This window comes from Coenobita brevimanus, chromosome 52 (assembly GCF_032717465.1).
Source record: "Coenobita brevimanus isolate Jiangsu-jjx chromosome 52, ASM3271746v2, whole genome shotgun sequence".
In the NCBI taxonomy this organism is placed as follows: Eukaryota; Metazoa; Arthropoda; class Malacostraca; order Decapoda; family Coenobitidae; genus Coenobita; species Coenobita brevimanus.
Window position 1 is genome coordinate 6,815,956 of NC_137005.1, and position 144,179 is coordinate 6,960,134.

General features: G+C 43.5%; 2 protein-coding genes across 2 annotated transcripts in view; one reads left to right on the top strand and one right to left on the bottom strand.

The window, feature by feature from the left end:
• The window catches only part of Taf7 (TATA-box binding protein associated factor 7), a 31,013-nt gene extending 22,346 nt beyond the window's left edge, over nucleotides 1–8,667 (top strand). Inside the window, exons 9-10 of the mRNA XM_080272900.1 lie at nucleotides 2,568–2,737; nucleotides 8,619–8,667. Coding sequence (XP_080129026.1) covers nucleotides 2,568–2,737; nucleotides 8,619–8,651 — 203 coding nt within the window. The 3' untranslated portion in view covers nucleotides 8,652–8,667. The remainder of the gene's footprint in view (nucleotides 1–2,567; nucleotides 2,738–8,618) is intronic.
• A 13,680-nt stretch (nucleotides 8,668–22,347) lies between these two features.
• Nucleotides 22,348–63,053, bottom strand: LOC145400386 (uncharacterized). The gene is made up of 3 exons (XM_080272901.1): nucleotides 62,882–63,053; nucleotides 29,177–29,974; nucleotides 22,348–24,696 (listed from the first exon to the last, which is right to left on the bottom strand). Exons 2-3 carry the CDS (start codon nucleotides 29,920–29,922, stop codon nucleotides 23,262–23,264), a joined length of 2,181 nt encoding a protein of 726 aa, XP_080129027.1. The 5' UTR covers nucleotides 29,923–29,974; nucleotides 62,882–63,053; the 3' UTR covers nucleotides 22,348–23,261.
• Nucleotides 63,054–144,179: the final 81,126 nt, after the last annotated feature.

The window sequence follows — 144,179 nt, forward strand, 5'->3', positions numbered from 1 at the left end:
TTCCCTACTTGTCAACCCTTCTCACTACATGCTCTGTGTGAGTTTCTCCCTTTGAAGATTACTGTTAGTGCTGCAATGGGGGACAGTAGGCATATTTGTATATTTGTTTACTGCTTTCATATTGCTCCCCTGTTACCTTGAATTTAGTAATGTGTAACATAGATACTTTACTACAAAGGCCAAGTTTTTTTTTTTTTTTTTTTTTTTTTCTTGCATATTTTCTTTTGGGCTGTTTACTGTGTATGATTTGGCTGCTTGCTCTTGCTGCTTAGGCAGGGTGGCACCTGTTGAAGCAGGCATTACACCTGAGGCAAATGGAAAACTAATGGTGAGGAGAACTGATGTTTGTGTTTCACAAGCCCTCAGAATAACCCAACTCCTGGCAGTCTTCTTCAGCATACTCTCCTAAACATTTTACCATCAGTGTCTTATTGGCCTTTATTGTGGTGATGACTGCTCAAGATGTTCTAAAAATAGTGTGGCCCTTTTCATCTTTTTCTGCAAAATTTGTGGCCTTTGCTCCAAGTTCCTATCTGTTAAGCACAACTTCACCTCTTCAGAACCTCACTTTTTCCCTCACAGAAACTTAGCTGCCTGAGGCTGCTGACAACAGCCCCTATTACGTTACCCTCATGTTTTCCTTTTCCTTATTTTATAATCAAGTGAGGCTGTAGGTTATGAGTTCAAGACAGCATAACTTCTCATGTTCCTGAACTTTAATCATCTGAATTCTTTATAGATTGGCTATTGCTGTTCTTCTGATCTGTGACAAAATATATCTGTCTTTTTTACATCTCCTCTAACTCTGATGACTCTCAGAAATACATTGATGATTTCACTTCAGAAAGAGGTCATCTCTCCATTTCCCTCTCTCTTTGAAAAACTCAGTTTTTGACGTTTCATTGTTTACTGCCTTTGGCATTCTTATCATTAACTGATCCACTGCTGAACAAGGCTATGTATTTTCCATCTTTAATAACCTTCAACAGTTTTTACAGCACCCTTGACCAGTGGCAAATCCTGTAGGTGGCAACACCTGTAAGAGAAAAGTTTTTTCCTTATTACCCACCATTGGCATAGTGTAGGATCAGAGAGACTCACCTTGCATCAAAAAGGCTGAAAATCAGAGATTGATGGCTCTACTGAATGTTCAAAAGTTGGAGAAATCTATCACAAAGTTTCTAATGAAATGTATGCATTCAAATATCCCAGCACCATAGTGGCGTCTGCCACCCAATGACTGGTTAGGTGTGGCCATAATGTCTATGTCTCTGAGTTGCATGATGCAACACTCTTTTTTGCCCCAGTACAGTACTGTGCAGTTCATGAGCTTCTTTCTTTCTTTGGTTGGCCTCCTGCCTGTTTTCTCTAGTTTTTGGGCTCTTAATGATCCTAGAAATCTCCCAAGCAGCCCTCTACCTGCCATCAGCCAAGTTAACTAGTGTTGATGCATTTGTTTTTCTTTCTTATCTCAGACAGTTATAATCAGCTTTGGGGAGAATTTGTGAATTGGAGAGGTTAGATATAGCCTTCAATTACCCCTCCATTATGTGAGGTTTCCCCAAAGCTCAACCCCTAACTGCCGGGTGTCTGTTGGAACTGTCAAAAAATCGGTTGCTGGGCGGTGCCGGGTGTCGGTAGGAACCGCACTTGTTTTCCCAGCATAATTTGAAGTGGCCACCACTTTATCTTGTCACCAAACCTGAGGGGAGACTCCCACTAGCCTGCCCAACCATACCTCAGTTCTCTCTGTGACTTTGTCAGGTGTCGGACAATCATATTTTAACCTTTCTCGTCCAATTTTGTTCCTGCCTCACGTGGACTTTTGCCTCATCCACCCCTGCCATGCCTCTTTCCAAGGATACTGTACTAGGAAAGGACTCAGTGATAGTGCCATAGGGCATGCCTTGGACACCACAGTGTCCAGTTTGTCTAGTAATGGAGAAGTATCACATTTAGAACAAAGCTATAGTTGAGGCTGGGGCAGACGCACGAATGCATCCTGTTCTCGCAGCAAAAATTAGTCCTCTTCCTCACGTCATTACTCACCAACACAACAACCTACAGACCTGGATACTTTTATTTGCAAGAAGAAGAGTTGGTGAGTAATATTGTTTTTAATTCATTTCCCTAACTGCCACAGTTTCTGAGATATTAAGGTTAGAAGTAAAACTATTTTGTGTTTTTTTTTCCCTACTGAGGTGAAGCACGAGCAGATTTCAGCCCAGCGGTTAGGGATTAAATTAATCATCTGGAAGTAGCAAGAATAAAATGTAAAATATGCCAGTGGATCTAATAGGTTAAAACTGTACTAATGAGAATGATAATTTTCTGTGAAAGATTTTGCAAGGATTTGTACTGTCCTTTTATGTACTTTATCCCTGTAAGTCTGTTTCAGGGGTAATTTTATAATACAGTACTTGATATATATATATATATATATATATATATATATATATATATTTTTTAAGGAGGCAGTCAAAATAATCAAGAAAACATTTCTTGTGAAGCTAAGTTATCAGTTTTACTTTGTTATATGTAATAATAATAATTCCATCACCCAACAGATAAATTATATTCACGACTCTCAAGTTTGGAGAATGAGATGACACACCTGACGGCTCAGCATGCAGCACAGGAGGCAGAGATAGCTAGTATTGAGAATCTTGCACTTAAACAACGGTTTCTTTCGAAACTGGCAGACATTGAAGCACATATTCGGGAAAAGGAATATGAGGTGAGGAAACTCTGCTTTGGTGATTACTCTTTTCATCGTAGTTACTTGATTTATATTATTAAAGGTATCTTTATTTACTGTAGGAATGTTTGACTAAAAACTCATATTCATTATGAGCAATTGTACACTGAACAGGGCATATCGAAGGTTTGAGTTAGATTATTTAGGATGATTGAGAAAGTCTACCATGGGAAAATTGCTCTTAATTATTTTGCCAGTATATTCACAGTTTTAGTTAACATCAAAGCAGGTAACATTTAAATTTCAATTTTAAAACTGTTGAAATTGTTGAAATCATACATAATAAGGTACTCAGACTACTTTGATGCCATTTCTCAGTGTGTGTGTGTGTGTGTGTGTGTGTGTGTGTGTGTGTGTGTGTGTGTGTGTGTGTGTGTGTGTGTATTTACCTATTTGTAGTATACAGGAATTGAGCGATGCTCGTGTTGTCCTGTCTCCATATCCACATTTATCTAGTTTACTTTTACACATGAATGTTTTCCTCCTGCACCACCTTTTTGTCTAAATCGTTCCAAATACTTATGTATTTACCCAATATACCTAAATTGAGATACATACGAAACATGCTATACTCGTGGGTTCCCATCGCTGTTTCTCAGTAAGTCAAATTTAGCTTTAAACTCGTTTAAGTTTTTAGACTGGATGATCTCTTTGTCCAGGCTATTCCATAAATCTATACTTCTGTAAGGAAAGCTATATTTCTTGATATCCTTCAAGCAGCTTGACTTTTTCAATTTCATTCCGTGTCCTCTTGTTGCTCTCTTATCCCATAAAAACAGATCTTCTCGGTCAATTTTATCTACGCCCACCATGGTCCTGAACACTGCAGTCATGTCTCCCCTCTTTCTCCTTTCCTCTAAGGAAGGCAAATCCAGCTTTTCCAGCCTCTCTCTGTATGACAGATCTGCCAGACTGGGGACCATTTTGGTTGCTGTTCTTTGTATTCTCTCAATCTTGTTTATATCTTTCTTTTTGTGTGGGGACCACACTACCTTTGCATATTCTAACCTGGGACGGATCATGGCCACTATCAATTTTTTCATCATCTCCTTATCCATATGATGAAATGCTACTCTTATGTTAGTGAGGAGTTTATAAGTCTCTCTAACTATCTTATTAATGTGCTTTTCAGGTGACAAACTATCTTGGACCAGCACTCCTAAGTCTCTCTCTTCTCTCATTTTGGTGATTAATTCATTACCCAACAAATAATTCATTGATGGCCTCCTGGTACTTTTACCCATTTCCAATATTTTACATTTCTTTACATTAAATTTCATTTCCCACTTCCGGGGGGAAGAGGGAGGGGGAGGCCGAGGATGAGATGGAGGGATGGGGTGGAGAGGTATATGAGAGAGGGGGGTGTGAGTTGGGAGCAGGGCAGTGAAATGGCGGGGGACAGGGCGACTTGGAGGCGATTTGTTTGTGGCCACCCCAAACGGGATTGAGGCGTCTGGCAATAGATAGATAGACTTCCGGCTCCAATCATGTATCCTATCCAGATCCTCCTGCAGCATTTTACAATCCTCCTCAACCTCTATCTTCCTCAAGATCTTTACATCATCAGCAAACAGACTTGCATAACTGTTCACTCTATCTACCATATCATTTACGTAAATCAGGAACATTACTGGCGCCAGCACCGAGCCTTGGGGGACTCCACTTGTTACTTCCCTCCATCCAGACATCCTATCCTTTATTACTGTCCTCATTTGTCTGTCTCTCAAAAAGTCTCTCATCCATTCCAGGAGTTTCCCCTTCAGTCCTCCTATATATTCTAGTTTCCACATTAGTCTCTTATGAGGTACCTTGTCAAAGGCCTTCTCTGAGTTTAAGTACACACAATCCACCCAACCATCTCTCTCCTGTACCACATCAATCGCTCTTGAGTAAAAGCTCAACAAGTTAGAAACACATGACCATCCACTTCTGAATCAAAACTGACATTCAGCCAAAATATTCATCTCTTCTAGATATTATATCCATCTGTCTTTCAGGATTCTCTCACACAATTTTGCAACCATGCTGGTTAGAGACACTGGTCTATAATTCAGGGGTTCTTCCCTGTTTCCTCCCTTATAAATTGGTACCACATGTGCCCTCTTCCATTCTTGTGGCACTTTCCCCTCTTCCAGAGAACACATGATTAAACTGAATTTTATCTGCCGGTTGTTCTCTGCATTCCTTCAGTACCCAATTAGAAATTCCATCAGGTCCTGGGGCTTTTCTTACATCTTGAGTTTCCAATAATTTGTACACTTCCTGTACCACCACTTTTATATCTTTTATCACCGGTACATTTCTAGTCACTCCCTTCCCTTCCACAAACTCTTTTTCATTAGTGAAAACTCATTGGAAACATTTGTTCATTATTTCAGCATGCATTGCTGCATCTTTATAGACCTCTTCTTCTACTTTCAATTTAGTGATTCCTTCCCTTTCTTTCAATTTGCCATTAACAAATCTATAGAACAGTTTGGGTCCATCCTTGCATTTGTCTATTATACCTTTTTTCAAAATTCCTTTCTTCTTCTCTACGTATTCTTGTGTAATCGTTTCTAGTTCTTTTATATTCTTCCTTTGTTCTGGTGTTGCCCCTCTTTCTCCAGTTGTTCCACGCCTTATCTCTTTCTTTTTTTGCTATCATACACCTTCTATTAAACCACTCCTTTTTCCTGTTTTCTTTCCCTCTTACTCTTGGTATAAATTTTTCCACTCCCAAATTGTAGAGGTCTAGAAAGATATCCCACTTCCTTTGTATCTCTCTTGTTTCTCTGAATTTTCTCCAATCCGCATTTTCAAAAAAGTTTCTCAGTCCTGTGAAATTAGCTTTCCCAAAGTTGTATCTTCCCTGTCTGTGAAGCTCGTCTCTTGGCTTGGTTTCCTATTATCATCTGGAACTCAGTGACCACATGATCACTTTTTCCTATAGGACAGAAATATTTCAGTGATTCTATTACATCGGGTTCTTTGGTAAACAGTAAATCTAACCTTGCTGGTGTGTCCTCACCTCGGAACCGTGTCTCTTCTCTGACCCATTGCGTCATCACATTATTCATTATTATATTTAATAATATAGTGCCCCACGAGTCCTCGCCGCCTCCTGAGTCCCATTCCTCCCATTTCACCTCTTTACAGTTAAAGTCACCCACCAAAATTATATTATTGCTTTTCTCAATTATTTTTTGTAAATAGCTAGCCATATCTAACAACATCTTATGGTATTCGTCATCGTTCCGTGCTCTCGTCTTAGGGGGAACATACACTACCGCCATATCTCTTTTGACTTTCTCTCCAGTTTCTAATTTCATATATATCACTTCAGCTCTGCCTTCTCCCATTTCCACGGTATCTACATTTATGTTGTTCTTCACTGCTATCATCACTCCTCCTCCCGTTTTTTCTTTTCGGTCTCGTCTCCACAGATTGTATTTACCATCTCCCAAATGAACATCAATATCCTCTCTTAATTTGGTCTCTACAAAGCACATGACATCAGGTTCATATTCTCTCAATAAATCATTAATTTCAAGCCTGGCCGATATTAAACCATCAATATTAGTGTATATCACCTTTAAATTATTTTTCATGTTTTTTATACCCTCTTCTCTCCTTCTCTCCGTCAGTACCACTTCCTCAATTTCTAATCTTTCACAGCTGTCCCCCTTAGTTTCCTTCGCTTCTATTTCCTTATATACCACTTCCTTACTTTCAAATCCAATACTCTCCAAAAAAAAGTATTACATTCTTCCTCTGTCCTCTTATCATTTTTTTCCTTTGCTTGATCCTTCAATGATTTTAAAACTTCTCTTTCTTCTTCATTTAAATCTTTTCTTATTATAATATTTTCCATTCCAGCCTCTTTGCTTAATTTCCAGGTCATTTTGAGTATATATATCATTTACTAAACTTTCTGATGTCAACTTGACTCTCATTGGTCTTGTTTCCCCTTTCCTATAAGGCCCTATCCTCCTTACTTCCTCAATTTCTTTTACCCACTTGTCTCCTTCGGGGTCAGTTTTGCCTAATATACCTCTCACCAGGTTCGTGTCTCTCTCTAGTCTCACAAATCTAACCTTTTCTTCCTCCTCCCTGTTTCCAAATAATACCACACATCTGTTCCTTTCTACATTTTCTCTCACTATTTTCTCCAGTATTTTTACTACATTTTCTTCCATCTTTTTCTTGTTCATTTCCCTTTCTTCCTGGATGATTTCTCTTAAGCTGACCACTTCTTTCTGTTCTTTTTCTACGTGTGCCCACTTTGCCTTATGTTCCAATACACTACTCACCTTCTCTGTTTTATTAGTACTCTCTTCTAGTTACCTCCTCAATTCAACATTTTCACGCTTCAAGTTTCTGATTTCTTCATTCGCCATCTCATTGGAGTGGATCAGACTCTGTATAGTAATTTCCGTATTCTCAGACACGTCCTTTAACACTAAATCCTCCACTTTCTTTTCCAGTTCACTAATCCTCATTATCAGTGTTTTAACTAGATCCATGATATTAGTATTTCAATCAAATCCTGGAAATTCGAGTCCCTCAGTGTTTAAATTTTCGGCCATGTTGGATGTTGGTTACTGTAGCAAAAACAGCTGTTACCGAAAATACTACAAAACATTCATGTATATTCATCCCAATAAATCTTTACATTTTTGGTAGTCCTTATTAACTTACAATATTTCAAACTTAAAACAAAACCATAGGAGACAGGATAAACATAATTTCTGGAAACTACTTAAGGTATGCAGCCTGGGCCTGGGAGCTGTTGGGAGACACGTCCGTCCGTTGTGGCTGTCCGTGTGTGTGTGTATGTGTGTGTGTGTGTGTGTGTGTGTGTGTGTGTGCACATCCATTGCTCTTGTTTGTGAGCAGCAAGGTCTGTAAATAAATGTGTTAGTTGTTGAGAGAGGTGTGATATGCTGGTCATTGGAAAAATACTGAATTAATATTAGATTTTAAGTACCTTAGTGTAGGCTAGTGGTAAGAAGAGAGAATGAAATATGTAAATGAATGTGTGTATGTGAGGAGTTTAGTGGCTGAGGGAGGATATGTAGCTGGTGTTGTGAAGGTTTTGACTCAGATCAGAGGGTTGGGTATAAAGGCTACAAGAGGACTAGATGATGGTGTGTAACTGCTTACATTAAAGTATGGGTATCAGACTTTGGTTGGACATGAGTTTGAAAAGTCAGAGTAGGAGCACTGGAAATAGGACTGCTAATGAACCAGCTGTATACATATACAGTATAGTTACATTTAATTGGGAGCACTGGAAATAGGACTGCTGATGAATGTACTTTATAATTGCATATGTTGGCTAATACAGAAAATAGAAAGATTTGTGAAAGATGTGGAGTAAGGAAGTCTATTGAAATCTGTGTTGAAATCCATGTAAACCTGATGTTGTTAAAGCAGTTGGAAAAATTCCTAATAATTGTACTGTGCAGATCCATACTTATTTTTTTTTTTTTTTCCCTACATGTGGTACAACCATGAGCAACAGTTCATATACAATCCTGTACCAGCATTGTGTCTTACCTTTCATATTTCTCATTACTTTTTAAGCAGAGGAGAATATCCTTCATTCTCATACTCTGTGTACTTCTTGGTGTTCTCACATAAAAATAATTCATGTAACAGCATTAGTTACCATAGCTAGCAAAGAAGTGTGACAGAAATTTTGCTCATGGGTGTACCATCTTGATGAAAACTTTGGATGAGGCACTAAACAGCACTGGATGAAAGGATAACAGAATGCACTGTTACATTGTTTTGTTCAGATAAATTCATGTTACTCCCATGTTTTGTATGTAATCTGTTTTGTGTCTGAAACATTTTATATCACATTTTCCTGCAGATTGATAAGGTGCGTGCCCAGTTGCAAGAGTAATGAAAGGTGAGCAGATAACCCCCATGTGTTATTTGTGATATATTTTCCATATGTCATTTGTGGTATATTTTTGGAAAAGAGGTCAGGATGATGATGATGATGATGATGGTGATAATGATGATAATGATGATGATGATTTGTTTATAAAGCAATGTTGGAAGATCCCCACAACCCATGGCAATTGAATTTAAATTCCCCCTTTAGATGGATTATGATTTACATCACCATATCGTCATCCCAACCTCTTATTTCTACCTAGAGATAGGGTGAGGTTGGATCCAGAAATAAGGATTAAGCACAAAAGTGGGAGAACTGTCAATAGGATGCCCAGTGAAATAGTCCACAGAGTCATTCATGCACCATTCAAGCCCTCAGAATCTGGCTTCACCTCAAGTGTAGGCTAACTGTCTGCACATATTTTTGAAGTACTTTCATAAGATACTCAGTCCATAAACTGTCAGGTAATGTGGATGCCAGTTCCTTGTCATGTGCTTCCCCATACATATTTTACCTTAATCCAACCATTTTAGTCCCTTGTTTCTTCATTTGTGTCAGCTTCTACATCTCACTTTCTCATGCTGACATGTCATAGCCATCATTTCAGTCCCTTTCTTATTCTCTTTTGTTACTACCTTCCATATCTCACTTTCTCTTGCAAACTTATCAAACCCATCCACTTTTTGGTCTGCCACACCTACTGCACACTCAGATTCACAAGTACACATTTACAATCCTGTATGTCTACAAATTCTGAAGATGTGACTATACCATCTAATCAACTCCCCTTCTGCTCATTTGTTAACAGACTTCCTTGTTGCACATCTTTCACAAAACAGTTTCTTTTCCCTATCCACTGAACCTTCTCATTCTTTAGTCTCTTCTCAGCATTCTTCACGTCTGCCAGCATCACATTCATAAGCACCACAGTCCATCTTTGTGCACCACCAAAGCAGTCATTTTTACCAGTTCATTGAACAACTAATTTTACTGTTAGTTACACCTCACATCCCCCTAACCTCATCACAACATAGTTTTAGGCTGCTACACTCCACAGACACTCTTCTTACAGACCTTACATGTTGAGTTTTTGATGGCATCAGTTCAGCTAGGCCACCACACAGAACACTCCTAGTTACACTAGCTATTAGCAGAGCTTTTGATGCCATTCACGCCCTTAACCTCACAAACAAAATATTCAACACAAACATGCAAAATAACAAAAAAAGATGGCTGGCAAACTATTTAGCAGGCAGATGTGCACATGTAACATTTGCCGGTCAGTCATTGAACATCAGAAACTTCACAAATGGTGTCCCTCAAGGATCTGTTTTGTCCCCTGCACTCTTTAACCTTATTACCTTAACCTGTCCTGTTGCTCCGGTACGGCCTGTGAACCCTCCAAAGAAACGTCATCTGTGGCAATTTAGAGCTGCAGATTGGGAGGCCCTTAGGCAGTACTTCTTTGATTTTCCCTGGAATGATTATTGCTTCCATGGTCGGGAGCCATCTGAGTGTGCCTCGTGCATTACGGAGGTTATTCTCTTGGGCATGGAAGTATACATTCCTTTCTCATATCCTTTAACTAATGCAAGAAAGCCTTGGTTTACTCACACTTGTTCTAATGCTGTCCGCAACAAGGAGAGGGCCTATAAAAGGTACCAGTGCCAACCCACCCCTGAATCACATCTTGTTTATGTTTCTGCCCAGAATTTGCAAAGGCTGTCCTTCACCCTGCAAAAATTAATTGTAATAAATGCTCTCAACTCTCCAACTCAAATTCTTCCCACTCCTTTTGGCACCTTGCCAGAAACCTTTCTAACAACTTTACCTCATCATCCTTCCCTCCTCTTTTCTACTCTGATGGTTCTGTAGCTATTTCTTCTACTGATAAAGCAGATTTCTTTGCTCAGACTTTCTCCTCCAACACCTTAGACGATTCTGGTGCTGTTCCTCCATCACTTCCCCCCTCTGACTTCCTCATGGCTGATATTAAAATTTCTTCAGCTGATGTATTTTCTGCCATCACAGTCCTCAATACTAACAAGGCATATGGTCCTGATGGGGTCCCTCCTGTTTTCGTCAAGAACTGTGCTTCTGTGTTTACACCCTGCCTAGGTAGTCTTTTGCCTTTGCCTGTCAACTTGTACCTTTCCTTCTTGCCAGAAGTTTGCTCTCATTCAGCCAGTCCCAGAGAAGGGTCCAATTGCTTTAACATCCTGTATCTCAAAAGTTTTCGAGTCAACTCTTAATAGAAAAATTTTAAAGCATCTTTCCTATCACAGCCTTCTTGCTGATCATCAGTATGGGTTCCGTCAAGGTCGCCCCGCTGGCAAACTTCTCACCTACCTTTCAGACTCCTCCTTTTGGAACTTTGGCGAAAACTTTGCCATTGCACTTGACATCTCAAAGGCTTTCGATCGAGTCTGGCATAAATCTTTAATTTCCAAACTGCCCTCTTATGGTCTCTATCCTTCTATCTGTGCCTTCATCTATAGCTTCCTTTCTAGTCGTTCTATAGCCGCTGTTGTAGATGACCATTGTTCTTCTCCTAGATCTGTCAACATTGGTGTTCCTCAGGGTTCTGTCCTATCACCAACTCTCTTCCTTTTATTCATGAATGACCTTCTAAGCTGTACATCTAACCCTATCCACTCGTACGCTGATGTTTCCACCTTTCACCTTTCCATTCGGTTCCCGCAACGTCCATCTCAGCAGTTACTTCAACAGACAAGGGATGAGGCTATGGCACACCTAATGTCTGACTTGGCTCGTATCTCTGACTGGGGTAAAAATAATCTTGTTTTTAATGCATCAAAGACTCAGTTCTTACACCTATCAACCCGACAAAATCTTCCACAGATGTACCCACTAATGTTTAATAATATTCAGCTTGATCCTGCATCATCCTTGAACATCTTTGGGGTTTCATTCGCTCGGGACGTATCTTGGAAAGATCATGTTACATCTCTTGTAAAATGTGCTTCCAAGAGATTAGGTGTACTAAGCCGACTCCGTTCCTTCTTTACTCCCGCACAGTTGTTGACTTTATACGGTTTTATCTGTCCGTGTATGGAGTACAACTCTTGTGTGGGGAGGCTCCCTACATACAGCTCTTCTCAACAGGGTGGAGTCAAAGGCTTTTCATCTCATCAACTCTCCTCCTCTTACTGGCTCCCTTCAACCTCTGTCTCTTTGCCTCACTATAGCATCTTTATCTCTTTTCTATCGCTACTTCAATTGTCACTGCTCCTCAGAACTGTCTGCTTGCATTCTTCCACCTCTATGATGGGCGCGTAGCATCCGTCTAGCAGCAAACTCTCATCCCTTTTCTGTCCAACTCTCTAATGCAAGAGTTAACTGTTACTCCCAGTCCCTCATTTATGCAGCAGGTCATGTCTGGAACTGTCTCCTTCTGTCTGTATTTCCTGCTTCCTATGATCTCCAGTCTTTCAAATGCAGTGTGTCCAGGCATCTTGAAACGATTGGATCTTGAATTTGGCTCTCTCTTGTATATTGTTTTTCTCATGGAAGGAACAGTTTGCGGTCTCATGGCCTTTGGTTCCTTCTTCCTAGCATAAAAAAAAAAAAAAAACATGCACAACACACCCACACCTCACACACCACAGATACATATATCTTCCTATGCAGACGACATAAGACTTACATGCACACACCAAAACTCAAACACAGCTGCACACATCCTCCAGCCTTACCACAGCACACTACACGAATGGTTCACCACAAACAAACTCAATATAACCCCAGCCAAATCTACAGTGACCCTTCTCACAAACTGGACAGCAGAACATAGTCACATTCCACACCTCACCATAAACAACACCCCCCTATGACGCGCGCACACACACACACACACACACACACACACACACACACACACACACACACACACACACACACACACACACACACACACACACACACACACACACACACACACACACACACACACACACACACACACACACACACACACACACACACACACACACACACACACACACACACACACACACACACACACACACACACACACACACACACACACACACACACACACACACACACACACACACACACACACACACACACACACACACACACACACACACACACACACACACACACACACACACACACACACACACACACACACACACACACACACACACACACACACACACACACACACACACACACACACACACACACACACACACACACACACACACACACACACACACACACACACACACACACACACACACACACACACACACACACACACACACACACACACACACACACACACACACACACACACACACACACACACACACACACACACACACACACACACACACACACACACACACACACACACACACACACACACACACACACACACACACACACACACACACACACACACACACACACACACACACACACACACACACACACACACACACACACACACACACACACACACACACACACACACACACACACACACACACACACACACACACACACACACACACACACACACACACACACACACACACACACACACACACACACACACACACACACACACACACACACACACACACACACACACACACACACACACACACACACACACACACACACACACACACACACACACACACACACACACACACACACACACACACACACACACACACACACACACACACACACACACACACACACACACACACACACACACACACACACACACACACACACACACACACACACACACACACACACACACACACACACACACACACACACACACACACACACACACACACACACACACACACACACACACACACACACACACACACACACACACACACACACACACACACACACACACACACACACACACACACACACACACACCCTTGGTGTAACATACAATACATCACTGTCAATTAAGCAACACATCACAAACATTAAAAAGAAATTAACACCAAGACTCAGCACCCTAAGGTCACTTGCCCATACAACACTCGGACACAACAGCGAAACCACCACTGCAATATACAAGCAATATACAGTATACATTCAGTGTTGTATTATGGAAGCCCTGCTTGGGCTTCTAACCTCACTAAAACACACTGCAATACCCTATAGACCATGTAGAACAAGGCACTAAAAATAATCACAGGTTGCACAGCTACTACACCTACAGACCACCTACCGGTACACCAAGAAACCAAATTCCTCATAGTCAGGGATCATCCAGACATGAGAGGCACACAATTTCTTGCCGCAGCCTCCACCAACCCACACCATCCACTACACTCCGTGGCAGCGCATCCGCACATACACCAAGAAACATCAGAACAGCACCCAGCACATGATATCATACACAAGTACTGTCATCTTTCCCCCCATGCCTGCCTCAAACCAGCTTCCAGAAGCATATCCATGCTCAGATCACTCGCCGCTCCATTCATTCACTCAAAGACAACACACAGCGCCTCCTGATATCCACCCCTCTGAATCCTACCTCCCTCGAATGGCCAGGGTCCACCTGGCCAGGCTGAGATGTGGGCATCATCCAACCCTCTTGAGTTATCAGAAGAGGCTGGATGACTCAGTCACTGATGCCTGTCCAGGATGCAACACAGCACCCCATACTATTAAGCACATAATGGAAGACTGCATTGCACACAATCGCCTGCACCAACAACACAACAAACACTCCTTGAGAGCTCTCTGGGAGAGCCCGGTCTCGACCGTGGCCTTCCTTAGGGACTCGAGGATGTTCGGCCAGACTGCCTAGGGATCAACTACTGTCACTACTACCAGTTCACTACTGTCTTCATTCCTAGTCATCATCTTTTTGAAAGATTAATTTGACTTCCAAACATAGGTAGTCAAACACCCTAATCCCTCCTTTTTTTTTTTTTTTTTTTTAAGCACATTCATTCCTACATTTGGCCACTTTTCTGGTAGCTGTAGTTTAACCTCTGCAAATTGCAGTAGTATATGTTCAGTGTAAGTAGTTCTACTAACATTATTATTATTATTTTTTTAACATTTGCATATGCAGTTTGTACTTGTAGTGTTAAAATGAGGTAGTAACAAGGGATGATGAGTGCACAATATGTAGTATTTATATACAGAATTCTGTATTATATTCAGCCTTCTGTGACATGATTTTGTAAGACTGAGGTTATTACCCTGAATGTGCTGTTTCATTTATTAAGATAATGTAAATTTATGTAGCTTTGTATTGGGCTTGTCATATTTATGAAATAGGCACCAGTATAATGATTTAACAGTCTAGAACACCACATGCATTTATACAAAGAAAAGGCATAGTAGTGAAAGTCAGACTCACTTTGTTAATTTATTCATTGTACAAGGACACTGAACTAACAAAATAATATAATTTTAATATATCTGGCAGTACTGTATCTTGTACTTTTTTATTTATTTACTTTTTAACTAGTAATCTATGTACAGACCTCAGGGGACACAGTTCAAAGGCATTTCTACAGAATTTGGCAAAGAATACAGTAGCAGTGTTGCAGGGGTGAGCCTCAGGGGGGGACACTTGACCATATTGACAGGTTCAGTTTGTAGGGCATGGAACATTAAAGGTATCTTGTCTTTTGTTAGAGCATTGGGATGATGCTGATATCAGTATTCAAGACTTTTTTTTTTTTTTTTTTTTTTTTTTTTTTTTTTTTTTCCCAAGTCCACAGGCACTTTTTTCATTTTACTCGTTATATCTTATTTTCATTCTGTTGATGTTTTTTTCTGACTCTCTGGACCACACCATACTTCATCCTAGGTTGAGAAAAGGGGTATGATCATGGTGATTACCGCCTGAGTATTTTATTCGTCTTACTTGTAGGATAGATTCTTCGAACTGGAGGAGTTAGTTACAGTGTTAAGAAACCCCATCAGTATGAGAGGCCTTTCCTAAGTAGACTAAAATTATATGATATCAGTAAGAATAAACTAATAGAAAGATGTCAGTCAGATTTAGTGAGTTGATGAGTGACAGATTTGATGATAACCTTGAAATAGTGATGTATTTCCATGGCAGCAAGTTTTTGGCATATCCTTAAATTTCAAGGTTAGTAATTTCAGGATTATTCATTAGGCTAAATTTGTTACTGGTACTCATCTTTCAGAAAAGCAAAGCTTTGATGTCTATAACTTTTCCAAAATTTAATGAAGATGCACAGTGAATTGGAGGTGTATTAGTTAAATGAAGAGCCCTGATTTTCCTGTTTATCATCACCTATGTGCCTTACCTTGATTGATGATCAAACATTTTACATTCAGGATATATAATTAAAAGCTCGTCTCTGAGAAATTCATGAAAATTCACCTTTCAGGTTTCAGGTTTATGCTGCAGATAAACTTTTTTGTCTGTTAAGTTTCCATTACTTGGAATTTTTATTGTAGTTCATATGTTTTTTAGCCATAGTGCTTTGTTATTATGGCTGTTCTTTGGAATAGTAGTAACTTCTGCACAGGTAAGCCCATCTTGGTGCTTACATCTGCTTTAAAGCTGATCAACATTTTAATGCAGTGAATATGAGTCTTGTTTTACTGATACTAGACATACCATTTTTATGCTCATATAGTGGATAGAAACTCACTATCAAGAAATGTTTGTAGCCATCAGTCCCATGATGATTGCCTGTGAATATGGCTAATTGTCAGTGGAGATGCATTAAAGCACATGGAAATGCATAGTCATAAACTCTATGACATTAAGCCAGAGATCATTTTTTTGTAACACTTAATGGGTGGTGGCGGTAAACACGTATGCATACATGATACAGTATTCTACCAAGTTTCGTTACTCTACAGTATACACATGTACGCTTTAAATGATACTTGTTTTCTAATATGATAAAGTATACATAAAACATAATGTACTGATCACATTCAGTTTGCAGCAGTCATACATCTGTTAGACCTAGGTATGAAATAAAGAGACCTGGTGCAGTTACAACATTCAGGAAAAGGATAAGTGGTATCCTGTTTACTAGTAATAAAGCTGGGCTTTTTATATGGTATAAGCAGTGGAAATGTTATTGATTTGATACAGATTTCATATTAATGTAACACATTGCGGTACTTGTAATTTACAATAAATAACAGACCCTGAAATGGTTTGTGAATCAAGTAATTTTGACAATAGGATGAGATCACTGAGTACAGTAACGCCTCACCTAACACTGTAGGTGTGTTCCTGCAAAGTACTATACCTTGTTAAGTGATAATCAATTTAAATGAGGGATAGGTTTCAGAAAGAAAGATTATTTTCTCCAGTACCATAATCATCATTATCATGCTGCCCTTTTTCACATCTAAGGATGGGGTAAGGTAGGGTACAAAAAATGAGAGAAAATCACAAATATGGGTCCAAGTTAGCATTAAAGTGTATTCAGTTATTAAAATTCATAAACGACAGAAGGAAATAGCAATACGGTATATTCAGATAATGCTTATTGTTTCTGTATAGTTTAAAAGTTTTATGTGAAAAGTGTGTCAAGTGATAGCATGTTAAATGAAGAATTACTGTACAAATTTCATGAATAACTGAGTCAGGATATGTGGAACTGGTATGTGGCAACTGATTAAAATGAGTGAGCACCTCTGCCCACTCCAGTACTTATTTTCCCCTTAGATTAAACTCACAAATACATCTTTAACCCAGCGCATCCAGTAACGTTTTTATTATATTATGGCTAACCCCAGATGATTTTCTCTAACCTAAGAAGGGTCTCTTGTAGTGAAGAGGTTTGAAGTGTCACTTGACTTTTCCACTGTAGTGACTGTACAGTATTATGATATTCTGTGTAATCCCAAACAGTTATCAATCAGTCGGTCGGTTGATACTGTGCTTCCACAGGAATCTCCATACTGATACAACTCATGCTTTCTATGGACTGGAAACTAAACCAAGTGCCAAAACCAGCTATTTATTTCCCTGCAGTTGCTGGAAGTGTTAGGAAATAGGAAATCTCAGATGTGTGATAAGATACGTAACAGTGCAAGAGTCTCAGCTTGGGCTTTGACTTTGTTTACATGTGTTTGAATGTTTCTAGTGTTAGTGCATATCACCTCTCTTTGTTATACCTCCCAGGATCGATTATTTTCATCCAGAGACAAGAGCACCGGATTCGGTGGGTTAAACATGGTATTGTACTGTATATGAAATCATGGTTTCAGGAAATTATAATGGAGGTGTAGGTACACTTGTGAAATGGACGTTTTCAATAACTGTACATACAGATCCCATCAATCGCTTCTCCCCTTAGAGGCTAAGATATGAGTAAGTGTGTGTGCGTGGATGAGTATTTTAGTGAGTGTGTTGTCCTGTCTTGGCTACCCCATGCTAGAGGGGAAACAGCCTAGGTATACGGAGTATATAGATAGATACATACAGATGTTAGGATGGTCATCACTTTGTTATTTCCAGCTAATTTTTATGTATGCTCTTAATGCACAGTATAGAAGATGGGATATTAACCTCTTCAGCCCAGTGGTTGACCTTTATGGTATGTGTGATTCTGGGTGCCTCTAGATTCATAGTGAGAGAGTGTTTTTGAAATGGAAGGATTAGGTATAGCCATGATGTGCTTTTTCAGGATCAGGGGGCTTTCCTGATCTGGATAAAATAATCTGGTAGTATTGGGAACAAACAGAGAAGTGGTGTCCTCATAGTGAAGGGGTTAATTTTATTCAGTTCTGTAATGTCCCTTTGTATCAGGAGTGTAGGAGACTTGAGCTAGTTAGCTTGGTCCAAACATTTTCTTTTTAAACCTTGGTTTAATCAAGGTAGGGCTGGTGGTCTAATGAGGTAAGGTTTCCCAACCACATGTGGTCCATACAGGTTGACATCTGAGGGATGGTTGGGATAGCTTGATTACATAATGCCACTTGGGGGTAGGAACTACAGCATATTCTTTTTACTGTAACTTGACCTAAGATTCCTGTCACTCCATCTTGAATGTCGAGTTATGAGAATAGATTAACACTAGAATATGAAGATAGTCATGAAGAAAAGGTATGGAAAGGATGTAGAGTAGTAGCGTTTTTTTTCTGCCACTGAGATGTGTGAAGTAAGCTGCAAAAGTATGAAAATCTGGGCCAAGTTAGAATAAAAACAGTATAGTCACTCTCACTTTGAAATGGCGAGACTAAATAACCTAGCACCATTCTCCCACACTACTGACAGGGAGGTGAAGGGGCAGGTGATAGATAGATAATCAAGGTACAATACAACACAGTGAAATGTTAATATGTGACTTCTTGATATTTTTTCTCTTGAAGCTTCTGGCAGATGAATTTTCTTCCTGTTCATATAATCTTTCCTTTGCAGCAGAAAACTTCTGATATAAATTTGTAGTGTTAAATTTTGTTTAATAAAAAATGTAAGGTGCCCTACAAGTGTACTCTGGGTAAGAATAAATAAACTGGTCCAAATACAGTTCTTAATAATATATGAACCATGTCACATTTCCCTTCTTTTCTTATCCTGTGAACTTAGGATTAGGACTGATATTCCGTATGTTCAGTTTTGTCATGTGGTTCATTAGTTTATATACAGCCTTTTATCTTAGTATAACAAAAACCGATATAATTGTCTTCTGCAGTCTCTTATGCATCACTACATTATTTCATTTAATTATCATTCTTTTATAAAAGCATAAAAGTCCAAATTACAAACTCTTGTAATGCTGGAGTGGGTGCTAGCAAATTAATGAATTGGGAATATTATATGGACAGTTGTGTACAGTATTAGTACTGTACAGTACAGTACTCCTATACAAAAATATTTAGATAAGATTCAGTTTATGATAGTTACTTTCAGTAGATTCTGAAAGTGAGTCTTTAAAATTTATGATTCACTGAACAGTCAATATATCCTCAGGGCCAGAAGTTAAGAAATTCTGCACTGCGTGGCTGTTAGACACTGAATAATAATGCCGGGTTTCAGTGTAATGGTAATTTCGTGGAGCTAAATTAAATCTTTTCATTTAGGGTGAGAGGTAACTCACCAGGTACTGGTGCAACCACATAACCTGTAATGAAAGAGATAGGAAGTGTCTTTTTTGACTCCAGAACTGTCACCGTAAGCCATAGCATCAGATGATGCATTCTTTAGTAAAGTTTGGTACCTCAGATGAATGTATTAATTTAAAAAGAGGTCTTTTGAAGTGAAGGGTTCAGTGAAGCTATATCAAACCCTTTCAGTTCAAAAGTCTTGTGTAAGCTGAATAAAACCCTCTAGAGGTAGTAAGAATGAAGTAAGGAATGTCATTGCATTTAGGAATATGCACTGTTTGCTGTGTAAGGTTTTATAATGTCACTGGTTTTCTTTGTGCTTTAACCAGGGCACAATGTTTGAATATACAGTGCAAACTTGACAGATGTGTAAAGACAGAGATGCAGTTTGTTTTTAGTGACTTACAGATACAATCTCAGGTTTCCCGATTGTGTGTGGCCACAGATGAAATACAGTACAAAGCATGCCTACTCCCCCCCGTCTCCCCCTGCTCTCTCTGGCTCCAGTGCAAAGATTTCAGTCTGTCTGGAAATAGTTAAATGAAGTACTGTATACATTCTCTATGGAATATAATTCGGCTTTGTATAGTACTGAATATGCAGTTTATAATAGCACTTACCTTCTGATTTGAATGCTTGTTATGTACATGTAGTATAAGTACTTTTGTTCGTTTTAGCCAGTGTTTTGTGTGTAGACACTATCGTTAGGATAATATGCTATGCTTAAGTTGTATGTACACATTACACAACAATCAACAGAACTGCATTCTGCTTGGAGCACAAACATGTGAGGTACAGGTAGAGCATTTCCATTCTATATTACACTATGTACACTCATGCAGAATCTCATGCTTACACTCCAGTGCACGTACAGTCAGCTCCATCATTTGTAAATGATTTACATTGTACTGATGGAGGTTATGAAATATTGAAGGTAATGCTTGCCAACATTCTTACTTCAGACACGTAATTTTGTTTGTTTATCAGCTTGATGTACATGAGGGTATATCCATTAGTAAAAACTGAGTTATATTTTTCACATTTTAAAAATGGCACAAACTAGACATCAGATCAATATCACATAAATTTTGTTTTGTATTGTAATTTACTTTGGCCTCGGGACAATAATTTAAAATTATCTTTGAACCCTGGCAGTAAAGGAGCTATGATTCTGTAGCTGAGTGTTGGCAAGCATGTGAGTTGAGGCACATTGGGATGTGAATATAATTAGTCCAACACTGAGCTTTGCACATGAAACACTTCCATATCAGTAATGAGCCATGTATTTGGTGAAATCAGTTGTGTCATTGCTCTTAACTAGACAGGAGTTAATATGAAAACTTCAAGCATTTAAACAAATTTAAAGGTTGTACATTATAGGTATTTAAAAGTTACTACAGTATGAATCATGCCTGTTATTTACTGTTACTTATGATATGTTTTGTAATGAAGAGTGGAATTAATTAGGCCTAATGTAATATAGTGTCTGTTGATTCTAGATACTTAAGTGTTATGTAATAAGAAGCAGTAAACCTTCCTTTAATAATTTCTGTACTGTACTGTACTTTGTCAAGTGAAGCACAAAATTCAGATCACTGGTATCGTTTTAAAACAAGGATACTTTCTGCTGTTGTGTTAGCGCAGCACAGCTTATGGGTAGTGCATCCAGTAATTTGATTGGACTGACTGAACTCGGAAAGAATATGAATATAAAGAATTTCATGCTTTCAACCTCATATTCAGTTGCAGAAAACATATCCTGAGTATAAATATAATACAGTAGATGATACATAATATGTTCTAGCTTTTGTGTTGAGAAATTATTTTATACAGTAGTTCCATAAGTTGTGCTGACATTCACATTACAGTACTTTAACACTTTCGCGGTCCGAACCCCCTGCAGTCAGCAGAACCCCTGTGCTTTCCTCCCTCCAGCTTTCTCTCCCTCGTACCCTGCCGCGTGCACAAGTTTTTCTTTTCCGATCAATTTTTCAGTCTGGTATATTTGGATTAGTGGATTTGTTTTTATACCATTAGAAAGTTGAGACTGTAGAATAAGATGAAAGAAAAAAGAAAGTGATATTGCATAAAGTAAAACTGTTGTGACGAGTATAAGTTGAAAGTCGAACATAAGAAAGTTTATACCAAATCCCCACTCCTGAGTTTTTTCTATTCCGATCATTTTTTCACCCTGAAGTATTTGGATTAGCGAATTTGTTTTTATACTGTTAGAAAGCTGAGACTTTGTAGAATAAGATGAAAGAAAAAGAAAATGACATTGCCTAAAGTAAAAGTTATGACAAGTATAATATGAAAGAGCGCATAAGAATGTTTATACATAGTTTTTTTTTTTTTTTTTTCTGTGTTTTTTGGTCATGATTTCAAATTTTCCCATGAATGAAAATACAGCAGTATCACTGAACAGGAAATTCAGTCAGGCTAATATCAGACCAAATTTCAGGATGCTAGACACAGTTCCTGATGTATGGTGAATATTTCTTTGTTTGGATGCGGATCCGGGTCCAAAGAGCTGGTTGGACACCTTCAGGTTGGACACGGATCAGCATCCAAAGACCGCGAAAGTGTTATCTTAAACTAATTTTACAATCTATTTGGATTGTCGAGACCCATCATAGCATTTCACATACTGTACACATTCTGTAAGCTTCGATGACTATTATCAGGTACAACACCAATATTTTTTCGCAGAAGTAAATATCTTTTTATTTCCAGCCTTCAGACACTTATGAGATTCGTAATGTTCAAGACACTGTTAGTGAGTGTGGTATCCTGTGTCCATAACTACTGGAGCTTGCCCAAATTCTGATATTACAGTAAAAGTCAATAAGAGCTACTTGGGTCTCCATTCATACCAGCTGCATGTCCAGCACTTGCAAACTTGCCACATATCAGTATTTATGTGAACTATTGATAAAAATCCAGCTCATAGTATTGTCTAAGTACAGTTATGGTACTTGAAGAAGTCCCCATAGGGCTTGAGGAACAAGAGTGTGCTAGAAGATTGAGCATTTCCTTTATTCAGTAAGCTTTTCAGAAATGAAGGCAAACAGAATTAAAGGAAGGAGAGAAAACAGTATACAGCAATAGCTACTACAAGGATAGAGACTTTTGTGAAATTTTCTCATTCTATAATACAATATGATGGTAGACCTGTAAATATGTAAACCTGAGCAATTCGGTATCCTGAACACTGGCAGTTTCTTCATGGAGAAATGTTGATTACATTGTTACAGATACTGTGCACTGTTAAAATTGCCCTTAGGCAAATGTTATGTAGATTTTATGTGTACTATAAAGGGAAGCTTCATAGGCACATTATGACATCGAGCATTTAGTTGTTTCATTCTTTTAATCAGAGGCAAAATTTGATTGAACTTTATCCACAATAGTAGTTATCATTTTTCATAAAACTGTTTTTATTTTATTTTTTTTATTTTTTTTATTACATGTACATTTTATCATTGCTGTGTAGATGACAAGTTACTGCTATGATGACAGCTTGTGAGCAAGATTTGACAACAAATGTGGAGAAAGATTCTGTTTCAGTGATCTTAAAAAGTCATCATTATCATCACAAGATATATGTTGGAGCACATTACAAAGCACTTCCACAGCTCTCTTCTTGTCTACTGGAGTAAACTGGCTGAAATCTTTGTTGTGATAATTTGTTAGCTGTAATTGTCTGCTGGGTTGATACACTGCAGGGGTGTTTGCTGTCCTCTCAGTTTCCCTGTGCATCACACTTCTCTTCACGTCTTTATCACTGCTCCTACCGTCTCTCACTTCACTGATTTGTGGAGCTGGCAACCGAACTTTATGCATGATCTTTTCTAACTGTTCTAAAGGATTTGTTATGATCATATCTGTTCTGGGATCTCGGCCAAATATCTGATTAGTAAGCGGATGGTAAAACTGGTCTCCTCTGACGATGGTTGAGCTTGGTCTCTTTCTCCTAGCCACAGCGGTTGTCCTTTGCCACAGAGGTTGTCTCTTTTCTGAAGGACTAAGGATTGATGAGAACTCTGGAAGAAGTCCCTGAGAGGCCTTCTGAAAGAGCTCATTGACAGCTGATATCTGGTGTTTAACAGAAGATTGTGTGGAGATTTTCTGGTGGTTGATGGTAGGCTTGATGTCAACTTTGCTGTGGAACTCAAGTATTTCCTTCACATCTGCTAACCCTACTAGGAGCTTGGGGAAAGTGACTTTCACCCCGTTTTCACCTTCCTTGGCCAGTAAGTAACGCCGCATCAGTTCAAGATATTTCAGCTGAATGTCTTGAATTCTGCGTGGATCCTGAAACTGTGGGTCATCTGGCTGGAAGAAAGCCACAACACATATGAGACTTAAGATTATTTCATCCTTCATCTCACGGGCATACTTGTTGTAAAATTTCATGATGGCATCAAAGGCTTCAGGAAGAACTGTGAACTCTTTCAGAGTACGTAATGTAATGGTTGGAATTTTAAGGGCTTCTTTGTTCCACTCTGCTGGCCATATTTCCCTCCCAGCATCATACATGTATGCCCCATGCAGATATATTGACATTCCAATGCCATTCTTCAGCAGCAGAGACTGATCTGCCTTACAAACCTCTTGGAAATCTTCTACCCTGTAGAAAAACATTCCTAGTTTCTTACAGATACAGACAAATAGATTAGCCAAAGCCTCAACACTATCTCCATAGCAGTCATCTGGATATGGTATGGAGCTAAAAACCTCCTCCTGTAGTGAGACAAGAGCTCGCAAGGTATCAGCCTCTCTTGGGTCTAGTGAGCGAGGCAGATCCCCATACATCTTATCCTTGATCTTCTCCTCCTGCACATGTCTCTGTTTGGCTAGCCGGTTCTTCCACAGCACCATTCGGTCCGTCTCTGACATCACCCAGCTGATCTCCATTCCATTTTCCTGACTCTTCTTAAATCTGTAAGCAAAGTATTCAGGTATGAAAAAGGATACAGTGCTAGATTTCTATTAAGATCTTGTTACTTTTGCTCAAAGATGTTAAACAGTTAGTGATTCTAATGAGCGTACTACTGCACAATCATCTAGTACAATTTCCCATGGTAAATACAGTATTTGTATGGTACAGAAAAGTACTGTACCATTATCCAAATATTATTATTCTGGAACTACTGTACACAGATCAGTATACTAGCAATTTATCTATCTCACTGACTATCTAGTCCCTTCCTAGTTTTGATGTCACTGTATTGAGCAGAAGTTCACTTGGAAAATACTGTGGTTGCCAAACCCTGCTCAGCTCACACTTGACTCTTGACACAGCTGTGCACCTCACACCTCTCTTGGATTTATTTCATTGTTATCACATTGATTTATGTAGCCCTCTCTTGTAAATACGTGTGAAATCTCAGTAGTCGTAACTGTTATTGATCACAGCAAAATTTTCTTCACTGTTTCATAAATCTTTCCTGTCTTTTGTAATTGCTGATGTATTTTGATATTAGAATGCCAGTTATGGGATAATGATAATTCTGATTTTTATGCATTTAATAACTGTACTGTATTTATGTGGTGATGATGAGGAGCCTACATGTGGTGACTTAGTGCACCATGGATGGAGCAGCTGTGGGGTCCACCTGGTAGTCAGACCTCCTCATATTTCCCTGCAGTTGTCTGTGGGAAGAACTGTATTCTGACCCTGGTGAGGTGCTGGCAACAACAAATGAGCAACATATCCCTACATGGTGTATGTGCTCTACTATACCTGTAGGATGACCCCACAGAAGAAGTTACATACCTGTGGTCAACTGGTTTGTTCAGCCAGACAGACCAGGGTTAGGCAACAGCAACTATATTTATGTTACTGTGTTCTGTGTTAGTTTAAGTAAATGCCAAATTTTTATTTACATTTAAATCCTTCTTTGTTATTTTTGTATGTCTGCTCACCCTACTTAGCTCTATATATTCCTCACCGTCCATATTATAGCATTCTAACCACAAAAACTAACCATAATGGTGGGTTTATGACACTAACCAAATGGACTTGTATGATAGCAATGCTGTTTCCGCCAATATCTACTAGTACTTTAACACAAGTTTTTTCTGCACCTTATCCCTTTTGAAGCACTGTAACCTTACTTTTATGAGCACTGACCTCTAGTTTCTTCCTCATGTACACACTGCCAAATTCATTTACCATCTTCTGAAGTTGCTTCTCTTGCTTGGCCAATAATACATTATCATCAGCATTTAGGCACATTAAACTTTCCCACATATATTCATCCTGGCTCATTCTTATCCATGCACCTATTGCTCATGTTTTTATTTCTCTTATGGCATTGTCATCATCACTCTTCTGACCTTTTTTCTTACCTAAGAATGGGTTAAGTAGTATCCAGCAACAAGGAAGAAGGAAGTGGGAAAACTATCACTTGCATGCCCAGTGAAATGGACCACACAATAATGTATACATCATTCAAGCCCCTATAATCATGACACAACCTCACAAGCCTAACCATCTGCATTTTTTTTTCTCTCTCTCTCTATAGATGTGCTTCACATACACTTGCCACAGATTCACTCTGTATCTGGCTGTACTGGAAAAATTATTTGAGTTTAGTACAGTAATAGCAGTGAAAGGGTTAGGCTAAGTCTCATTCTGAACCTGGTTCATTGCTTTTGCTTTGCCATAACATATCGACAATACTGTAATTGTATTCTTATCTAAAATAACACAATTTAGCATACATGTAAAACAGAAATAGAGATTGAAGCATTCACTGACTTGCCTACATACAACACAGAAATCAGATGAAGAGGGAAAATAGGGATATCATAGGTGAGCAGTGTGTGAAGAATGGTGATGGAAAGGTAATGGTGAACAGTGGGGATATTAAAGACACCCGGAGAGAGCATTACAACCCTTTGTTGAATGAGGAGTTTGACTGAGTAAGGGAAGGTTTGGAGCCAGCAGATCCAGTGTTTGGCCCTTGGCCTTTGATTGACGCTGCTACTGTTAACAGGGCAATGGGCAGGATGCAGGTGGGGAAGGCAGCAGGTGTGTCTGGGTTGACTGGTGAAATGTTGAAAGCCTCAGGAGATATAAGAGTGGGGTTAGTCACTGGCTTGATAAATCTGATTATATGTGAGTGTGTTGTCCCTGATGATTGGCTTAGTGCAACTGTAAATGTGTACAAAGGGAAGAGTGATGCCCTGGCATGAGGAAATTATAAAGGCATAAAGCTTTTGGACCAGATAATGGAGGTAATGGAGAGAGTTCTAGAAGGTATGATTAGAGAAGGAGTAATAATGATGAGATTCAATTTGGGTTTATGCCAGGCAAAGAGACCACTGATGCCATATTCAGTGTTTGACAGCTTCAGGAAAAATATATAGGAAAGAAGAGGGATCTATACTTTGCTTTTGTTGATTTGGAGATGACTTTTCACAGAGTCCCTAGAAAGGTGGTGAAGTGGGCAAAGAGAAAGCTTGAGATCAAGGAGGGGCTGGTTGGGGTGGGTAAGGCTGTGTATGTAGGTGCTCGCATCCTGGTAAGGATGAATGGAGATTTGAGCAATGAGTTTTCTGTGAATGTTGGTGTGCATCAGGGGGGTCGGTCTTGAGCCCCTTGGGAGGCAGGGTGGCTCAGTGGTAGAGTGTCGGAACTGGGACTGGGGGGTTGTGAGTTCAAACCATGTCTAGTTGCCATTCTGAGAGGGGTAGCACCCTCTTGTCACATAGCAGGGCTCTATGATCTAATAAGATCTAGCTTGGGGGAACATTTCCCATTTTCTTCAGCCCATTCTTGTTTATCATGGTACAGTACTTGAAGCCCTCTCACGTGACTTCAGAAATGGACTCCCGTGGGAGATGTTGTATGCTGATGCTTTGGTGTTGATTGTAGAAAATGAAAGGGAGGTGGAGGGAAGATTCAGGAAGTGGAGAGATGGTATGGGGCATGAGGGGTTAAGAGTAAATGCAGATAAAACAAAAATGTAGGGCTGGTGGCAGTACTGTCAAAGAAGAGGGAGAATGATCATGTGCAATTTGCCACAAGGGTGTGGGAAGTCATTCCATCTTGTGCTGTGTTTGTGATAAGTGGGTGCATAAGAGATATAGTGCTACTAGAAGTTGACTGTGAGGTATGCTGATTTCATGTGTGCCTGTGCTGGGGAGAGCATATGGAGATTGTCAGGCATGAAAAGATTGATCTTGCTGGTGAGTCTCTTGAGAGTGTGTGGAAGAGTTTTGTTAACTGGGAAACATGCTGTGTGCTCTAGGTGGGGCTGGAGTGGTTAGAATGAGGAGTGGTTGGAAGAAGTTCAGGGAGCTGTTGCTTCTCTTGACACTTAGGGGGTTCTTCCTCTGAGCTAAAGGATCTTTGTATGCAGATTGTGTTAGGAGTGTAATGCTGTATGGTAGTGAGATCTGGGCAGTAAAGGAAGAGGATATTAGCAGGCTCAGTCATACAGAAATGACAAAGATTAGGTGGATGTGCAGTGCGTCTCTGAGTGCAAGGCCTGGGGGGGGGGGGGCTAGGTTTACAATGGAAGAGGTGAGAGGTAGGATGGGACTCCAGTAAAGTAATATCTTGATATATGATACCCCTAGATGTGATACCCCGGTTTAACGATGGGGGTAGAAATACTACCATACCCCACCTAACAATGGCCAAACCCCAGTTTAATGATTTTTTTTTTTTTTACTGATTTTGATGATATTTTAGTCTAAAATTGTGTGTTTGGGTTAATTTATAAACTGTTTTTAGACTTAGATTAATGTGTTTTACCCATAGGTGGGGTGAACATTGTCATTTTGGGGTACAGTTTATTAAGTTTGATTTTTTGCAAATATATATTTGCTGATTTCCAGATTTTATTTGTTAGTTTTATTGAGTTATTTACAGCTGTCAGGCTTAGGGTAGCTTCTTTTACAGCTGTAAGGCCATTTAGATTTACTTTAAACTTGTTTTTGGGCTCATGTGGGTGGGTTTTGGACTTGGTTGGGGGGGAAATCCAAGACTGAAAAGCACATCCCATTACTTTACATGTTAAAAGTACCCCGATATACAATACTCCACCTGACGAACGGGTTTTACTTGACAAATTACATCGTTTTACCGGGGTATACCTGTATTGGTGTTGTAATGAGGAGAGGTAGCTTGAGATGGTTTGGGCATGTGGAGAGGATGGTGGACGATAATTGGGTGCAGAAAGTGAGAAGTGTTAACATTAAGGGTATGGCTGTGAGAGGTAAACCGAAAAAGACCTGGGACGAAGTCAGTGAGTGTGACCTCAGGGATAAGGGACTGAATAGGGACGCTGCCAGAGATCGTACAGCATGGAGAGCTACCATTAGGCGACCAAGGCTGATGCATGCAAGAATGTTGGAACCTTTAAAAATGAAACAAAACGAAACAAGAGATTGAAGCATTAACTGACCTGCAGTACTGACAGACTTTACGATTTTGCTTGGAGATGGGACAGTTTTCATTTTCTGGACATTGGAAAGTTTTATAGGCGCCACTCTGCACTGAACGTCTGAAGAAGGCCTTGCAGGAGTCGCATGCCATCCCACCAAAGTGCATACTGCGGGCTGCATCTCCACACACCCCACACCGTTTATCTTCCTTTCCCTTGTCCTTGACGTCCTTCCTTTGGCGCTTTTGACTCCTTTTGTGTTCATCTGGCACAGTAAATGGCTCTGGACTGGTTTTTTTGCTAGATGTTGTGTCGCTGGTATTGCTGGCGGGTGAATAGGCCTGACTGCTTGTGGAGTCACAGCACAGGGATCTCTCATCTTGATCTAGTCTCAAGATTTCTCTGGAGTTCATGAAGTCAGGGTCTCCTGTCTCACAGTTTAGCAAAACCACTGGCTGACTGGGTACCTCTACATCAGTTTGTGCCAGTGAACGTTCATAGGTAGGGGCATACCCTCGTTTTTGTGAGTGGTTGCCCCAGTACTGAGTATCAAGGGTTCTTTGTTCATTGTTACTTAGACAGACACTGTCGGTCCACCAGTCCAGTGATTCTCTGTCATTCCCAGTCATTTTGACTTCAACATGCGGTTGACTCTTGTAGGGTGGGGCAAGGGTGTCAGTGGTGGAATAAAGTGAGCTGCCCACTGAGGAATGGGCATCATACCAATAGGTCGTTGATGGGAAAGATGGTAGACTATGTCCCTCCATGGCTGTACTGGTCTTGAGCTAGGAGGGTGGCTTCTTACATATTACCTCACATCTGTGGAGTAGATAACATTGTTAGTTGAGTCTGGCATGAAATATAATCCAGTACATAACCAGTATCAGTTATAGAATTATTATTGTACTTGAGATGTACCCTAAAATATAGAAGTGGATCAGAAATTGGCAGATGTGTAAAAATATATTTGATTTGATTACATGAAAATAATACTGGTTGTAATTTGACAAGGCCTTACCCATTTATGTGACTGTGCCTTTAATTCCACATTATGACTTACAGTCTGTAATCAGTTTGTGGCTTCATTTACACTTTCTTTGAACATTTTACCTGTATTTGGTCATCGACAACACCACACTGGCATCTCTGACAAAATTCTAATACCAGCAGAGAAATGGCATTATAGGTAAAACGATGCCTGGTGTGGTTTCAGTTGCATATATTGGAGAATTAGCAGAGCATTCATAATAAGCAATATGGCTTCCCTTGATACTGTCACTTGCCAGGCTATGGATACTGGGTTAGCAATTATTTAGCTTGCTGAGTTCTGTGACTGGGTGTGAGTGGGAAAAGACTACTCTGATGCCTTTTGTGCCGAACATTCACTGCCATGAAGAAATCTGGTCTGAATCAACCTGAGGATGAAGCCACGCTCTGTAGTAGCCTGTCCCTAAATCTGAGGTAACTCAAGTACCGAAACAGCAAACAGGATGTGATCCTTTTATTCAATGAAGCATACCATAATATGTAAGTTTGTCATTTTTTTTTACAAGTAAATAACATTAAAATTTGTTGTGCAGCAGGATTCTATTATTGGCTGGAACACAGATAATCAGCAAATGATACATGTAGCAGGGTTGTCAAACTCCCGCTCGTTTTCATGAGTGTAGTCGGTGTTACAGGCAGTGGTATGTGTACTGATGGGGTAGCTATGGAAGGAAATGCTGCATCTGTGATATGGTCGAGATGACGTGTAACGAAGCCATAAGTGGGCATCTCACAGGGAGCATCCAAACACATTCTGGTAAGATCCTGTGGTAGTCAGCATAAGAGAGGCAAATTATTATTCTTTATGGCTTAAATATTTTAGTCCAGGGAAATACAGCAATCCATGATGTAGGCAGTGGGTGTGAGTCTCTCCCTTTTTGGAGATACACTACTGCTGCCCCTACTGAGAGGTCTTGTAACTGGTATGCATAGTTCTTTGAAAAAGATGGATGATGGAAGATACTAATTCAGAATAATTGTATGAGTTGCAGGCAGGTAGGTAACTGAGGGCAGCACAATACAGTATACTTGTACCCCTGCAGCTAGTGTGATTCTCTTTATGTTCAGTAAGAAAGTTGCTTGAATGGCCTGCATTCTGTATTTCTCTATGCCTGTCACCACCTGTTTTTTAAATGCAGTGTGTCCGGGAATCACAGAATGGATGGATCTTGAACTTTTTTTCTTGGCGGGGGGCAGGGGGGATCTTGTGGGTTACCAGTTGTCGGTTCCTTCTACCTTGCATAAAACACACACACACACACACACAAACACACACAAACACACACACACACACACACACACACACACACACACACACACACACACACACACACACACACACAATGTAATACACTTGTCACCCTGTCTAGACAACTCATGGACCTACCGAGCATAACTGGCTTTACTTGCCTGTTGCCGCTTGCTGTGGCCTAATGTAAATGAAGTATAGGAAGGGATGGATAGTAAAATATTCTAATTGAACCAAAGGGACAGTGAACCACCAAAGTTTATTATGCGATTTGCTTTTTATTTTTTATTTTTTTTATGCGAGGAAGAAGGAACCAAAGGCCAGGGGCCGCAATTTGTTCTCCAAGAAAAAACAAAAACAAGATAAGAGAGAGCCAAATTCACGATCCGTACATTTCGAGTACACCGCCATAATTTATTTATTACATATCATCTTCATCGTTATTATTATTATTATTATTTACCATGCGTATTCAGTTACAGTATTTATTTAATTATATAATGTTATGGAGAGGAAAGTCAGGAGTGCTAGGAGTGGAAATTAGGTATCGAAGAGGCGCATGTGGAGTTACATGGAGAGATAGACAGGCAAGTGAGGAAGTTAAGGAGTGTTGTGCTGTTGATGTGGATGTGCTGGGAAGTGATGGAAGAATTCTGAGATGGTTTGGCCTTATGGAGAGAATGGGGTATGAGATTGAGTAGGAGAGTTTATATAAGGAGGAAGGGGAGAGAGGGAGACCAAGGATGAAGTGGAGGGATGGAATGGAGAGGTATATGAATGAGTGGTATGAGTTGGAGGAAAGACAGCCTGATGGCGGAAGACGAGGTGACGTGGAGGCAATTAGTGGCAGTCCTCGCTGGGATTACGGTGTCTAGCTACAGACAGACAGATAGAAAGATAGATAAACAGACATGCAAGTATAAATAGACACAGATAGATAGAGATATAGATAGATGGGCAGACATATAGACAGATCTATCTATCTCTTTATCTATTGCCAGAAGCCTCAATCCTGTAATGGGTGTCTACAAACAAATCGCCTTCATGTCGCCCTGTCCAATGCCACTTCACTGCCTTGCTTCCGCTGACATTCATACACCTCTCCACTCCATCCCTCCATCTCACGCCCGGCCTTCCCCTCCCTCTCCCCCGACAAATTCACGTTATATATTTTTTAAAGCCAGCTGTATGTACGGAGTATCAGTCATGTTGCACGAAACAGGAGATGCGTCTTGAACACTGAAGTACATCCGAAACTATATTACTTACGTGAGTGATTTTTAGGTGTTGTGGGTTCTTTAAAAAAAAAAAAAAAAAAAAAAAAAAAAAAAAAAAAAGGAAACAGCCTTGCAGAATGTAAGGTTAGAGACATCAACATTATTATCATCTTCGTCAAGCTTATAAGCAAGTATGGTCTTGCATACATCTCCCTCTAATCATTTGATATTATGTGCTAACACCGTTGTCAGCATGGCATGAGAGGATAATCAGTGAGGAGTGGTTGGAAGAAGTTTAGGGAGCTGTTGTCACTCCTGACATTGAGAGGGCTCAACCTTCCTGCTAAGGGATCTTTGTATGTCGTGTTGTGAGTGTAATGATGTAAGGCAGTGAGACCTGGGCAGTAAGGGAAGAGGATATTCGCGGGCTCAAGCTTATAGAAATGATAATGTTTAGGTAAATGAGCACCGCGCCCTTGAATGCGAGGCCTGGGGGGGGGGGGGGGCTAGGTTTACGGTGGAAGAGTTAAGAGGAAGAATGGGACTGGAGTGTATTGGTGTTGTGATGAAGAGTGGTAGATTGAGATGGTCCGGGCATGTGGTGAGGATGAAGGATGACAGTTGGGCGCAGAAAGTGGGAAGTGTGAACGTCGGGGGTAGGGTTGCGAAGGGCAGACAGAAAAAGACCTGGGACGAGGTAATAGAGTGTGACCTCAGGGATAACGGACTGAATAGGGAGGCTGCCAGAAATTATGCAGCATGGAGAGCCGCCAGTAGCTGACTAAGGTCGACGCATGCAAGCACGTTGGAGCCTTTATAAACGTAACGAACATAACGTAACTTAGCGAAAAACACTTGTAAAGTAGAATCATGATCATCTTTCAATCTGCATCAGTAACTGTTGAGTTGAAGGACACATTCCATTTCGATCACTGACTGAGAAACTGAGTGATAAATGGCTCCAGTCTGCAGCAAAGAAAACAGAACTCGCGTTAAAGTTTTGTTGGAAATGAGGACTTACATTGCCTTCCGCAGTTCTGCGTAATCCGGCCATAAAATTTGGAAGTGAGGGGTTACAGTGCCCTCTGCAATCCTGCGTAATCTTGCCTTAAAGATTTGCAGTGAGGGGTAATAATGCCTTCTATAATCCTGCGTAATCCCGCCTGCTTGTACTGGAACCACCAAACTCGTGGTTAGTATATGAAGGCAGGGCCATTCATCCACTTAGGAATGAGATGTAAATTGTGGAGGGTGTTACGAGTAGGAGGAGCAGGTGTGACGATTCCTTGTGCAGGTGTCACTAAGTCCCTCCACGATCTACATACAGGGCAGATATTCCTTTTGCTCGTGAATACAGCAGTGTCACCACCATGAAAAATACTCCACTCATACAAAGGGTTAAGCACTGCTCGTAATTGTGGGTATGAAATATGGAGTGTAGATTTCCTAGAATTTCCTCCTGTGTGTGAGGCCAAACAGGGGTGTGCGACAAGAGGCATATCCAGTGCTCTCGACATAGAGCTGAGGTTGCAGCTGAACTGGAGGCACCTCTTCACGCAACACACCCAGGTCTTTGTGCACACCTGTTGATTAATTATTCTATTGTTGCTACTCACTGGCGATTTTATTCAGCTCTGGGGAATCTTCTGTAGGACTCTAGATACCCTAAGAAGTTGCATTTCTATAAGCTTCGTGTAATCACCTCTTCTTTTGCAGCAGTCACCCACATACTTTTCCCCTTTTGTCATTTCCCTGGTTATCCTAAATATTTTTCCTTGGCATCGGCGCTGTTAAGGTTGTCTGTAATTAAAGTCATGTTCAAGCTACAGTATTTAGTTCCTCGTCTGTAATTAAAGTCATGTTCAAGCTGTTTAGTTCCAATCAAAATTACCTTGTGTTCAGCCACTAGGTAATACGTACCCTTTCCCCAAATCCAAACCTTAGGAATTCTCTCGACCAAACAAATTCGTCTGGTTTTTAAATGAACCTAAAATTCCCTGATGTTCTAGTGGCAGGGAAAGGATAGTCTAAAAAATTTCCGCCTCACCCTAGGTACTCCCCTAATGGTCGGTAGTCGTGGGATGTTTTCTTCCAGTGTTTAACAATATAATTATAAGCAGGCACCGTTATTGTCTAGGTAGATTTCCTCCCCCCCCCTCTCTCTCTCTCTCTCTCTCTCTTTTTTTTTTTTTTTTTGAGAATGGAAAACACGTGTAGTCGTGTTTTTTTTTTTTTTTTTTGTACTTAATGTGTTTTTCCATCCTCTCATCATGTTAAAAATCGGACAACTGAGCCATCAAGTTACATCGGTGCCACCACATGAAGGCGTCTCTCTCTCCAGCACCTGTGTGGAAGGTTTTGCGCGTGAATGAACGGAAGCATAGCCCATTTCCCCGGATAAGCTGATCACAGTTTCCCCTGCTTTTTGTGATTTTCTGTTCCAGTTTTTTTAATCCTGGCCACCCCATTCATGCCAGTGAGAAATAGGGTTAGGGTGAAGCGAACAGAAAACGGTTTGGAATGGATGTTTTATTGGAATTTCGTATTGTGTTTCGCGCGCCATTTCACTCATTATGCAACGGCGGAATGACAGGTTCGGTTGCAGTTATTCTATTTTAGTACCGGATTTATTAGTTGAGTTTTATTTTGAATTCATGAGACGACAGAATGACAGGTTCGGTTGCAGTTATTCTGTTTTATTACGTGTTACTCGAGTTTTATTTTGCATGCATGATACGACAGAAGTAGCACCAGTCGAGCAGGGCAGTACTCCCGAGGTGGATGGAAAGCTGATGACAGGGAGTGCTGGAGCTCCCATTTCATCAGCCCTCAGGACTAGTTCCTGACCATCCCCCTTTGCTGAACTTTTTCAGTGTCTCAGTTACACAGAGAGTAGGCCAGCATGCTCTCCAGTACAAATTTCTCTATCTTCACCAAACTACATGCACAGTACACACTACACTTCCTATTCAAAATTCACCAAAAATGGCGTCAATTCACCCAGCCTCGGAGTCCCCAGGGGGGGGGGACCATAAATGCCCCCGCTATCTGCCCCTCTCCCGGTGACGACTCGAGGTGCCTAGAACCACTGTCTGACTCTCTTCTTCTACATTTCTGCAACATTCGCGGCCTTTCATCTAACTTTCGCTCTGTTGAGCATCACCTCTCCTCCTCTAAGCCTTACCTTCTTTTTCTAACGGAGACTCAGCTGTCTGAGGCAACTGACAGCAAACCCTTTTCTGTATCCTCCTACTTTCTCTATACTCATTTCAAAGCCAAAGGTGGCTGTTGTGTATACATACGCAACGACTTATCTTGCTCTCGTGTTCCTGAACTTGATTCTTCTGAATTCTCCACACTCTGGCTTCGGCTTTCCTGTCATTCTCTGACTAAATATATCTGTGCTGTTTACTTATCCCCTAATTCTACTGACTATCAAAAATTCTTCGACTATCTTACTTCTACGATGGAACACATTCTGTCCATTTCTCCTTTCTCTGAAATCTCCATTCTTGGAGATTTCAATGTTCACCACCACCTTTGGCTCTCCTCTCCTTTCACGGATCCACCTGGTGAACAAGCCTACATCTTTTCTATCCTTAATGACCTAGAGCAGCTTGTACAGCACCCTACCCGTATCCCTGACCACCTTGGAGAGAGCTCCAACATACTTGACCTCTTCCTCACAACTAATCCTTCTGCTTACTCTGTTAATCTTTTCTCTCCGTTGGGCTCCTCCGATCACAACCTTATTACCTTAACCTGTCCTATCACTCCGGTACGGCCTGTGGACCCTCCAGTGAAACGTCATCTGTGGCATTTTGGAGCCGCGGACTGGGAGGCCCTCAGGCAGTACTTCTTTGATTTTCCCTGGAATGATTATTGCTTCCATGGCCGTGAGCCATCTGAGTGTTCCTTGCGCATTACGGAGGTTATTCTCTCGGGCATGGAAGCATACATTCCTTTCTCATATCCTTTGACTAACGCAAGAAAGCCTTGGTTTAATCACGCTTGTTCTAATGCTGTCCGCAACAAGGAGAAGGCCTACAAAAGGTACCGGAGCCAACCCACCCCTGAATCACATAATCTTTATGTTTCTGCCCGGAATCGTGCTAAGTCTGTCCTTCGCTCTACTAAAAATAATTTCATCCATACTAAATGCTCTCAACTCTCCAACTCGAATTCTTCCCGCTCCTTCTGGCACCTTGCCAAAAATCTTTCTAACAACTTTACCTCATCATCCTTCCCTCCTCTTTTCTACTCTGATGGTTCTGTAGCTATTTCTACAGATAAAGCAGATCTCTTCGCACAGACTTTCTCCTCCAATTCCACCTTAGACGATTCCGGTGCTGTTCCTCCATCACTTCCCCCCTCTGACTTCCTCATGGCTGACATTAAAATTTCTTCAGTTGATGTATTTTCTGCCATCACTGGCCTCAGTACTAACAAGGCATATGGGCCTGATGGGGTCCCTCCTGTTGTTCTCAAGAACTGTGCTTCTGTGCTTACACCCTGCCTGGGCAAACTATTTCGCCTTTGTCTGTCAACTTGTACCTTTCCTTCTTGCTGGAAGTTTGCTCTCATTCAGCCAGTCCCAAAGAAGGGTGACCACTCCCAACCCTCCAACTATCGTCCAATTGCTTTAACGTCCTGTATTTCAAAAGTTTTTGAGTCAATTCTTAATAGAAAAATTTTAAGGCATCTTTCCTATCACAACCTTCTTTCCGATCGTCAGTATGGGTTCCGTCAGGGACGCTCCACTGGCGATCTTCTCACCTACCTTTCAGACTCCTGGTCATCCTCCTTTCGGGACTTTGGCGAAAGCTTTGCCATTGCACTTGACATCTCAAAGGCTTTCGATCGAGTCTGGCATAAATCTTTAATTTCCAAACTGCCCTCCTACGGTTTCTGTCCTTCTATCTGTGCCTTCATCGCTAGCTTCCTTTCTGGTCGTTCTATAGCAGCTGTTGTAGACGGCCATCGTTCTTCTCCTAGATCTATCAACAGTGGTGTTCCTCAGGGCTCTGTCCTATCACCAACTCTCTTCCTTTTATTCATCAATGATCTTCTAAGCTGTACATCTAACCCTATCCACTCATACGCTGATGACTCCACCCTTCACCTTTCCATTCGGTTCCCGCAACGCCCATCTCAACAGTTACTTCAACAAACAAGGGATGAGGCTATGGCACACCTAATGTCTGACTTGGCTCATATCTCTGACTGGGGTAAAAATAATATGGTTGTCTTTAATGCATCTAAGACTCAGTTCTTACACCTATCAACCCGACAAAATCTTCCACAGGTATACCCACTAATCTTTAATAATATTCAGCTTAATCCTGCATCATCCTTGAACATGCTTGGGGTTTCATTTACTCGGGACTTATCTTGGAAAGATCATATTGCATCTCTTGTAAAATCTGCTTCCAAGAGATTGGGTGTGCTAAGCCGACTCTGCTCTTTCTTTACCCCTGCACAATTGTTGACTCTATACAGGGGTTTTATCCGCCCCTGTGTGGAGTACAACTCTCATGTGTGGGGAGGCTCCCCACACACAGCTCTTCTCAATAGGGTGGAGTCAAAGGCTTTTCGTCTCATTAACTCTCCTCCTCTTACTGACTCCCTTCAACCTCTGTCTCTTCGCCGCACTGTTGCATCTTTATCTCTTTTCTATCGCTACTTTAATGGTCACTGCTCCTCTGAACTGTCTGCTTGCATTCCTCCACCTCTACGACGGGCGCGTAGCACCCGTCTGGCAGCAAACTCTCATCTCTTTTCTGTCCAACTCCCTAATGCAAGAGTTAACCGTTACTCCCAGTCTTTCATTTATGCAACAGGTCAGCTCTGGAACTGTCTCCCTCTGTCTGTATTTCCTGCTGCCTATGATCTCCAGTCTTTCAAACGTAGTGTGTCCAGGCATCTCAAAATGATCGGATCTTGAATTTGGCTCTCTATTGTATTTTGTTTTTCTCTTGGAGGGAACTGTTACTGCGGGCTCATGGCCTTTGGTTCCTTCTTCCTCGCATAAAAAAAAAAAAAAAAGTTGCAGTCTTGTTTTTGTTACATTTCAGGTTGTTGCTTTTTTTTTTTTTTTTTTTTTTTTGGCATTCCAGAAAACTTGTAAAGTTAATCTGTTCGTCTCTGTAACTAACTGCTACAGGAAAGAGAAGAGGCTACTTGAATTTTAAAGCTCGGTAAACCCCTCCCCTGCCTCTCTCCCTTGCTAGTTGTAATGCGACCGAGGGCTGAGCAACTGGTCATTCTGACGTTGTAAATATGAAGATTAAGTAGCCTAGCTCCGGACCCCTACACTCCCGATCTATACTGGAGTTGGATGATATGATGGATGAAAATTAAAAATATAAACAGCACATCTCAAGAGTGAGAGCAGTGGAAATGAGTTATTTAAGAGGAGCCTGTGGAGTCACATGGAGAGACAGGCTGACGAATGAGGATATAAAGGAGCGATGTGGTGTTGATGTGGATGTGATAGGAAGCGTTATGAGGAACACACTGAGGTGGTTTGGCCATGTGGAGAGGATGGAGGGTGAAAGACTGACGAAGAGAGTGTATGTGAGTGAGGTGGAGGGGGAAAGAGGGAGGGGGAGGCCGAGGATGAGATGGAGGGATGGGGTGGAGAGGTATATGAGAGAGGGGGGTGTGAGCTGGGAACAGGGGAGTGAAATGGCGGGGGACAGGGCGACTTGGAGGCGATTTGTTTGTGGCCACCCCAAACGGGATTGAGGCGTCTGGCAATAGATAGATAGATAGACATCTTAATACAGCATAAGTCCTTCAGTACGACGATTTTTCCTTTTTATTTAATTTTTATCAACGGACGATTTTATTCAGCTCAGGAGGGATATTTTTTTTTCGAAATGGGGAGGGAGATACCTGTAGCCTTCATTAACCCCTTCAGTCCGATTACTTTTTTATATTGCTATTTTTCTCATACCATTTTTCGAATTATTATTATTATTATTATTATTATTATTATTATTATTATTTTTAAAGACATGGCCGGGTTAGAGATAGCTTTCTCGGACCCCTTTACTGCTAATGTACTTTCCTGATCTGAATAAAATCGTAGGGAATTAGCAAGCATTAATCAAAAACGAAAATACGTCACGGAATGAGAGGAATAACTTTCCTACTACTAGGGTGCTCATTGGCCCGGTCGGTTTAGTGCTGGCCTCACATTTGGAGGACGCCCTGATTGGTGGGTTCTAGCTCCACCGAATAGCCACTGAGTCCGCTAACACTCAAAGAACTGAACCTACGCCATACCACTGTTTACCCCATCTGTCATGTCACCATCTGTACCATCTGTCCTACCCTCCTCCAACCCTCCCCCTCCCCCCCAACGTATGACACTAGGCGGTATTCTCGTGTGGTGAGGGAGCTTACTAACACCTCTCCCGTACCGGTTTATTTCTGATTCTGCTCCATCATCCTTGTGTGTTATTCATGCAGTCTGTGTCGACAATAAAAGATACTCCATAAGAAGCGAGAAAGGTGGATGTTAAGGGGTAGTTTGGAAAATAAATCGCTAAGGAAGAGGTGCTAGGGGTCATCATAGAGGATCCTGTCTGGTCTGTATATTATTGGATTTTGTACAGTAGCAGTCGGCGCTGGAAAATAAAAAGTGTAAGTAGGCATGAAAACGGATAGATAGATAGATAGATAGATAAAGATTGACAGACAGACAGACAGACATAGATGGATGGATGAAATGAATGGATGGATGGATGTAGATAGCTAGGTAGATAGATAGATAGATAGATAGACAGGCGGACAGACATAGATAGTGATACATAAAGAGATAAATAGATAGATAGATAGACAGACAGACAGAGGCAGGTAGACAGACATACATATACAAATAAATAAATAGATAGATGGATAGACAGCCAGACAGATAGATAGATAAATAAAACGTCATTGTAGGAAACGCAACTTAAACGCAGGAAAGTTTGTGAATACGAAGCCAGGGATTTGTGCGTAGTAACGTAAGAAATGGCTTAAGAAAATTTGTGAATGCCGTGATGATGTCTGGCAAATATTTCACTGGTAAAGAGACGCGTTTATAGGAAGAGCTGGCTAAGAACGTTGGTGAATAAGGAGCACTGAACGGGTGCGTAGTATCGTGAAAACTAAGAAGTGGCTAAAGATTTTCTGTGAATACGAAACTGTTCTTCGCAGCGTAAAGTATCGCAAAAGAAGAAAAAAGCTAAAGATGGTTTGTGAATATGGAGCATCGTGAACTGCAACGTAGAGTATCGTAAAAATTAGTGCAAGATGATTCGTGAATACGGCGCATGCGTGAACTGGGGCGTATAGTATCGTAAAAATGAGCCAAAGATGGTTTGTGAATACGGAACATAAACATGGACTGGCGTATAGTATCGTAAAAATGAACGAAAGATGGTTTATGAATACGAGGCATGCGTGAACTGGGCCGTATGGTATTGTAAAAATGAGCTAAATTAGGTTTATGAATACGGCGTGTGCGTGAACTGGGGCGTATAGTATCGTAAAAATGAGTTAGAGATGGTTTGTGAATACGGAACATAAACGTGGACTGGGGCGTGGTAGGGTAGGGCAGCGGTGGTGGTGGTGGTGGGAGCCCAAACACGAGGCAAACTGCGCGGAATGTCGGGATGGTGTGACTAGCAGCGGTAACACAGCGACTAGTGATGCCGTCCGCCACCGACATCGCATCTCACGCCACGCTCGCGAGTGTGGTGGTGGTGGTGGAGGGTTCGCCAGCACCACCACCACCACCACCAACCAGCCTAGCAACCCAGCGGACCCAGCCTGTATGTGTGTGTGTGTGTGTATGTGTGTGTGTGTCTGGGTCGTCGCTCGCCACCCCTTCTCCGTCGTCGCCCGGAGGCAGCACCCCACGTGATCGTCAATAAGAGGGAGACCCATACCCACACCCCAGCCCTTCCTTTCCTTTCATTATAATCTCTCTCTCGCTCTCTCTCTCTCTCTCTCTCTCTCTCTCTCCCTCCTTATCCATACATTCTTCTTCTTTTCTCCCCCTTTTTTTTCTTTCTCGGGACTCATCCCCATAGCCCTGCCCATCCCTTCCTTCCCTTATGTCCATGTCTGTTTATCCATACATTTCCCTCCTCTCCTTTCCTTTCCATCTATCCCTACCCTCCCCTCCATCTCTTTCTACCTCTGTGGATCCCACTTCCTCCCTCCTTCCCTCTCAGCAATAAGTTCACCTACAACCATGCCTTTTCCATGCCTCTTCTTTCCTTTCCCTCCCCCCATCTCTCTTCTTGTCCACACACATCCATCTTCTCCTCCACTACTACCACTAACATCATCATCATCATCATCATCATCATCATCTTCACCCAAATGACCCCCTTTCCCACTCATCTCCACACCGTTTGCCTTCATTTCCTTTTCCTTCCACCCCTATATCCATTTCTTCCCTTCTACCTCTCTCTATTCATCCATACTCCCCCCCCCCTGTTCTCCTTTTTTCTGTTTCTTCCCACATATTTATAAGTCGTATTTTTTCCCCTCCATTTCATCTATGTTTCCCTCTTTTACATTTGCTGGTCTGTGTACCCTTTTTTCCCTTCTCCCTGGTGCTAGAGGGACGCCTTCCCGTGGTGGTACCGATATACCCAGGCGACAGATCTGCCCTGTTATACAAACGCCTCTCTACCCCCTCACTGTCCCCCGAAAGTGGATGGTGGACTGCAGAGGGACAACTTCAGCCTGTAGTCCACCGGGTTCACGTTCAGATGAGTTTGGATCACCACCACCACCACCATAACAACAACAACAGCCAACACTTCCCCGTCCCTCCCCTTCCCCGCCTAACCCCCTTCCCTGTTACGCGCACACCCATTTTTCCTTCCCCTGCCACCACTCCCCGTGTTCACCCTTACAGTGCCCCTTTACCCCCTCCCCCTCGTCCCCTACCCTCCCCATCTCGCCCCTACACCGCCCCTCACCCATCACTCAGCTCTTGACATCAGGCCTCGTATTTATAAAAGGATCCCAACCCGTTTGCGGAAGGAACGCGCCTCCGTTACAATTACCATTTACCACGGATCGTTTTGTTTCCAGCATTTTCTCACTTCAAAATTCCGTCTCATTTGACGATAAGTTCTTTGATGCTTCTATGGGTAAAGGTATAAGTATTTACCAGTAATTTTACTTACGAATTAACCCCAGGGAACTTTATAAATGCGCCCCCCAACAGGACGACCCTTTCCTTCCCCCTCCAAACACAGCCCTTCCCTTTCCACCCCGGGTCGCCCCCTTTCCACCTCTTTCTCTCCCTCCCTCCCTCTCCCTCTCCCTGTATACATCAGTTTCTATACAGTCCCCTCCCTCTTCCCTCCCTGTCGCTCCCAGGCTTCCATCTCTCGCTTCCAGTCTCCCAGTTCCTTGCTCTCGAAATAGTAGCAAGGTCCACACTTACTTTCACGCGATGTAAACACACTGTGGTCATCGTAAAGGAACAATCAACACTACATTCCTTGGTCGTAAAAGAAGTCGTATATTTGTTGCCACAGAAGATTTCGTAGCTCCTCTTCATTAGCGGTTTATTTTGTATTTATTTTGTATTATTATAGACTCGTATTCTTGATGCCACAGAAAATTCGTAGCAACTGTTTCTTAGCGATTTATTTTGTATTATTGTAGAGCCTTATTACCGATGCCATAGGAAACGTCGTAGTACCTCATTCTTAGCGATTTATTTTGCATTTTACACCTTAACGGTCTCGAATGTTGTCTATATGTTTATAATATCGCCCTGCTTTGTATCAGTGGGTTGTGGTGTAAAGGGCTGTGGGGGCTCCCGAACACCTTTTCCTTAGCGATTTATTTTCATTACTAATATCATGTACTACTACTAGGTGTAAAGGGATATGGGGGCTTCCGAACACCTCTTCCTTAGGGATTTATTTTCATTACTAATATCATGTACTACTACTGATACAAATAATGGCATTGTTAAAGCGATATAGATACAGGAGAATGCTACGGTATAACATGCAAAACATATCGCTGCGAAGTGAGATATGTGGCGTCCAGTGACACCCAGGTACGAGCCTGTCAGCTGGAAAATAAATCACTGAGGAAGAGGTGTTACGAAATCAAAGTCAACGAGAGTACGGCTATAGGATTGCATCACATCTCTACTATACTCTTTTTACCTCAACTTGGCCCAGATTTTCGTAATTTTGCATATAATTTCACATAGCTCAATAGCAGAATATGACTAGTACGGCTCTACGTCCTTCCCATAGCACTTCTTGATTAGCAGTACATTCTAGCGCTAATTTATTGTTACAGCTGAGCACTCAAGATGGAGAGAGGTCAATTTTAGGCCAAGTCAGAGTAAAAATGGGATACAATCGAACTAACCCTCTGTGATTTTAAAAGAATCTATAATAAACGAATTTTTCTTAGTATTGCAGACCACAAAACTATACTTCTTTCATCCTAGCTTGGCCCAGATTTTCGTCCTCTCGTAGATTACTGTTCGTAGCTCAGTGGCAGGGAAAAAAATACTGCGGCTCTACATCCTTTCCATAAGGCTTCTTGGAGGTTTGATCTCTTATTCCGTTGTTAAGCTTTTGTTATAACTCAGCATTCACACTGGAGAAATGACAAATTTTGGTCATGTTAGAGAATAAAAAAAAATATATATAATGCTATTGCACAGTAACTTTTAAAATCCTGTTCTAGTGTCACTGATTGCACAACGTATTTTAATATGGGAGGGGGAGATGTAAGCTGGTGGGAGGGCAGCGAAATAGCAGGGGACAGGGCGACATGGAGGCGATTTTCTTGTGGCCACCCTTTACGGGATTAAGATAGGTAAATTTTAATTACTGCTGTTACGAGGCGTTGTTTATATTTTGGGTGACAGTGAAGAATGAGGACGATGGAAATGAATTGAGAAGAGCATGTGGAGTTTCATGGACAGACAGACACATAAGGAAGTAAAGGAGCGTTGTGGTGTTGATGTGGATGTGATTGAAAGTTTTACGAGATATACTTTGAGATGGTTTGGTCATGTGGAAAGGATGAAGAATGAGAGACTGACTAGAAGGGTGTGTGAGTGAGGTGGTGAAAGGTGAGAAGAAGAGGGGGAGACCAAGGATGAGATGGAGGCATGGAGTGGAGAGATATATGAGGGAGGGGAGGGGTGTAAGTCTGAGGGAGGGCAGCCAAGTGACAGAGGACAGAGCGACGTGGAGCCGATTTGTTTGTGGCCGTCCCTTACGGGATTAAGGCGTCTGGCAATAGATAGATAGATAGATATAGATAAATAGATAGAAAAATCTTAACATAGCATTGTACCTACGTTGTTTATATCTTTTTAAAATCGAAATAGTTCACATCAGTAACATTCAAGGGATAGTGAAGTGTGATGCGCAAAATAAATCGCTGAGGAAGAGGTGTTACGGAACCTGAAATAAATAGTTAACTGCACAATATATAAAGTGTGGCATCCAAATCCAGTCTGACTGTAACGAAATTCCTCCTTTCAAACAGTTACTTGTGAATGGAGTGAATGGTATGGGGTGACTGGAATGACTGGTATGGAGTGCCGTGGGGTGAATGGCATAGAATGACTGGTCTGGTATGAATGGAGTGAGTTGTATTAAATTACTGGTGTGAACAGACTGCTATAACTAGAATGACAGGCATGAACTGAGTGGTATGGGGTGAATGATACTGGAGGAAGTGGTATGAAGCGACTCGAATGAAAGGAGCGACTGGTATGAACGACCGGAGTGACTGGTATGACTGGTGTGAACGGAATAACAGGTATAGGAGCCCCCTAGCTAAGGCACATGGTAACGTGGGTCTAGACGAGTGAGGTATGGCCACGTTAGTTACCCCTCAACACAATGGCCCATGACAGGAGTTGGGGTGTGAGAGGCCGCCCCGTCCCCCCTTGTCACTATGCCGGGCCGCCTTTGCACCTCCTCTCTAGCGATTTATTTTGGCCTAATTTATCCCAGGTGTGTGTGAGACAGTGGAGGCTTCTTAGTACCTCTTGCTTGCAGATTTATTCTAAGTTGTAATCCAAATATGTAGGAAGGACAATAGGCGTGGGAATATTCTACACTCCTTTTGTAGTTCTTCCTGCAATAAATAAATAAATATCGTAATTCTCTCTCTCTCTCTCTCTCTCTCTCTCTCTCTCTCTCTTTCTTTCTCCACTTAAATATGATGCTGGTCACGAAGAAGTACAACGGAAAGGATTTACGCGGTATTGCCTTCAACGATTAACACCAGAATATAATGCTAGTCATGAAGAAGTGCTATGGAAAGGGTTTAGAGTCACAGTATTGTCTTTTTCTGAGCTACATGAAATAAGCTGCAAAAGGACGAATATCTGGACCAAGTTAAGGTGAAAGAACTATAGTAATGATGAGGCTGATATCTGCTTGCCTTATTGTCCCTTCCCTCATTGCCCACATACTCTATTTCAACTTTCTCTTCTTGCCATCATCTGCATGCCCGCCTTTCAATACTATTGATACAAGGTCCTTTCCCTTTACCCTTTCTCCCTGACCTTCTTCCCTTCCTGTCTGACCCCCTCGCCTTCTTTTCCCCTTTCTCCTTCCTCCCTGCCCTCACTTCCTCCCTGTCCTTCCTCCTTGCCCTTTCTTCATTGTCCACACTCCCTAGCTCCACTTTCGTTTCCTGGTAGCTATCAACTTTATGCTCACCTGTCACACCATCCACGCTCCTCTAGTTCCCCTCAGCCGTTTCTCTGTGCCCTTCCTCTCTTCACTTTCTCCACACATTGCCCTTTTTCTCACTGCCTTCATCCTTACTCTTTCTTCTGTTATCATCTACACGCTCTCCTATCAACACAGGTCACACTATCATTGTCCTTTTATATATTTCTCTTCCCATCTCCCTCCCAACCCTTCCCTTCCTCCCTGTCCTTTCTTTCTTCTTGGTTTCCCTCCCTGTCCTTCCTCCCCTACTTTTCTTCTTCCCTGACCTTTCCTTCCCCCCGACCACCGCTTTCTCTTCCTAATATCACGTGCTTTCTCGCCTCAACACCACTCGTGCACCTATAGCCCTTCCTCTCGTCCTGTGCTCTCTGTCCATTATTCCTTTGTGTCCTTTCCCCTGCTCCTTATTGTCCTTTTCCCTGCCTTTCTTTCCTCCTTGTCCTCCCCCCTGCCCGTCTTTCTTCCCTTTTCTTTCTCTGCCCTACTTTCTTCCTACTTCTTCCCCCCTGCCCTTCCTTCTTTCCTTGTCCTCCCCCTAGCATTTTTTTTCCTCCTTCTGCTTTCGCCAATGCCTTTCTTTCCTCCTTGTCCCTGTCTCTGCCCTTCTTTCCTCCTTGTCCTTCCTCCATGCACTTCCTTCTTCCTTGTCTTTCATCTTACACCGTCCTTTCTCCCGGCCTCCTCTTCCTCCTTCCTTTACATCACAATCTCTTCCTGTCACCTGCACCCTCGCCTCTCAACACTGCCCTTACTCATATAGTTTTTGTAAGACGCCAGGACAAAAAAGAACAACGGGAGCTTATCCTGTTCTTGTTGTTGTTGCTGGAGAACAGTTCGAAATAAACTTAGACCATTAATCCTTCAGTACCCATTTTTGCAGGATGTACTCTGATGGTTCCTCTTCCATCTTCATCACAATTTCAACTCATCTCACCCATTTCTTTGTCCCCCTCGCCTATTTCTGAACATTATCTCACCCATTTCTTTGTCCCCCACGCCTGTTTCTAAACGTTCTAATTTTTCATTCATGGAGAATATTTTGAAATAATTATTCACTGCACTTAGACCAATAATCCTACAGCACTAGTTTTCTTAATGGTATACTTTCCTGCCGCGGCCCTACCGCCCACCAAATTTCCAGTCCATCCCACCCACTCTTCTGCACACACGTCCATTTCTTTAAACCCACCTTTTGTTAGTTTTACGCAAGCCACTGGTCACGCAATCAAGGAACGTGCTTGTTTTCTCCTGCATCTTCTTTCATGCTTTTCTTCCTCCATACTCTTTCTCCTAGCCCTTCTTTCCGTTTCCTTCCTGTCTGCTGCCACTCTCTCTCCCTGCCTGCTCGCCTCCCAATCCCACTCGCATACCTACAAGTTCTTTGTCCCTGCCCATTCTTTCCACTATAATATTCGTTCCTCTTTGTCCTTCTTTCCTCTCTTCTCCTCATTCCAAATAGACTTTTCCTTACTACGCATAATATTCTTTCTTCCGCCTTGCTTTCGCTTCCCCACTCAACTTTTCTTTCCAGCTCTTCTTCCCCCTCATTTTTTCTCTCCTTGCTTGTCTGTCTCCCAACCTCCCAACCCCACTCACATTCTTATAATCCTTCTTCTCTGCCTTTGCTTTCGTTCCACCCCTTTCTCCATGGGCTTACTCGTATCTTTCCCCCCTTTCTCCTTCCACCCTTTCCTCTCTGTCGTTCTCCCTTCCTCCCTCCTTACCCTTTCTCCCTACACCCCCCCCACACACACACTTCCTGTTCTCTTTCCCTGCTTGCTCGCCCTTCCACACATCTTAAGCATTTTTCTCTCTGCCCCTTCTCCTTCCTAGCTCTTTCTCCCTTCCTACCCTTTCCTTTCACCCTGTCACTAGTTTCTTTTCTTACTGTTTGTCTCACCACCTCTCGTACACCCAGTCTTTACTCTCTCATGCCATTTTCTCCCTGCACTTCATCACTAACCTTCCCTTTCTCCCTACCCTTTCTGTGTCCTTTCTCCCTCCCTACCCATCCTCTCCTACTCACTTTCTCTTCCTGCTTTTTCGCGTCGCAGCTCCACAAACACACATAGTCTTTCATCTCAGGCCTCTCTTCTTTATATCTCTTTGGCGTTCATTCTTCCACTTCCTTCGTCTCTACTCTCCTTCCCTGTCCTCCTCTCCTTTCCTTCCCTTCGTCTCTACCCTCATTCCCTTACTTCTCTTTCTTCCTTGCCCTTTCTCAATTTCCTCCCTGTCGACCCACACTTTCTCTCCCTGCTTTCTCGTCTTCCCACCCCACTCACATTCCTGTAAACCTTTCTCTCTAATTATTCTTTTCTTTCAACTCCTTCTCTCTGCCGTCCTCCCTTTCCTTCCTCCCTTCCCGTTCTTTCTTCCTTGCCCTTTCTGCCTTTCTTCCATCCTGCCCTGTTTTCTCCCCCTGCTTTCTCTCTTCCCCTCCATACACACATCTACACCCTCCCCACACACACGCTTACACCCTCCCCCACACACCCACACCCTCCCCACCCCGAATACACACACCACCAAGCCTGAATATCAAGCGGGAGCAAATGTCATCACGTGCCCGCGTAAAACAAGGTCGCACTTTTTACCAGCGGCCCGCGTAAGAGAAAACCGCGCTGTAAGAATGAAACCTTCCACTCTGCAATCTGAAACGAGAAATCTTGAGCGCCGCCGCATTTTATTACCTGTTTCCTGTTTCAGAATGCCGCGTTTCGATTTTATTTCCTGTTTCCGAGTGCCGTATTTCAATTTTATTTCCTGTGTCTGAGGGCTGCGTTTTGTTTTTATTTCCTGTTTCAGAGCGTCGCGTTTAGTTTTTAATTCGTGTTTTATTGATATCCCATTTTGAAGTACCTTGTTTTATATTAATTTCCTACTTCGGTTCACTGTTTCATTCTTCATGTTTCAGAGTACATCGATATATATTAGCATTTATTTCCAGTTTCATATATAGGCTACATTTTTTCGTTCAGGTTCTGTTTCCCGTTTCAACTCACAGCGTTTCTTATTTCCATTTGCATATCTGTTTCACCTCAAAATTTTTTCCATTTCCAAGACGTCCATATTAAGGTTCTGCTTTTTCTACCCCGTGTCGGAATACAGTGAAAAACCGTCTTTCATTTCTCATCTTAGATTTATCGTTGAAAATCAGAGAGCGCTTTTATTATTATTATTATTATTATTATTATTATTATTTGTCTTAAGGCTCCCCGGGTGCTAGAGATGGACACCCTTACGTGGTGATGCTGGTATAAGAGAGAGAGAGAGAGAGAGAGAGAGAGAGAGAGAGAGAGAGAGAGAGAGAGAGAGGTCTTATAATTCTCCACCCATGGATGATTCTCTTTAATATGATGCGTCAGGGAGGGAAGTGAAGCGACGGACATGGCCAAGAGTGCGAATCTGACGCAGTGGAATCGTTAACTAACTTTTGCCACCGCCTGTACCTAAGCAGTCTCGGCTAGTGACCCCGGAGCATTATTATTCCACTGTATTATGTCTGTGTAAGTCCGTGTGGCGCTGGTTTGGGACTCCTTCACGTGGTGGCATCGGTGTGGGTGGGTGGTGGAGCTGCCTGGTTATACAAACGTCTTTCAGTCTCTTCCCTATCGCTTGGAGGAAAGATGGTGGACTTCAGGGAAAGGTAACTTCAGCCTGCAGTTCACTGGGTTAACGTTTAGATAAGTTTGGGGTTACTACTACTACTACTACTACTACCACCGCTACTACTACTACCACCACCACTACTACTACTACTACTACTACTACCACCAATCTTTACGAAGTCCGCAGCACGACTGGACTTTCGCCTTGCTAGGGTTCACAGAGTCGTATTCCTAAGTGACTTTCCTCAGCACGTCCTCCTGAGCGATTTATTCTGCTCAGTACACCTCAGTATCCCTTGTATGTTACTGATATATAAATGAAATAAATGAAAAAAAATCTGTATAACCGGAACATAGATAGATAGATAGACAGATAGGTAGATAGATAGATAGACAGATGAGAAGAGGCAAATAGATAGATAGATAGATAGATAGATAGCAAGATAGACAGATAGATAGATAGATGGTCTCCCTCTCCCCCTCCAGCCAACTGACATTGACTCTTCTAGTTAGTCTTTAATTCTTCAACATCTCCACATGACCAAACCATCTGAGAGAGAGAGAGAGAGAGAGAGAGAGAGAGAATGTCAAAATACTCCCTTCTTTCCGTGCTGTATATGATATTTACAACAGAAGGTCACGTGATGGGTACGGTATATTATTGTTTGTCTCGCTTCACCATGCTTCCTCTCTCTCTCTCCCTCTCTCTCTCTCTCTCTCTCTCTCTCTCTCTCTCTCTCTCTCCCCTCTTTTCCCTCTCCCCCTTTCTTTCCATCCTTCTCCCTCTCTTTCCCTCCCTCCTGCCCCTCCCTCTCCTTCCTTCTCCATGCATCCATTCCTCTCCCCCTCCATCTTTCTCCCCCATTCCTTCCCCCCTCCAACTCTCTCCTCCATTCCTTCCCTTCCCCCCTCCTCCATTCCTCCATGTATACCTCACTGTCCCCTAACTCTTTTCCTTCTCTCTTCCACTTCCTCTATCCTTCCCTCCCTAGCTCCTCTTTCCCCTCTTCCCTCCCTTTCCCCTTCCTTCCTCCTCCTGATCCTCACGTCACACCACACCATACTCAGGGAGAGAGGGAGGGGGAAGGTTGAGTGGTGGATGGAGTAAAGGTAGACTGAGGGAGTGAGGCAAGAAACTGGAATGAAGTGAGGAAGACGGAGCAGGTGGATAGTCTACTGAGGGAGCTGAGGTGGAACGGAGAGAGAGAGAGAGAGAGAGAGAGAGAGAGAGAGAGAGAGGTCAGGAAGGGAAGGAAGGACGTGGAATGAGGAAGTAAAGGAGTAAGCATGGGCAGGTAAGGTATGGGAATGGGCAGGAAAGGGAAGAAGTAGAGGTTTATAATTTTCCCTCGTTTTAGCAAGGCGGATTTATCACGCCTGCACGAACCCCTCACCACGACACGGAAACATGGAGTGGAAATGAGAGAGGTAGAGGATAAAGGAGAGTAGAAGTGTGAGGGTGGGGTGGAGTGGGGTAAGGGAGTGGAGAGTTGAGGGTATCTGGTGGAGTGAGGTGAGGGATTACGATGGCGTGGAGTGAGGGAGTGGGGTGGTGTTGGGTTGAGTGGGGTGTGGGAGTGGGGTGTAGTAAAGGTGAGAGTAGGGGGAATGAGGGATGGTGTGGAGTGGGGTGAGAGTGTGGAGAGTGAGGATGGGGGATGGGGTGTATCGTCAAGATGTGGCGAGTGGGGGAGCGTGAGTGTGAGGTGGAGTGAGATGAGAATGTGGAGAGTGAAGGTGTGGGAAGTCAGGGTGAAGGGTGGATTGGGGGAAGGTGAGGGCGCATGAAGTGACGGCTTGGGTGGAGTCGAGTGAGGGTGTAGGGAGTGGGGGAGTGAGTAGGGTGAGAAAGCAATGATGGTGGCGTAGTGTTTGCGTGAACATGGCACACACACCCTGGCGACGCTAAGCTAGGCGACGTCAACACACTCCCGTTTTCTCTCACATTCGCACGGTAACTGGATTTTCATCGATTCGCCAATCCACTGCTACGCCACACCAAGCCTTAGCACAGTCATTAGGCTGGAGCTTTACACTGACAATACAAACACTCCTCTGTATTCGTCAGCAACAGCAAACATTTATAGCTTATTCACCTTAACTTTGTGTGGGGATTTTCTTATGCTCGCAACCTATTTCCCGTAGCTCAGTGTCAGAGACGATGCTAAGGCCCTGCATCCATTCTGTAACACTTCTTCGTGACTGACAGCGTATTCTAGTGCCAGTCTCTTGTAGAAACAGCATTGTACGCCTGCTTAAAGGGAACAGAGGATAGATACTCGCTGAAAGACCCATGTAAGACTGAGGTGACGCAACACTCTAGGAAGGCTGCACTCACTTCACACACCCAGTCATTTACCACCCACGCGCTGCAACAACTCTCCTCGTCAGCAAAATTTGAGCCAGGAGTTCTTCATATTTTCGCTTTACTTTTTTTTATCTAATTCGCAGCATGCCAGGAATATGAGAGCAACGGGAGCTTACCTTGCTGAAGATAACTTAAAAAAAAAAAAAAAAAACTTTTATAGCACTCAAACCATTTACCCTACATCACTCAGTCTCACAGGGTATACTGACTTGGCCCCTTCCTACCCCCCGTCACAATTCCGTCTCATCCCATCCATTTCTGTGTCCCCATGCCCACTTCTTTTACCCCCCTCCCCCACATTACACTTTTGGAGAATATTTTGCAATTAGCCTTCACTGCACTCAAACTTCGGATCCTTCAACACCAATTTTTTACAGTCTGTACTTTCCAGCCTCAGCACCACCACCCATGAATATTCCATCCCATCCCACCCACTCCTTTGCTAACCATCCCCACTTCTTTCCTTCCCTCAGATAGTTTCATGGCGGGACACACGGTCGACGAACCATCTTATTTCTTTTAACACTTGTAACAGCCACTTCCTGAAGGTTAAAATAAACAGGGGGTTGGGGAGAGAGAGAAAAACGCGACGCTGTGTAGTTAAGGAAGAAAGTGGATTATTGTTGACCTCGAATTTCCTGTCTCATGTAACTACGTGTTGGTATCATCACTCCTGTACTGATGAGGATAATCTTGTCGCTGCCGTATACGCTGGGATTAACCTCTTCAATACTGTGACGTCATTTTAAACTCTTGCTTCTCCAGACGATTTTACTCAGCCTTGAAGAGACCATTTAAACAGAAAGTCTTACATGTATCCTTCATTAACGTTTAAACATCTGGAAATGACATGTGTTTTACTGTGATTATACTTGTTTTACTCTAACTTGGTCTAAAACTGCCATCTCTCCATCTTGAATGCTGAGTTGTAGCAAATTAACACTAGTACACTGTGCCAGTCACGAAGAAGTGCAATGTAAAGGATGTAGAGTCGTCCTGATGACTTTTTCTATAACCAAGCTGCGTGAAATAAGCTGCAAAAATTGACAAAACGCTAGGCCAAGTCAAAGCGAAAACAGTATAGTTCCAGACGATTTTTACCCACCATTTTCAAAGCCCCAAAGGTCTGACTGGAAACCCCTTCAGTTCGATAGGGGTCTCCTGGGCTGAATAAAATAGTCTGACGTAAACTAGAACTAAATTTTAAAGACGTCCTAAAGTTAAAGAGAGAGAGAGAGAGAGAGAGAGAGAGAGAGAGAGAGAGAGAGAGAGAACACTTCATACCTCGCATCCTCACGTCATGTCTCGCGTCAGAAAATCAGTCTCGCGTCATCTCACAATATCTCGCATTATCTCGCTGTCTCTACACATCACCTGCACTATAACATCCACCAGTACCTTCACAAAGTACACAGAACATCCACGGTTAGTACGAATAACATCGACTTACACCTTCACTGAGTACGAATAACATACACGTACACTTTCACTGAGTACGAATAACATCCACATACACCTTCACTGAGTACGAATAACATCCACATACAACCACAAGCACCTTCACACAGTACTCCATATTACCTTTAAAATTACGCAAGGGAACATATTATTTTTAATTATAGAATATTATTTTAAAGTATTATCCCTTTGGCTCGCATTCTCTTTTGGTGAGGAAGCTCCCTAACACCTTTTTCTGAGAGTTATTTTGCTTATTACACCTTACTCTCCTACTCTGTGTTATATAAATCCTTCTAACATGTCTATACTCTGCATGAATAATGTTCAAAAGGATATTAACCAGCCATATCCAAAAAGAAGTCACTAAGGAAGAGGTGTTAGGGGGCTTCCGTAACTGATTAGAATAGCGTCCCTTGTCTGGTGCAGCGATAGTTAAAAACAACAACATTCGATCAACATGCACTTCCGGCGCTGTAACTAACCGACAATGGGCTTTAAAACTATGGAATTATTACGCTAAAAGGAGAGAAAATCACCAGGAAAAGAGGTGCTGCGTAAGAAAATTCACTGTTGTAGAGCCAGTGCGTAAGATAATTCGCTGCTGGCTGCCGAACTAAAGGATATACTGTACTGTGAACCGGATTTAGTTGAGGCGAACGGAGGGCTGCTCAAACTCCCACCAATTATATTCTCAGTAGCTCTGGAAATGCTGTAATGCCTTCTCTTAAGCGATTTATTTTGTACATTGAATCTTAGTATCCCTTTGTATGCCACTGATGCAAACTAAGTCGATTTTAAAACGGTGTGTCATAAAAACAGAATATTCAGGTGTCATACGCAAAACAAATCGCTAAGGAAGAGGTGCCACGAGGCCTTTTTCTATGGGTTTGTAAATATTTATTGCATGGAAACGACTTTACATTTTGAGATGCAGTTGTAGAGTTCTTCATACATGCATTTTATTTTTATTTTTTTCACATATTCTCACATGCCAAAATTTTCATCTAAGTCCTCACATATGCCATTATTTTTTCACAAATCCTCATAAATGCCATTATTTCTTCACATAAGTCCTCACACATACCATAGTTTTTTCACATAAATCCTCACACATGCCATTATTTTTTCACATAAGTCCTCACATGTCTTTATTTTTTCACATAAGTCCTCACACGTGTCATTATTTTTTCACATAAATCCTCACACATGCTATTATTTTCCCGCGTAAATCCTCACATGCCATTATTTTTTCACATAAATCCTCACACGTCATTATTTTTTCTTTCACATAAGTCCTTACATATCCCATTATATTCACATATCTCATTTTTTTCACATAAGTCCTTACAGATTACATTATTTTCTTTCCCATCAGGTAGTGAATTAGCCATTAAAAAAGGGTAATCGATTTAGGTTTATAATTGTTACTGTAATCCAGGTGTAAATACCAACTCAATGCTTAATTAATTAGGAAGGTGATCGCCAGGTTACTTGACATCGTAATCTAAAAAGATGACATATCGAGTTGTTTTACTTTATTTTATTTTTCTTATCACCATGACTGAGAAATTAAGCTGTTTCGTCTCATCATGTACCACTGGAAATTCAAAATGTATCACTGCTGGTAAATGTTGTTGATTTGGGGGAAATGGGAAGTTTTGGGTTAGATTATAGCCGCCATTAGCGCCTTATCACCTTAGATCTTAAAGTAAAATAAAATAGTCTAGATACAGCACACCTTAGTTGAATAAAATCGTCTTGCAATGTCAGTAAAAGAGGTTAAGATTTCTCACGTCTTGGGGGGTTTACTAGAGACGGTTTTAGATCCTCAGACGACAAGAGGTCATTTCTAATATGGAAAAAGGTGATTTAAAAGTGTCATGAATTATAATAATAATTTTGCCTATACCCAGACGCCAATATCCCATAAGGGGTGACCGTCTGTCTTTGAGTTTGTTGTCTTACAGGGAGGAGCACTAATCCTCCGCCAACCCACTTGTTGACACTGAGGGAACACATAAGGGTTGGTTATGTAGTTACCACCCAGCGTTGTAAATGTTTTTCTGGCATATACAAAACCATTTGGCTTGTCATTCAATGTAAAGCCACCTGAAAAGGCAACAAGAGTAATAAAAAATGACAGGAAAGATGGGAGAAATAGCAGGAGAGGAGGGCAGACACAGGAAACGAATGGAAAAGGTGAAGGAAGAAGTAGGCAGCGCTGTATCATGTGAGTGGATGATGGTTGCCACCACCTACCACAATAATAATAATAATAATAATAATAATAATAATAATAATAATAATAATCTTGTATCTTGAGAAGGTAATTACTGAACCTCCCCCACCTCCTTTTTTTTTTTTTAACTCAGGCAACGAAAGGTAACATCTGATTAACGACAGACCACTCCAAAACTGAATAACATCGCTCGTTGGCGGAAAGATTAAGATAACGAAGCTTCCTTATGTCCTGAAAGACTTAATAATACTCTAGCTGTTAATTGCCTGGCGCCTAATCCCAGAGTTTACCCATCCAGGAAGATCAGGATAAAAACGCGTCGTGCAGGTTTACTCAATAATTTGTTCACCACTTCCTCCCGCCCTTCTCGCTAAGCTGCCCTCCTTCATGTACTCCCTCAGTTCCTCTCTCTGTCAGCGCTTCCTCCCTCTATCGCCATTCTCTCCCTACACATCACAACTCCTTCCCTCCACATCACCACTCCTTCCCTCCATATCAACGCTTCTTCCCTCCACATCACCAATCCTTCCCTCTACATCACCACCTCTTAACTCCACATCACCACTCCTTTCATCCACATCACCATTCCCTCCCTCCACATCACCACTCCCTCCCTCCACATCACCACTCCCTCACTGCACATCACCACTCTCTTCCCATCACCACTCTCACAGTTCCCTTGCAAAAGAAAAATACAGTGATTCTTGGCGATATTACAAAAAATGTGTTGCTCTTGTTGGTAGTGTGTCGATAATTCCATGAACAATTTTCCCGTTGTAACTAAGTGTGTGTGTGTGTGTGTGTGTGTGTGTGTGTGTGTGTGTGTGTGTGTGTGTGTGTGTGTGTGTGTGTGTGTGTGTGTGTGTGTGTGTGTGTGTGTGTGTGTGTGTGTATGTGTGTGTGTGTGTGTTCCCACGAAGAACAAGAGACATTGCATGATTTTTCCCTCCCATCTTGTCCCTCCCATGATAGTTACGACGGGGAATGGATCGTAAATTTGTCTGTGAATTTTGGCTCACGGCAATTCGCAAAGTAACTTCCGATGATTTTCCTTCCCCGATTTACGCTGATTTTTGTACGACGAACGAGGGACACGGGGAAATTCTGCCCTCTTCTCACCCTGCCCTTCCTGTCAAAAAAAGAAAAAGAAAAAAAAGGTTACGGTTTTAGATTGATCATAAGTTTGAACGGAACCAGCACTTTCTCGAGTAGTGGGGGAGGCGCCATTTCGTGACAGGCCGTGGGAGGCAAACAAACATTTCCCTGCTGTTTGTGTTATAACCCCAGGCTCATCTGAACGTGAACTCAGTGGACTGCTGGCTGAAGTTGCCCTTCTCCACTTCAGGGTCACCTAACCGTGAACCCAGTGGAGGAGGGAAAGGCGCCTTTTCGTGACAGGACGGGGAAGACAGACAAACATATCCCTACTGTTTTTGTCATAACCCCAGGGTCATATGAATGTGAACCCAGTGGACTGCAGGCTGAAGTTACCCTCCTCCTGTTCTCCATCCTCTTTTCGTGGGATAGGGAAGTAGTTGAGGGCAGTTTGTATGTCCAGGCAGTTTCGTCGCCCAGTTATATCGGTGCCACCACATGAAGGCGTCCCTCTGCAGCACCTCTCCCTAGCGATTTAAGCAACACGCGCTGAGTTATATCTTCCTGGGGTATTTATTGTTCTTGCTGTGTTTACCTCCACTCTGACGTAATTTATACCCAGACTAAACTAAGCTGGTCTAACATAGCCGTACCAGACAGCCCGTATAATCCAGGCATTTTAACAAGACACCTAACAGCCTAACGTAACCTAACCAAACCTAAGCTAATTCAACCTAACCTAACGTAATAAACTACAATAGCCCAACCTAACAGCGTAATTAATCTAACCTAACTTAACCTATTCTCATATAACTAAACCAAACTCTTATTCTAACCAAATCTAGTCAGAACCATACCTAACAAAGCAGCATACCTTAGCCCAGTCTACCAGGAGCCTAGTTTAATCCAACCCTTACTTCCCAATCTAACCAAACCTAATCTAAAACGGGAAGAGAAAAAGTGTGCAACTCTACCACGATTTAGAACTTTCGCCGCTGGGACGGGCCGAGAGCAGTGTCCCCCAGGCTGCATATTCAATTAACTTTCACCACTGGCGCTGGAGAGGGACCCTTCACGTGGTGGCACCGATATAACCAGGCTACTCCACTGCCCGGCAATACAAACATTCCTCAGCTATCGCCCTATCTCCTGAAAGAATGATGGTGGGCTGCAGGAAAATGGGATCTTTAGCGTGCAATCCACTCGGTTCATGTATCGGATGAACCTGGGGCTACTACTACTACTACTACTACTACTACTACTACTACTACTACTGCTACTGCTGCTAATACTACTACTGCTACTACTACTACTACTACTACTACTATTCTTATTTTTATTATTATTATTGTTATTATTTTTATTATTATTACATTGCGACTACTACTTCGACCACCACCACCACCACCACCACCACTACTACTACTACTACTACAACTACTACTACTACCGAGATATCTTTTCGTCTGTTATGCATCCGGACGATTTTCTTCAAGGAGTGATTATTTTTCGAACTAAAGAGGTTAGATTCAGCCTTTTCGAATAGTCTCTCCTGTACTCCATTAAAGAGAGAGAGAGAGAGAGAGAGAGAGAAAGAGACGTCATGGGAGTGGAGTTACAGTAGCTTTCACCAAGAGAATTTTTTTTTGTATTTTTTTGTAATTTACTCGTGCTGATAAAGGACGATTTTATTCAGCTTGGAAGACATTTTATTTTCCTTTATTTATTTATTTATTGAACTGGAAGGGTTAGGTGTTGGGTCGTACTGTAACAGGCTTTGGTGATTTCCGTAACACCTCTTCCTTAGCGATTTATTCTGATTATTAAACCTCAGTATCCTCTTAATTGCTGTAAACTATGTAGATATGAAAACGACAGGAAGAGATAAGAGAATAATAGGGTATAATGTGCAAAATAAATCGCTAATGAAAAGATGTTATGAAGCCTCCTGTGCTACCATGAATACCGACATGAGTTAATTAGGTGTTTAATTACAATGGATTACACGACACTGCTGTACAGGCATTTACTTTCACCAGTGCGGCTAATGCAGTGCCCCCCCCCTCTCTCTCTCCCTATCTCTTTGTCTTTCACACACACACACACACACACACACACACACACACACACACACACACACACACACACACACACACACACACACACACACACACACACACACACACACACACACACACACACACACACACACACACACACACACACACACACACACACACACACACACACACACACACTGATTTTTGCACATTTCATCTCAGTATCCTCTTGTCTATTACTGTAAAAAGAAAAAAAAATCGATAATAAAACGATATGAATAACCTAAAAAAGAATGTTAAGGTGTAATGAGCAAAATAAATCGCTAATGAGGAGGTGTTACGAAATCTCTTGTCACCTAGAATAGGGGAACTAACCTTACACACTCACCTCGCGGTCACGCCACTGCATGTACAAACTAGGAAGACCTTTGAGAGCGCATACCTTCGCTAATGCCAATAAAACTTTGATTATTCCAGTTTCCTGCCAGACGAATACTGCTACGGTTTCGCATAGTTAATTCTACAGGTTTACTCTGCATTGTTATACAGTTCACAGAGTGCATACCTCCGTCAACGCCAATACAGTTTTTGATGTAATCCTGCATCCGGATCCGAATCCACCTCAAAATCAGATCAACTCTTCCTTGACCCACTGCCCGCCTCTCCACCAGATATCATTGAAATCCGGTATCAACTTTTTGCGATATCTAGTACACAAACTGACAGACAGACGCGGATGAATACATAACCACCGTCCAACTTTATTAGCGGGAGTAAATATCGGCACAGTGCAGGTGGATGAAAGTTAACAGATGCAGCTCCTGTCTATGTAGAGTAATTTCTGTCCATCCAGTGCCTGATGCTGCCTGCTGTGAATCTGCTGCGTCAACTAGAACACACCTTTAGTCTCCTCACACGCTGCGCCTCAACCCTCTCGCTGGAATGTGCTGCCTTGGCGAATACTGATGTGGAGACGGTAAAGGAGGGGGTGATGTTAGGTGGCACTTGTGATGGCTGGGTGAGATACGATGATTGGCCTGTGTGTGTGTGTGTGTGTGTGTGTGTGTGTGTGTGTGTGTGTGTGTGTGTGTGTGCGCGCGCGCACGAACTATCGCGAAGGAGGACGAACAAGCACGGACAAGCACGAACAAATGTGGGAGGTTACTCAGTACACATGAACTAGATAAACACATAAGAACTTGATACACACACACACACACACACACACACACACACACACACACACACACACACACACACACACACACACAGGGAGAGAGAGAGAGAGAGAGAGAGAGAGAGAGAGAGAGAGAGAGAGAATCATTTACCTTTTTTCACTGACGCTTGATCCTGTTGTCCTATAAGTTGTTTTTACCTTCACCAATGGAGTATTCACCTGTGTCTGTTTGTCTGTGCGTGTTTCCAATGTATCTCAAAACGTTGTTATCGGATTTCAATTAAAACTGGTGGTCAGGTGGTCAGTGGGTCAAGGAAGAGTTGATTAGATTTTGAGGTGGATCCGGATGCAGGAATTAATAAATTTAAATGGTGTTGGCAGAGGTATGTGTTATGTGAGATCGTGTAACAAGGCAGACTAAGATCGTAGAATTAACTGCCTATATCACACCAAAAAAGTATTCGTCTGGTAGGGAAGAAGACCTACAGCTGTAAATCACAAGTTTTATTGGCGTTGACGGAGGGTGTGCGCTCTCTGAGTGCTTTGTAATTTATACCTTGTTGATAAATTAACACATTAACATACAAAACGATACTGAGGATTGAATAGAATAACTCGCTTGGGTAGAGGCGCTACGAAATCTCCTACATCAGCTGGAATAACGTTTAATATATACATAAAACTTGTTTGTTTTAGCAAGAAGAATGAAAGCTAAGGCAGGTTACTGTATCCTCCTTACTTTGTCCAACCAGTTTAAAAAAAAAGTCATGGTTACCGTTGGGAATATATCGTAAGGCGACAAGAGACAAAATAAGATTCTACAGTCGTAAGTTTGTGAATTTTAGCCAAACCTAAAAAAAAAAGAAAAAAAAAAAATCTTGGTTACGATAGGAAAATGATCTTACGGTAAGCAGACGCAAAATAAGATTCTACAGTCGTAAGTTTGTGAATCTTAGCCAAAGGTCCTTCTAAACCATGAATAACGTAAGATAATAGACAAAGCAAGATTCTGCACTCGGAAGACTTTGAATCCCACCACGAGAAGGTCCATATAAAATACAGATAACGTACGATAACAGGAGATAAAGCGAGATTCAACCCTCGTAAAGTTGTTCTTGTATCTCGACTAATTTCCATACAACTCATGATGAAATAGAACCAGTATGGCGAAGTTGACCCCATCCCTTTAATGAAACGCTCGGAAACTTGCCTCGTGGTGTAGCCTGGTGTGATGTGGTGATGTCCGTGGGGTGTGGTGACCTCCCCGTGTGGTGGTGGTGAGACGGGGGATAGCGGACATCACCACACCATTACCACACCACCACCCACTACACTTATCTCTGCCACCACACCAACATCACCGTACCACTGCACTCACCTTTGGCACCACATCACCATCCTAACCACACCACTACCACCACCCTAACCACATCATTACCACCACCCTAACCACACCACTACCACCACCCTAACCACATCATTACCACCACCCTAACCACATCACTACCACCACCCTAACCACATCACTACCACCACCCTAACCACACCATTACCACCACCACACTTACCACCAAACCACTACCACCACTCCACCTCTACGATCACAACACACTACCATCGCATTCCACGCCTTCATGCACCACGCTACACTACTGCCACTACCACCACAACCACACTAGCTCGCGTTTCCTTGTACAATCATATCGTCCTTACTCTGTCTAAAGATTATTTGAAAGGAAACATGGCAAAGTCTTAAACTGAACTGATATTGTTTCTGATGGTTCGACTTATGCCCGATGCGTTCACTAGACTTGAAAAAGATAATCATTTCCTTCACTCTTCCACCACGTCACCACCACACCTCTCGTCCCCTTGCACCACATCGCTTTGTCTCTCGCCATACCATCACCACACGCTTTTTTTTTTTTTTTTTTTTTTTTTCACACCACACACCCTGCTGTCTCTAAATGCCACACATGTCAAGGTTCCTTCCACCACACCACTCCCACCACACCATGCGTCTCTGGGCATACTTTACATCGTCTCTTGCCTTCCACACTATGCGTCTTGTTGCACCACACCACCATACCGTCGTTACCTTGAGCATTCTTGTACCTCATCACCATCTCAACACTAAACCACACCACGCCACACCTAGCCTCTTGCACCACACCACACCACACCTCACCTCACTTCTTGCACCACACCACACCACACCTCACTTCTTGCACCACACCACACCACACCACACTTCATTTCTTGTACCACACCACACCATTTCTTGCACCACACCACACCATACCTCGTTTCTTGGACCACACCACACCACACCATACTTCACTTGCACCACACCACACCACATTTCTTTCTCACCACAGCACTTCTTCTTTATAGTCTCTTCACCACACCTGGAGTCTCCTTGCACCACACCACCACAAACAGCGCTCTCTCTCTCACCTCCACAGCACGCCGGGTTGACTGGCCTCCACACTATGTTTTCCCGCACCGCATCACCACACCGTCGCGCTGTCTTTCACCACCACACCTTGAATCTTCTTGTACCACACTACACGTCTCGTCTTCTCACCACACTGCCACCACCACCACCACCACCATAAGTCGTCTGAGCACCACGAGTCAAGCTGAAAGAGAGAATAATGTTAAGTTTCTAATGCCGTGGGATCACAGTCGAACTAAAGATGGTACTCTCTCTCTCTCTCTCTCTCTCTCTCTCTCTCTCACCTAATCAAAACGAGTACACCTGCCAGGGAAATAGCAAGGGAAGACGTTAAATTCATCTTTAGGTTTTAGTGCTTCCATAACTCCTAAGATGTCGTAAAGACTTAATTTGAAGAAGGAGGAAGAGGAAGAGGTGGAGGAAGATGAAGGAAGAGGAGGAAGATGAAGGAAGAGGAGGAAGAGGAAGAGAGGGAGGAGGATGAGAGTAGAAGATGAGAAAGGGGAGAAGGAAGCAGGAAGAGGACTGAAAGCGAACAAGTGGGGAAGGAGGAAAAGGATTGAATATGAGGAAGACAAGCGAGGAGGATGAGTGACGATGAAAGGGAGGGAGAGAAGAGAAGAAGGAGGAGGAGGAGGAGGAGGAAGGGAGAGAAGAGGAGGCGGAGGAGGAGGAAGGGAGAAAAGAGAAGGACAAGAAATAAAAACAATGGATTAGTAACAAAGAAGAAGAAGAGGAGGAGGAGGAGTGAGAGGAAGAAGGGAAGTGAAGAAGCGAAGGAGGGGAGATGAGGAAGAGGAGAAGTGAAGAAAAGAATAAGGAGAGAAGAGGAAGAGGAAAGAAAAATAAGACGATGTACAAGAAGAGTGGAAGAAGGGAGAGGAAGAGGAGGAGGGAAGAAGAAGAGGAAGAGGAGGGGGAAGAGGAGGAGGAGAAGGAAGAAGAAGAATAATTATGTGTCTTTCAATTACATGGAGCCATTTTCTATCATCGTTCGATATTTTTTTTAGACTTGGAACTTAAGGCGTGGTTGTGTGTGTGTGTGTGTGTGTGTGTGTGTGTGTGTGTGTGTGTGTGTGTGTGTGTGTGTGTGAGGAAGTAGGGGATTCAGGAAGTGATAGTAACCGTGTGTACTTTGGTCTCTCTCTCTCTCTCTTTCTCTCTTTCTCTATCTATCTCTATCTCTCTCAAGACTATGAAAGAAAAGAGACAGACGAAGAAGGGAGAGTCGGAAATGAAGAGAAGAGAGAAGAAAATAGAAGGCATGAGGAGGAAGAGAGAAGAAGAGAGAAAACAAGATACGAGGAAGGGGACGAGAGGAGAGGAAAGGAGGAGAAGGAAGAAGCGAATGATAAATGAGAGGAATACCTTGACAATTGAGAAATATACAAAGGAGTAAGGGAGGAGAAACATGAGAGAGAGAGAGAGAGAGAGAGAGAGAGAGAGAGAGAGAGAGAGAGAGAGAGAGAGCACATCTTACGGTATCTTCTAGTTGGTCCGGCCATAATAGAAACATTTCCTAGCTAATTATAGGAGCTTAACAAGATAGGAGAGAGAGAGAGAGAGAGAGGTGGGGGGATTCGCAGCGTTGGAATGAAATTAAGATTACGGTCAAAGAACCACAAGTTTATCTGATGCCTTCCTCCCCCTGCTCTCACCAACGGCCTCCCTCTTCCCCCTCCCCTCCCTTCCTTCTTCTCCCTCCCCTCCCTTTCCTCTTCTCCCTCCCCTCCCTTCTCTCTACCCCCTCTCCTCTCCTCCCTTCCCTTTTCCTCCTTCTCTCCCCTCCTTCTTTTCTCCTTTTCTCTTTCTTCAGTACCTATTCCTCCTTCCCCCTCTTTCGTCTGCAACTCCCCCTCTCAGTCCTTTCAATCCTCTCCTCCCCTCCTCCGTCATCTCGCCACCCTTTTCTCCTCTCTCTCTCTCTCTCTCTCTCTCTCTCTCTCTCTCTCTCTCTCTATCTATCTATCTCTCTCTCAGTGGGTTAAAGTTTTTACTGCGAAGGCAAGGTTTCTAAACTCGTTAAAATCGTCCAGCGTGAGCAAGAATTCACACACACACACACACACACACACACACACACACACACACACACACACACACACACACACACACACACACACACACACACACACACACACACACACACACACACACACACACACACTCACACTGAATGCATGCCTGTTCCTTTTTATGTTACCTAAGTTTCCTTTTAATACAGATATCCCGGTGGTACAGGAAGAATAAATCGCATAGAGAGAGGTGTTGCGAGCTCTATAAAAACAAGGAAAATATTATCCCCTTAAGTGTTGCAGGGCTGGCTTTGGTAAGTGTGAAGTGCTATGTGACCCACTTGGCCCCTCCTCACCACACACACACACACACACACACACACACACACACACACACACACACACACACACACACACACACACACACACACACACACACACACACACACACATTCTCTCTCTCTCTCTCTCTCTCACCCCTGCTGTCGTCAGAGCTAATAACCTAATATTTGTGTTTATCTTAAGCAAATCTTATAATTTGCCATGTAAAGAGTGAAATGTATTAAATTTTAGTATGCACTGAAACTACACTCTTTTCCCTCTAACTTGGCCCAAAATTGCCATCTCTCCATCTTGAATGCTGAGTTGTAACAGTAGATTAACACTAGAATATAATGCTAGTCACGAAAAAGTGCTATGGGAAAGATGTAGAGCCGTTGCATTCTCTTGTTCTGCCACTGAGCTACGTGCAGTAAGTTGCAAAAGGACGAACATTTGGGCCAGGTTAAAGTGAAAGAACTGTAGCCATGGGAAGGTTGGACAGATGCAAGACGCAGACGCTGAAACAGAAGACAGCGACAGCAGACAGGGGTAGGAGAGATACGAGACACAGACGGCGAGACAGAAGATGGTGGTTGTAGGCAGTGGTATGGTGTGGAATTTGTTACTTGTTGTGGACTGGCGTTAGATTGTAAGCATCCACCCTACAGACTCAATGGGACTTGAACCCATGTCAAGAGCGTCCCCCAAACATGAAGCCAGTACCAAACCGACCGAGCCACCGAGTCGCCTTCAGGGTGTTAACTTGTGAGCGTCCACCACTGCAGTGACTGGACTCCCCTCCCCCTTCTCTCTCTCTCTCTCTCTCTCTCTCTAGTGGGCGTCACAGTGCCAAGAATAACAACATTATATATAAGTTGTACTCTGGCCTATATATATACACCACCAATCCCGCTGTTACTATACTCTTTTCGCTTTAAATTGGCTTAGAATTGCCATCTCTCCGTAGTGAATGCCGAGTTTCAAAAACAGATTAAAACTAAAATATGATAGTTACAAAGCTGTGCCATGGAAAGAATACAAAGTCATGTCTTCTGCCACTGAGCTACATGAAATAAGCTGCAAAAGGACGAAAATCTGGGCCGAGTTAAAACGAAAAGATTAGAACACCTATACTCCTTTCACTTTAATTGGGTCTAAAGCTGACATCTCTCCTTGAATACTGCTGTGTGGCAAGAGAGTAGAACTGCAATAAGGTTCTGTTCACGAAGAATGCTCAGAAAATAAACCCAGATTTTCGTCCTTTTTAGAGCTTATTTCAAGTTACGGAGTGGCAGGGAAGGACAAATTTAAGGCTCTACATCCTTTCCATAGCACTTCATCGTGACTAGCATCATATTCTGGTAGTAATCTATTGTTACAGGTCCGGATTCAAGATGGAGAGAATGCAGTTTTAGGGCAAGTTATGGTAAGAGAGTATTTGCCACGTACTATAGCGATCCTGCACATTTTTGTCAAGTGTGTGTGTTTATGCGTGGGTGTGATGTGTTTACCGGTGTGTGTGTGTGTGTGTGTGTGTGTGTGTGTGTGTGTGTGTGTGTGTGTGTGTGTGTGTGTGTGTGTGTGTGTGTGTGTGTGTGTGTGTGTGTGTACTGATGAGAAGGCCAGCACCCCAGGCAAGGACACTGCTCCCCCCACCCCCTCCCATCACGCCCCCCACCCTTCCTCCATCAGCTGCCCCCCTTCCCTTCTAACCGCCCCCCATAGACTCCATCATCATCATCATCATCATCATCATCATCATCATCATCATCATCATCATCATCATCATCATCACCACCACCACATCTACTTCTTCTTCTTCATTTCCTTCTCGACTGTGAAAGAAGGTCACGTTTCAGATGAACTTTGGGCTACGGCTACTGCTGATACACCTATAGTTCATCCACTTCAACTTGCCAAGAAGTTCGTCCTTTTACCGCCTCTTTTCGGAAGTTCTGGGGCATAATAGGGCAGTACTATATGGCCCTGCAATCTTTCCATAGCACTTCTTCGTGACGAGCACCGTATACAAGCGTTATCTATTGCAACAGCTCAGTATTCAAGATGAGAGATGGCAGTTTTACGTCAGGTTAAAGTGAACAGAGTCTACCGCTACTCGTACGTCCGCAAGAGCTGTAGTGGAGTAGATGTATATTGTATCCTTTCCATAGCACTTCTTCGTGACTACCACCATGATCCTGTTTTAGTCTACTGTTCTAGCCCAGGATTCAAGATGGGGAGATGGCAATTTTACGCCTACTCAGAGTGAAGAGACTATATCGCTACTTATACGTCCGCAAGAGCTCTAGTGGGTTAAAAGTCTAATATTTTTGCCTATTGACTGCACGGTGGTTAATAAGGTAAACGCATTTTTTCTAAGTCCCAGATTTCCCCTAGAACACGACCTGCAACAGTCGAGTTTAAATCATGGTTCCTAAATCATACTGCTGGGTGTGAAGGGTAAAGTAGTAGTAGTAGTAGTAGTAGTAAGAGGAGGAGGAGGAGGAGTACTGGTAATAGTAGTAGTAGCAGTAGTAGTAGTCCCAGGTTCGTCTGAAATGCAAACCCAGTGGACTGCTGGCTGAAGTCGCCCCGTCCTGCAACCCACATACTCCTTTTGTGGGTACGGGAGGGAGTTGAGGGACGTATGTATAACCAGGCAGCTCCATCACCAGTTCATACCAGTGCCACCACATGAAGGCGTCCCTCTCCAGCAAGCAAAATAAACATGTGACTTTTGGGACTATGGCTGGATTCGCAAACGTTCTTGGGTTTGTATTTTACGTGGATTTAGAGACTTCGTAACGCCCCTCCCTAAGCGACTTATGCAACACATTGCCCCTCATTATCCTCTTGTATATCAATCCAATCCTTAGGTGGGGGAAGAGCTCGGGGTGATGATGATGATGATGATGATGATGATGATGATTAGGGGGATATTAATGATGCAAACTGTTTATATTAAAACGTTATGAATACCATATAATGTTAAGGTGTAATATGCAAAATAAATCGCCAAGGAAGAGACGTTACGAGACCTACTATGCCACTCAAAAATTGGGGAAGATTTTATACTTTTTCTTTCATCTTCAACTGTTTGTCTGTGTATTTTTGCGCTCGGCATGCTCACGCCTTATATAGGGAAGAAGCTCTGTTAAACACGTTCAGGCTGAGGGTTAGGGAGGGAGCTGAGGGACGTTTGTGTAGTCGGACCAGTTATATCAGTGCCACCACGTGAAGGCGCCCCTCTCCAAGACTTATTGAAGGGGTTGAGGTCCTTTGTAAAAATGGGTAAGTTTGTGTGTGTGTGTGTGTGTGTGTGTGTGTGTGTGTGTGTGTGTGTGTGTGTGTGTGTCTCAGTTGCCTGCCTTAGCGTTCGTCCCCACTGTCAAGGTTGCTTCCCCCTTTCTTGACCTGCCTAATCCGCCTTATTCCTCCTCTCCCTCACTCCTCCCTCTTCTCCCCTCCTCTTTTCCCCTAATTTCTCTCCTCCCCACTCCTCCTCTCCCTCATTTCTCTCCCTCATTCCTCCTCTTCCTCACTCCTCTCCCCACTATTCCTTTCCCTAACTCCCCTCCCTCGCCCCTTCCTCCCTTCTCCCTTCTCCCTGACCTGCCTCACCCCTACTCTCCCTCAGCAACAGTGTCTTGGGTCCGTTTCAGCTCGGGATCAAACCTATGCAAGGCCGTCACTCCGACCGGGGCGTTCTAACCACTACACCACCGGGCGCAGGTAAAGAGGTAAGCCGAGATGCAACAAGAGGTGAAGTTCGAGATTTCCTAACACCTCTTCCTTCACGATTTATTCTCTCATGCTACTGCTTTAATTTATGTCGATTTATAAACGATGTGAATGGCATACGGGAGAAAGCCAAGCTGTAATATGCAAAATAAATCGCTTATGAAGAGGTGCCACGAAACCTCTGCTGGGACTTAAAATACTAACCTCAGTCGGGAGATCATAATATTGCAGTTCAGACTCCAACGTATGGAAGTGAAACCTGGAGTCTGTTGGAAGGACACAGGAGTGAGAGAAGTGGAGATAATCCGAGGGAAATGTTTGGAGTTACGTGGAGAAACAGATTGACAAATGAGGAAATGAAGAAAGTCAAGAGTGAGAGTGGAAATGCTGTGAGAGGAGTGTGTGGAGTTACTAAGAAAGACAAATGGACAAATGAGGAAGTGAATGAGTGTTGTGGTGTTGATGTGTAGTTATGTGGAGAGACAGACAGACAAATAAGGAAGTGAAGTAGCGTTGTCGTGTTGGTGTGATGCTACGTGGAGTGGCAGAGACAATGAGGAAGTGAAGGAGCGTTGTAGTGTTGATGTGGAGTTACGGGGAGCGACAGACATACAAATAAGGAAGTGAATGAGCGTTGTGGTGTTGGTGTGGAATTACGAGGAGCGACAGATAGAAAAATAAGGAAGTTAGGGGGCGCTGTGGCGTTGATGTGGATGTGATTGAAAGATTAGGAGAACCCTGAGATGGTTTTGGCCATGTGGAGAGATTGGAGAATGAGAGATTGATTAGAAGAGTGTATGTTAATGAGGTGGAAGATGGGATAGGGAGAGATATAAGTGGAGGTAGTGTGAATTGGAGGGAGGAAAGCCTGATGACAGAGAACAAGGTGACATGGTGGCTATTTGTTTGTGGCCACCCTTCTAAAATTACAGACAGATAGACAAATAGATAGATAGAGAGACAGATGGGCAGATAAACAAACAGATGGAATGTAGCTGGCAACCCGGGCAGTCACCTCAGTAACAACCCCCTCCCGGCCCCTCGCAGGCAACATAGGCGGTACCCTTATAATTCATAGGCAGGCACCACCACCACCGACCCGGCCTCACCAGCACACCCTCCCACGGGGGTAAGGGGCGTGGCTGGCTTGGGGGGAGCGAGGAAGTGAAAAGGATACCCCCAGTAAAACAACTGTGGAACTAAAGAAAAGCGTAACAGCTGGAAAAGAATCTAATAAAACAACGGCACAGCTAAAGAAAAGCATAACCATCAAGGAAAGCACCCAAGAAACATATCCCAAGACTATGATTGGCAAGCATCGAGTGACAGATCCAAGTCCCTACTCCAGTTGTAGGTGCGAGCAGACCGGGGTAAAGAGACCTTGAGACCTGTGGCAAATGAAAACTCGAATTGGGAAGGAACATGAAAGAATATACGTAAAACCAAACAGGTTGCTAAAATAAGGAAGACGCTCAAAACAAATAAATCAAGGCATCAAAGGTTAACGCCGTAAAACTAAAGCAACAACAACAACAAAGAAAAAAGATGGGGAGGTAAGGACGAAGGGTGGGGGAGGGAGGAAAGGAGGGATGGTAGGAAAGTGGGGAGGAATGGTAGGGAGGTGGGGAGGTAAGGGAGGGAGAGATGTGGGGGAGGGAGCGAGGATGATGAGGTGGAGTGTGAGAACGTGTGAACTGTGGGGAGGGAATGGGGATATGTGGAGGGTGGAGTGGGTAGGGTGGATGTGGAGGGAGGGAGGGTGCGTAAATGGAGAGGGAGGGAGATGTGGAGGGTAGAGAGGGTAGGGAAGGAGGGGAGGAATGGAAGGAGAGGAGGGGAGGGGAGAGTAGGGGAGGGGGTAGGGGGGAGGGAGGGGTGGGTAGGGGTGTAGGGTGTGGGGGGGGGGATCTACCATGAAGGCCACACACTGGTGAGAGAATAACCCGCTTGTGTAAGGTCAGTAATGCCTGGCAACTGTGCAGGGCTGTTGCTACCAAGTAACTACTGCTTGCACGCCGCACCCATCACGTCACTACCAAGGCTGTCTAGCCGTGGGCGGGGCTGTGGGTGTGAGGCAGGGGGGCGGGTGTCGATGAACTGTGAACCCTGTCATGAACGTTTTTGATCTGGGGTATGGGAAGTGGGTGTTTGTAAACTGAACAGTCTTGTGCTAAAGTTGGTAGCTGGGTATGATAGGGGATGTGGGTGTCTGAATCGTACAGGCTGGGGCAAAAGTTAGTGACCGTGGGTATAAGGAAGGATTTGTCTCATCAGAGCAGTCAAGGAGAAATGCTGGTGATTGTGGGTGTGTATGTGTTGGGGGTGAGTGTCTGTGAACTGTGTAATGTGGAAGGAATGTTTGTGACTGGGTATGAGAGGAGAAGTTGGCGTCTGTGAACAGTATTGTGATAAATGTTGGTGGCTTTGGGTATAAGAGGGTAAGTGGATGTCTGTTAGATGTGCAGTCAGGGAGGAATGTTGGTGACTGTGGGTGAAAAATGTTGGTGACTGTGGGTGAAAAGTTTTGGTGATTGTGGGTAAAAAATGTTGGCGATTGTGGGTGAAAAATGATGGTGACTGAGGGCGTGAGAGGGGGTTTGTGACCTATAAAATCAAGGACAAAAATTCGCCTACATCCCACTGCCTCTGCTTCACACATAGGACCTGTCCGTCACTTTCCTCTCTGAAGTGGGCGTGGATTGTAGGGATGAGCAGGGATGTGGGGGTCTATGAACAGGACATTCTGGGACAAAATTTCTCCTACTATTTCACTGCTTCTGCTTCACACTAGCGCATATCTCTTAGCGATTTATTTTCCACTGTACACCTTAACATTGTCTTGTAAGTTAATTGTATCGCTTTTAATATCGGCATAGAGTGTATCAGTACCATAGAAGAGGATACTGAGATGTGTAAAATAAACCGCTTAGAAAGAGATTTTACGACATATTCAAAGCTGCTTAATAAAAACTTTGAAGATGAGAGTTCCAGATTTCTTTAAAGATCAGTAAATAATTTTCAAAGCTTGACAATAATCAGCTTGCATGTTGTACAGTAAGTTCATAATATTTTCATCATTATTTTTTCCCATCTCCATTACCCTCTTCCACACCGCGGTACATTTAATACATCAATATCATAACCCTACATCCGGCACTTGAATTGAACTGTAGGTGATACGGTAATGTGTGCTTGAAATTACTGAATATTTGTCTAACTTCACCAGGGTGCGCGATTGCACGAGCACACCCTTCCCTCCCCACCTCCAGAGGGGTAAATGCCAAAGTGTGGGTAGCCATATCACTTTTGAAATAGTTACCCTTGCCTGTAGGTAGTCCCTTTTAGAGGTCAATTCTCCGGGCAGAGTCATTACCTTGGTAACTGCCACTCCGTGTTAAAGATCTAACCCTTCAGCGCGTCGTAACCTATTAATAAAGCATTTGATACATTATATTTGACTTCTCTCTTGCATGTTAAACCTTATATGCCTTGCCAGCTCGGCAACCCAACCATCATTGTTGCCTGCGAGGCAAGTTAATGTTTTCAAGATGTGCTTCACATTTCTTTCATCATCAGTAAAAAATATCGGGGTATTGTAGTAATCAACATTCATATTATAATGCCATTATTTTTTCATCATTACATTCACCAGTACTACGATGAATATGTTTATAAATCGAAATACATAAAAGGAAAAAGAGTATTTTTGTAAAACAATAAAGTACAAGATGTTTATTCAACATTTCATGAATAAATATAAGCTCCTGCCGCTCTGCTATAGCGCCTGCTGTACTCTTAACGTGGATAAATAGTGATTGCTTCATATTATCAAAGTAAAGGTTGATTTACTTGACCTATTGAATCTCACCTGGGGTAGATCTATAATAAAATATGTAAAGATTGGTTTAGAGAAAGATTGCATTTCAGTATCTTCCTCTATACGCTTCCACAATTTTGTGACAGTACTCCTTTGTTGCTCACTAGCCAGATATTCTCTGTGTTAGTTACAGCTATACCACGAAGCAATCTCTGTCTGTCTGTCTGTCTGTCTGTCTGTCTGTCTCTGTCTGTCTCTCTGTCTCTCTCTCTCTCTCTCTCGTGGTTCAATTATCCATTTCTTTTAAGTATACAGCCTTCAACAAAACTTCACCGACACCTCTCTATCTGATTTGACAGTGGAAGATGTGACATGAACAGTTTTTATGTGACAAGAATATGAAACACACAAGAAAAAAAAATATGTAACGGAAGGACACTCTCTTGTTGGGAGAGGAATGAGATTTTTGGAAGACAGGGTACAAAACATGTCAGAAGATTGTCAATAAACTTTAACTGATGGCTGTACAATTTCTCCTGAGACAGACAGACAAATGAGGAAGTAAAGGAGTGTTGTGGTATCGATGTGGATGTGACCGCAATGCTTTGGCCATGTGCAGAGGGTGAATAATGAGAGACTGGCAAGGAAAGTGTATGTGAGTGAGGTGCATGGGGAGACGGGAAGAGGGAGACGGGAAGGGGGAGACTAAAAATGAGATGGAGGGATGGAGTGGAGAGATATATGAGAGTGATGTGTGAGTTGGAGGGAGGGCAGTCAAATGGCAGAGGACTGGGCAACATGGAGGCTACTTGTTTGTGGCCACCTCTTACGGGATTAAGGCGTCTGGCAATAGACAGATAGGTAGATAGATAAATATATGGATAGATAGATGGACAGTCAGACTGACAGATAGACAGATAGATAAATAGACAGATAGATGGATAGACAGAGCTCAGGCAGAACCGAGCCATAGCATCGTTTGAGCCCCATAGTCAGTGTTGGGGTGAGGGTGGCGTGACTGCGTGCTCCGGGGCCAGACAGGTGGAGCCCCAGCCCAGCCCTCCCCTGGGGGTCTGGGGGGCGCCTCGCAACACCAAGGTAGATGAGTCAGCCCGTTTCCGGCCGCCCCTCAACAGCCCACACATAGGGTCGTATTATAGAAGCTTCGTAGCACCTCTTCCTTAGTGATTTATTCTGTATATTACACTTCAGTATCCTTTTGTATTTTTCTGATTCAGAGTCGATATGAAGATGATAATTGACACAAGGAAAAAAAGAAATGTTCCCCAACGCCACTTCCTTAGCAGTTTATTTTGCTTATTACAACTCAGTGTCCTCTTATACTTTACTGATTTCGAACATAAGAACATAAGAAGAGAGGATAACTGCACTAGGCCAGTTGGCATATGCTAGGCAGCTCCTACAAGTGCGATTAAACTACTAAAATAAGACAAGGATATAACCGCTGTACAAGAAAATGCTAAAGTGTAACATACAAAATAAATCGCTAAGGAAGAGACTCAGCGAAGGCTCGTACACCATCTAAAAATTCCTCACACACACACACACACACACACACACACACACACACACACACACACACACACACACACACACACACACACACACACACACACGGGCCAGCGAGGCGAGGGAGCAGCGCCCCGGGTACGCGTCCGCAACACTCGGATCGAACGCCGCGCCCCACCCACCCCGACCCACCCAGGAGGAGGTGGGCGGGTGCGGCTCTGCAGGGGACGGTGAGGCCACTAAAGGGAGAGAAGATTGCATCGTATTGGTCCTGGGTTCGCTTCGTTTCGTTTCGTTTCGTTTCTCTCTGTTTGTATATGTTAGCCTTGATCTTTTCACTTCGTCTCATTTTTATGCTTGCTTGAGTCAGCTCGCATCGGTGGCTCGGTCGGTTTGGTACTGGCCTCATGTTTAGGGGACAGTGCTGACATGGGTTCGAGCCCCACTGACTGCCACGTAGTTTGTGGGGTGGACGTTAACTAAATAACACCAGCCTAGAACAACAATAATAATAATGGTAACAGTAATAACACAATAATAATAATAAGAATAATCCTTCACCATTCCACTGTCTGCTACCACTACCTTCTGATTCAACGTCTGTGCCTTGAGTGTGTCCTTTCCTCCTAACCTCCCTTTGATTTTACTCTTTACCTGTACTCTCCCAAACAGTGAGATATAGTCAGGAATAATTTGGGTCTATCGAAGGATTCCTCTCCATTGTTCACTGTAGTTTGGCTGTGAAGTGTTTGATAGCGAAACGAGCGAAGATGAAAGCATTAAAAAAAAAAAAAAAATCTAATACGCATTTTAATCTCAGAAAACTTTAGGAATATGTCCCCTAGTTTCGTTTCCTTTTGTATCGTTTGTTTACGTTTGCTCGGGTCAGCCTATAATTCGTTCCTCTTAACTTGGCGGAGGTTTTCTTTTTTTTTTTTTTTTTTTTTTTTTTTTTCAATTTTTTCCCGTAGCTCAGTGGCAGAATATGACTAAGATACGGCCCAGCATCCTTTCCGTAGCACTTTTTCGTGACTAGTACTATATTGCAGTGTTAATTTTTTGCCACAGATCAGCATTTAAGATGGAGAGATGGTAATAGCGCGTCTTTTGTGTTTTCATCCTTACTACGCATAAAGTTGGTATATCTCCATCTTAAATGCTCACCCATAACTGGAATTTAGCACTAGAATATGGTGCCAGTCACAAAGAAGTGCTATGGAATGGATGCAGAGCCGTAGTACCGTCTTGTTCTGCCACTGAGCTACGGGAAATAAGCTACAAAAGGACGAAAATCCGCACCAGGTAAAGGTACTCGATCTCTGGCAGCATCTCTGTTCCGTTCCTTATCCCTGAAGTCAGTTTTGTGGCACCTTAATCAAAGTCTTCTTAGGTCTTCCTCGTAGTGCTCTGACCTTCATATTTACACTCAAATATATAATTATAACTATTTAACTCTGTGGATTGTACTGTGAGTGACTAGGAAAATTCCGCAACACATCTTCCTTAGCGATTTTTTTTTTTTTTTTTTTTTTAAATATTACACCTCAGTATCATCGCGTCATCGTGTGTATTATTGATGCAACTTATTACGATTACATAAACAGTATACAGCAACATGCTAAGGTGTAATTTGCAAAATAAATCGCTAATGAAGAAGTGTTACAAAGCCGCCTTAGCTGCATATAATACGATCCTATATATTTTGGGCTTGTATTGTCGTCAGTTGAGGAAATTCCCTAACACCTTTTCCTAAGAGACTTATTTTGCGTATTACACTTTACGTCCTCTATTACATAAATCCGTACAATATCATCATATTCTGTATAAATAACGTACAAAGGATAATGACGAGCCATATCCAAAAAATAAATCGCTAAGGATGGGTTGCTTGGGAGTCTTCTTATTAGACGAGAATAAAAACCTTTGTGACGAGAATAAAAACCTTTGTAACACTTTCATAGCTATTTTTTATGCATATTTTACACGTTACCATTCTCTTTTGTTTAAGCCCTTTAAGATACAAACAACAGAAGGATGTAATATACTAAAATAAATTGCTTAGGATTAGGCTTTACGAAATCCCCAACGCCACTTAAGATACAACTCTCTGGCTCAGGACTGTACTCTGCCGCGCCAGCTTCCAGCCCCCGTCCCTCTTCTCTCTCCCTCTCTCTCTTGCCCGGTCCTCACTACGCAGTTACCACGTGAGGCAGCTGCTGTTACCTGGCCCGCCTCCCTAGGGGCCTCTCTCCCCCTCACACACACACACACACACACACACACACACACACACACACACCATTTTTATACCCCATTCCCCCCTTACACCAGCTCCCATATCCCCACTTCTCCCCTCCTCCAGCTTCCGTTTCTCCCTCCCCATCCATTATTTTTCCATTTCCACATCGTCCCTTCCCTGTCTTTCATTTTCCTTCCCCTTCCATCGTCTTTCATTTCTCTTACCCCTTCCACTTTCTTCCATCAGTTCTTCTTCCCTCTTCATCCTCTTTCCTTTTTTTCCCTCCACCATCATCTTGCATTTCCCCATTTCCCTCTCTACCATCTTTCATTTCTCCTACCCCTCCCACCACCTTCCAGTTCCCCTTCCCCCTCCACCATCGTCCAGTTATTCCCTCTCCACTATCCTCCATCTCCTCACTTCTCCATCATCATCCACTGTCCAGCATTTCCTCTTTTCCCGCTTACATTTCTTCATTTCCCCTAGCTCTTGGCCCCCTTTTCACCCTGTTATTCGTGCCTTTTTCGTCTTTCCTATAGTTCGGTTGCCTTTCATGCCGCCTTCCTTGTCCACCGGCTTCCATTTCCCCCTCTTCTCCCTTTCCTCAGAGTCCTTTTCCCTATTTTAAGCCTTTCATTATAGGTTCTTGCCCCTACACGATCTTTCCGCCATCTGCGTAATCGTGTGTTTTTTGTGTGTTTTGTGCTTTGTGTGTGTGTGTGTGTGTGTGTGTGTGTGTGTGTGTGTGTGTGTGTGTGTGTGTGTGTGTGTGAGTGTGTGTGTGTGTGTTTCGTCACATTGTCTTCAGCTCAGTTGCAGGCTAGGGGTCGGATTCGCAAGGGTATTTGCGATGGATTCCACGTCGTATCTCTTATTAGTTATTGCAGGATGATCAGCAGTATTAGAAGTTTTCCCTGTTTTGTGTTCTTTCGCCAAAAGCAGTTCCTGATTAAGAGAAAAAAATCATAGTTGTTATTTGTTCTAGTATGGAATTACAAAGAAACAAAACAGTAGAAACTTTCCATGTCTCCAGTTCTTCCCGTGAAAAACAAGTCATGGTTAGAACGAGGAATTGATCATGCGTCTGAGAATATCACTCCAGCATTATCGATCACATCAGGCTGTAGGAATTGGTATAGCCACTAGAAAAACACTAGTTTATTGTTTTCTAGTCTTTTCTTTTTCTTTTTTGTCTACTTATGATATTGCTGTGAACTGTTCAGATGGAAAAATAATTATGCCCACAATTAACATCGTTTCCAGGTGCGAGCACAGTATAATTCTTCCATCTTATAATTACCTCCGACAAAGAGGTTATGTATTTACTCGTGTCTGTTTGTGTACGAGATGTCTCAAAAAGTTGTTATCGGATTTCAGTGGACTTTGGTGGATAGGTGTGCAGTGGGTCAAGGAAGAATTGATTAGATTTTGCGCTGGATCTGGGTCCGGATGCAGGAATAAATCATTCATTTTGTTGGCGGAGATAAGTGCTTTCTGATACTGTCTAACGGGTTATCCTAAGACCGTAGAATTAACTGTGTGAGACTGTAAAAGCATTCGTCTGTTAGGGAAGTGGTAGTACAGCAGCAAATCATAAATTTTCTTGGCATTGACGGAGGTATGCGCTCTTTGCGTGCCTTCATGTTTCGTACGAATATGTTCTTCCTTTCAAATCCACAACGGGCAAGGGCATGGTGAGGGTGAGGGGAAGGTAGGAGTGGGGACGTGGTGGGAGAGGGGAAGGTAGGAGTGGGGGCATGGTGGGGGTGAGGGGAAGGTGGGAGTGGGTGCGTGGTGTGGGTGAGGGGAAGGTGGGAATGGGGGCTTGCTGGGGGTGAGGGGAAGGTGGGAGTGGAGGCACAGTGAAGGTGAGGGGAAGGTGGGAGTGGGGGCCTGGTGGGGATGAGAGCGTGAGATGGATGCGTGAGGGAGTGTGGTTGTGATGGGCGTGAGAGAGTGTGGGTGTGATGGGCTTGTGAGCGTGAAGGCTTGATGGCTGTGTGGGTGTGATGGGCGTGAGGGTCTGTGGGCGTGATGTGGGCGTGAGGGAGTGCCGTGTCTGGTGTGGCGGCCAAAACACCGCCCGGTAACGTGAGGTCCTCGGCACATTGCGGCACGTGGCTGGCTCACTGCCACCAACCACCTCCCTTAACTTTTTCACTCACCCCACATGTAAACAACCCGTCAGTCCAAAGCCGCTCGTCCTATTTCTAACACACACACATCTCCATAGGTCATCAGAAAGACGTTTGGGACACTGAAAACAAAGGCAGAGATCCCCCCATACACATGCATTTGGCAACGTCGCCCGCTGCAGGCATCCCGACCTTCAAATCCAGTATGGCTGAAAGGATGACGACACAAAATGATTCAGGTCGTCCCCTAACCACGAAGTCCACTTCTGCTCCCTCCCGCTTAAACCATCAGGAAATTCCACCACCACGAGACAACACGCTAATAATTGGTTTATTTCTATTGCGCAACAGCCTCTGCTTACGCGATCGATGGCGAGGAGAAAAAAAAGTTGGGGAGGGGATGGAGTGAGGGTTAAAACGAGTAGGGGAGAGTGGGATGACACCGCCAATTCTTCCTTCCGTTCCGTCACCCCATCGGCATTACTCAGCGCTTGCGTGTGCGCTCAGCACCGTACTCTAGGTGGCTGGGGAGGCTTCGTAACACCTCTTCCTTAGCGATTTAGTTAACATATTGCTCATGTAGGGTACTAGCATCATTTTATTTTTTGTATGAGATCTGTTAACGTTGGGGGTAAGGTTGTGAGAGGTAGACCGAAAAAGACCAGGGACGAGGTCATAGAATGATAAGAGAGTGAATAGAGAGGCTACCAGAGATCGTGCAGCATGGAGAGCCGCCATTAGGTGACCAAGGCCCGATGCATGCAAGCATGTTGGAACCTTCGTAAACAAAACGACATGGGGAGAGAGAGAGAGAGAGAGAGAGAGAGAGAATATACGTTTGTGTTCCCCGTTCGCAGTCTCTAAGTGTAATGATACGGCTTCATTTCTCTCCGTCATGTGCGTCCGCCATAAATTACTTCACCTGGCGTCCTCTGTTATTGTTCTGTGCACCCCTTTTTCTCTTCCTCGTTTGTTTTTCTATAAAAAACTTCGTTAACTCGTTCTATCACCCACTATTTCTTTCTTTTTGTGCACCCTTCTGTCTTTAACAATAGTGGTGTTAATCTCTCGTTAAATAATACGGCTCTTTTTTCTCTTCTTTATTTCTTTTGTTTGCCATAAAATACTGTAACTCATGTCTTTCACCGTCTGTTGTTATTATTATTATTGTTATTATTATTATTATTATTATTATTACTGTATCATTTTTAATTCTTGTTCATCAACCAGGCCTTAACAATAGTGGTTTAATAACAGAACACTTGTCTTATTTATCAGTTTCTTTTGTGTACTGTTTCATCACATGCCGTCCACTTTATGTTATGTTATTTTATGCTATGTTATGTTAGATTTTGCAGTGCTATGCTAGATTAGGCCTTTCTATCAACCTCCCCTGTCTTAACAAGAATAGAGTTCGTTTACCTTAACTTGGCCCAGGTTTTCGTCCTTCTGCATCTTATTTCACGTAGCTCAGTGGCAGGGAAAGACAATACTATGGCTCTGCATCCTTTCCATAGCACTCCTTCGTGACCAGCATCCTGTTCTATCGTTAATCTATTGTTGCAGCTCAGTACTCAAGGCGGAGAGGTAGTTTTAGGCCAAGTTAGAGTGAAAAGGGTATAGAGTACGTATCAGGAGTTAAAATGTCACCGCTGACGTCACCACCACAGTCTCCCCCTGTCGTGATTTAGATTTCTTTTCGCAGGAAGGGAAAGGAACGAAGTGTGCAGAAGGTTTCCAAGTCTCTAGTTAATCCTACAAAGAAAAAGGCAAATCTTAATAACTGTTTTTTGCAGGAAAAGCACGAAAAGAAACATTTGGAGTCTTGCCGTGTCTCTCGTTCATCCTGGAGAAAAAAATCAAAGTTACGACAGCAGATTGATCATAAATATGGTTCATTATCCCACCCCATTGTATTTATAAAGGATCCTAAGCAGTTTTTACGATAAGCAGGTCTCCTTAACAGTTAATTCTTGTTTTTCGTATTTTATCAACTACTTTTTACACTATTAGGTGAATGGATGGTACCTGTGTGAAGAGAAATGGACTTATGCACAAACAATCTTATACACAACATATGCTTAGGAGAGTTTGTAAATACGCCACAATATTACATGACACCAGAGTACATGATACCAGAGTACATGTCACCAGAGTACATGACACCAGAGTACATGACACCAGAGTACATGACACCAGATTACATGACACCAGAGTACATGACACCAGAGTACATGACACCAGAGTACATGACACCAGAGTACATGACACCAGAGTACATGACACCAGAGCACATGACACCGCGAATCACAAACACGTCATGCATTACACAGTTTCTCATCATTTTTGTTAAAGTCCTTAAGAGACAGAAATTGGACTAAAAAAAGAAGACATGAAAAAAAATATATACATAAACACTAAAGGTGAGTAAGAAAATAAACGGGAATTATATTATTTTGATTATGAACGTCGGATAAAGATATAATTGTGTGACTAAGAACATGAGAAGAGAGGATAATTGTAGTAAGCCAGTTAGCCCACGTTTGACCCCTCCTACAAGAGTAACTACACTACTAGGATAAGGCAGAATAAGACAAGGATAGCAAGAAAGAAGGCTCAATAGTGGATGATGGATGGCACGAGTGATTGTGAGGCTCAGTTCTCTGGGCTTAGCGTTGACAGTTTTTCGTCATACTCGCTTTCCTTGTTTCTCGATCCTGTGTGTGTGTGTGTGTGTGTGTGTGTGTGTGTAAATAAAGGTATACACGCCTCACCACAATGCCAACGCCACGATCATTTCTTTCCTATTGTAACCTGTAGACAGTATTTATAACTACCAATAATATCGCAACACACACCACTTGTCTATCCTCTTTGTTAGGGACAGGATGGATAGAACGAGGCGAGGGAGGAAGGGATGGATGGAGAGAAGAGGGGGAGAGGGTAGGGATGGAGAGAGGGTAGGGGATGGGTGAGGGGAGAGGGGAGGGGGAGGGAGAGGGGAAGAACAAAGGGGAGAGGGATCAACAAACATGTACACGGCTTAGGGTACGGCAGTGAGGGGAGGAAGGGAGGAAGGAGGGGAAGACAGAGAGGGAGGGAGGGAGGGAGGAGAAATTGAAGGGGAGAGGACACGAGGGAAGGAGACGCGTGAGGAGAGGGACAGAAGGTAGGAGGGGAGATGGTGCAATAGAGGAAGAGGGAGAGAGGGAGATAAAAGACAGAGGGGGAGGACTGGAGGGGAGAGAGTGAGGCAAGAGATATAAGAGGTAGAGGGAGGGAGAGGGAAAGGGGAAGGGAGGGAGAGGAAAAGGAGGGGGGAAGGGTGGGAGAGGAAAAGGAGGGGAGAGGGAGAGAGAGATATAAGACGAAGGGGTACAAAAGAGTAGGAAGAAAACAGCAACAGTCCTAGTCGTCCTTTCGATACTTATATAAGGTACGCAATAACTAAGTAATTGTAGTTAAAGACATGGATAGCACAACAGGAAAGAGTGAGAAGAGGATAGAAGACGAATAGGGTGAAGGGTGAGCCATAATAAAAAAAGAAAAAGAAAATAGTGTGAGGAAAAGAGAGGAGAGATGGGAAGAAGAGAGAACAGAGGTTGCATTTATAAATTTCCTTAATGCTTAGTTCGTATAAGATGGCCTGTATAAGCGTCTGTCCTTACTCATACACCTGTCATACACTCCAAGCCGAAACTATAATAATTCTATAGTCTGTAAGTAACACAACAAGTATATAACACAATTCGACGGATAAAAAAGAAACATAATAAGTAGCATAATACGACAGTCGAAAACGCTCATGCAGACTACTTAAGAATGAGTTAGGCTCCTTTATACATACAGGAAAGGCAAGGTGGAGAGGGTGGAGGTGGTAGGAAGGGAGGTGGTAGGAAGGTAGAGGGGATGAGAGGGGGAGGTGGTAGGAAGGTAGGAGGGATGAGAGGCAGAGGTGGTAGGAAGGTAGGGGGGATGAGATACGAAGGTGGTAGGAAGGTAGGGGGAATGAAGGGCGGGAGATGGTAGGAAGGTACGGGGGATGAGAGGTGAGATGGCAGAAAGGTAGGGGGGACGAGAGGTGGAGGTGGTAGGAAGGTTCAGGGGATGAGAGGTGGAGGTGGAAGGAAGGTAGGGGGGATGAGAGGTAGAGATGGTGGGAAGGTAGGGGGGATGAGAGGTACACGTGATCCCTGCCTTGGAGTGGTGGGAGAGGCAGTATAAGATTATGTTGGGTAAGGTAAGGACATTGAGTCGTACCATATTCTCGCTGACTTGGGAGACTTCGTAGCACTTCTTCCTGAACAATTTATTTTTTCATATTACGCCTTACCTTTCTATCATGCGTTATTACCTGCGCCAAAGAAGCTGGACGGAGGTTATGTATTGACGCGTGTCTGTTTGTCTGTCTGTATACAAGATATCTCAGTAAACTGTTATCGGATTGCATTGAAAATCTGGTGTAAGATGTGCAATGGGTCAAAGAAAAGTTTAAATGAGTCGGAGGTGGATTCAGAACCAGATGCAGGAATAAACCATTAATTTTATTAGCGTTGGCGGAGGTATGCGTTCTCTGAGATTATGAAACAGTACAGACTAAAACCGCAGAATTAACTGACTAAGTGGGACCGTAAAAGTATTCGTCTGGTAGGGAAAAGAAATTACAGCATTAAATCTTAAATCTTATTGGCATTGGTGGAGGTATGCGCTCTCTGAATGCTTCCCCATTCTTTAGCACTTCTTCCTGAGCGGTTTACTTTTCAAATTCCGCTGTAATATTCTCTTTAATGTTCTTTTGATTTTTTTTTTTTTTACACAGTGCATCAGTAACATGAAAGAGCAAATTAACGTGGCACCTCTTCCTCGGCGATTTATTTTTCACACCACTGTAATATTCTCTTTTAAGTTTTTTTTTTAATCTCTTTAACATCAAAATAGACTGCATTAGTAATATATAAGAGTGTATTAACCCCTTCACTGCGAGGGTCAATTTTTTTTCTTTTGAGTTTTCATCATCATCATCATCATCATCATCACCATCATCTTCATCATCATAATATATAATAATAATAATAATAATAATAATAATAATAATTCTTGAACTGAATAAAATCATCTGGGTGTAGCCTGAATACAAAACAAAGGACATCGTAGTGAAGGCTAATGGTGCAACAGATAAAATAAATCGCTAAGGAAGAGGTGTTATGAAATATTTGAAGTCAACAAGAATACAACCTTCGGCCCAGTGTGAAGTCGTAGAGATGGTTGTGGTGGTGGCAGGGGTGGTTGTGGTAGTGGTGGCAGGGTGGTTGTGGTGGTGTTGGCAAGGGTGGTGGTTTTGGTGGTGGTAGGAGTGGTTGTGGTGGCAGGGGTGGTTGTGGTTGTGGCAGGAGTAGTTGTGGTGGTTGTCGCAGTAGTTGTGGTGGTTGTGGCAGGAGTGGTTGTGGTGGTGGTGGCAGGGGTGGTTGTGGCAGTGGCGTTACAACACACAGGATAAGTGACGTCAAATGAATTAACTCTGGCATTGGTGAGTGAAACACCATGACTGAATTATGGCAACTCTTTAGGCTATGGCAAGGCATGGCAGTGCTGTACAGTAAATGACGCTATGACAGATGGCACCGTAATGACACCATCTACAACAAGAGGTAATGGTACGGCGAGATTAAGACATTATGGCAAGACATGGCACAAGAGACGATGAGTGTAGCCTATGGCGTTCGCTCGTATTCCGTCTGTAACACTTCCTTAGCGATGTACTGTTGGATATGACTGGTTGATATTCTTTAGTACGTTACCTATGTAGGGTGTGGCAATGTTTGAAGGATAAATGCAACACAGAATACGACAATCAGGTGTATTATGTAAACTAAATCACTTAGGAAAAGGTGACAGGGAGCATCCACAACCGACGACGAGAATAAGATCAGTTATGTTTGGCACCATTAAGGTCGCTGAGGACATTGTGACAAGAGATGGTAGGAAAAGACACTACTGTAGACGATGATAAGGCACAATAGGCTATGATGATGATGACAATGATGACGATGATGATGATGATGATATTAAGGCAAAACTTGGCAGGAAATGGCACAAAATAATGATGATGAGCAAGACTGTGCTATGAAAGTGTGGCATTGTCGGAAGTACCCCCAGAGCTTACCAAGTGTAGGGGAAAGAGTGAGTGTGTGAGTGAGTGAGTGTGTCTTGTGTTAATATGTATGGCTTCCCCCACTTCCCCCCTCCCCCCCCCGCCTCACCACACCTGTGTAATGTTACTCTAGGTCGTCCGTTCACACCTGAGACACACCTGGCACCTCAGCTCATCTCACCTCAGCTCACTTCTGATTCTCCTTCACGTTATGTTATTTTTGAGTCTACCTTACCTCAGTTCTCACCTCACTTCATTTCTGATCCTACCTCTTCTCACCTCTGACCATCACCTCACATAAACTCACCTCACCTCACCTCACCTAATTTCACCTTACTCTCTCACATCGTCTCATATTATTTTTGGTTTTCCCTCACCTAACTCACCTCATCTCATCTTCTTTCACCTCATCTTGCCTCGTTTCTCCGACTCCTTCACTTCACCTTATCTTTCTCATCTCACTTCTCTTCCACTCTCACCTGATCACTTCACCTCACTTCATCTCTCCCTGTTCAACTCACCTCTCATGCACCTTCTCCACATTACCTCCCCTCACCCACTATCTCCCATATCAACTTCCTGACACCCCTCATTCATTCGTTAAGTTGAAATGTAAAATATATAAGCTGGAGTTATTCATTATCTTTAATTCTATCTCGCTTAGTTGAATTTAATCATCGGTTTTTATCTTGAAAAACAAAAAAGGAGTTAATGTTTATCTACTTACTTTCCTACCTGCCTACTTACCTACCTACCTACCTACCTACAACCAAACACCTTAATCTTGTAAGAAGTGGCCATAAACAAATCGCCTTCATGTCGCCCCGTCCTCTCCCACTTGGCTGCCCTCCCTCCAGCCCACAACCCCCTCTTTCATATATGTCTCCACACGACACTATCCCTTCATCTCATCCTCGGTCTCCTCCTCCCCCTCTCCCCCTCCACCTCACTCACATACACTTATAGCGATATATTCGTATTTAATTTTTCTGCCATTCACGAGTAAATTAGCGCCCATTTAGACCGAGGACATTATACTTTATTCTTGGTGTTAGACTATTTTATTAACTTTACGAGACCAGTACAGTAATAAAGGAGTTAGTGAAGACTTTATTTACCATCGCCAGTTGATAAAGTCTCTCCTGAACTGAACGAGGTGATGTGGAGATGGCAGATAATAAGGCAGGTAATCGTAGTGAAAGGGTTAACCTGGCAGCTGCTGGGGTACACACAGCTTTACTTCCGAACAGACTCAGCACAAACCGTAATCAAACTCTGCTGACCTCCTTTACTTACCTCGGATCATGCCTAACATACCTTGCATTATCTCACACACTCCAAACCTACCCTACACCTCCCTCATCCTACTCTACACTTCCCTACCTTCCTTGATCCTACCTTACACCTCCTTACCTTCCCTCATCCTACCCTACACCTCCCATACCTTCCCTTATCCTACCCTACGTCTCCCTACCTTCCCTCATCCTACCCTACACCTCCCTACCTTCCCTCATCCAACCCAACACCCCCCTACCTTCCCTAATCCTACCCTACACCTCCCTACCTTCCCTTATCCTACCCTACCACTCCCAACCTTCCCTTATCCTACTCTACACTTCCCTACCTTCCCTCATCCTACCCTACACCTCCCTACCTTCCCTCATCATACCCTACACTTTCTTATCTTCCCTTATCTTACCTTTCTCATACCAGCGCAATTATCTGATACATCCCATCATAAAACTGTAAAATTGTGTGTGTGTGTGTGTGTGTGTGTGTGTAGTAATATCAGTTCACAGCCACATCATCGTCATTACCGATCTCTTGTTTAAATCTAACCTTAAATACCATGTCCTACTTTTCGTTGGCTATTTTCCCGTAATACCTTTCCCTAAGCGATTTCTTGTCTCTAATACCCCATAATAACCTCTTGTATATATGCCACAGATGCAAAATTATCTCGTCATTAAGAAGATATAAACAACAGAGAGAGCAATAAAAAAATAATACAAAATGCCATAAAGTGGTGCTAACATGCATCCTAAATCGCTAAGGAAGAGGTGCTAAGAAGGTTTCTTTGTCAGCTAGAATACGGTCTTTAAATTTTTCAGCCTGATGACGTATTTCTGATTTTATTCATTCTTGCTGCAGACGATTTTATTCAGATACTGAGATGTAACATGCAGGGTGAATCACTAAGAAGAATGTGTTGGGAATCTCCATAATCTAATTTAACGCAATATTTTCTTCCATAACCAACTCTTAACAACTTTTAAATAACCTAACTTAATTATTTCTTTCATCATCCCAGCATAATATAACTTGATCTACCTTAGCCTAACTTAATCTTCCTCTTCATCCTTAACTTTAACCAAATCTGTGTCACAAGGCATCGGACTCATTTCAGAATATATGGACAGGCGATTAATCACTATATATTTAGAAATGTGTGTATTTTAAATAATTTTCGTCGCATAAAATACTTCCGAAACTTAAGCGTCAGACGGAACGGATAATGGGTAAGTCTGAGGTGAAAAAACGAAACAGTTCCGAATCGTAAAACTGAGCCGAGAGAGACCACCCCGAGTCCCGAGGCTGAGACTTTAGACCAGAGCATCCTTGCCATCTCGACGCGTGCAGTGTTTGTGTCTTTGTGCTTGTTATCCTCCAAAAAACACTCTGATTTTTAACATTAAGAACGTTTGTAGTGATATCCTGCAAAAGAAATATCCCAGGAGTTGATGGGTAAGGTAAGAGTGTGCTTGTGTGTCTTGGATTTGCGGTGGTGAAGATGTGAAGCGAGTGTGTGGTGGCGAGGGAGGCGAGTGTATGTAATGGCGGGTTGTTTGTGCCTTGTTGCCCCTGGTCGTGTTGATCAGGGCCCAGATTTTTGTCCTTTTGCAGCTTGTTTCTCGTAGATCAGTGACAGAACAAGACAATGCTGTGGTTCTATGTCTTTGCCACAGCATTTCTTCGTGACCTGCATCATATTCTAGCACTAATCTTTTGTTACATCTCAGTGTACAAGCTGGAGAGATGGAGATTTTTAGGCCACGTTAGAGCACATGCGTATTGTTGTATTTACCACAGTAGAGTACGTGGGATTTGCACTAGGCTCATGTCCTGTATCTAATCTACTTTCTACATCTACATCTATATCTACATCTACTTCTGCATCTACATTCTGCATTTACTGTACATCTATATCTACATCGACATATATACATCTGTATCTACTACATCTACATCTTTACATCAGCATCTATTTCTAACATCTTTATCTACTTCTAACATTTACATCTACAGCTATACCTACATCTACTTCTACATTTACATCTACATCTACTACACACTACAGCTACATGAACTTCTACATCTACATCTACATCTGTCTAGTCTATTGAGATCAGCCGTAGATGTTTGTGTGGTGCTAAATGATCCTAGATGTTCCTGTGTTTGGTGAGCACAGTACACGGTAGTTTGTGTGTGTGTGTGTGTGTGTGTGTGTGTGTGTGTGTGTGTGTGTGTAGTAATATCAGTCCACATCCACATCATCTTCCTTACCGATCTCTTGATTAAACCTAACCTTAAATACCAAGTCCTACTTCCCGTTGGCTATGATTCCGTAACACCTTTACCTAATCGATTTCTTGTCTGTAATACCCCCGTAATAACCTCTTGTATATATGCCACAGATGCAAAATTATCTCGTCATTAAAAAGATATAAACAACTCACAAAACAATAAAAAAATAATCTATCCTTCTAACCATCTATAGCTCGACGCCCTAATCCCGCAAAGGGTGGCAGCAGACAAAACGCCTCCAAGTCGCTCTGTCACCCACCATTTGACTACCCTCCCCCCAGCTCACTCCCTCCTCCCTCATATACCTCTCCACTCCATCCCTCAACCTCATCCTCGTCTCCTCCTCCATCTCCCTGCCTCCACTTCACCTACATACACCCTCTTAATCAGTCTTTCATTCTCCATTCTCTCCACATGTCCAAACCACCTCAGTGGTTTGCATGTGCTAACATGCAGACAAAATCGCAAAGAAAGAGGTGTTGGGAAGGTTCCTATGCCAGCTGGAATACGGTCTTTAAATCCTTCAGCCTGATGACGTATTCCTGATTTTATTCTTGCATTCGCCTGACGATTTTGTGCAGATTCTGAGTGTAGCATGCAGGGTAAATCACTGAGGAAAAAAATATTACGTCATCTCCATAACCTAATTTAACGTAACATTTTCATTCATAACCAACTCTGTCGACAAATAAACCTGACTTACTTCTCCCATCACCCCAGTATAATATAACATGATCTAACTTAACCGAACCTGACTGAACCTTCCTCTTCATCCTTAACTCCAACCAAATCTGTGTCACTAGGCATCGTACTCATTTCAGAATATATGGACAGGCGATTGATCACTATATATCTTAGAAATGTGTGTATTTTAAATAATTTTCGTCGCATAAAATACTTCCGAAACTTGTGCGTCAGACGGAACGGATAATGGGTAAGTCTGGGGTGAAAAAACGAAACAGTTCCGAATCTTAAAAACTGAACTGAGAGAGACCGTCCCGAGTCCCGAGGCTGAGACTTTAGACTAGAGCATCCTTGCCATCTCGACGCGTGCAGTGTTTGTGTCTTTGTGTTTGTTATCCTCCCAAAAAAAAAAAAAAAAAAAAAAAAAAACTGATTTTTAACCTCAAGAGCGTTTGTAGTGATATCCTGCAAAAGAAATATCTCAGGAGTCGATTGGTAAGGTAGGATTGTGTTTGTGTATCTCGGATGTGGGATGGTGAAGGTGGGAAGCGAGTATGTGTGGTGGAGAGGGAGGCGAGTGTGTGTAATGGCGGGTTGTTTGTGCCTTGTTGCCCATGGTCGTGTTTACCATGGCCCCGATTTTTGTTCTTTTGCAGATTGTTTCACGTAGCTATGTAGCAGAAGAAAACAGTACTGTGGCTGTATCTCCTTTCCACAGCACTTCTTCATGACTTGCATTATATTCTAGCATTAATCTCTTGTTTAGATAGATAGAATGTGCTAAATAAGTCGCTAAGGAGGATATGCTAGAAAACCCTGAAGCTGACGAAAGTATGGGCCTAACACTTGTACAAATAGTTTTTACTTATTAAGAAAAACTTGATTACTCAGAAATTTAATGATAAAATAGACGTAAGCATTTCTCTCTCTCTCTCTCTCTCTCTCTCTCTCTCTCTCTCTCTCTCGTCAGTAGAGCAGTAAATTATCAGCACGGAACAGCAGTTGACGTACTCAGATAGCGAACTGTGTGTGTGTGTGTGTGTGTGTGTGTGTGTGTGTGTGTGTGTGTGTGTGCTACTGTCCCCTGTATACGTGTGTGTTTGAGGGATACGCAAATGTGATAAGACAGGACATCCTTGTCATAATATTCTTGCTGATAAGAGACGAGTACAGATAAGGGGAATGCCGTAGTAGTGGAGGGATTAACAAAGGCTGTGTCAGAGAGAGAGAGAGAGAGAGAGAGAGAGAGAGAGAGAGAGAAATAAAATCTTCTGCAAACAGAAAGTATATGATGGAAGATGAGGTCATTGAACGGAAGGAGGTAATTTAATGCAATATCGTACTGATGAACAAACTACCTTAAACACACACACACACACACACACACACACACACACACACACACACACACACACACACACATTAAGTGGATTTAATCAGTCACAAATATGTTTTAAATAAGTTCAGTGGATGGTATGTCTGTCTATATTTGTTCATCTATCAATCTATCTGTCTATCTGGCTCTCTGTCTATCTGTCTGTCTCCTCTGTCTATTGCCTGAAGCCGTATCCAGTGAGGGGTGACCTTGACAAAAGGACTCCCAGGCGTTTCAGTCCCTACTCATTAACGACTCCTCTTCCCACGACGCACTACCACCCTTCCCTACATACCCACCTACCTTATCTGTCGATCCCATTCTCGCCTTTCCTCTCTTTTTCTTCCCCCACCACACACACACTCCTAGTCAGTCTCTCCCTCCCTCTCCTTTTCCTCCCACTCATCTCACACTCACACAGACTCTCTTAGCCAGTCTCCCAATCCCTGTCCCTCCCACCCACCTCACTTTCACATACTCTCGTAATCAGTCTTTCACTCCCTTTTCCTTTCCTGCCACCCACCTCACTCACACACTCTCCTAGTCAGTCTCTCACCCTCTGTTCCGTCCACAAGGCCAGGCCACTTAAGAAAGTTTGTTTATAATATTACCACATCAGATGACGTTGGAGGCTTCGTAGCGCAGGTTCTTGAGCAATTTATTTTGCATTCTAAACCATAAAATCCTCTTGCACGTTCAATATATCCTTTTCAAGTAGTTTGAAGAAATAACTTACAAGAGGATGCTGAGGTGCGTAGTCCAGAATAACTCGCAGTAAAAGAGATGTTACGAAATCTCCCAACCCACTCACAGTATGACTCCACGTTACTCGTAGAGGTGAAGGGGTATGAGAGAATAACACTGCACGCACACACACACACACACACACACACACACACACACACACACACACACACACACACACACACACACACACACACACACACTCTCTCTCTCTCTCTCTCTCTCTCTCCCTCTGGACGAAAATGGCGATTCGCTAATGTGACCTACCATTCTTATCTCCATCTTGAGTGCTGAACTGTGACATTAAATTATCACTTAGAATACAAAAGTGCTATGGAAGGGATGTAGATCTGTGGTATGTCTTTGAGCTACGAGAGGACGAAAATCTGTGCCAAGTTAAAGTGAAAGGAATATAGTGACATTACTGTAAATATCGGTTTGAGAAGAGTCAGGTCACGTCAGGTTAGAGGTCGTTTTTTAAGTGGGATAGAGATTTCCTAGCATCTTTTCCTAGGCGATTTATTTCGTATATTACACCCTAACATTTTCCCGGAAGCCGTTTGTATCCTTTAAATATCACTGTAGTTTGCATCCGTAACATAACATGATTCTGAGGTGTTATGTGATGAATAAATCGATGAGGAAGAGGTGTTACGGTACTGTGGGTTGGGTCTGTGTGGCGCAATGGGTATCTCTTCTTGCCTTGAAGATTTGTGGACGTCACGCTTAATCCGCCTTTCTCCAAAATAATGAGTTAGACCCAACCTAGCGAACCTAACTTAACCGAGAAGCAACGTAATTTGATCTAACCCTACTGAGACCCAACCTAGCGAATCTAACTTACCCGAGAAGCGATTTAACTTAATCTAACCCTACTGAGACCCTACCTAACGAACGTAACTTAACCGAGAAGCGATGTAACTTAAGCTAACCCTACTGAGACCCAGCCTAGCGAACCTAACTTAACCGAGAAGCAACGTAACTTTGACTCTGCTGAGGTGATGAGATGGACATAATTATACGGCCACGTTGGTTCTTTCCTTCACTTTATGAAAAAGTTCGTCGAAAAATAATGTCGATATTCTTATGGGTGCTTAGTCAAGGTGTTGGGGACTCTCCGTAGGTGAAGTCGGTAAGAGAGAGGTGTTACGGAACTTCCTCAGCTGACAAATTTACGAGCCTGTGTACTGGGTGGTCCATATATACCGCTCCTCTTGCACTCCACCGCCCCGCTCACTCATCGTTATCACCATTACCCCGCATCATATATAGTCATTCCATCCTCCCACTACCAACCCCACGCCCACACCAGCAGACCGAGCCGCTTCCCATGACACCATCAAGCGAGTTTCTAGTGCAGTGCTATTTTCGGACGCCCTTGTATTTGTGGTGGGCAGGTTTGGGCCTACGATATCACCTCAGCCACTCCAGATAACACCTCCACACAGGGCACGGGGACACACATTGGGCAGGAGTATGATAAGCTGTTAATGTGAACCCACTCAAAGGTCAAAGGTGAAGGTCAAAGAGGGCATGACGGGGGCCGTATGGTTGTTGTTGTTGTAAGTAGGAGGAGTGGTAGTAATAGTAGTTGTAGTAGTAGTAGTAGTGGTAGTAGTGTCGTTATTATTATTATTATTAGTGTATGTGAGTGAGGTGGAGGGGGGAAGAGGGAGGTGGAGGGGGGATGAGGGAGGGGGAGGCCGAGGATGAGATGGAGGGATGGGGTGGAGAGGTATATGAGAGAGAGGGGTGTGAGTTGGGAGCAGGGCAGTGAAATGGCGAGGGACAGGGCGACTTGGAGGCGATTTGTTTGTGGCCACCCCAAACGGGATTGAGGCGTCTGGCAATAGATAGATAGATAGATTATTATTGTTGGTGTTTTTGTTGTTGAAGTGTCCCCAGGCTTATCTGAACCTTGAACCCGGTGGACTACAGGATCAGACTGTCCCCCTTTCTTGCAGTCCACCATCCTCCTTTCGGGGGATAGGGAGGGAGGTGAGGGACGTCTGTATAACCGGGCAGTGGAGCCATTGTGATATATTGGTGCCACCACGTGAAGGCGTCCCTCTCTGCTAAAATGGTGTGTGTGTGTGTGTGTGTGTGTGTGTGTGTGTGTGTGTGTGTGTGTGATGAATTATGGAGGTGGTGTGTCGAGAGTGAAGTGATGTGATGTGTGTGTGTGTGTGTGTGTGTGTGTGTGTGTGTGTGTGTGTGTGTAGGGTAGTTTCACATGTGCAGTTCCATGTACGACTACATTATAAGGGTACGGTAGATACTAAGGGTCCTCACTAAGCCTAACCAGTGATAATAAACAAACACACACACACACACACACACACACACACACACACACACACACACACACACACACACTCTCTCTCTCTCTCTCTCTCTCTCTCTCTCTCTCTCTCTCTCTCTCTCTCTCTCTCTCAGATTCCCGCCAAATCCATTTTTTTTTTTTTTTTAATGAACTTAGCGAAAATCAGGAAGTCCAAAGGGAGGGGGGGTCGAAGCAATAAATATTTTTCTTCACTGATTTTTTTCTCACGTCAGAAAATAAATAAATAAAATAAAATAAAAGAAATTCGTTCTTAGGTACCAATAGTAAAAAAATTCGTCCATTGATGATAAAGGGTTAATGAACTTTGCCTTAAGCTGTTCTAATCCCCCATGAGAGGGCATTATCGATGTTTGTGTGTGTGTGTGTGTGTGTGTGTGTGTGTGTGTGTGTAATGGTCACTGTATGTGACTGTGTGTACTTGTAAATATACCACACGCACATATACGAATTCACACATCTTCAACGTTACAAGCTTATCCATTCAAACAGCCAGATACAGAAGTTCTATACATCCCCTTGCTCTGCGTCACACATACGGCATATCCATCAACTTCCTCCCTGACGCATCATAAGAGTATCAGAGAGAAACACGTATGGGTAGAGCATACTAAGTCTCTTTCAGGTATAATGTAGTGAGAGGAGACGAAATATTAAGCAAATTTTTACCCCCGACTAGGTGTGTAGATGTATCCATGTGTAGGTGTATGTGTATGTCATGTGTGTGTCTTGGTATGTGTATGTGCGCGTGTAAGTAAATATGTCCATGTGAACTTGAGTAAATACGCCCTCGTGTACGTGTGTAAGTATACATTACAGCTTGTTCTCGACCTCCAATTACGCTTTGTCATCTCCCAAACGACTCTCTCTCTCTCGCCACTCAGTGTTGACTTTCCATGGATAGTGAGGTGGGTAGGTTAGGTTAGATCTGGATACTGTAGGTCTGGTTTGGTCTGGCTTGATTTGGTGAAGTTTGGTTTGGTTTCGTCTGGTCTGGTTTGAATTGATGAAGTTTGGACTGGTCTGGTTTGGTATGGTTTGGTTTGGTATGGTATGGGTTGATTTGGTCTGGTTTGGTTTGGTTTGGTTTGGTATGGTATGGTATGGTTTGATTTGGTTTGGTATGGTTTGGATTGGTTTGGTTTGGTCTGGTTTGCTTTGACATATCCGTAAGACCATTCTCGTCGGTTCGAGGAATCTCCTTAACACCTCTTCTTAAGCGATTTATTTTGCTTATTACACATTACTTTCTATTTTGTGTCACATAACTTCTTTCAAAATCACGATACTTTCGAGAGATAACGTACAATAGGATATTAACCACCCATATCCCAAAAATAAATCGCTAAGGAAGAGGTGTTAGGGAGCTTTTATAACCGACGAGAATACTGACCTTAATGTATCAAAAATTTGGCCACACACACACACACACACACACACACACACACACACACACACACACACACACACACACACACACACACACACACACACACACACACACACACACACACACGTCTGATTCCTTCTTCCTGCATTATAGAACCTGTTTTTATCACTTCAGTACGATGACGCGGCTCTAAAGTTTATTCCTGTTATCTCCAGACGCTTTTATTCAACTTAGGAAATGTATCTTGTACTTAATGGAGAAAATTTAACCCTTCTAGTTTGGAAAATCTTAAAAGTCTGGACAGAATCGCCTTAAAGCACATAAGAAAATGATATAAACAAGAATAAGATCCTACATGTCACTGAAGGAGGTAAGGAAGGCTGTCTCTAACCCCCCGAGTCTGAAAAGTCTCCCCTAACCTGAGGAAAATCGTCTGAAATTAGGAAGATTGACAAAAAGAAAGATATTGACAAGAATTCGACCCGCCATGTATCAGAGACTTAGCCACTTTTCTTTTTTCGTGTATCCTAGTGTTAATCTATTGTTACAACACTGAAGATGTAGAGATCCAGTTTTATAAGACAACTGTACGGCTCTCCAGTATTTTCATTCCATTTCTTCGTGACTAGCGTTATATTCTAGCGTTCTTTTGTCACAGCTCAGCATTGAAGATGGAGAGAAGCATTTTTAGGCCAAGTTAGAGTAGAGAGAGAATAATACGTCCTCTGTGTGAAAGGATAAAAAGTCTGCAAAATTGTACAGCATATACGACAGACTTAGCCACCTGTATTCCTTCGTGTGGGGAGGGGGTAACTTCGCAAATATTCGTGTCTGGACCCTCCTTCCTGCATTATGAAGCATGTTTTAAGCAGCGGGCGTGTCGTAAATCCGAGGAAAGTGGTGAGAAATCTGCCTGCGTTTACCGCTGGAGGGGGACCGGCAGCTGACCAACTCGCACTACAGCTGTTCTTGTGGGGATCTTGTGGTGGTGCTGCGAGGTAAAGGGATACGTATCACTATCTAAACAGAAGCGAGATAGAGCTGTATTTAGAGCCTCATGGGAGACTCCGTGGCACTTTCATAGTTTTCTTTCCGTTTTACACCCAAATATTCTGTTGTATGTTACCCATGTCTGTATAATGTTGACATGATTTGCGTCAGTGCCATGTAAAAGGAAATTAATGGGTAGCATGATGAGTAGAAGAAGTTGCAAAGACAAGAGTGCATTCTGTGTCACTTGAATGCAACCCAGAATTTACTGTAGTGGCCATTGTTGCTGTTTTTGCGGTTTCTTTTGCTTTCGTTATATGCAAGAGTTATACAGATAGATTGATACACAGATAGATAGATAGGTAGGTAGATAGCAAAGGAGGCGCCCGATGGTATCCTTAATGATCAGTACAGCTTGAGATGTCTAAGGAAGATAAATATACTATCATGTGGGTGTATATTATTACAGTACATACTATGGATAAAACAAAATGTCACTCGTTGTTTATCATCCTGAAACCCTGGCAAGGAACACTTTGACCTTTTGTTTGTCTGCTTGATTGTTTTACTGCATTCATCTCCTGTGTTGTCAGACTTTTTCCCGGGATTGTACGCTGATAATTATTTGTTCAAGTGTACCTAATCAGACAGCTATTACTCCTTCGGGCTCAGCAATTCTCGCCGTACTTTCTCCACTGCTTCTGTACATCCGCCTACTTTGCCTAACAACACCACTTACCACACCCATGGATTACAGGAAATCTTTTAGTCAGTTCTGTCCAAAATGCGCCTCTAATGATTTAGCCGTCATACTCACAGGCACTTAACATGAGATATCTTGCCACTTCCTCTTTCAACCCCGGTATTCCCCCTCCTACCCCACAACCACAACCCTAACTTCCTCTTTCACCTCCCCACCCCTCCCTCTTCACTCCTCCTTCCCCCCTCCCTCAGTACCACACCTCTAACTCCTTCCCTTCTTTCCCTTCTCTTCTCTTTCTCTTCCCGTCTCGTCGCGTCTCGTGTCTACTCTTCTCTTTTCTTCTCTGTTCCATTCCTTTCCTTTCCCTTATTTCTCTTCTCTTCTTTTCTTTTCTCCCACCTACTGCCACCACCCATCTACCCTCTCAATTTCTATTTTCCCCTCCCCTTCTCCCCACCACACATCTCCCCCCCCCCCAAGAATCTTCCAACCTCTCTTCCCCCTTCTTCTTTAACATCATCTTTTCTTTCCTTCAGCAATCTCTTTCCTGAGCATTTCAGTTACTCTTCCTTCCTTCCTATTTCCTCCGTCGCCTCTCCAACCCCTCAGTTCCCCCTCCTCCTCCTCCTCCCTTCTTTCCCCTACCCCTTTTCTTCCTTTCCCCTCCCCCTTTTCTCCTTTCCCCTCCACCATTTCTCTTTTCCCTTCCCCTTTTTCTCCCTATCCCCTCCTCCTTTTCTCCTTTCGTTCCTTTCCCCTCCCCCTTTTCTCCCTTTCCCCTCCACTTTTTCTCCCTTTCCCCTTCCCCCTTTTTCCTTTCCCCTCCCCCCTTTTCTTCCTTTCCCCTCCCCCTTTTCTCCTTTCCCCTCCCCCTTTCCGCTTCCCCTTTTCTCCCTTTCCTCTCCCCCTTGTCTCCCTTTTCCCTCCCCCCTTGTCTCCCTTTTTCTCCCTTTCCCCTCCCCCTTTTCTTCTTTCCCCTCCCCCTATTCTCCTTTCCCCTCCCCCTTTTCTCCTTTCCCCTCCCCCTTTTCTCCCTTTCCCCTTTTCTCCCATTCCCCTCCCCCTTTTCTCCCTTTCCCCTTCCCTTTTTCTCCCGTTCCCCTCCCCCTTTTCTCCCTTTTCTCCTTTCCCCTCCCCCTTTCCCCTTCCCCTTTTCTCCCTTTTCCCTCCCCCCTTTTCTCCCTTTTCCCTCCCCCCTTTTCTCCCTTTCCCCTCCCCCTTTTCGCCCTTTCCCCTTTTCTCCCTTTCCCCTCCCCCTTTTCTCCCTTTCCCCTCCCCCTTTTCTCCCTTTCCCCTCCCCCCTTTTCTCCCTTTCCCCTCCCCCTTTTCTCCCTTTCCCCTCCCCCATTTCTCCCTTTCCCCTCCCCCATTTCTCCCTTTCCCCCTCGTCTCTCCACCTCGTATCACCCTCAAATCCTCTCCAACGCCCCAGACTCTCCATGTCCCACTCAGGAAGTTCTCAATTGTAAGCCAGTTATAGATGAGTAGACGGGTCTGGTGGGGTGAGGCAGGTGTGGTGGGGTTAGGCAGGTGTGGTGGAGTGAGGTAGGTGTGGTGGAGTGAGGTAGGTGTGGAACTGTGTATTGTGGGTGTATGGAGACAGCGGCCTAACCCTGTACTCCAAGGAAACCATACATATATTATTTGTCATGTGCAATATAGTATGGAGTTATTGTGGGAGGGAGGTGTGGAGTGGCGTAAGTGTGGAATTTCGTAGCTGTGTAGTGTGACGCAGGGGTGTAGAGAAACCGTGGGAGGCAAGTTTAGAAATGATGTGTGGAGTAGATTAAAAGATGGCTATGTGAAGTACTCTGTAGGTGTGTCGGCTAGGGAAGGTGGAGAAAGGTGTGGAGTGGGTTAGGTGTGGAACTGTATGGGTGTGTGTTGTAGGTAGGGAAAGGTGTAGTGGGAGGTGTGGAGTGGAATAAATCTTTACTTGTGTAGGTTTGTTGTTTAAGGAATGTGGAGAAGAAGATGAGGTGTGGAGTGAAATAAGAATGTAACTGTGGAGACGTGTAAGGATTGGTGTCATGTCCAGTTACAGTCTCTCTTGAACAGAATAAAATCGTCTGGTAATGAGAATAACATGTAATCGCATTGAGCTAAAAGGTAAATATGAAGACTAATGGACTAACGGAGGGGAGGTAAAGAGAAGTACCAGCGGAGCAGAACGAGAGATCCAAAGAACAGGTTTGCAGGGGCCAGGTGTGAAGTGCAAGCGTGCAGGGTATAAACAGATGTGAGGGACAGGTGTGATAGGCAAGGGAGGGCAGAGAGTGGTGCGGTGAAAGAGGAGGGAGGGTCAGGCTGGTGGAGATAGAATTTACAAGAGAATGAATAAATGAATAATAACAAAGACGATGAAGAATGAATGAAAACAGAAGAAAATGAATGAATGATTCAAGACAGGAAACGACGAGTGAATAAAAACAAAGACGATGAATGAATAAATGAATGATTGAATGACTGAATGAATGAATGAATGAAAATAAAAATAAATCTGTCCGGAGTTGGGATGATGAAAAAGACTTCGTAGTGAATGAATTTATGAAGACAGGAAACATAAGAAAAAGGAATGACAGCAGAAGATAGATAGATAGATAGATAGATAAATAGATGGATGGATAGATAGGTAGAAAGAGATTACATGCATATACAGATACATACATACATACATAGGTAAGTAGATAGATAGATAGATAGATACATACATATATACATCGGTAGGTAGGAAAATGGATAGATAGATAGATAGACTGACAGATAGATAGACAGGCAGATACATACATACATAAGTAGATAGATAAATAGATACACACATAAACAGATAGACAGATAGCAAGATAGATGGATAAATAGATTGGGAATGAATAAATGAGTGAATGACAAAGTGAAACCAGAAGAAAAATGAATCCAGGACATGAAAACTTGCGTGACGAAGCCAGTAAACTCGCTTCCACAAACTCATACAGACAGACATACACCCCTGAAGTCCAAATGCCCCTTGTCTGACTTCCCTCGGACACGCAAACGCCACACACACACACACACACACACACACACACAGAAAGAGAATTAGTTACTTGTACATACATAAATACAAAAACACATACCCTCCAGTCCTTATTTCTGAATATTCCGGCCTACATATTAATATAAAGACTTCCTTTCTATTTACAGAAGTGAGCGAACTGGACAGCAAAGTAGAAGGCTCTCTCCCACCCTCCACACCTTCAGGCAATCAGTCGTACAGGAAAAAGGTAAAAAAGATACCATGCATGACTGAAATGTTTGACGGAATTAAGTGGGAACAGTAGAAAGTTGTATTAACACGAAATTACTAATCTTGAAACATATATATACAGATAATACCAACTATGTATTTATATATATTTTCGTGTTGTGTACGTACTAAAATATACACACATACTGTAAATATATCATGGGTATATCCGGTACTCCTGAAGTCCAAAAGTAATCTAAGAATATACCAATACTTCAGTACCAAAGAGTAAGGGGCAAAACCACCTCTTTACGCAACATCTCAGTCAGAACATAATCGCCTACGGATACTTAATCTACAAAACCAGCCCAAGAGAGAAGGTTATCGATATTGCCATTAGTAGCTCCTCGAGATGTATGCGGTCTAAATAAAATGTTTACAAAAAAAAAAAAAAAATCAGTTTTTTAGCATGTCTGAGTTGGAGATTTTAGTGATGGTTATTAGATGAATGGATGGATAGAAGGACGGATGGCTGAAAGTGGTATTGACGTGGTTATACTCCTTCAACCTGAATATTAATGTATGAAATCAAAATAGCAAATGGAAAATGGAGAAGACAGCATTGTGTAAAGAGAGTTTATTTTCCTCGCAGCTTAATGCCTTATCAAAAATAAATATGTAAATAAAAAAAGTTCGGTTCTTCGAGCCTTCCATCACAGAGTTTGCTGCGTATGGAAGATATTGATACAGTTAAGCGATACACTGCTGACTCCAATACAGGTATACCCTTGCGTAGGACAGGAGCCCAGAACTGCACTTCGTATTCCGGATACGATCTCACAAAGCTCGTGTATAATGATGCTGACTTAATTTTCAAGTCTGTGTGTGTGTGTGTGTGTGTGTGTGTGTGTGTGTGTGTGTGTGTGTGAGAGAGAGAGAGAGAGAGAGAGAGAGAGAGAGAGAGAGAGAGAGAGAATGCAATCAATGGTGACACCTGTGCTGGCAAGTGGAGGTGAGGTGAGGGAGGGGCAGGTCGTTTTAAATTATTCCACACACACACACACACACACACACACACACACACACACACACACACACACACACACACACACACACACACACACACACACACACACACACAGAAATACCTTAGCAAATATTTACCTACGCACACACACACACACACACACACACACACACACACACACACACACACACACACAGGAATACCTTAGCAAATATTTACCTACGCATGATTCACGAATATACGCACACAGAATAAATAAGCACAGATTCTCTCCCTCTCTCTCTCTCTCTCTCTCTCTCTCTCTCTCTCCCTCTCTCTCTCTCTCTCTCTCTCTCTCTCTCTCTCTCTCTCTCTCTCTTTCACCAACAAAATTTCACAAGCATTGCAAACACTACGTTAGATCTCACCATACATGAAGAACAAGTGCACATCACATCACACCACATCACACAACACCACACCACATCACACCACACCACACCACACTACATCACACCACACCACACCACATCACATCACATCACATCACATACCACGTACACATTACATTTCATCCCACATATACATCACAGCATCTCATCACACACACACACACACACACACACACACACACACACACACACACACACACACACACACACACACACACACACACACACACACACACACGTATTCTGTCTCTGGTGGAAAGTGTTGCATCTTTCCAGTAAGCAGTATGAGTAATCAGAAATCGTCCCATAATCCTACACAGTTCCTGATTTTGTACTGTAGCCTTGTATATTTTTGTGATGTGTGTGTGTGTGTGTGTGTGTGTGTGTGTGTGTAGGAGGCTTGTCGTATAGGCCTACACCTCGTCTAAACAAGGTGTAATCAAAGGCTTTTCATTTCATCAACACGCCTCCTCTCACTGATTCCTTATACTCTCTCTCTCACACACACACACACACACACACACACACACACACACACACACACACACACACACACACACACACACACACACATCTGACAAACACGCATTAGATCCACAAGTGTAAACGCCTTTAGAAGAGAAAAGGGGCCTCTACCCCCCCTCTGCCTTACCCCCTTTTCCCCCAGCCTTCCGTTGTCATGGCAATCCCTCACGCTGTACACCGACCCCGCTCTCTCTCTCTCTCTCTCTCTCTCTCTCTCTCTCTCTCTCTCTCTCTCTCCGTGCTCCCAGGCCTCAATATCTATAGCTCTTAGTTCAGTGACGTATCTTTATTTTTTTTTCTTACAGACGATTTTATTCAGCTTAGGACAGGGTTATGGAACTGGAGGGGTTAGACACAACCTTCCTTAACCCCTCCACCCCTGTAGATTTCCCCAGAGTAGGGTAGAATCGTCTGGAGATGGCCAAGATTAGCGAATAAAATAAACCACTGGAGCGAAGGGTTTACCTCTCCCACCGGCATCATTCCTCATAGCTGCTGGTTCGATCCTGGTTCGTTAGGGGAGTTCAAGGTTTGGTTCGGTGTGACCTGGGCTTCGTATTTATAAACCTTCTGGAGCTTAAGTTGCGCGTAAGGTTGAGGTTATGCATAAGATTGAAGTTATGCGTAAGATCGATGGTATGCGTAAGATCGATGGTATGCGTAAGATCGAAGTTATGCGTAAGATCTAAGTTATGCGTAAGATCAAAACTGAGCGTAAGATCGAAGTTATGCGTAAGATTTGCGCGTAAAATCGAAGTTATGTGTAAGATCAAAGTTATGCGTAAGATCGAAGTTATGCGTAAGATCAAGTTATTTACACATTTATTCTTAACTCACACGGGTACTAATTTTTTCACAAGCAAATGAGAGTGAAAAATAGAGTGAAATATACGACAAAACAGAAGCAACGGCGACATGGTTATTATAAAAACTTGTTATTTTAGAGAACAGTATACTATTTATATTTTATTCTTGTTAACACCAGAAAAATAATCTTAGTAGTGCGTGAGTTAAGGAAGTCTTATTTCTAACCTCTCCAATTAGAAAAAGTCTCCCCTAAGCTGAAGAAAATCGTCTGAAGCAAGCAGGAATGAAAATGATGAATGGACTGAAGGAATTAAGTCCCATATGAAGGGGTAAAAGGAGAACAAACATCATTATACCTGACAAAACTATTCTGTAAGTTACTGACAAGGGTAGACGACGATTTTATTCAGCTGAGAGTGAGTCGTCGGAGCCTGAGAATGTTAAGCTGGGACGGAAAAGTAAAATGCCAGGACCAGACGATTTTAGTCAGCTGAGAGTTAGTCGTAGGAGCCTGAGAGTGTGCTAAGCTGGAACAGGAAAGTAAAATGTCAGCACCAGACGATTTTATTCAGCTGAGAGTTAGTAGAGGAGCCTGAGAGTGTGTTAAATTGGGACAGGAAAGTAAAATGTCAGCACCATACGATTTCAGTCATCTGAGAGTTAGTAGAGGAGCCTGAGAGTGTGCTAAGCTGGAACAGGAAAGTAAAATGTCAGCACCAGACGATTTTATTCAGCTGAGAGTTAGTAGAGGAGCCTGAGAGTGTGTTAAATTGGGACAGGAAAGTAAAATGTCAGCACCAGACGATTTTAGTCAGCTGAGAGTGAATCGTAGGAGCTTGAGAGTGTGTGCTAAGCTCCTTCATGAATCCTTCGTCCTAGTTCTTTGGAAGTCGTATGCGTTAGGCCTTGTGAGGGATGGGGGAGGGGGTGTGTGGAGAGGCTAAGTGGGACCTGCACAGATTACCCTATTCAGAGGCACAACCAGCCTATAGAGAGCGCCCTAGGAAGCCCCACTCAATATACCTTATTACCAAAAGACTCAAGTAATTATTTCACACCACTCACTCTCTCTATCCCCCTCCTTTGCTTACACCATACACAAACATCTCTGCCACCACCACAAACATCACTGCCACCACAAACATCACTGCGACGACTACAACTAGGCTACAACAACTGCGCCACAATTTCACCGTCACTGCCACAGCCACTACTACTACTACTGCTACTACGCTGCTACTTCTATTACTACTACTACTACTTCTGCTACTACTACTACTATTAACATCACCGATCATGCCTTCTATCGCCATCAGAGCCACCAATCTAGCTGAGTGCTGCCATCGCTATCACCACCACCCCTATCACCACCATCTCATCATCACTACATTGATCACCACCACCCCTATCACTTATCATGACGTCAGTGGCACCGATATCATCACTAACCTTGCACATCATCATCATCATCATCACTACCAGCATATTTTCAGACTCATCACAACTACCGTCATCACTTCCATCATTTCATCACTGCCTCTGTATTTCTGACACTATTTTCGTCATCACTGTCATGACATTTCATCACACCACACCATACCACACCACATCACACCACACCACACCACACCACACCACACCACACCACACCACACCACCACCACCGTCATCATCATCATCATGATAACGGAACATCACCAACACCTAAAACATTTCATCACAAACATTACACCACATCACACCACACCACACCACATCACACCACATCACATCACATCACACCACACCAAACCACACTACACCACATCACATCACACCACACCACACCACACCACACCACACCACACCACACCACACCATACTCATCTCCGTCCATTCCGAACATCACATGACTCAACAGCGTCCCCCTCATCTGAACATCTGACATCATCTTCCTCCACATCACCACACCAGCATCCATTCTCAGCATCATAAACTCTACATCACCTCACGTCTGTCACTCATCCACGTCATCACCACATCACTACACACTCAGCACCACACCGCAAATTATCCCATCTTCACACTGTTACCACCACCACCACCACAACAACAACAACAATACTGCCACTATCCCTTATCACCACCACCACCACCACCACCACCAACGACAATAATAGCATGCAGTCACACATTCACCAATTACATATAAACATCCCACTCTCAAACAACAACAGCATCACCAAAAACAACAACAAACGTAAACAACAACAAAAACAACACTACCTCTCTCTCTAAACATACACCATACATTACTTAGCTCACACCAACACATGATATCACTTCACCCCCTCCACACACACACACACACACACACACACACACACACACACACACACACACACACACACACACACACACACACACACACACACACACACACACACACACACACACACACACACACACACACACACACACACACACACACACACACTATACCTACATCCACAACACCCTCTCGTCATGTCCACACTTCTCATACCACACCATAATACCCCTCTCTTCTGACACCACACCACACCACACGACACGACACGACACCACACCACACCACACCACACCACATCATCAAAAATCTAGACACTATATCTAAAGCCACATTACCTTCTCATAATCTCCACATTTCTCGTAAAGGACCACATCATCACACCATCATCACTCAGCACATCACCTCACTTCCCTGACACCATAACAGCACCACATCACGCCTCTCTCACACACTATACCACCACATCACACCTCTCTTCACCACAACACGCCACACACATACCACGCCATTACATTATGCCTCTCACACACCACATCACACCTCTTTATACCACACACAACACCACGCCTCTCACACACCACCACATTACGCCTCTTTCACACACCCCACCACCATACCACACCTCTCTACACAACACACCACACCACACCTCTCACAAACCACCAGACTACGCCTCTTTCACACACCACACCGCCACACCACACCCCTCTCTCCCACCACATCATCGCCGCCCCACTTCCCTCACACCACCAACACCAGCACACCACCTCATATTTCCTTTTGAAACCAGTATACCACTTGCTCTGCCATGACAACCATTCGTTCGCCTACACACTCGCTCCAGTGAAAATAACACCATGGAGAAGAGAGAAGAGGAGAGAAGAGTGGAAGGACAGAAGAGGAGAGGGAAGAGTAGCAGAGAGAGGAGAAGGAAAGGATGATAAGAGAGGGGAGAAGGTGAGAGAAGAGAATTGGAAGGGAGAAGAAAAGGATGATACGAGAAAAGAGGAGAGGAGCTGATAGGAGGAAAGGAGAGGAGAGGAGAGGAGGCGGGAGAGGAGAGAAGAGAAACAGAGAAGAGAGACAAAATCGAGGATGCGAAGAAAGTATAGCTGAAAAAGACATAAAATGAAGAAAAAGGAAAGGAAAGAGACGACATGAAAAGAGATGAAGAATGCGAAAAAAACTAAAGAAAAGGAAGACAAGAGGGAGAGGAAAGAGAAATGAGAAGACATGAAAGTAAGAGAAGAAAGAAAAAGGATAAGAGGAGGAGGAAAGGAACATAAGATGAAAGAGGAGAGAAAGAGAGAGAGAGAGAGAGAGAGAGAGATCTGGTGAAAGGAAAAAAAAAGTGGGTCAGAATAAGAGAAAAATGCAGAGAAAACAAGACACGACAAAAATGCAAAAAACTGAAAAGAATATGGACAAAAAAGAGAAGAAATAATGAGAAGAGAAGAAGAGGAGGAAAGGAGAGTAGAGAAGAATAAAGACTGTACGATAAATAAAGAATGACATAATACATAAAACACACATGAAAAGAGAAAAAGAAGAGAGAAGGAGGGAAGACAGCAAGAGAGAAGAGGACATGAAAGAAGAGAAAGAGAGGAGAACAAAAGAGAGGCGAAGAGAAGAGGGCAAGAGAGAAGAGAAAGAGAGGAGAACAAAAGAGAGGCGAAGAGAAGAGAGCAAGAGAGAAGAGGGCAAGAAAGAAGAGAAAGAGAGGAGAACAAACTAGATGAAGAAAAAGAGCAAGAGAGAAGAGAAAGAGAGGAGAACAAACGAGACGAAGAAAAAGAGTAAGAGAGAAGAGAAGTGAGCAAGAGAGAAGGGAAAAAAGAACGAGAGAAATGAAGAGAAGAGAGCACGGGAGAAAAGAAGAGAAGAATAACATGTACGATAAATAAACATGAAAAGAGGCGAAGATTAAAGGGAAGAAAAGAGGAGGGAGAAGAGAGGAAGTAAAGCCAGTTCGTAAAAGAGTGAGAAAATGAAAGACACACACAACACCTCGCTCACATCCACCCCACTAAACTGATAACCTGCCCTATATATGGAGTGCTAGGCCTAGAGAGAGAGAGAGAGAGAGAGAGAGAGAGAGAGAGAGAGCGGAAATTAGAGCAAGGTGATACGGGTTTTCTCGGGCGTCAATACATGATATTCAAAGTATCTGTCTGTCTGTCTGTCTGTCAATATGCTATGTCTTTCATCTTTGTTAGTGTTGCGGTTTGTATATCTATCTGTCCATTTCTTTATCTATCTACGTGTATTTTATCTATCTTATTTATCTATCAGTCCATTTCTTTATCTATCTACCTGTATCTTATCTATCTTCTCATTTCATCTCTTTAGCTATCTATGTTAATCTGTACCTCAATCTGTAGGCCATTTTTCTAGTTTGTCTGTCACTTCCTTTGCCTTTCTATCTATCAGTCAGTCTGTCTGTCTGTCTGTCTGTCTGTCTGTCTCTCTCTCTCTCTCTCTCTCTCTCTCTCTCTCTCTCTCTCTCCATCTATCATCTATCTACTCTGTCTTTCTGTCTACCAAACTGTCTGCCTGTCAAGCTACCTGAAAATCTGTCAATATATCCATCAATCAGTGTACTTTGCCAGCTCACTCACCTGTCAATTTATTTACCTGTCCCTCATTAAGCCCTATTAGCGTATATTTACCTGCATCTGCCAATGTTCTATCTATCTGTATATTTATCTATCTCTGTCTGTCTAGTTATCTGTCTGTCTTTCATTATAGTGGCATTTATGTATATATGTACCATTTATGTGTGTGTGTGTGTGTGTGTGTGTGTGTGTGTGTGTGTGTGTGTGTGTGTGTGTGTGTGTGTGTGTGTGTGTGTGTGTGTGTGTGTGTGTGTGTAAGAGAGAGAGAGAGAGAGAGAGAGAGAGTGTTTGTTTGTGGTGTGTGTGTTTCAGTATGATCGATTGAGACTGAAGGGGAGTTACTGTCTTGGGTAAAACGAGAGAGAGAGAGAGAGAGAGAGAGAGAGAGAGAGAGAGAGAGAGAGAGAGAGAGTGTTTGCTTGTGGTGTGTGTGTTTCAGTATGATCGATTGAGACTGAAGGGGAGTTACTGTCTTGGGTAAAACGAGAGAGAGAGAGAGAGAGAGAGAGAGAGAGAGAGAGAGAGAGAGAGAGAGAGAGAGAGAGAGAGATATATCCCCCTCTTAAGTATATTTGTATTACTAATTAAACTAATTAAGCCATACACCTTCACACACCTTTCATTAAAACAACTTTCTCCTTGTACCACCCAACACGACTAAAGCACACACACACACACACACACACACACACACACACACACACACACACACACACACACACACACACACACACACACACACACACACACACACACACACACACACACACACACACACACCTTTCACTCCACCACATGCCCCAGTACACACCTGCCGCATCACACACATGCTCCACCACACTCCTTGCCTCACCACACACCTGCACTACCACACACATACTTCACACACCTACCTCACCATGAACAATACTGTGAACCGCAACATTCCACTCAGTAAGCCTCTCACCTGCACACACCCTACCTCACGTATCACCTACACATCACCCCAAAAGCCTCTGACCCCCACATCACCTAACCCCACCGTAGTTCCCCGACATCGACTCACCCACCTCGCTTCATCGCACAAACGTAGCTACCATTCCCCACCTTCACCAGACGCATTCCGTTCGCACAGTATTATCATTCCAACAAATTTCCCTCCCGCGGAACCCACACCCCACACCCTCACCCCATGACACTGGCACCCCCACACCCTCACCTCATGAAACTGGCACCCCCACACCCTCACCCCATAACACTGGCACCCCCACACCCTCACCCCATGAAACTGGCACCCCCACACCCTCACCCCATGAAACTGGCACCCCCACACCCTCACCCCATGAAACTGGCACCCCCACACCCTCACCCCATGAAATTGGCACCCCCACACCCTCACCCCATGAAACTGGCACCCCCACACCCTCACCCCATGACACTGTCACCCCCCCACCCTCACCACATGACACTGGCACCCCCACACCCTCACCCCATGAAACTGGCACCCCCACACCCTCACCCCATGAAACTGGCACCCCCACACCCTCACCCCATGACACTGGCATCCCCACACCCTCACCCCATGAAACTGGCACCCCACACCCTCACCCCATGAAACTGGCACCCCACACCCACTCGTCTTTCACCCCCACACCCTCACCCCACCCAGCTTTCACCCCCCACACCCCACCACCACCCTTCCGACCCACCCTGCTTGCCAGCTTCATCAATACTTCTCCGTCTCTGCAACCCAACACGCCAGAAATACTTTGACCTTTGACCCCGCACCGTTTGACCCCTGACCTCGGGTGACCTTTCGGCATTCCCTGAGGACCCATGAAATATGTTGAAGTGCTGTATTTGGCATTTTATATGTGCCTTTTCCTGATCATATTTACATTCCTGACGATATTTATTTTCATGATACTTATTTTTCTGATGAATAAAACGTAACCCATAAATTACTAGACTTGAAGCCGATAATAAAGCCCTAACCGATAAAACAGCAGACATAGAACCGATAAAGCGATTAACTCTAGCATCGATCTCGCCGACTGCGATAAAAAGGCAGACCCAGGTAAGCAGTTAACAGTTTCAGTCTACCTAGCAGGTGGAGTCAACCCTATTTCCTTCCGTGCCCAATTACGGGTCGCCTGCTTCTAAACTACCCCCAATTTGGAAGCCCCCAAGCCAGTCACTAACAAGGGCAATTCGACCCCTCACGTGAAGCCAGACAAATTTTCGTGCAGCCAATTTCGCTCTGTGCCAGATTGCAGTACGTATTTCTAAAACATTTCTAAGTTGATAATCCTGCGTGAGGGTGAGGCATTTGCGCCCCGAACTACACTACTAAGGAGGCGTAATTGAAAGCTTTATGCTCGCTGGTACACTCGCGATCCACGGAAACCCACGTAACACCTCCTCCTTTGCGAATTATCTTGCATTTTACACCTTTTTATGTTGCGCAATTGCAGACTTAAACAACGATTCACTGTTGGTGGCACAGGGGTCTTCGTTGCACCGTTTCCTCTGCGATTTATTCTGGATGATGAATATTTTTATCTTGTGCAATTGCAGGCTTAAATATCAATTCACTTCATTACTGTAACAAAGGAGTGAACTATGACTCACTCTCTCTCTCTCTCTCTCTCTCTCTCTCTTCCACAGGTGAATAAAAGCATGGAAGTAGAGAAATCGCAGGACAGTATTTTGTTCCCCACACTAACGTACGGAAGTGAAGCTTGGACTTTGCTGGAAGGACGCAGGTCAAGAGTGAGAGGAGTGGGAATGAGTTGTCTGAGAGGAGTGTGTGGAGTTACGTGGCAAGGACGGACAAATGTAGAAGTTCTGGAGGGTTGTGGGGTTGATGTGGATGTGATGGAAGGTGTTAGGAGTATATTGAGATGGTTTGGCTATGTGGAGGGGATGTAAGTGAGAGACTGACTAGGAGAGTGTATGTGAGTGTGGTGAAGGGGGAAGGAAAGAGAGAAAGACAGACGAAAGAGGAAGTTCGAGGGGGGGGGGGGCTTGTGGGGTTGGCGTGGATGTGATGGAAGATGTTAGGAATGTATTGAGATGGTTTGGTTATGTGGAGAGTATGATGGTGAGAGACTGAGTAGAAGAGAGTGAGTGGGATGAAAGGGGAGGGGGAGACCGAAGATAAGGTAGAGGTGAGGTGAAATATGTGAGTGAGAGTAGTGTGGGATGGAGGGAGGGTCACCTGATGGCGGAGGACTGAGTGACGTGAAGGCAATATATTCGTGACCATCCCCTACGGAGTTTAGACGCCTGGCTATAGATATACAGAAGTAATAAGAATAAAGTAACAAGAGCAATAACATTACTACTACTACTACTGCTACAACTACTGACGTCACAGGGAAGTACTTAAATAAAACCAAACTTAATTCGTGCTGTGTCAAAGTACGTATCTTGATTCCATAGGTAATATTCTACGTGGCAGTGGAATTTCGTAACACCTCTTCCTTAGCGACTTATTCTGCAAAATCACTCCTCAGCAGCCTCTTGTATGGTACTGGTATAAATTAACATACAGGAGTAGGATGTAATATGCTCGAATAAATCGCCTAGGGAAAGGTGTTACGGTTTCATATGTCACCTGGAGTACGAGAAAAAACACTCGACTTAAAAGGCTTGCGTGAGATTGAACTACTGCAGCTCCGGGACACATTGCTGATAAGGTGAAACTCACGTGAAACAGGTGAAAGACTGAAACTGAGGTGATATTAAGACAAACTGAGGTGAAGCTAAGACTGAAACTGAGGTGAAATTAAGACTGAAACTGAGGTGAAACTAAGACTGAAATTGAGGTGAAATTAAGACAAACTGAGGTGAAATTAAGACAGACTGAGGTGAAACTAAGGCTGAAACTGAGGTGAAACAGACAAACTGAGGTGGAACTAAGACTGAAACAGGTGAAACAAAGGCTGAAAAGAGGTGAAGCAGACTGGAACTGAGGTGAAACTAAAACAGGTGAAACAAAGAGTGGAACTGAGGTGAAACAGACTGAAGCAGAGATGAAACTAAAAGTGAAATTAAGACTGAAAGTGAGAGTGAGTGAAGGCCAATAACCTCCACAGGCTAGGTGTATTGCGTGTCTGGACGTCATTAGCATACACACATACATTTATATTCAGTATAATTGTTCCAGGTATTGATCTGTGTTGGAGTGGCTTGTATTGGTGGTGGTGGTGGTGGAGGAGGTGGTTTGTGGTGGTGAAGATGGTGGTGGTGGTTGGTGAAGGTGATGGGTGTGGTGATGGTGGTGGTGGTTTGTGGTGGTGGTGGTGGTGGCGGTGGTGGTGAAGGGTGGGAAATTACTTATCTTTTGGTATTAATTTGCGTGTGTTGTCTTGTTACTCTGTTCTTCATGTCCTTGTTTTTCTTATGATGATTGCTACTACTACTACTACTACTACTACTACTACTACTAGTCACTATTATCATCACCTTCACTGTAGCGTATGTGTGTACGGGAATGATGGAAGATGAGGGAAGTAAACAGTTCTCCTCCTCCTCCTCCTCCTCCTCCTCCTTCTTCTCCTCCTCCTTCTCCTCCTCCTTCTCCTCTTCCTTCTCCTCCTCCTTCTCCTCCTCCTCCTCCTCCCACTCTAACATGCGTAGCGGTGAGAGTGGAAGTAGAGGAAGTTCACCAGTTTTATTGTTGATTTACCATCGTTTTTCGTTTTACTGTGATACTCACGGGCTACAGAACCTATTATTCCAAGTGTTAATTGTTACCTGTGTGTGTGTGTGTGTGTGTGTGTGTATGACACGTGTAACTTCTTATTCTATTCATTTATGTTACCGGTACTGTTGTGTGTGTGTGTGTGTGTGTGTGTGTGTGTGTGTGTGTGTAACTTCTTATTCTACTCATTAAGTTACCGGTACTGTTGTGTGTGTGTGTGTGTGTGTGTGTGTGTGTGTGTGTGTGTGTGTGTGTGTAAAGTAGTCGTTTGGTAGGTATGGAGGTGGATAGGTGGGTATGTAGGCTTATACGTATGTAGGTAGGTAGGTAGGTGGGTAGGTAGGTAGGTTAGTTGGGAGGTAGGTAGGAAGGTAGAGGAGGCTGGTGGAAAGGGTAAAGGGAGAAACGGAAGTCTGGGGGAGGGAGGGAGGGAGAGAAGGAGAGGAAGAAGGGAGGGATTGTGTGGGGAGAGGCGAAGGAGGGAGGAGAAAAGAAGACTGGGTGATGAAAGATGAAGGGGAGGGAAGAAGGGGGGGAGGGAGGATGGGAGAAGAAAAAGGGATGTAGGGAGAGGAAAAAGCTGGAAGGAAAGAGAGGAGGGAAGAAGGAAGAGGGGAGGAGAGAGAGGAGGAAAAGAATTGTCTCAGAGTTAAAAAAGAAAAAGAAAATTAAGAAGGCATTGATTAAACCCATTAAACCGAAGACGTCTGTAACATTTTTATTTCTTGCTATTTTCAGACGATTTTACGCAGCTTAGGAGAGGCTTTTCGAACTGGAGGGGTTAGATACAGCCTTCCTTAACCCCTTCGCCACTACGGGGTTCCTCTGAGCTGAATAAAATCGTCTGGTGGGGTTAGGGGTAGGGAGGAATGGGAAGGGTAGAAGGGAGAGAAAGATGGGAGGCCTGGGAATAATGTGAAAGGGAGGGATCTGATAACTGAAGGAGATATAAGGAAGGGAAGTTGAGAGAGAGAGAGAGAGAGAGAGAGAGAGAGAGAGAGAGAGAGAGAGAGAGAGAGAGAGAATAATGTGTGGGGAGAAGAGGGGAGGAGGGAAAAACGAAGAGAGCAAGAGAGATCAAAGAGAGGAGCGGTAAGAAGAGGGAGGAAAAGAGGAGAGGAGAGAGAATATGAGACGAGGAGGAAGGGAGAGTGGAGAGAAGGTAAGAGCGAGAAAAATTATGAGAGGGAGGGAGGGAGGGTGGGGAGAGAGGGAGAGAGAGGATCATGTATACTGGTAGGTGGGGAGGGGAGGAGGGAAGGAGGGGTGTGTGGTGAGGGTCGTCATGGCTGGTGGCTGGGGTGTGAGGGTCGTATTCTAAGTGGCACTAGGGATTTCGTAAAACCTCTTCCTTAGCGATTTATAGTGATTACAACTCAATATTCTCTTGTTATTAATACCTTGATATTAAAATGATGCAAATAGTCTTATACATAGTCCAAAGGTGTTATGTGCTAAATAAATCGCTATGGAAGAGGTGTTACGAACGCCGAATACAGGACCAAAACAGGATCAGGGAAAAGGGAAAAATAAAGAGGAAAAGAAAAAAGGAATGGAAACAGGATGAAAGGATCTGAATTAATATACATATTAATTCAGCCATATTTAGCTCTCTCATGATCGAAGCAACTTTTGTGCTCTAATTTCAAGGCTTTGATTCCTAACACCTCTTCCTTACCGATTTATTTTTGAAACTGGCAAATACTGTTTTGTACGTTATTAATGCTGAGTATGGGACTGGCTCAAGTAACCCAGAAGAGGACGGCAGGGTGTAATAAGCAAAATAAATCGCTTAGCAAGAGGTGTTAGGGAGAATAAAGGCCCAGGTGATTTTATTCAGGTGATAGTGGGTCATAAGAGCCTTGGGAGTATAAATTAGGTAGAGATTCTCGTCATTTTTGCAGCTTATTTTACGCAGCTCAGTGGCAGAAAAAGATGACACTACGGTTCCGCGTCTTTTCCATAGCACTTCTTCGTGACTAGCATCATATTCTAACGTTGATGTGACAGTGAGACAGTATTACGGCTTTACATCTTTTCCATAGCACTTCTTCGTGACTAGCACCATATTCTAATGTTAATATGGGCTCTACATCATTTTCATAGCACATCTTCGTGACAGGGAGTGCTGGAGCTCCCGTTTCATCAGCCCTCAGGACTAGTTCCTGACCATCCCCCTTTGCTGAACTTTTTCAGTGTCTCAGTTACACAGAGAGTAGGCCAGCATGCTCTCCAGTACAAATTTCTCTAACTATCTACACCAAACTACATGCACAGTACACACTACACTTCCTATTCAAAATTTACCAACATGGCGTCGTCTCTTCAAGCCTCGGAGTCCCCAGGGGGGGGGACCATAAATGCCCCCACCATCTGCCCGTCTCCCGGTGACGACTCAAGGTGCCTGGAACCACGGTCTGACTCTCTTCTTCTTCATTTCTGCAACATTCGCGGCCTTTCCTCTAACTTTCGCTCTGTTGAGCACCACCTCTCCTCCTCTAAACCTCACCTTCTTTTTCTAACGGAGACTCAGCTGTCTGAGACAACTGACAGCAAACCCTTTTCTGTATCCTCCTACTTTCTCTATACTCATTTCAAAGCCAAAGGTGGCTGTTGTGTATATATACGCAACGATTTATCTTGCTCTCGTGTTCCTGAACTTGATTCTTCTGAATTCTCCACACTCTGGCTTCGGCTTTCCTGTCATTCTCTGACTAAATATATCTGTGCTGTTTACTTATCCCCTAATTCTACTGACTATCAAAAATTCTTCGACTATCTTACTTCTACGATGGAACACATTCTATCCATTTCTCCTTTCTCTGAAATCTCCATTCTTGGAGATTTCAATGTTCACCACCACCTTTGGCTCTCCTCTCCTTTCACGGATCCACCTGGTGAACAAGCCTACATCTTTTCTATCCTTAATGACCTAGAGCAGCTTGTACAGCACCCTACCCGTATCCCTGACCGCCTTGGAGAGAGCTCCAACATACTTGACCTCTTCCTCACAACTAATCCTTCTGCTTACTCTGTTAATCTTTTCTCCCCGTTGGGCTCCTCCGATCACAACCTTATTACCTTAACCTGTCCTATCACTCCGGTACGGCCTGTGGACCCTCCAGTGAAACGTCGTCTGTGGCATTTTGGAGCCGCGGACTGGGAGGCCCTCAGGCAGTACTTCTTTGATTTTCCCTGGAATGATTATTGCTTCCATGGCCGTGAGCCATCTGAGTGTGCCTTGCGCATTACGGAGGTTATTCTCTCAGGCATGGAAGCATACATTCCTTTCTCATATCCTTTGACTAATGCAAGAAAGCCTTGGTTTAATCACGCTTGTTCTAATGCTGTCCGCAACAAGGAGAGGGCCTACAAAAGGTACCGGAGCCAACCCACCCCTGAATCACACCATCTTTACGTTTCTGCCCGGAATCGTGCTAAGTCTGTTCTTCGCTCTACTAAAAATAATTTCATCCATACTAAATGCTCTCAACTCTCCGACTCGAATTCTTCCCGCTCCTTCTGGCATCTTGCCAAAATCTTTCTAACAACTTTACCTCATCATCCTTCCCTCCTCTTTTCTACTCTGATGGTTCTGTAGCTATTTCTTCTACTGATAAAGCAGATCTCTTCGCACAGACTTTCTCCTCCAATTCTACCTTAGACGATTCCGGTGCTGTTTCTCCATCACTTCCCCACTCTGACTTCCTCATGGCTGACATTAAAATTTCTTCAGTTGATGTACTTTCTGCCATCACTGGCCTCAGTACTAACAAGGCATATGGGCCTGATGGGGTCCCTCCTGTTGTTCTCAAGAACTGTGCTTCTGTGCTTACATCCTGCCTAGGCAAACTCTTTCGCCTTTGTCTGTCAACTTGTACCTTTCCTTCTTGCTGGAAGTTTGCTCTCATTCAGCCAGTCCCAAAGAAGGGTGACCACTCCCAACCCTCCAACTATCGTCCAATTGCTTTAACGTCCTGTATTTCAAAAGTTTTCGAGTCAATTCTTAATAGAAAAATTTTAAGGCATCTTTCCTATCACAACCTTCTTTCCGATCGTCAGTATGGGTTCCGTCAGGGACGCTCCACTGGCGATCTTCTCACCTACCTTTCAGACTCCTGGTCATCCTCCTTTCGGGACTTTGGCGAAAGCTTTGCCATTGCACTTGACATCTCAAAGGCTTTCGATCGAGTCTGGCATAAATCTTTAATTTCCAAACTGCCCTCCTACGGTTTCTATCCTTCTATCTGTGCCTTCATCGCTAGCTTCCTTTCTGGTCGTTCTATAGCCGCTGTTGTAGACGGCCATCGTTCTTCTCCTAGATCTATCAACAGTGGTGTTCCTCAGGGCTCTGTCCTATCACCAACTCTCTTCCTTTTATTCATCAATGATCTTCTAAGCTGTACATCTTACCCTATCCACTCATACGCTGACGACTCCACCCTTCACCTTTCCATTCGGTTCCCGCAACGCCCATCTCAACAGTTACTTCAACAAGCAAGGGATGAGGCTGTGGCACACCTAATGTCTGATTTGGCTCGTATCTCTGACTGGGGTAAAAATAATATGGTTGTCTTTAATGCATCTAAGACTCAGTTCTTACACCTATCAACCCGACAAAATCTTCCACAGGTATACCCACTAATGTTTAATAATATTCAGCTTAATCCTGCATCATCCTTGAACATGCTTGGGGTTTCATTTACTCGGGACTTATCTTGGAAATATCATATTACATCTCTTGTAAAATCTGCTTCCAAGAGATTGGGTGTGCTAAGCCGACTCCGCTCTTTCTTTACCCCTGCACAATTGTTGACTCTATACAGGGGTTTTATCCGCCCCTGTGTGGAGTCCAACTCTCATGTGTGGGGAGGCTCCCCACATACAGCTCTTCTCAATAGGGTGGAGGCAAAGGCTTTTCGTCTCATTAACTCTCCTCCTCTTACTGACTCCCTTCAACCTCTGTCTCTTCGCCGCACTGTTGCATCTTTATCTCTTTTCTATCGCTACTTTAATGGTCACTGCTCCTCTGAACTCTCTGCTTGCATTCCTCCACCTCTACGACGGGCGCGTAGCACCCGTCTGGCAGCAAACTCTCATCCTTTTTCTGTCCAACTCTCTAATGCAAGAGTTAACCGTTACTCCCAGTCTTTCATTTATGCAACAGGTCAGCTCTGGAACTGTCTCCCTCTGTCTGTATTTCCTGCTGCCTATGATCTCCAGTCTTTCAAACGCAGTGTGTCCAGGCATCTCAAAATGATCGGATCTTGAATTTGGCTCTATATTGTATTTTGTTTTTCTCTTGGAAGGAACTGTTACTGCGGGCTCATGGCCTTTGGTTCCTTCTTCCTCGCATAAAAAAAAAAAAAAAAAAAAAAAAACTCTAATGTTGATCGTTTGTTGCAGTGCAGTGATGAAATAAGACAATACTACGGCTCTACATCCTTCCCATAGCACTTCTTCGTGACTAGCGCCATACTCTAGTGTTAATCCTTTGTTAAAACTCAGTGGCAGAGTAAGATATTATTTGACGTTATTGTTGCTGTGCCTCCTTTTGTACAGCACTTCTTCGTGACAGGCATCATACTCTAATGCTAATCTCTTGTATCGCAGCATTCATGACGGAGAGGCGGTAATTCCAGGCCAAGTGAAAGTGAACAGAGTATATGCCAAGCTAAAAAATATGGTATCCACGCTTATTTTTTCACACAGGATACACAAAACAATGACTGACCGCAACAGGAACAGGGGGATAAGACTCAGACAAAAATAATGAAAAGATACAGAGAAAGATACAGAAAAAAAAACAGAAAGATAAAGATAACAGAGAAAGATATAGAAAAAGATAACAGAGAAAGATAAAGATAACAGAGAAAGATATAGAAAAAGATAACAGAGAAAGATATAGAAAAAGATAACAGAGAAAGATAAAGATAACAGAGAAAGACAAAGATAACAGAGAAAGATAAAGATAACAGAGAAAGATACAGAAAAAGATAACAGAGAAAGATAACAGAAAAAGATAACGGAGTAAGATACAAAAAACAGGACGTGCAAGAGAGGATCGGATCTCAAAAAAAGAACAAAGAAAAACAAAAAAACATTCATTGGTTCATTTGGGTTAACTAAAATCCGATCCATGTTAACTTTTTTCTGTGCAGGATGTGGAAGACAGTGACTGACCGGAACTGCCTTCGCTCGGCGTCTTTCCTGCATATAAAAATGATAATGATTTGGTAAAGGAAGGAAGTGTTTTGGAGATACAGACAAAGTAAATAGGGGGAGGATGTGCGTGTGTGTGTTTGTGTGAGAGAGAGAGAGAGAGAGAATGGCGAACTAGGGCTGAAGAGGGAGGGAGGGGTGGAATGAAGAGGAAGGGAGGCGAAGGGTGAAGGTTGGGACGGAAGGGTGGAAAGGGGAGCTAGGGGGGGGAGGGGATGTTGGGGAGGGGGTAGGGGAAGGGGAGGAACTGGCAAAAGGTACAAGAGGGGCCCAGGGACGAGGCTGCAGGGAGCTGGAGGGAAGGAGGGAAAAAATAGGAAGCGAGAGAGAGAGAGAGAGAGAGAGAGAGTAACAACAAAGGGGGGGAAGGAAAGTGAGTAAACATGACAAAGAAAGGGAAACTGAGAAGGGACATTTACTGGAGAGATAAAAGGAAACCATGTGGAGAATATTAGCTCTTCTCTCTTCCCTCCTCCTCCTCCTCCTCCTTCTCTCCCTTTCTGCCTCCTTTCCTCTTCTCCTCGCACCCTTTCTTCCTCCCATTTTCACCCTTTTTTCGTCCCTCCCTTCTACAGTACGCTTCCATCTCCTCCTCTCAGCCATCCTCACCGGACCCTACCTCCTTCATTCATTCATTTCTTCCTTTCTTCCTTCCTTCCTTTCTTCCTTCCTTCCTTCATTCCTTCCCTCCTGTCTTCCTTCCTTCCCCTCAACTCTTCTTCCTTCCCTTCCACTATCCCTCCCTCCTTTCCATCCGTCCATCCCTTTTTCCTTCCCTTTCCACCCTCCTTTCTTCCTTCTCTTCCTCCTTGTCATCCCTTCTACCTTTTCTACCTTCCCTTCCCTTTCACCCACCCTGCCTTTCCTTCCCTTCCCTTCCACCCTTCCTGCCTTCCCTTCCCTTCCCTTCTACCCTTCCTGCCTTCCCTTCCCTTGCCTTCCCTTCCATCCTTCTTGCCTTGCCTTCCCTTCCACCCATCCTGCTTTCCCTTCTCTACCACTCAGCCTCTCACCCAGCCTTTCCCTGCCACCCTCCCTCCTCTCCTTCCCTGTTACTCCCATACTATTTTATTAAGCTCACAGGAGGCATTTTGAACCGGAAGTGTTATAATACCAGTATTTATTGAATTAAGGGAGGTCTTAAAGGTGAAAGCAAAGGTAATGGTGGAGGCGGACACCATGAGGCGCTTAGCCACAGTAGGCTACTCATTTCCTTAATCTGAGCGTCTGAATCTATCTATCTATCTGTCTGTTGCCAGACGCCTTAATCCCGTACGGGGTGGCCACAAACAAATCGCCTCCGTGTCGCTCTGTACCCCGCCATTTCACTGTCCAGCTCCCAGCTAACACCCCCCTCTCTCATATACCTCTCCACTCCATCCCATCCTTGGCCTCCCCCTCCCTCCCCCCCCCTCCACTATGGCGGGTTATGGACACCTGAGTCGAAGTGGTGCTAGCTGCCCGCACCAGGTCTCGAACCCTGGCGTTACCGGGTCAGCAGCTCCGTATTAACCACTTCGACTATCGCGGTGGAATGGAATCGGCAGGAGAGAACAAGAATGAATCAGAAATAAGAGTAATCACAGTGAAGGGAATATGATGAGGTGACTGAGTGGAGATTGCCATGACACTGTGGCCATAGATATTTCGTAACACCCATTCCTCAGTGATTTAGTTTACCTATTACACTCTCATATCCTCTTATTACGTCACTGATACAAGTTATGTCGATAGTGAAACGATGTAGTGTCTCATTCAAGAAAATATACTGATGTGGGCAAAATAAATCGCTAAGGAAGAGGCTTTACCGACCCACCTACGCCACCCAGATACCATCCTAAGAGGGGAAAGTTATGATGAGATGGTGAAGGAGTTAGGGATGTGGGGGGTGGCAGTGGGTGATGGTGGAAGGATTATGAAGGAAGGGAAGAGATGGAGGAGGAGGAGGAGAGATGGAGAGGGGGGGGGAGAGATGGAGAAGGAGATGAGGTAGAAAAGAAGGAGGATAGGTGAAGAAGGAGTAGAGATGCGAAGGAAAGACTGGGAAGAAAGGGGAGATGGGAATTGAGGAAAAACGAAGGAGATATGGAGAAGGAAGACGAGGGAAAAAGCGATGGAGGTGGAGAAGGAGGAGAGATGGAGAAGGAGAAGGAGAAATGGTGAAGGAGGAGATACAGTGAGGAAGGAAATGGGAAGGAGAGAAATTACGAGAGAGCATTGTGTGATAAAGGAAGAAATAAAAAAACAAAAGGATGGGTGAGAGTTAGGGCGTCTTTCACAGCATCCCGGAGAAAAATAAAATCATACAAGTATATTTCTCGGCCAAAAAATTACCATAGTCCCTGGATTTACTTTTTAATTTGTGTGACATTGGAAATTTCATGAATAAATAAATCTTTCACTCAATTATCATACTTATATATTTTTTTTTTTTTTTCAGTTGCATTTAACACTACACTGATTAAACTTGGTCCAAAACTGTCATCCCTCCATCTTGAATATTTTGAGTTGTAACAATAAATTAACACTGGAATATGACAGTAGTCACGATGAAGTGGCATGGAAAGGACGGAGAGCCATAGTATTGTCTTATTTTTGCCCCTGAGCTGCGTGAAATAAGCTGCAAAAAGACGAAAATCTGGGCCAAGTTAAGGTGAACGAACTATATATATTAATGGTATGTGAACTTTCCGTACAATTACCCTTTTTTCTTTTTTTCCTTAACCTGAACCGGGAAAGCCTGGGATCCTCGGAAAATACTGGTCTTGTCCCAGAATACCGGGATGGGGAAAGAAATTATAAAGGAGGGACCCATGTGAGAGGGATGGTGGGAGGAAGAGTGGTGATGACGGTGAGGAAGTGATGGTGGTGACGAAGGTTGGATGGTGGTGAAGAGGTGATGAGGATAGGTGGTGACAGGAGGATTCAAGAAAATGGGAGGAGTGAGATTGATGGTGAGAGTGAGAAAGTAAGGAAAAAGTGGTGATGACGGTGAGAAAGTGATGATGGTGATGAAAGTGGGGTGGTGATGAAGAGGTGGTGAGAGTAGGTGGTGACTGGACTGAAGAAAGAGGGAGGAACGAAATTGGTGTGAGTGAGAAGGTGATGATGAAGTTAGAATGAAGAAGAAAAAGCTGAAGTGTTGAGAGCATTGGGTGATAACAGCTTAGAGAGAGAGAGAGAGAGAGAGAGAGAGAGAGAGAGAGAGAGAGAGAGAGAGAGAGAGAGAGAGAGTGATGGTGAGAGTCAGAAAGTGATGAAAGGAAGGTGGTGAAGGAGGAGGAGAAAAGGGGTGAAGGAGATGGGAAGGAGAGGTGGTGAGAGGGTACAAGGTGATGGTGGAAGGAGTGGAGAGAGGGAACAGCGAGAGTGATGGTGAGACTGAGAAAGTGATGAAGGGAGGGTGGTGACTGAGGAGAGAAGTAGCGATGCAGGTAAGGAGGAGAGAAACAACGATGTAGAATGAGTTAGAAGCGAAGGAGTAGGAAGGAGAGGTGGAGAGGAAGATAGGGAGAAGGAAAAAAGCAGTGAAGAAGAAGAAGAAGGATGAGAAGAGATGGTGAAGAAAGTAAGAAGGAGGTAAAGGCAGTGTGTGATGACAGAAGGATTAAAGAGAGAGAGGGAGGGATGCGTGAGAGTGACTTTGGTGGTGTCAGAAAGTGATGAGTAAAGAGGTGAAAGAAGGAGAGATGATGAGGAAGGAGATAAGGCAAAAGATGATGACGGAAGGATGAGAGAGAGAGAGAGAGAGAGAGAGAGAGAGAGAGAGAGAGAGAGAGAGAGAGAGAGAGGGAGTTGGGTGGAAGTGATGGTGGGGTAAAGGGTGGTGACAGTGAGAAAGGAAGGGTGATTACAGAGGAAGGCCTAATGATAGGGTGATGGCAGAGGTAGGGGTGGTGATAGAGGCTGAGTTACGCGTGGTGACAGGGTGATGTAGTGGTGGTGATGTTGTGGTGACAGTGGTGATGTTGTGGTTGTGACAGGATGGTGTAGGGTGATGGTGTGGTAATGTGATGCTGTGATGACTGTAGGATGGTGATGATATGGTGACAGGGAGGTGCAGGGATGGTGGTGTTGTGGTGTCAGTGTGATGTAAGGGTAGTGGTGATGCGGGTATTTAGTGGTGACAGACTGGGTGGATATAGGAGTAGTGAAGTGGAGGCGGAAAGTTTCAGGTGATCACTGAGAAAGCAAATTGTCTGTGGATTTTTTTTTCAATATCTAGAAAATAGTGATGATAGTAACGAGGAGGTGAACAAAGGGAAGGAATGGTGATAGTAAGTGGTGACGGTGGTGGTGACAATACAGTAGGTGGACGCAGAAAAGGAGTGGTGATAGCAAACTGACTAGACATAGAAAATAAAGTGGTGAAAGAGACTAACAGGAGGGAAGAGAAAGAAGAGGAGTATGGAAGTGGTGTCAGAAGAGCAGGTGGACACAGGGTAGGAGTGTTGGCAGAATAATTAATGTTGGAAGTGTTGGCAAATGGTGGCAAGGGGACTTAAATTTAAACTGGTGACATAACAATAACTTAGATATTTTGACTAATGGTGGTGTCAACATAATAACTTGGGGTGTTGGCAAATGGTGGTAAGGGAAGTTATGAGTACACTGTTGGCAGAATAATTACTGTTGAAGGTTTTGGCAAATGGTGGTAAGTAAAAAGTTATAAGCATACTCGTAAATGGTGGTTTCTGCTCATCCTGGTGGATATTAGGGACGCCTTCATGTGGTGGTGCTGATATGAGCGGTCGGTGAAACTGCCCGGTTACACAAACGTCCCTACCCCCCCCTCCCGTCCCCCGAAAGGAGAATGGTAGACTGTGGAAGAAGGGCAGCTTTGGCTTGTAGTCCATCGGGTTCACGTTCAAATGAGCCTCGGATTGCAACTACTACTACTACTGCTACTACTACTACTATTACTACTACTACTACTACTACTACTCATACTACTTCTGCTCACTCTCTCATTCTGCCCTTAGCTGACTGCAAATCGTAGTAAGGGTTTCACACTGAGCGAAGAGCCTTTATTGTCAGTTTGTTTATATCTGCACATTCCTATCTTTGTATCTGTATCTGTCTGTTTATCTACACGGAGCCTTTCTACAGTTCACGAGTAACAGTGTCATCGTCATCTGTTCCTCGTGTAGTCCAGGAAAGCTTCTGTTTACCGCCATAACAGCGGGTCTTCGTTTGGTGTGACATAAATCTGGCTTACTTTCAGGCGGGGCAGGGTTAGAGAATGAACAGAAACTATGGCTCAGTGGCACAGTAATTGCATCCCCAGGCACCTCTGAACGTGAACCCTACTGACTGCAGGCCTAAGTTGTCCTTGTGTAGTCCACCAACCTCCTGCTGGGGAACCGTGAGGGCACTGGGGGACGTTTTATAACCAGGCAGCTTCACCGCCTGGTCATATTGATGCTACCACGTGAAGGCGTACATATAAGGACACAAAATACAGATACCAAGAAGCTTTTTAGTCAGTAACGAGGGTAACTGTTGCGGTAAACTACAGGAGTTACGCAAACTATGTAAACTGGCTACATAAAGGTGAAGGGGATAGAAACGAGGAAGGTCCCCTCTTCCCATCCCTCCCTTCGATGTAATAGCAGCCCCCAGAAGAAATAAGGGAAAGGGCAAGAATGGGCATTTTTAACGAGAAGAAAGAAGTATAGTTCAGTATATTCTGCGATCTATTCCATCTCTTACCTATGGCGTCTGAATGAGTACACAGTCGCAGAATACAGCCGTAATATGCATCAACCTGAAAAAGAAACACCTTGTTAGTCGAATCATAAAATGTTGTAATAATAATCTAACTCAGAGCTAAGCATATCGATAGTTTTAACACCAATAAATATTTCTGGCAGCTTGTTATAGTACTCCCCTGTCTCAGCTTAGTAATTTATCCAAACATTTGTGCAGCATATTTTACTGCTGAACTTATTACCGGTACTGCACCTCTTTTTACAATATGTTTCTGAATGTCGTATAAATTTTCATGTGACGTCATTCAATATATCTGGGAATTTAAATATACATACAAGATAACCCAGTCTTCCTTTTACGTGGGGAAAACAGAATTCGTTTAGTGGTTCATGTAGCAAATGTCACAAATATGGGATGATCATTGTGTCCTTCCCTGTTTCCTTTCCAGTTTATCTTCGTCCTAAATTAAGTTAGGATACCAAAACTGAACAGTGTATTCCAAATGAGGTCTAACAAGTCATTGAAAGGGGGTTAAGGATGCAGGGAGAGGCTTGGGAGGGAAAAGTTCGCTGATGAAGGCTGTATCTACCCCGTCCATTTCCAAAAGTCTCTCCTTCATTTAAAGAAATGAAGGAAGCACGAATGAATAATAAGTCATCACAGCGAATAAGTTTAAGCAGAATTACATGCCATACTGTAGGTGACATAGGTGGCTTCGTAGCACCGTTTTTTCAGCTATTTATTTTGCTTACTTCACCTGGAAATTTTCTCGTGTGTTATTTATATCGTTTCAGTATCGCCATAGTTTGCATCAATAAGAGGATATTAAGGCGTAATGTCCTGAAAAAATCGCTAAGGAAGGGGTCTTACGGAACCCCAAAAGCCACTTAAAATACGAATCTATGGGAGCAGAGGAGGGGGAGGGGAAATTAACGGTAGGGGTGGTGAGGGTTGAAGAAGGGTAGGGGGCAAAGGTAGGGGTGGTGAGGGTAGTAGGGAAGGGGGCAAAGGTAGGGGTGGTGAGGGTTGAAGGAGGGGAGGGGGCAAAGGTAGGGGTGGTGAGGGGAGAAGGGAAGGGGGGAAAGGTAAGGGTGGTGAGGGTTGAAGGAGGGGAGGGGGCAAAGGTAGGGGTGATGAGGGTAAAGGGGAGGCAAATGGAGAAGGGGAAGAGGTGGATGACGAAACTCCCCCAGAACTGAAAGGGCAGGAAACGAGGCAAAAAGGAAAAGAAAACTAAATGGCAGAGTGGATGGGAAGGGAGGGGAGGAGGAGGGATGGGATGGGATGGGACGGGAGGGAGGGATGGGATGGGATGGGACAGGAGGGAAGGAGGAATGGGATGAGACGGGAGGGAAAGAAGAGGAATGGGATGGGAAGAGAGGTTAGTGAGAGGGATGGGATGGGAAGAGAGGGAAGGAAGGCGGTTGGGATGGGAAGGGAGGGAAGGAAGGGATGTGGGATGGGAAGGAAGGGAAGGAAGAGGGATGGGATAGGAAGGGAGGAAGGAAAGAAGGGTGGGTGATATGGGATGGCAGAGTGGATGGTAAGGGAGGGAGGGTGGGATGGGATGGGATGGGATGGGATGGGAGGAAGGAAGGATCGGTGATATGGGATGGCAGAGTGGATGGTAGGAGAGGGTTGGGATGGGATGGGAGGTAGGAAGGGTGGGTGATAGGTAGGAAGGGTGGGTGATACGGAGGGATGGATAGCACTGGGAAAGATGGAGGAGAGATAAGTGGAATGATTGGATGTTGGATGTGTGTGTGTGTATGTGTGAGAGAGAGAGAGAGAGAGAGAGAGAGAGAGAGAGAGAGAGAGAGAGAGAGAGAGAGAGAGAGAGAGAGAGAGAGCATGAGAAACGTCTGGAAAGAATGAATGCTGGAAAGAAGATGGTGAATAAGAAGAAAGGCTTGCGTGACATGGAGTGGCAGGTATTGAAGATGTATGGTACGAGAGAGAGAGAGAGAGAGAGAGAGAGAGAGAGAGAGAGAGAGAGAGAGAGAGAGAGAGAGATACTAACACTGATTGCATGATAAACGGCAGGAAAGAACAAGAGATGCCTGGAATGGAAAAGGATGCTGCATTGGAGGGGAGACTTTAGGAAACAAGGGGGGAGGTGGCACAGGCTGCAAGATGCATAGCCGGGGAGAAAAGACCCCCCTCCCTTCACCCCATCTCGCCCCCTTCCGCGCCTTCCCAACGCCTCCCCCTCTCCTTCCAGCTCTCTCACCCCTTCCCCACTTCTTCCAGCGCCCTCACTCCCTCCCCAACTTCTCCCCCGCTCCTTCCAGCTCCCCTCATCCCTCTCCCCCGCCCACCCACCTCACACATTCAGCTTTTATGAGGGGTCAGTGGGGACGAAGTGGCGCCTAGGACCCTTGCAAGCTCATCTCCCATTGGCTGCCGCGTCTATAAAACCCCATGGGAGACGCACCCGGTTTGTCAGCTGCCTTCTGATTGGCTGACGGACGTACCACAAAGATACGGGGGATTTGCAAGGTATTTAACGATTGGTCGGTGTTTTACGTGCAAATCTGAGGCACAGTTGCTATTTATTGATTGGCCAGAGAATGGTTTAGACGGATCGATGGAGGTTTGTTGATTGGCAGGCGAGGAAGGCAGAGTTTATACCTATCCGACGATTGTTTTTTATTGATTTAGTCTTGCTGCCTTCAGACGATTTCATTCAGCTTCTAGGAGACCTTTTGTAGTGAAGGGGTGAATGAAGGCTGTATATAACCCCTCCAGTTCGAAAAATCTAATCAAAGTTAAAATAATCGTCTGGTGTTAGGAAAGATAAAAAAAAAAGTCATCGATTGCAGTGGTTATGGATTTTAGCGAGGCACCTCATGACGAAACGATTAGCTGAGATCAAACACGAACCAGAAATGGGATGGTTGTCCAGGCCGTTTGCTTAAATCTAACACTCCCACACTTTTCCTGTTGTTTTTGTGGTCGGAGGCTCATTTCAACGTGAACCCAGTGGATTACAGGTTGAAACGGCTCTTATTCTGCAATCCATCATCTTCAGTTTGCAGGGAGACGTTTGTATAGTAGGAGAACAGGGCGCCCGGTTAAATCAGTGCCATCCCGTGAAGGCGGTCCCCTCCATCACCCGCTCGTCCCACTCCCGCCATGTTAGTGCAGTGGTGAATGAAGCCGACATTCCCGCCATGCGCGCTACGAGTGGCAGCAAAATTCTCTCATGAAAATAAGGAATAACTTGAAAAATTAAGGTGCCTTCCTCCCTTCTTATTTTTCCCTCTTTAGTTTAGCTTGTAGTAAGATCCATTTTTGTTACGCAGTTCCTCTGTTGGCACTTTTTTTTTTAATATATATATCGTTATTGCTGTTCAGACGCATTTATTCAGCTTCCCGATGCCGCATATTTTATTTTTCACTCTTGCTATCTAAGTGACTATTTTCAGCTAAGGAGAGCAGCCTATACTCTGTTCACTTTACCTTGGCCGAAAACTGCCATCCCTCCATCTTAACTGCTGAGTTGTAACAATAGATTAACACTAGAATACGATGCTAGCCATAAAGAAGTGCAATAGAAAGGATATAGGGCCACGGTATTGCCTTTTTCTGCCACTGACCTACGTGAAATAAGCAGCAAAAGGATGAAAAATTGGGCCAAGTAAAAGTGAATGGATTATAGTAGTGAAGGAGTTAATGAAGGCTATATCTAACCCTTCCTGCTTTATAAATTTATCCAGAACTGGAGTGGGATTCTCAGACATGCTTACGATCGAATCCCTGTCGTAACTAAGATATGTTTTTTACAGGAAATGCTAGACAAGGGAAGCTTTTGCACCTCTGTCCTTGATCTCCCTGCAGAAAAAAAAAAAAGTCATAATCTGCTGTAATTTTGAGGCCTTGCTTAAGATATATTTATGAAGTTAGAACAGGACAAGGAGGAATATCCTACAGCCCTCGTGACCATCCTGCATATTAAAACTTGAGACGGGGAATTGATCGTGTGTATGTGTGTCCATAAATAAAATCGTATGGAGGTAGTAAGAATATAAAAAAAGGGCATCACATCAGTAAAGGTCATATCAGCAAAGGAATCAGATTTAACCTCTAGTCATTACACTTTTCCTAAGCGATCCTTATTTTGCCTGTTTCACCATTCTGTCCTCCTCTGTGTTTTGTAAATCTTTCTAACATCTTTCCCCAAGCGATTTATTTTGATTATTACATCATACTGTCCACCTCTGTGTTATATAATTTTTTCTAATATCTTTTCCCAAGCGATTTATCTTGCTTATTACACCACACTGTCATCCTCTATGTTTTGCAAATCTTTCTAATATGTTTGTCTCAAACGATTTATTTTGCTTATTACACCATTCTGTCCTTCTCTGTGTTATGTAAATCTAACATCGTCTCACTTCACATACATAGCGTACTAAAGGATATCAACCAGCCATATCTAAAAGTAAATAGCTAAGGAAGAGGAACTAGGGAGCCTCCTTAGCCAGCAAGACTACGGATTTTTAAGACAGCAAGGATATAGATGGTGAGATGGTGAAATATAAGTTTCGGAAAGGGAGAGTGCCTGATACGAGAAAGCCATCGATCCACTCCACCCTGCTATGTTCTTGGAAGCGAAGGTAAACGGGTGGGAACTGTACCGTGCAAACCTGTGAATAACCAGTCACTTCAACCCTCTCTTTGCTCAGCTCAGTGTTCACCTCTGCTCACCTTACTTTTCAGCTCACTTCTCACCATACTCACCTCTCTTGTCACTCTTCCTACCTCTGTCCTCACTCTGATATTCACTCTGCTCATCTCTCCTCCCTCTAATGCTCACTCGACTCACCTCTCACCTCACTAATATTCACTCTACACGTTTCTCCTCACTCTAACATTCATTCCACTCAACTCTCTCCTCACTCTTCTTGCCTCATTCCTCTACTTCTTCTTTCTTATCTCTGCCCACCTCACACCTTGCTCTACGCATCTCATTCTTCACGTTATTTATACAATCTATGTCGATAATGAAAAGACACGAATACAGTATAAGAGAATAACATTGTAATATGCAAAATAAATCGCTACGGAGACAGTGTTACGATGCTTCCTTGACCAGTGACAACACGGGGCCTTGCGATGGGATTGATGGGTCGTTTGTTGGACTAATGAACTGAGTGTTGGCATCCTCCTGCTGACTGCTTCATTGACTGACTGGGGAGGGGGTGACTCGGTGATTAATTGAGGCCTGTGATCCCTCGCTCGTAAATCACCCTACTGACCTGCTGACTCAATTATTGCAACTCTGAGCGACAGCAGTTCAGCATCAGTGGCCCGAAAATGCGTAACTATACTCTTTTCACTCTAACTTGGCCCGGATTTTCTTTCTTATGCAGCTTATTTCACGTAGTTCAGTGGGAGAATAAGATAATACAGTGTCCCTACATCCTTTCCATAGCACTTCTTCGTGACCAGCGCCGTATTCTCGCATTAATCTCTCGTTACGCCTCAGTATTAAAGATGGAGAGAGGGAATTTTAGGCCACGTTCAAGCGAGCAGCGTGTACCTAGCGACCCTTGCATGGGCATTGATTTTTACGGATCCCAAATGTCACGACAGGTACAAGTTAACGTTATTTTTCACTATAGTCCATTTATTTTTACCTGGCAGAAAATGAGTGTCCTTGGTTGCTAGTCGAATTTATACCCCAATCTGACAACACCTGGCCATCAACAGAGCTGGTGGAGGTTAGGGATCGTTGTCAGGTGAAATTAGACGGACTATAGGCAGGCTGACCAAGACGAATTTCAGTCAACTAAGATACGGTGTGATATAGACAGACAGCCGTATTTTCTTCGGGTTGGGAGGCCTTAGCACCTTTTCCTTGCCAATTTATGTGGCTGGTTAATATTTGTTTTATTTATACACGCCTTTTTTATTATCATTAAGACGTAAGCAATAAATAAGGGAATAATAAGGTGTAATAAAGAAAATAAATCACTAAAGAAAGGGGTACTACAAAGCTTCCTGAGGTCTGTATTTTCGTTGGGTAAGGACTCTCCCTAGCACCTCTTCCTTAGCGATTTATTTTCCAGACTACCCATTAATATCCTCTTTCTTGCATATTTAAATTTCATTGTTGACAGATTGCATGAATAACACACAGGAGTATAGTAACGGAGCAGAATCAGAAATAAATCGGTAAGGAAGAGGTGTTAGTAAGACCCCTAACCCCACCAGAATACCGCCCTGTTTGATGACATTAGGAGACTTTCTAACAAATTTTCCTTACTAGATTATTTTCTAGATATTTCGTCGTTCTTGTTCCTGCTTTGTTATCATTGACCCATATGCTCGTCAGTTATGGAAGCTCCCTAACCTCTTTTCCTTAGCGATTTATTTTGCTTATTACACCTTACTCTCCTCCTCCGTGTTATGTAAAGTCTTTTGATATCGCGTCACTTTACATTCATAACAGAATAGGGATGAGTAATATGTAAAATAAATCGCTAAGGAAGAGGTGCTACTAACTCTTCTGCACCACCGAGACTGCACACGACCCTGAGAGAGAGATAACCACCTTGACTGATGGTTTGAGGTGAGGTGGAAGGTAATTACTAGACTAATTGGCCAGGGGGTGTCAGTGACCTCCCTGCTTGACTGATACTTTCCACTGTTGACTGATTTTAAGGAACTGGTTTTCGTGAATGACCCTAGGGCTGGTTTTGTGTACCCTGCCAGTCAGTTGCTTTGCCTTCTCATGAACCCGTATTCTCGTCGGCCAAGGAGGCTCCCTAACACCTCTTCCTTAGCGAATTATTTTGCTTATTGCACCCTGCTGTCCCCTTTTCAGTTACTTAAGCCAATTTGATATCACCATACTGTGCATTACTAACTTACAAATCGATATTAGCGAGCCGTATCCAAAAATAAATCGCTCAGGAAGAGGTGTTAGGGAGCCTCCTTAACCGATGAGGACACGGGGCTTAGAGTGTTATTGTTGGGACATTACTATACTCTTTTTACCCTAACGTGGCCCAAATTTTCGTCCTTTTGCAACTAATTTCACATAGACTGATAGCAGAACGAGACACTGCTACATTTCTACGTCTTTCCATAGCACTTCTTCGTGACTAGCATCACCATTTAGGGTAAATCAATTCTTAAAACTCAGCATTCAAGATGGAGAGATGGTAATTTTAGACCAAGTTAGAGTAAAAGGAGTATAGCACTGTATTCCAGGTAGGGTCAGACGATTTCTTTCAGGTGAGATAGTCATAAGAGCCTGGCACTGTTTATACTGGTACAATTAACCCTCTCAGAGTCTGGATGACGCTATTATTTTGTTCCAGCTGACGCCAGACGATTTTATTCAGCATGGAAGTGACCTTTCCTCGTCTAATTAAGTTCATTTTATTTCTAACTATATCTAAGCTATTTACCTCTATACCTGTGACCTTTCCTTGTCTAAGTTCTTATCAATTTCTAACTATATCTAAATTATCTTCCTCTATATCTATGGCCTCTCCTCGTCTAAGTGTTGTCTCTCAGTGTCTCTAGCCAGCCACTTCTGTATCTTACCTCCTGCTGGTCACTCTGCTTCCCTGCCTATGTATTTCCTGTGTATATATTTCCTTGTCTGCTTAACCCCTTCTCTTCTTTTAATCTTCCTTCAGTTTAGATTATTTTATTCAGCTCAGGTGAGAGGGATTTTGAACTGGAGGGCTTAAAGATGACCTGCACAAACTCCTCCACTAATCTGAGTCCCTCCTGAGTAAAATCGTCTAATGGAAGCTTGGGTAAGATGGAAATATATGTCATTGGATGCAAGGGGTTCAGTCCTTGGCTGTCTTCTAATCTATATTCTCTCTCTCTCTCTCTCTCTCTCTCTCTGATGGAAGCTTGAGCAAGATGAAAGTATATGTTATTGGATGCAGAGGGTTCAGGTGCTTGGCTGTCTTCTAATCTATATTCTCTCTCTCTCTCTCTCTCTCTCTCTCATATGTTTGCCATCCTGCCTAACGTCACCCCTGCCTGCCTGCCTGCCTGGGTGCGCAAAGGAGGTGAGGCAGGTTCCCGCGCTGTTGCCACGTTGCATGCACAAGTCAGGCAGGCAGAAAGAGAGAGAGAGAGAGAGAGTACTTCCCCCCCAACCCCTCCGCAAACCCCCCCCCACGCTCAAATCAATACTCTGCTTCTTCTTCCGGGACCCCCCCCCCTCTCTCACTCTCTCACACACCCTGTCTTCCTATTTATATCTCCCTATTAATACTCCTCCCGCACGCCCTCTGTGGTAGAAGTATTGATAAAGATGGAAATTGAGAGACACGCAGTGGGTACATGATGGAAGGGTGCTTGGAAGGGAAGAAGGGGTTGCCTGGAGGGGGTGTTTGAAAGGGGGACTATAGTTTCAAGTACGCAGAATCGGTTTGGATTGGGGGGTGAGACTTGAGAGAGAAGGGGAGGGGGAAAGGGAGGGTTGAGAATGCGAGGGAGATAGGGGGAGAGGGAAGAGGAGGGAGGGTGCAGCAAGCAGGGAAGATGTAGGGTGAAAGCAGGGAAGATGTAGGGTGAAAGCAGGGAAGATGTAGGGTGAAAGCAGGGAAGATGTAGGGTGAAAGCAGGGAAGAAGTGGGGTGAAAGCAGGGGAGAGAGAGAGAGAGAGAGAGAGAGAGAGAGAGAGAGAGAGAGAGAGAGAGAGAGAGAGAGAGAGAGAGAGAGAGAGAGAGAGAGAGAGAGAGAGAGAGAGAGAGAGAGAGAAAGAGAGAGAGAGAGGGAGGGAGGGAGGAGAACGAAGGGGGGAGGAAGCAAGCAAGAAGGACCGGGGAGTGAAAACAAGAAAGGAACAGAGGAGCAACGAAGGGAGGGGAGAGAGAGAGAGAGAGAGAGAGAGAGAGAGAGAGAGAGAGAGAGAGAGAGAGAGAGAGAGAGAGAGAGAGAGGATGGGGGAGGGAGGGAGCAAGAAAGGAGCAGGGAGTGAATGCAAGAAAGGGAGAGAGGAGCAACGAAGGGAGGAGAGAGAGAGAGAGAGAGAGAGAGAGAGAGAGAGAGAGAGAGAGAGAGTGAGTATGAAGGAAAAATGAGATTCAACACAGAAAGTGAAAAAAAAGGAAGGTGGAGAAATGCAGAGAAGAAGAGACAAGTAAGGGAGAGAAGGAAGGAAGAAGGAGGGAGGAGAGGAAGCAAGGAAGAAGGAGGGAGGAGAGGAAGCAAGGAAGGAGGAAGGGAGGTAAAAATGAAACCATGGAGGAAGCGAAGAAGGAAGAGAAGGGACATGAACAGAAGGAGAGAGGGAAAGGAAGAAAGTGAGAAAAGAGAGGAAGGTGTGATGGAAGAAAGGACGGAGAGAGGACAGGAAGAAAGATGGAAAGTAAGAAAGAAGCGAGTGGGCTGGAAAAGAGAGAGAGAGAGAGAGAGAGAGAGAGAGAGAGAGAGAGAGAGAGAGGGAGGGAGAGAGAGAGAGAGAAACAAGACTTGAAGAAGGTTGGGGTAAGGGGTGAAGGAACTAAGGAGAGAGAGGGAGGTAAGAATGAAGGGAGGTGGAAGGGAGGGATAGTGAAACAGGAGGAGGGGAGGGGAAGGGAAGGAAGGGAGGGAGGGAGGGAGGGAGGGAGGGAGGGCGTCTGGTGACCGTGTGACGCAATGGAGAGAATTGGGAGGGAGGGGAGGGGTGTGGAGGGAAGGAGGAAAGGGGAAGGGAAGGGAGAAAAGCGGGGGGTGAGTGAAATATGGGCAAGAGGGTGAAGGTTGACCACTGAGAGGGCAGGTATGGGTGCATGGGGAGGCAGGGGAAGGGGGGTGGATGGGTGGGGAGGGAGTCAGGGGATTTGGGATGAGGGGGAGGGAGCCAGGGAGAAGAAAGGGAGAAAGTAGAGAGGATAGGAGGAAAGAATGGGGGAGGAGAGGAGGAAGTTAGGGAGGGGGATAGATGGAAGAGAAGGAAGATGTGGATGGATGATGGTGGGGATAGGAGGGATGTATAGGGAAGGGGGGTAGGGAAGGAAGGATGCATGTGAAAGGGAAGGGAGGAAAGGAGGTAGGGATGCGAGAGGAAGGAGGAGATTGATGGGGGAGGAGTTTAGAGATGGAAGAATGACGAGGAGGAGGAAGGGAAGGATAGATGTGGAAGAGAAGAGAGGGATGGGAGTAAAGAGTAGGGGAAGGATCTCTCTCTCTCTCTCTCACTAGTATTCTGGTCACTATAATTTCTAACTCTCTGCTTGCACTTGTGTCCCATTACGGCAGGCATGCAGCACCCGCCCAGCGACACTCTCACCCTTTTGCTATCCAGCTCCTTAATGCATGAGTCAGCCGAAACTCTGTCTTTCATGTATCCGGCTTGTCAACTGTGGAACTGTCCTCTTCACACTGTCTTTCCTCCTGTCTGTGATCTTCTGTCTTTTTAAACGTAGTGTGTCCAGGCATCTCGAATGAACAGGTCTTGAATTTGGCTTTCATTTGTGTGTGTGTGTGTGTGTGTGTGTGTGTGTGTGTGTGTGTGTGTGTGTGTGTATTTACCTAGTGGTGATATACAGGAAATGAGCTACGCTTGTGGGGTCCCGCCTCTGTTTCTCAATAAGTCAAATTTTGCTTTGAATGTGTGTGTGTGTGTGTGTGTGTGTGTGTGTGTGTGTGTGTGTGTGTGTGTGTGTGTGTGTGTGTGTGTGTGTGTGTGTGTGTGTGTGGTGGGGGCAGTGGACTGAAAGGTGGGGTGGGCGAGATAAAGGTCAGGATTATAACCATCTGCCCTTTGCGCCTTTGTCTTGCATGCCTCTCCTGTCTACCGCTATGTCTGGCTCCTCTCTCTATCACTGTGTCTGTCTGTCTCCCGTGCATGTGTCTGTTTGCGTGTCTGTCTTTCGTTGTGTCTGTCTCGCTGTGTGTGTGTGTGTGTGTGTGTGTGTGTGTGTGTGTGTGTGTGTGTGTGTGTGTGTGTGTGTGTGTGTGTGTGTGTGTGTCTTCTGTGTCTGTTTGTGTGTCTGTGTTTGCCTCCTCTTTCCGCCTCCTACTTTCTTAGGTATTATGTGAGAAATAAATCGCCAAGGAAGAGGTGCTAGGAAATATTGAAAGCCACTTACAATAAGATAATAATTTACTAGTAGCGTCTTCAAGAAAACATTGAAGGACATTATCTTGCTCTTTCTTGGCGAGGGAACCTATTATCTTATCTTGCTGTAGTGTGTTTGTCTTTACTTGGCCAAAATCATATACCTTTCCAGTTCAGGTGTTGGCCAGGTGTAATTAGACAGGTGGGTTGATTTTACTTCCTATAACTGATCCGTATTCTTGTTGGGTGCGGAAGAGTACTAACACCATTTTCTTACCGATTTATTTTGCATGTTATATCTTACTGGTCTCCTGTATCAGTTTTATTCCTTTGTATTTTCGACACAGATTGCGTAAGAAGGATAACAGCAATGATTAAAATGGCACATGCAGAGCTAAACCGGTAAGGAGAAGGTGTTAGGGAGCTTCCTTATCCGACGAGAAGTCATGCTGTATTGAAGCTATGGGAGTGGCCCAGTTCCGTTAGATGAAGATAAAAAGATTTTAACGTGCGTGTGTTCATAAATGTGTTTGGAAGTCACTGCGATTCTCTCTCTCTCTCTCTGCAATGGATGCCGTAACACACATCTGGCAGGGGTGGATGCACTGAAAGCTGCAACACTTCCCAAAGGTCGCGTGGGCGTGGCAGACCCGTATGCATGCAATACGATAGCGGCCGGTTTGGTGCCGCAGAGGGACGCCTTCACCTGGTGGCATCGATATAGCCGGGCAGCTCAACTCCCCAGTCATACAAACGTCCCTCAGCTCCCTTTCCATACCCCGAAAGAAGGATGGTAAGAGAATGGCAACTTTAACCGCATTCCACTGGGCTCCTGTCCAGATTTTATAAAAGTATAGATGAAAGAACCAACTGCTAAAAGGCCACAACTTTGAATTTCGAGATTCCTGGACACATTGCGTTTGAAAAATTGGGGGGATCATAGGCTGACTGAAATAAAGACCAAGCGAGGCAGTTCCAGAGCTGACCTGTTGCATGCATGAATGACTGACAGCAACAGTTACCTCTTGCATTAGAGAGGTGGACAGAAAAAAAAAGAGTGCTTTGACTGACGTGAGATGGGCCTGTAGCTATAGCAACTTAGAAATCGACTTACGTTTGACATGGATAAGCAGCTCACGACTATACTATTTTCACTTTAACTTGGTCTAAAACTGCTAGCTCTCCAACTTGAATGATGAGTTATAACAGTAAATTAACACTAGAGTTTGGAGCAAGTCACGTAGAAGTGGTATGGAAAGGAAAATTTATTTGGTTGCAGTTGTATGGTGGGCATCAGTCATCTCGATACACATTTACCAAAGTCGCGGCGGCATCTGGCAACCCGCGGAGTGGGGTTGGCAGTGATCTGGTTAACAATTACCTTTAATGAACTCTAATTAAGACCAAAACGATAATCAACAAAACACCCACTACTTCATTCATAAACTGCGATACAAATGCCTGTCCCTTCACCTCGATTACTATGCTCTTTTCACTTTAACTTGGCCCAGATATTCCTCTCTTTGAAGCTTAATTCACGTTGCTCTGTGGCAGAAAGAGACAATGCTACTACAACTCTACTGTACATACATACTTTCCATAGCACTTCTTTGTGACTAGCACCATAGGCTAGTGTCAGCCTATTTTATCAACATTCAAGATGGAGACATGGCAATTTTAGGCCAAGTTAGAGTAATAGAGTACATCAGTCTCATTGGATGTGTTGTCAGATGCCATAAGGGCATTGCTAAGTGTGTGTCGAAATATTTGTACCAGTAGAGAGGAAAAAGGCTGTCATGGCGTCGTGTAAAAGTGACAGCCTGATCCAATAGCTGCTAAATTTGTCGTGGAAGAAGTTATTTTTGTCGCTACGGTTAGAAGTAGTAAGAAAATGCGACGGATATCAGAAGGAGTGTTGAGTGATGAAGAGATTGGTTTTTGGAGTGATGTGGGTTATGCAGATCAATTGCCCTAGAGTGAGGAATATATGAGAGAAAGAAAGTACTATAGGGCATTAATAAATCTGAAAAATATTAAAAGATGGACAGTGAGAGATTAAGGAAAACAGTTTGTGTGTATGGTGTGAATGAGAAACTTTTGAATGCTGTGGCTAAAGAGCTTCTGACATGGCCGTGAAACATGGACAGTAATCATAAGGGTAGATGATAGATGGGACTGGTAGATGGAAGTAGAGCTAGTTATTCCTTATCACTAGATGGAAGTAGAGCAAGTTACTGAGTATTAGTGTTAGTATGAGACAAGGATGTTTGATGAAGACTAGGCCTGTCTTTGGCACCTCGGTATACATATTGATAGGGTAATGAGACACGTAAAAAATAATATAAAAAAGAAATGAAGTTAGTTGGTGATGAATGGTAAGGGATGGAAAATATCGCACCAGATTTATGTAGAAGGAAATGAAGTTAGCTGGTGATGAATACTAAGGAATATATCACATAGGATTTATGCAAAAGGAAATGAAGTTAGTTGGTGGTAAATGCAAAAGGATGGAATATATCAAACCAGATTTATACAAGAAGTGAAGTTAGCTGGTGTTGCATACTAGGGGATGGAATATACCAGTCATGGATATACCTACGGCTCTGGGGTATATCACACCGGATGTATGCTGTATAACCCTGAACTGCTTGCATACACAGAACAGGATCCATGCTGACTGCTTCAGAGTTATGTGGATTGTTTGTGAATGGCGGTGCACGAAAGACTTTACATTTCCCCCAACTACTACGACCACCCAGCCTTGTAAAAGCAGTGTTTTCCAAAATAACCCCCCCAAAAATAAATAAATAAACAAATAAATAAACCCATAATCTTTCAAGTCCAACAGCTATAGATTTTTTTTTTTTTTTTTTTTAATGAATGGAGGACATCTGAAGTCTGACGAATGGATTTTTTCTGTATTTAATTTGTTTTTCCTTCTGTCCTTCTTCTTATAAAAAAAAAATGCTACATATTCTACTTACATACAGAGATTCATAGATATTTGGTGCACTGAGTCTGGCTGGATGTGGTGCCCTTATAATATTCAGTCATGTAGTCACCTCATTTAGTCACGTATACACTCAGTACATTTCGAAATTATGAATATATAGATATATAGTGTGATGTTGTACAGACCTGGCTGTCTTATTATTATTATTATTATTATTATTATTATTTGTTGTTGTTGTTTTATATCATCACTCTCCTCGTCCTCCTCTATTTCCTCCTCCTCCTCCTCATTATTTTTATTATTAATGTTATTATTATTATTATTATTATTATTATTATTATTATTATTATTATTATAGAAACAGCACACTTTTCTCGGGATTCTAGTTTTTGATTCGTTCTTCTCTGCATAAAAAGCCATCAAAAAATCGAACCTGGGACAACTTCAGTGAAAATCGAATATCCAGCCACACTTTCCAAAATTCATTCCTCACAGTTACTTGGCCATTTCATCTATAAATTGACAACTCCATTCACTCTATTACGTTTTTACTTTAACGTGGCCTAAAATTGCCGTCTCTCCATCTTGAATGCTGAGTTGCAAGAAGAGATCGACACTAGAATATGGCGCTAGTCACGAAGAAGTCCTATGGAAAGAATGCAGAGATGTAGGATTGTCTTTTTCCTCCACTGATCTACGTGAACTGTGCTGCTACAGGACGAAAATCTGGGCCAAGTTAATGTGAAAGTATTATAGGAAACATATGATTACGACAAATTAGGTGTGCGATAAGAGATAAATGATGACCAGCTGATCATCTGCGTTTACTTCATATTGAAATCATATTCGTCATTTTCGTCGCTTTCCTCCCTCAGGTACAAGACTAAGCTTAGAAAGGACCTCAGCTGGATCCGAGAGGTAAGGGAATATGTTCAAGTCGACTGGAATAAGAAGAAAAAACAAATATGGAGATTTTATAAAAGATGAGGGGGGTAAGGAAATCGACCGAAGGGACCAAAGAATGTGTGTGTGTGTGTGTGTGTGTGTGTGTGTGTGTGTGTGTGTGTGTGTGTGTGTGTGTGTGTGTGTGTGTGTGTGTGTGTGTGTGTGTGTGGTATGGTCGTATGGGGAGAAATGATCAGTGTAGGGCAAGGGTGATGGTGGTGGGGTGTGGTGGGGAGGAAAGGGTAGGGGTGGATGTGAGTGTAAAGGCGTCAGGGGCCAGAATAGATGGTATGATAGGGTAATGTGTGAATGCGTGAGAAAGCGAGGTATGGACGTTGGAGGGAATCAAAGGAAACGACGAAGGGGGGGAAAATGCGTGATTGAAATAATATGCATAGAGATGACATGACAAGCAATCCAACCCCCTCTACCCTCACAATTCTTCCCTCTTTTTTTTCTGCTAAGCCGTTAGTTCGATGGCTCTACCCCACATACACTGCGAGAACAACTTAACCACTACCCTCCAAAGATGTAGTTCTAATTCAAGCAAACTTCAGACACTTGCACTGAGCTTAGGATTGACTATCAGAACTAGGTGGGTTAGGTACAGCCTTCATGAACCTCGTTAATACACGTAATCTTTCCTAAATTGAATAAAATCATTTGGAGGTGGCATGAGTATAAAAAACGTTCGCCAGACTGAAGTGGCCAACAGTATGAAGGATATTACGTGGATGGTGCAGCCTGTGGGAGGTAGGCGAGAATTGTGAAGATTTTGAGTGATGAGTGGATGATTCTCTCTCTCTCTCTCTCTCTCTCTCTCTCTCTCTCTCCTGAATCCTACCCACCCCACTCAGATTATAGGAAACTTGGTGGTGATTAGGAACTTTTCGACTGCTTGTATTTCCCTCAGGTGAACATCATTACCTAGATCCTGTCATAATGTGAATAATGTACAGGTAAAAACATTCTCCATCATCTTCTCCTCTCATCTTTTTCCTTTTCTTCATTTTTCTCTTTCTTCTGCTTCTTCTTCTTCTTCTCCTTAAACCCTGGTAGGATATTTTATATTTGTGTCATAACTGCGTCTGGTGTTTGCGTTACTTGTGTGTGTGTGTGTGTGTGTGTGTGTGTGTGTGTGTGTGTGTGTGTGTAAGTTTGTCTCTAGCTGCAAAATTTTCTCAGTCCTGCAATCTTTTAATTCCATGTGTACGTTTTTTATTTTATTCTGACTGACACTATTTTTTTTTACCTTCAACGTGACCCGTCTGAGTGAAGAGGTTTGAAAAATAATATCCAGTCTTTCTCCCACTACGATAATTTTCTCCTTCCCTTCTGGCTAACACGGTATTGATGTATTCAGTTTTGTGGGGACCCGTCTGACTGAGTGAATTAATTATTTTCCTGTCTATTTTTCCCCACAAAGCCTCACAAACTAGTATAATAATAAAATAATCACTGAGTCTTCTCCTCCCAAAGCGCCTCGACATCCACAGTACACTTCAGCATCAGAGGAAGTACGGGAAATGGCAATTATAATTCGGATGTTACAAAATGCTACAGCCAGGAGAGTCAGGGATACAGAGAGGTACAGTCTAGGGCTTGTATTCCCGTCGGGCCCTAGCACCTCTTCCTTAGCGATTTATTTTTGGATTATGGGTGGTTAATATCCTTTTGTATGTTACTTTTGCAGAGTATGGCATTATTGGAAGGGTTTATGTAACACTGAAGAGGACTGCAAGGTGTAATATGCTTAATAAATCGCTTAGGAAAATGTGTTCGGGAGCTTCCTTAACCGACGAGAATGCGAACCCAGGACCTATATATGGGCAAAGGAACGTAGGCAAGTTCTAAAATTGCACGGCTTCAGCTTCCTTCTTTGGCTGTCATTTTCTTTCCATTGCATCATATCAGTGTAATCTAAGGACAGGAAGACGTACTAAACATAGGTTCTCATATTACAAAGCAGCTACTTCACACTTGGGGCATGTCCGTTATTCCCCCAAGCCTCTTACATCATATCTAAGCGTCGTCAGTGGGCAGAAAAACGTACCATGCATAAATTCAAATGTTCCACGAAATCAGCCGCGTACTTAGGGCATGTCCGTTACTGTCCTTCCCCATGCAACTTTATCTAGCTCTTCTGTGCACAAAGAAACGTAAAGTACTGCACTGTGCCTACGTAATTTCTCACTTAGGGCACGTCCGTTATTCTCATCTCCCACGCACCATATCCAAAGCTCATCTAGGGACTTCTGAACGTACCCAGCCTCTCTCATCTTCGGAACGTTAGCTCTCAGAGGGCGGTGAGGAGAGGAAGTGGTGGGGTAAGGGGTGAACTTAGGCCCCCCAGTGCACAGGCGGGCTAGGACAGGTTCTGAGAGAGGGGCAGAGAAGGAAGGAGGGGGAAGGATCTGAGAAAGGGGGAGAAGGAAGGAGGCGGAAGGATCTGAGAGAGGGGGAAAGAAGGAAGGAGGGTGAAGGATATGAGAGAGGGGGAAAGAAGGAAGGAGGAGGAAGGATATGAGAGAGGGGGAAAGAAGGAAGGAGGGGGAAGGATATGAGAGAGGGGGAAAGAAGGAAGGAGGGGGAAGGATATGAGAGAGGGGGAAAGAAGGAAGGAGGGTGAAGGATATGAGAGAGGGGGAAAGAAGGAAGGAGGGTGAAGGATATGAGAGAGGGGGAAAGAAGGAAGGAGGGGGAAGGATATGAGAGAGGGGGAAAGAAGGAAGGAGGGTGAAGGATCTGAGAGAGGGGGAGAGAAGGAAGGAGGGGGAAGGATCTGAGAGAGGGAGAGAAGGAAGGAAGGGGAAGGAATGATGGGAGAGGGAAGAAGGAAGGATAAGAGAGAGAAGCACAGAAAGGATGAGAGAAGAGAAGGATGTGAGGAAACAAGAAAGGATAGGGGAGGAAAAGGGAAGGAAGGGTAGGGAGAGAAGAATAGAAAGGGTAGGAGAGAAGGATGTGAGGAAGCAGGAGGAATGAGAGGAAGATGAAGGGAAGAGTATGAAGGGGGAAGAAATAGCGCAGGAAAAAGGAGAGAAAGAGAAAAAAAAAAGGAGGGAAGGGTATGAAAGAGGATGGATGGAAAGAGAGAAAGAGAGGAAGAAGAAGAGGGGAAGTGTGCAAAGGGGGAAAGATGGAAGAAAGAGAGAAAAATAAGAAAAAGAGGAGGGAAGGGTACGAATGGGGGAGGATGGAAGAAAGAAAGATAAAAAAGGGGGAAGGGGAAGGGTACGAAGGGGGAGACGAAGAAGAGAAGAAAAGAAGGAGGGGAAGGGTACGAAAGGGGAAGGAGGAGGGAAGAATGAGGGAAGAAAAATTAAAAAGGAGGAAAGAAGAGAGGTAGGGAACGTGGGAAAAAGAGGGAACTACGGGGACATGAAAGAGCACAAGGAAAGGGAGGAAGGGAGGAGGAAAGGAAGAAAGAAATAGAAGGAGGAAGGAGAAAAGGAAGTGAGAAAGTAAAGGCAGGAGGAAAGAGAGAGAGAAACAGAAGGAAGGAGGAAGGAGGGAAGGAAGAGAGAAAGGGAAGGTAGGAGGAAGGGGGGAAGGAAGAGAGAAAGGGAAGGTAGGAGGAAGGAGGGAAGAGAGAAACGGAAGGTAGGAGAAAGAAGGGAAGAGAGAAACGGAAGGTAGGAGGAAGGAAAGAAGGAAGAGAGAAAGAGAGGAAGGGATGACAGAGGGAAGGAAGAGAGAAAGGGAGGGAGGAGAAAAGGATGAGTGAAAGGGAAAGATGAAGGGAGAAGAGAAGAATGAGACTGCTGCACCAAAAAGGGAAGGGAAGGGAATGAAGATGAAAATGAAAGGACAAAACTGGCGTAATTTACCGTAATTTTCACCCCATCAGTAACTTGTATTTTATCATATTAAATACCTACACACTCGTCAAGCATAGTTTCTCATCCCTCTCTACCCTAACCATTTGCTGAAGGGATGCCACAGCCTGAACATCACACAGAACAAGTCCCAGAGAGACTATTCCACTTCTTTACAACCTGTAAACTTATCTGTTAAAATAAAAGGAGGTACAAAGAATTTACAGTTTCAAAAACCGAAAATTGACCATAAGTCGGCCATCTTGGATTTTTTCAAAATTTCGAAAAGACAACCTCCTATATGGTTCTACTGTCATACAAAATATGAGAAAACTCAGTGATTTCTGAGATACAACGTGGAACGGACGAACGGACGTACGGACTAACGGATGTACGGACAAGACCTAACCTAAGCTTTCATTTCGTGAAAAACGAAGTGGAATACCAAAGTTATCGTCAAGCGGTGAGGTTGGAACGGTCTCTAGTCTACATGAGAAATAGTCCTTGATGAAATTGGCACTCGTATAGTCTAGCACACCCTAAAAAGTCTTGCAAATGTCGAACCACACCCTTAAACCCTGGGCTACAGGTTTTAGGTAGGAAACGATGCCTTTGAGCTCAATTTAACCAACGGTGGGGAGAGACGGTGAACAGAAATAATGGGTCACGAATGTACAGTATATGCTTCATCGCAACAGTAAGGCTCTGCAACTCATCGAAAGCAGGATGTAATTATTCTCCCTCACAAAAGTGGAAAGTCACGTGGCAACATGAAATATCTGGGATGCTGAAAGAGTAAGAGGTGTGGAGTTTTAATGTGTGTAAGTGGGCTGCATAGAGTAAAGATGATGAGAAATATTGTGATATGACGTAGAGAAAGGAAGTCTGTTGGTATGAAAGAGGAAAGAATGTGCTGTGATGATATAGTCAAATGAAGGGAATGGTTAGAGAAGCACGATGGAAGGAGAATATGTATAATTATGTGAAGGAGTTTTTAAAAGTGGGGGAGGCGTGATAAGCCAAGAAAAAAGTGGATGGATAATGATAAATGAGTGTGTAAGGAAATGCATTATGGAACTTGATGAGGCGGAGGAACTTGCAAAGGATTTTAGTGGATGGATGAGGTATGTAAAGGGACGGATGTGACAAGGGTTTGGTATCCATTTTTAAAACCTGTTAGTCAGCGGAATTCCACTCCCTGACAGGTGATGTGAAGCGCATCTGTAAAGAAATT

Excerpts from the sequence above, each read along its gene's own strand:
- LOC145400386 (XM_080272901.1), bottom strand. The coding sequence starts at position 29,922 with ATGGAGGGACATAGTCTACCATCTTTCCCATCAACGACCTATTGGTAT. Across the intron at positions 24,697-29,176 it reads AAAGTCTGTCAGTACTGCAG|ATTTAAGAAGAGTCAGGAAA; the intron begins GTCAGTTAATGC and ends CTTTGCTTACAG.